The 144179-nt window shown below is 42.1% G+C and overlaps 1 pseudogene; it reads left to right on the top strand.

Moving 5' to 3' along the window:
• The first annotated feature begins 39686 nt into the window (after positions 1–39686).
• On the top strand, positions 39687–39891 carry LOC130363233 (U2 spliceosomal RNA; annotated as a pseudogene).
• Positions 39892–144179: the final 104288 nt, after the last annotated feature.

Below are 144179 nucleotides of genomic sequence, written 5' to 3'. Positions count from 1 at the left end.
TCGTTGCCGCCGCTGTCCCTGCACGCCCGCTGCCGGACTCTGCAGTAACTGCAAGTGTAATGAGGGAACGGGGTATGCGGGACGAGGGGGGGGGGGGAGCAGGGAACGGGCTAGTGCCGTAGCGGGGGGGAACGGACTAGTAAAAAAAAAAAAAATAGGATGGTGGGAGCTACCCTTTAACATTTCGGATCCAATCCCAAAGGCATGTTTCAAAACCAGAACTTCTGACACCTTGCAGCTAACCGAAGGGTCTGCACCAAAAGGAAATTGTCAGCTAAAACTGGTTATTTAGCTATTTTATGCTAAACCCAGACCAGCAGATTTCATCAGGCCCCAGACTATAATACATTTCCTGGCACATTATATTTTTCCATTTTTGTTTGTTGTATTAACTGATAAAGATGTATTAATGGTGGGGAAAGCCATACAGATTTTTTCAGAGCTCAGTATTAAATCTATGAACTGATTGTAAATACTGTAAGGGAAAAAAATAGCACAGTTATAGATGAACTGAAACATAGATGAAGCTGCTGTTCTGTTCTCTCCCAGCTATTTGAAGAGGTTAAAATATTAGGTGAAGACAAGAAAATGTTAGAAGTAAATGGTTGGAGGCAAAGGATGAGAAAGAAGATTAGAGAGGATGCATCGGATACAAAGAATGTGCCACAGGGGTATACATCACCACTTGTGAGAAGAGTCTATAACAGGGTGAGATATGACATCTCTCAGCCTAAAGTCTCTTTCACATGTGCTGGTAACTTGGCGTATATGATACTGTATGATTTTCTGTATTTTATTTCCTTCAATTTTGGGAGGATTTTGCCCCCTCATTTCCCCTAATATAGCCCGTAACCCCTCCCTCTCCCTCTATCCAGTGCTCTCAGTTCCAGCAGTACATGTGCTGTTTAAGATGTGTTTGGGCTGTGAAGAGACGACAAGGTGGATTATATGTTCTTGTTACATCTCAACTACTGTTAACCCCTTAAGGACTCAGCCCATTTTGGCCTTAAGGACTCAGACAATTTAATTTTTAAGTTTTCATTTTTTCCTCCTCGCCTTCTAAAAATCATAACTCTTTTATATTTTCATCCACAGACTAGTATGAGGGCTTGTTTTTTGCGCGACCAGTTGTCCTTTGTAATGACATAACTCATTATATCATAAAATGTATGGCGCAACCAAAAAACACAATTTTTGTGGGGAAATTAAAACGAAAAACGCAATTTTGCTAATTTTGGAAGGTTTTGTTTTCACGCCGTACAATTTATGGTAAAAGTGACGTGTGTTCTTTATTCTGAGGGTCAATACGATTAAAATGATACCCATTATTATATACTTTTATATTATTGTTGCGCTTAAAAAAAATCACAAACTTTTTAACCAAATTAGTACGTTTATAATCCCTTTATTTTGATGACCTCTAACTTTTTTATTTTTCCGTATAAGTGGCGGTATGGGGGCTCATTTTTTGCGCCATGATCTGTACTTTCTTTTGATACCACATTTGCATATAAAAAACTTTTAATACATTTTTTATAATTTTTTTTTTAATAAAATGTATTAAAAAAGTAGGAATTTTGGACTTTTTTTTATTTTTTTTCGTTCACGCCGTTCACCGTACGGGATCATTAACATTTTATTTTAATAGTTCAGACATTTACGCACACGGCGATACCAAATATGTCTATAAAAAATGTTTTTTACGCTTTTTGGGGGTAAAATAGGAAAAAACGGACGTTTTACTTTTTTATTGGGGGAGGGGATTTTTCACTTTTTTTTTACTTTTACTTTTACATTTTTTTACATTTTTTTTTACACTTGAATAGTCCCCATAGGGGACTATTCATAGCAATACCATGATTGCTAATACTGATCTGTTCTATGTATAGGACATAGAACAGATCAGTATTATCGGTCATCTCCTGCTCTGGTCTGCTCGATCACAGACCAGAGCAGGAGATGCCGGGAGCCGCACGGAGGAAGGAGAGGGGACCTCCGTGCAGCGTTATGAATGATCGGATCCCCGCAGCAGCGCTGTGGGCGATCCGATCGTTCATTTAAATCGCGAACCGCCGCAGATGCCGGGATCTGTATTGATCCCGGCACCTGAGGGGTTAATGGCGGACGCCCGCGAGATCGCGGGCGTCGGCCATTGCCGGCGGGTCCCTGGCTGCGATTAGCAGCCGGGATCAGCCGCGCATGACACGGGCATCGCTCCGATGCCCGCGGTTGTGCTTAGGACGTAAATGTACGTCCTGGTGCGTTAAGTACCACCTCACCAGGACGTACATTAACGTCCTGCGTCCTTAAGGGGTTAAAGGGGTATTCCAGGAAAAAAAAAATATCTTTTTTTTTATATCAACTGGCTCCAGAAAGTTAAACAGATTTGTAAATTACTTCTATTAAAAAATCTTAATCCTTCCAATAATTATCAGCTTCTGAAGTTGAGTTGTTCTTTTCTGTCTGACAACAGTGCTCTCTGCTGATATCTTTGCTTGTCTCGGGAACTGCACAGAGTTGAAGAGGTTTGCTATGGGGATTTGCTTCTACTCTGGACAGTTCCCAAGACAGGTGTCTTCAGAGAGCACTTAGACAGAAAGGAAAAACTCAACTTCAACAGCTCATAAGTACTGAAAGGATTAAGATTTGTTAATAGAAGTAATTTACAAATCTGTTCAACTTTCTGGAGCCGTTTGTGGCTGAGCCTAGGAGGTACTTAAAGACTGTGTTAGGCTGGGTTCACACTACGTTTTTCAACTACGGTTCCCGCATACGTTTTCTATCAAAAACCGTATGGGGAAAAAACGGATGGAACAGTATGGGAAAAAGTAAACCGTATGGGTTTTTAAACAGTATACTGTTTTTAAAAGTGCATACTGTTCCGTCCGTTTTTGTAGAAAAAAACCCATACGTTTTTGAAAATTTTGTCCATTTTTAATGGGAGGGGTCTTGGGTGGGGACTTTAGGATTCAAATGCGCATGTGCAAAGTAAAAACGTATACGTTTTTCCCGTATGGAACCATATACATGTGCGTTTCCCATTGACGTCCATGTTAAAAAAAACGTATGCGGTTGCAGTACGGTTTTAAACCGGAGACAAAATCGTGGTCAACCACGGTTTTGACTCCGGTTTAAAAACCGTACTGCAACTGCATACGTTTTTTTTTAACATGGACGTCAATGGGAAACGCACATGTATACGGTTCCATACGGGAAAAACGTATACGTTTTTACTTTGCACATGCGCATTTGAATCCTAAAGTCCCCACCCAAGACCCCTCCCATTAAAAATGGACAAAATTTTCAAAAACTTATGGTTTTTTTTTCTATAAAAACGGACGGAACTGTATGCACTTTTAAAAACAGTATACTGTTTAAAAACGCATACGGTTTACTTTTTCCCATACTGTTCCATCCGTTTTTTTCCCATACGGTTTTTGATAGAAAACGTATGCGGGAACCGTAGTTGAAAAACGTAGTGTGAACCCAGCCTTAGGCTGGGTTCACACTACGTTTTGTCCCATACGGGAGCGCATACGGCAGGAGGGAGCTAAAAGCTCGCGCTCCCGTATGTAACCGTATGCGCTCCCGTATGTCATTCACTTCAATGAGCCGACCGGAGTGAAACGTTCGGTCCGGTCGGCTCATTTTTGCGCCGTATGCGCTTTTAAACCGGACCTAAAACTGTGGTCAACCACGGTTTTAGGTCCGGTTGTAAAAGCGCATACGGCGCAAAAATGAGCCGACCGGACCGAACGTTTCACTCCGGTCGGCTCATTGAAGTGAATGACATACGGGAGCGCATACGGTTACATACGGGAGCGCGAGCTTTTAGCTCCCTCCTGCCGTATGCGCTCCCGTATGGGACAAAACGTAGTGTGAACCCAGCCTTACTGTGGGACTTCTACTTTAAAGTTGATGAACATGCCAAAGTTATTAACTTCCTGTGTGGTTTCATGTTTTATTCAAAATGTTTTTGATCAGCAATTAGTTCACATAAACATACATACAACTGCACTGTGACACAGCGCAGAATAGAAAGCAGCACACAAAAAATGAATACAATTACCATACATAGCGTGACAGTACAACATACAGCACAGGTCTCCCTATGCTATCCATCATACCACCCTCTACACTAACATTCCTGCACACATTATAAAACAAAATCAAACAATAAAGCTTTATTTCACACAGTAACAGGGCATGTGGGTTGAAAAAAAAAAGGGGGAATTGTGGGGGAAAATTACAGGCCCAAAGCTTTATTATTGGGCTGAAAGGAGAGGGGTGTTAGACGTTGCTGACTTGATTAAACATGGTGTGCTAAGTGTGTAAATTCTTCCCTATTTGTATTTTGGTAAAGAAATATCTGCACCCCATTATTAAAAGGAGAAGCAACCCAAATCTGGGCTGACCTGGGGCAGGAGTGGGACTGCTGGCAACCACTTGGAGGGCATAAGAGCATCATTTCTGTAATAACATACTTGTATGTGGGAACCTAAATGCATAAAAAAAGTGTATGAATTTTGTTTCCCATGCTACATACAGTATATAATTTCAATAATCTAATTGCCTGACACCTCACTAACCCTTTCATTCCCACAGAAGTCTGAGTTCTCTCTCAGGCAATGCCATGTTCCCAGGAACTTAGATTTCTTCATATCCCAGAAGGCCTATAAGTAAACAAAACGGTATATGAGAACTACCAAACCGTGTCAGAGTCACGTCCTTTGTCCCTGTACTGACGTAGTATTTCTACATAAACTAGCTGTCCATCACATTCTGGCTCTTTCGTAACAGCGCTGGAATCATATATTTGCTTTATGTTAAAAAAAAAGTGAAGAAGTCTGTAGGACTGAAGAAGAAAACTAAAGAAAATTCTATATCATCAAAAGACCAAAGAACAACCCTTCAACTCTGGCACACGCTGCATTGTCAAATAGGAATCCATAGAAACAGGATCCTCTGGAGTCTCGTCATTTGTCTGTTATGTTGGTTTTCCAGGAATCTGTTGCTTTTATTCAATGCATAAATCTGAAGCTTTAATAAAAAAAAAAGGAATGTCTATGTAGCAACAGTTCTAGTACAGATGTATGAGCAATGGATGAAGTTTATTAAAAGTTCTGGATTATGCCATTTAAATTCAAATCCCTCAATCATATATATCAGATGATCCAGTAAATAGTCACATCATCGATGGTGATAAGTGTAAAATATATCATAATCCAGCAAATATAGAAGTAAATTCTCACAGCAATCAAAATAGGGTTTATTCAATCTTTATTTCAAGTCAGTGCAGATACATGTACAGGAATTTCTAGCCACAAGGAACACCGAGCCTATGGCCTTTTCACATCACACCTGATGCTTTCTTACCACCCCATGGAGGATTAGGTGTCCCCCATGGAAGATCAAAACAGTACAGGGATGTAGGTCACATTTGTACACATCTGCTTTTGCCAACTATAGTTAATGGTAAAATCTTTCAAAAAGGGAGAGTTTTTTTTAATAGTTTTTTGGACATGATGGTAAGTAAATGTCAAATTTTTTATAAAAATAAAAAAGCTCAAAAATACCTTACCTATTACCCTTGGGAAAAGCCATTTCTTACATTTGTCTGCCTGCAGCCAAACAGTAAACAAATATTAATATGCAGGCAGGAACCATATCGTTTCTTTCCTTGGATATTTTTAGCAGTGATCTGGAAGCCTCTGCTTAACACAAGCACTGGAATACTGCCAAACGCATGCGTTAGGCTAGGATTCCACTTTGTTTTTTTTCCTGGCAGTTTTTGGAAAACTGCCACTGCAATTTTTGAGCCAAATTCAGAAGTGGATCCATAAGGGAGGAGAAGCATAGGTCCTTCCTTTATACGGCTATATACGTCCTATATACGGCTTTGGCTCAAAAACTGCAGTGGCAGTTTTCCAAAAACTGCCAGAAAAAAAACCAAGTGGAAACTTAGCCTTAAACAGATTCATAGAGCCCCAACCCCATGAAGGAGCCCAAAAATGTGTCATCATGGAATCAAGCAGCAACAATTGGCCTGCTGGGCCATAAACACCCCTTTAAACAGAACCCCTCTGTATAAAACTTAAGGTTTAATTAACTAAAAATGTGTATTGCCTGTGTGTCTCCGTGTGGAGACAAAATACAAGAAGAGTGGGAGAGCTCTGTGCAGTGAGGCTCTGTGACGCACCCCTGGCTCACACAGCAGGCTGATTGACAAGCCAAGAGCATGCACAGAGCCCTGCTTGTCCCCCCCCCCCCTCCACACACACTCACACTTCCTGTATTTTGAGAAACAAAGGCAATAGCTGCAGGGACAAGACAGCATTTTCACCCAAAAATATAAACATTTTTTAACTAATGTATATTACAAATATAAATGTGATGTTATTATTGTGATAGAGGTTGTGTGATGGAATTACCCTAGGTGCAGATGGCATTAACCCCTTATATTTTTGATGCCATGGTGTAGTTTATCCTCAATACCACCCAAAGGTATACCGCTGGATCCTGGTCTAGGCAAGGGGGTAATATTGACTCCGACGCCAAGTTACGGACAACGGTAGCTTTACTGAGTGACAGAGGAAACAGTCTATATAGTTCAGCCAGGCTCACAGAGGTGACCAGTGACTTCAGAGACCTTAAGGGCTTGCTGGAACTTGCAGTAGATTTGGACAATTTTAGTGCAGGCCACTCTGACTTCATAATAGATGACTGTGACTGACTTGACTTGAGACTGACTAAGTTGTGACTGTAGCTTACTTGTAGACTTGAAGGCTTGTGGCTGCAGGGTGGAGTTGAAGCCTCCTATGGACTCCAGACACACTAAGACTTGACTGTACTGAAACTCAGCAGGAAGCACAAGAGCTAAGAGCAGAGCTCAAAAAGAGAGAAGGGACTCCTCCCAGGGCTTATATAGGGGAGACCGTGGTGGGATCCCATAGGTCACCCTTAGGTCACATGGTCACTGATACCTCACAGGGTTACATTCACATGACAACTCACATGACAACTGGTGATCACATGTCAACATTTCTTAAAGCAATAATGCAATTATACAGTATACATTTTACAGTATAACACATGGCAGAAAATATATATAGATAAGGGGACACTGCAAGGAGGCTGCCTGACAGGGCAGCAAGGGTACAGTGGTATAACTCCTGTACTGGGCCACCACATTATCTACATTATATAAACAGGTTTTGCAAATGACAGTTCCCATTTAAGCAACACTTTTGGGCTGAGATTGTCGAGAAGACCAGAAAAAACTATTTGAGACCTTTCTTAAGCATTTTGAGGAAGATAATCAGCATTGATACCAGAGGCCTACTTTGCAGCAGCAGGCTGACTTTGCAGGAGCCAATACCAGCTGTTCCCTACATATTATATGGTACCTCCTGAACATTTTCTCGATTCCCCAACAGGAAGTGCGGCTGCAGCTTATAACATGTGCCATACGTACAATAAATGGCACTTAAAGGAGAACTCTGGAATATAAAAATTGTCCCCCATACTACCGGCAGTAAAAAAATGAAGATGTACATAGCTTCCTCCACTCCGCCGGGGCCTCCGGTAACCGGCTCCGGTCTCCGCCACGATCCTCTTCCTGGTTGCTGGCGGTCGGCGAGTCATACTGCGCTCAGTCAATCACCGGCCGCAGTGAAGTCCCGACTCGGCCGGCGATGGGCTGAGCCGCAGTGTGAGAACACTTCAGGACACAAAATTCTTCACTACACCAGCACCTGCTGCTGGGGCCGAAAACGTCACACTGCCGCTCAGCCTATTGCCGGCCGAGTCGGGACTTCACTGCAGCTGGTGATTGGCTGAGCGCAGTATGACTCGCCGACCACCAGCAACCAGGAAGAGGATCGCGGCGGAGACCGGAGACGGTTACCTGAGGCCCCGGGGGAGCGGAGGAAGGTATGTACATCTTTATTTTTATTTTTTACTGCCGGCAGTATGGGGGACAATTTTTATATTCTGGAGTTCTTCTTTAACCCTATAGGTGAATTTCATCACATCTCTGCTTAGGAACTCCTAGTTGATTTTGATGCTGTGACTCCAATAATGCATAACTCTCTTTGTACTGTTTGTGACAAATAAGCTGGTATACTAAAATTAGACTGCTGGCATTTACCCTTCGTTTCTGTACCAGTGCTCAAGCTTCTCTTATAATAAGGTCAGAAATTAACCCTTTCTATCTCTGATATGAATTCTATCTAATGGGACTTTATGACATTCTGGACTTTACTGCAGGTATCTGGTAGAACGTCCATTGTACCATTTAATTCTACCATATACAAGGAAGAATAATAGACCCTCGGCCATTCCAATGCATTCATCAGCATCTTCAAAAATAGACAGTGGGGCAAAAAAGTATTTAGTCAGCCACCAATGGGGCAAGTTCTCCCACTTAAAAAGATGAGAGAGGCCTGTAATTTTCATTATAGGTATACCTCAACTATGAGAGACAGAATGTGGGGAAAGAATACAGGAAATCACATTGTAGCATTTCTAATTAATTAAATGGCAAATTCCTCTGTAAAATTTGTATTTTGTCACCTACAAACAAGCAAGATTTCCGGCTCTCACAGACCTGTAACTTCTTATTTAAGAGTCTCCTCTGTCCTCCACTCGTTACCTGTATTATTGGCACCTGTTTGAACTTGTTATCAGTATAAAAGACACCTGTCCACAGCCTCAAACAGTCACACTCCAAACTCCACTATGGCCAAGACCAAAGAGCTGTTGTAGGACACAACTGTGTAGAAATCAACTGTGGGAGCAATTATTAGAAAATGGAAGACATACAAGACCACTGATAATCTCCCTCGATCTGACACAAGATCTCACCCCATGGTGTCAAAATGATCACAAGAACGGTGAGCAAAAATCCCAGAACCACAAGGGGGACCTAGTAAATGACCTGCAGAGAGCTGGGACCAAAGTAACAAAGGCTACCATCAGTAACACACTACTCCACCAGGGACTCAAATCATGCAGTGCCAGATGTGTCCCCCTGCTTAAGCCAGTACTTGTCTGAGTTCTTGCAGTGCACTAACAAGTCCCCGGCCTTTGAAGATTTTGTGGCAGATTCCCTAGATCTTATTCTCCACAATAATGCATTTCAGTATGATGGCCAGTGGTATAGACAGCGAACGTGCACGGCCATGGGGACTACGGTGTCGTGCTCATTCGCTAATCTATTCCAGGCCAACTTCGAAAGGAGATACATCTTCAATCAACAGAACCCCTATGTAGGTCACATCAAGAACCTCCTCCGCTTCGTAGACGACATTTTTGTCATCTGGGAAGGCACGGAGGAGGTGTTTGGAAACTTTGTTCAACACCTAAATTAAATAAATCATGAGAACATGACTTTCACCAGCGTTTTCGGAGGCAGGAGTCTGGAATTCTTGGATGTGAAGATAGAGATTATAAATAATGAAGTAATCACAACGGGTTATAGGAAATCCACATCCAAGAAATCCATACTTCACTATAACTCCACTCACCCCAGCCATACAAAAAACGCTATTCCCTTCAGTCAGCTTACACAACTGAAGAGGATTAATAGCGACCCTACTCTGTTTGAAACACAAGCACAAGAAATTATTAATCGCCTGGAAAAAAGAGGTTATCTTTTTGTTCTAAAAAAAGCAAAAAAGAGAATAGACAGAATCCCAAGAGAGGAATTACTTAAGACCAAAAATAAACAGCTGAAAAATGATAGGATAGTATTCTCTTTCAAAAACACTCCAATGAATTCACAGATAAAAAAGAGTAAATTAATACATACTGGTATATGTTGCAGCAAGATCGCGACCTGGAAAAATGCACCGAGGAATTACCTATAATAACATACAAAAAGAATAAGACAGTGCAGGATACCATAAAACGATACCAAAGGGAAAAGAAACAAAAAGTTAATTGGTTAACTGACAGTCGCCCAGTGGGGAACTATGCCTGTTCTTCCTGCTCCTTTTGTAATTATAATTCTAAAGCGAAGTCCGTGAAACTAGGGGGCTATGAGGTTGTTATTAAGCAGTTTTTCACGTGCAGGACAAGTTATTTGGTGTACACCCTAATTTGTGGCTGTGGCAGGTAGACCCCTGTTTCACAGGATTCGGGAGCATGTAAGATCGCTCACCACAGGAGTAGGGGCTAGCAGATTTATAGCGCACATCAATGAGTGCCATGTTGGCGAATCAATCCCCTTCAGGTTCAGTGCCCTAGAAAGAGTAGAACATTCGGCAGGAGGCAGAGACAAAAACCAAGAGCTACTTAAAAGAGAATCAAGATGGATTCTGCGTACGGAAGCCTTAGGCAAGCTAGGGCTGAATGAAAAATATGAAATGGGAGCATTTTTAGTTACCTGAACCAATATTCTAGATCCTGAGACTCGCAGTGTTAGGAGGATACTGCTTTTAACATGTTTTGTTACTGTTTTATATTTATGTACGGTGATTGGTTATTGTTAGATTACCTGCGCTGACAGGGATAAAAGCACTCCCCCTACTTGATGACGTATGGCCTGAGGAAGTGCCGAGAGCACGCAACGGTCCGTCGCCACCCATATCCCCCCGCACAAGAGATTTCCGCTCACCTGCTGTACCTGTCTGCGCATTTTAATGCAATGAAAAGAATAAAGAAGAAGTAAGAGTATCCGGTGAGTGCTGCGTGAAGTTTCCTTACCTTCCATTTACATGCATTGAACCTCTATCCACAACGCATTGCACCACTGAAACTCAGACACGGTGACAGGAGAGACACACCACCCACGTAGCAGAAGCATTACCTATCCTGAGACTAGTGCCGGTATACCTTTGCTGTGTAGTCTCCTCCTCTTGTAATTACCTTACTACTCCTGTGACACACTGTAACAAACCTCCTCTTCATGTAATTACCTTACTACTGGAGTAACACACTGTAACAAACTTCCTCCACATGTAACTAACTTACAACTGGGGTGACAAACTGATAACAAACCTCCTCCTGATGTAATCTACTGTAGCGACACGGTAACAAACCTCCACCTCATGCAATCTCTTTACTACTTTGATGACACACTGCAACAAACCCCCCCACTCATGTAAGTACATTACTTCTGGGCTAACACTGAGGTGTAGATTTCTTCATACAGAACAGGATAGTAGTGGCTGTGCAGGAATCATGTGACCTCCACTTCAGCCCAGCCCCGCCTCCTCCAAGCATCACCAAAGGTCCTTCAGCAACCATCTCTCCAATCCTGCATGGTGAAGCTCACCAACGGCATTGTGATATGATCGTGGGTCACCGTTTATTGCTATGGCAGCAGGAGGTCAGATGATAACCTCCTGTCTGCCTGCTACGGAAGCTTGTGAGATCCAGCCATAGGCCAGTGCAGCTCATCAGGTCATACTGTGATGCAGTACAAACGTATTGCAGCATAGTATAACCTCTAAAAAATGAAAAAATAAAAAGTTTTTCAATAAAAGTATTAAGCGCAAAAAAATAAATGTCCCTTTCCCAATAAAAGCCCTGTATTATCATAAAAAAATAACACAAATCATATACATACTAGGTATTGCCACGTCTGTAATGACGTGTACTAAAAAGCTATAATGTAAATTATCCCGCAAAAATAAATAAAAAAAAGGCACAACAGGCACGTATCGCAAAAATTATACCAAAAAAAAGTACAGCCTCTCCCACACAAAAAAAAGCCTCACTCAGTGGCGTTGGACGAAAAATAAAAAAGTTACAGCTGTCGGAACATGATAATACAAAAAAAAAGGAAAAAAAGAATTTTGCTCAGAAAAAGGAAAAGAACATAAAAAGCTATATAAAACGGGTATCTCCATAATCAAACCGACCCACAGAACAAATATAACATCACTTTTACCGCACAGTGTACACCATGAATTTTTTTTTCCACAAAAAATGCTTCATGTGTCAACAAAAATGAACCACTTATATAAAGTACAATATGTCACAAAAAAACTGTCTCAGAATCGCTCTGCTCAGAAAAAGCGTTATAAAGTTATTACCATTTAAAGAGACACATGTAAAAAAATTTTTAAAAGAACCTGGTCATTAAAGGGGAACTGTACTTTAAACTACAAACCGTTCCAAACGCTCTGAGCTCGTGCGCATGGGATGCCATGAGGGGGCGGGGTATGACATCACAATCTCCTGGGGCTGGCTCCAGCTATCAGAACAGTTTGTTCCAAACACTGAGCAGCGGAGTACACCTTTAAACCCTTAAGGACCAGGCCATTTTCCCTGTAGGACCAGAGTGTTTTTTGCACATCTGACCACTGTCACTTTACCTTTCATTCTGATTCCGAGAGTGTTTTTTCGTGACATATTCAACTTTATGTTAGTGGTAAAATTTTGTCGATACTTGCATAATTTCTTGGTAAAAAATTCCAAAATGTTATGAAAAATTGAAAATGTAGCATTTTTCTAACTTTGAAGCTCTCTGCTTGTAAGGAAAATAGACATTCCAAATAAATTATATTTTGATTCACAAATACAATATGTCTACTTTATGTTTGCATCATAAAATTGACGTGTTTTTACTTTTGGAAGACATCAGAGGGCTTCAAAGTTCAGCAGCAATTTTCCAATTTTTCACAAAATTTTCAAAATCTGAATTTTTCATAGACCAGTGCAGGTTTGAAGTGGATTTGAAGGGCTTTCTTATTAGAAATACACCATAAATGACCTCATTACAAAAACTGCACCCCTCAAAGTATTCAAAATGACATTCATTAAGTGTATTAACCGTTTAGGTGTTTCACAGGAATAGCAGCAAAGTGAAGGAGAAAATTCTAAATCTTCATTTTTTACACTAGCATGTTCTTGTAGACCCAGTTTTTGAATTTTTACAAGGGGTAAAAGGAGAAAAATCCTCTCAAAATTTTTAACCCAATTTCTCCCGAGTAAGGAAATACCTCATATGTGTATGCCAAGTGTACCCCATTTCTTCTGAGATTAAGCTTTTGAAGAGCGAATTTGTTTGGAATGGAAGTCAGGGGCCATGTGCGTTTACAAAGCCCCTCATGGTGCCAGAAGAGTGGACCCCCCCCCACATGTGACCCCATTTTGGAAACTACACCCTTCTCAGAATTTAATAAGGGGTGCAGTGAGCATTTACACCCCACTGGCATTTGACAGATCTTTGGAACAGTGGGCTGAGCATTACATGAGGGGTGTAGTTTCCAAAATGGGGTCACATGTTGGGGGGTCCATTGTTCTGGCACTATGGGGGCTTTGTAAACACACGTGGCCTTCAATTCCGGACTCTTTTTCTCTTCAATATCCCAATGGCGCTCCTTCTCTTCTGAGCATTGTAGTTCACCCGCAGAGCACTTTACATCCACATATGGGGTATGTTCTTACTCAGAAGAAATGGGGTTACAAATTTTGGGGGGCTTTTTCCTATTTTCCCTTGTGAAAATGAAAAATTTAGGGTAACACCAGCATTTTAGTGAAAAAATATTTTTTTCATTTTCCCATCCAACTTTAACGAAAATTTGTCAAACACCTGTGGGGTTGTAAGGCTCACTATACACCTTGTTACATTCCCTGAGGGGTGTAGTTTCCAAAATGGGGTCACATGTCCCATTTTTTTTGCGTTTGTGTCAGAACGGCTGTAAAATCAGCCACCCCTGTGCAAATCACCAATTTAGTCCTCAAATGTACATAGTGAGCTCTCACTCCTGAGTCTTGTTGTGCATCCGCAGAGCATTTTACGCCCACATATGGGGTATTTCTGTACTCAGGAGAAATTGTGTTACAAATTTTGGGGGTCTTTTTTTCCTTTTACCTCTTGTGAAAATAAAAAGTAAAGGGCAACACCAGCATGTTAGTGTAAAAATGTTTTTTTTTTTTTTTTTACACTATCAGGCTGCTGTAGACCCCAACTTTTCCTTTTCATAAGGGATAAAAGGAGAAAAAGCCCCCAAAATTTGTAGTGTAATTTCTCCCGAGTACGGAAATACCCCATATGTGGCCCTAAACTGTTTCCTTGAAATACGACAGGGCTCTGAAGTGAGAGAGCACCATGCGCATTTGAGGACTAAATTAGGGATTGCATAGGGGTGGACATAGGGGTATTCTACGCCAGTGATTTTCAAACAGGGTGCCTCCAGCTGCTGCTAAACTCCCAGCATGCCAGGACAGTCAGTGGCTGTCCAGAAATGCTGGGAGTTGTTGTTTTGCAACGGCTATAGGATCCGTTTTGGAAACACTGCCGTACAATACGCTTTTCATTTTTATTGGGGGAGACAGTGTAAGGGGGTGTATATGTAGTGTTTTACCCTTTATTATGTGTTAGTGTAGTGTAGTGCTTTTAGGGTACATTCGCACTGGCGGAGGTTTACAGTGAGTTCCCCGCTAGGAGTTTTTGCTGCGTCGAAAAATTTGCCGCAGCCCAATCTTGAAGCAGGGAACTTACTGTAAACCCGCCAGTGTGAATGTACCCTGTACGTTCACATGGGGGGGGGGCGGGGGGGAAGCAAACCTCCAGCTGTTTCAAAACTACAACTCCCAGCATGTACTGACAGATCGTGCATGCTGAGAGTTGCACTTTTGCAAAAGCTGGAGGCACACTGGTTGGAAAACCTTCAGTTAGGTTCTGTTATCTAACTCAGTATTTTCCAACCAGTGTGCCTCCAGCTGTGGCAAAACTACAACTCCCAGCATGTACTGATCGCTGAAGGGCATGATGGGAGATGTAGTTATGCAATAGCTGGAGGTACGCAACTACAACTCCCAGCATGCTGGGATTTGCAGTTTTGCAACATCTGGAGAGCTACAGTATAGAGACCACTGTAAACTGTGGCCCTCCAGATGTTGCAAAACTACAAATCCCAGCATGCCCAGACAGCAAACAGTTGTGTGGGCATGCTAGGAGTTGTAGTTTTGCAAGATCTGGAGGGCTATAGTTTAGAGACCTCTGTATAGTGGTCTCAAACTGTAGCCCTCCAGCTGTTGCAAAACTACAAATCCCAGCATGCCCAAACAGCTGTCTGGGCATGCTGGGAGTTGTAGTTTTTCAACATCTGGTGTGCTACAGTATAGAGACCACTGTACAGTGGTCTCAAACTGTAGCCCTCCAGATGTTGCTAGGCAACTTACCGGCTTCCGTCGGATCCAGGGAGCCAGCTGCACAACATCGCCGCCCGCCGATCTCCGACACCGATCGTCGCCCGCAGGGCAAGTGGACTTCGGCGCCGGTCCTCTGTCGTTTCCCCGTTCTGCCTCGCCTATTGTGGGTGGGCAGAAAGGGGAAAACGAAAGTTAACCCCCGATCTGCTATTGGTTGTCACGTCTATACGACCAATAGCAGGGATAGGAGGGGTTGCACCCCTGCCACCTCACTCCTATCCCTTCAGGGGGATCGTGGGTGTCTTGGACAACCGCGATCCCCCTTATATTCCGGGTCACCATAGACCCGTAATGACCCGGAATCGCGCAAATCGCAAGTGTGAATTCACTTGCGATTTGCGCCGATCCCCGACATGGGGGGTCTCATGACCCCCCCACGGCATTTGCGTGGGGTGACTGCTGATCGAAATCAGCAGTCACCCCGCTCCGGCCCCCGCCCGGCGCCCGGCAGGGGCCGAAATTCCCATGGACGTAACTTAACTATCAGGATGCTTAGACGTACGCGTTTTTGCCTGCGGTCGGGAAACCGCATATGGCTGAAAACGCAGCCGACCGAAGGCTGCGGTTCCCTCCGGTCGGCTCATAGACATGCATTAAATACGGTTCCCGAATACGGCTGAGTGGGGGCGCCACGATTGAGCCCCGCCCCCCTCCTCCCAGCTGTATTCGGGAACTGTAAGTACAAATTGTGTTGTGAAAGCACCCTTAGTCATATTGCCTTCATGTATAAGTAAACGTTATGAGGAATAAACATTACACTTTGTAGTAGCAATATTATAGTCATTGCATTAATACATTATTTGTGAAGATTCATGCGTCAGCGTTGCTTTAAAGAGTTAATATGGTTCTTTTATTTTTGCTACAATCTAAAGAAGTAAATTCCTACATTGCTGTGATTGGTGCATACTGCTGTCCCTACTCTCATGGCACTGTGCAGTAGAGCCCTTGGCGGTACTATTTTCTTTAGTTCTGCTCCCAATGAATTTCTGACAATTACCGCCTGCTCCCCCAATGTGTTTGTTTCACTTCTGCCTGCTCTCATAACATGTGTCTCCAATCCCGCACACCCTGAAAAACCTGTGATTAGTACAGAGACAAGTCATTACAGGATATGACTGTCACACATAGCTTTCCCAGGCTCCTGAATGGCACATCTGCTTAGTACAGCAATCACATGGCAACCATTACAGGGACTCTTATATAATTTCTCAAGTTTGCCTGTGCATAAAGTTATCCAGCTATAAGCAGATATGCCATTCGGGAGCATGGAAAAGCTAGGTCAGATAATTTCACCTAGCTTTTCTATGCTGCTAAACTTTATGTTCAAGGAAACTTCAGAAATCATATTATATTCCCTGCAATAGCGGCCATGTGGTTGCTGTACTAAGCAGATGTGCCATTTAGAACCCCAGGAAAGCTGTGTGCCACAGTCAGACTCTGTAATGACTCTTTGCTTTGTTATTATAACAGGGTTTGACAGTAACAGACAGCCTTAAAGGGGTACTCTGGTGGAAAACATTATTTTTTTTAATGTGAATTCGGGTAGAAAAACAGACATGGTGCACATCTACAATCTTGTATAATGATCTGATTGCTTCTCAGCATAATATCAAAAACTAACAGGTTGTTAGTATACATTTTTGATCAAAAAGTACAAGCCCACTCGCCATGTCAAGGCCACCTATTTAGAGTGGGTCCCTAGCATAAAATGGCGCAGCACCGAGCGGCAACCACCACCGCCGCGACACCAATGCCCACAGGGGGGGGAACGACCCACCAGCAGAGCGGTCCCAATGCCACTCAAACCAGTCTATGGGCCGCACCCCCCCCGCAGACACGGCGCCACGGCAGTAACGGACACCGCACAGCACCACACCAGTGTGAACAAGGTGTAATGGCTCACTTACCATACTCTCCCAGTCAGACTGGGAGGCTGCTAGGAAAGAAATGACCCATGTGTAGCTAACTACTACTTATTTAACATGTGCTGCACTCTTCCCCACCCCCTCAGCCCAACCCTATATAAGCAGTAGTTAGCTGCACATGGGCCATTTCTTTCCTAGCTGCCTCCCAGTCTGACTGGGAGAGTATGGTAAGTGAGCTATTACATCCCTGTTCACACTGGTGTGGTGCTGTGCGGTGTCCGTTGCTGCCGTGTCTGGGGGGTGGTGCGGCCCATAGACTGGTTTGAGTGGCATTGATGCTGCTCTGCCAGTGGGTCGTTCCCCCCTTTGGGCATTGGCGTCGCGACGGTGGTGGTCGCCGCCTGGTGCTGCGCCATTTTATGCTAGGGACGTTAGGGACCCACTCTGGATAGGTGGCCTTGACGTGGCGAGTGGGCTTGTACTTTTTGATCAAAAATGTATACTAACAACCTGTTAGTTTTTGATATTATGCTGAGAAGCAATCAGATCATTATACAAGATTGTAGATGTGCACCATGTCTGTTTTTCTACCCGAATTCACATTATTTTTATTAAATCAACTGGCGCCAGAAAGTTATACAGATTTGTAAATTATTTCTATTTCAAAATCTTAATCCTTCCAGTACTTATCAGCTACTGCATACTACAGTGGAATTTCTTTTATGTCTGACCACAGTGCTCTCTTCTGACACCTCTGTCCATGACTCTGATTGTCCTGGCCAATGGGATCTCCTTCTGGGACAAGGCATACAAAGACACAACTTTTGTTTGGAGTTTTTGGCCTCAAAAAAAAAAAGCCACAAAAAAACTCCCCCTCATTTTTTTTTAAATTCAAGAATAGTGTGTATTAACAAAAAAAACATAAAAACATAGAATAGACTCGGCAGATAAGATCTACTTGGCCCATCTAGTCTGACCAATATTCTGAATACTCATGAATAGTCCTTGTTCTTACCTTAAATGAAGGATAGCCTTATACCTAATTCTATCTTATATGAAGAGCCTTATGCCTATCCCATGCATGCTTTTACTACTTCACTGTATTTGTGGTAGTTTTTCTTCTTTTAAATATACTCTCCTACTTTACCGTGTTGATTTTTTTTAAATGTATTTAATCTCTTTCTATATTTCTTCTAAGCTATATATGTTAAAGTGGTACTCCAGTGGAAAAACATTTTTTTTTATCAACTGGTGCCAGAAAGTTAAACAGATTTGTAAATTGAATTCAAGTAGAGAAGACAGACATGGTCGCACATCCACAAATTGTATTTTGATCTAATTGCTTCTCAGCATAAATTCAAAAACTAACAGGTTGCTAGTATACATTTTTATCAAAAGGCACAAGCCCACTCGCCACGTCAAGGCCACCTATTTAGAGTGGGTCCCTAATGTCCCTAGCATAAAATGGCGTAGCACTGGGTGGCGACCACCACCGCCGCAGCACCAGTGCCCACAGGGGGAACGACCCACTGGTAGAGTGGCCCCAATGCCACTCAAACCAGTCCCTGGGACGCACCTCCCCACAGACACTGCGCCGCGGCAGCAATGGACGCCACACAGCACCACACCAGTGTGAACAAGGTGTAAAAGCTCACTTACCATGCGCTCCCAGTCAGACTGGGAGTCTACCAGAAATGAAAGGGCCCTGCGTAGCTACCTGCTACTTATATAGGGTTGGGCTGAGGGGGTGGGGCAGAGTGCTGACACAAGTGAAAAAAATAGGAGGGGATAGAAAACACAATGTGAATTAAAGTAGATTAGTAAATTGCTTCTATTTAAAAATATTAATCCTTCCAGTACTCATTAGCTGCTGTATGCTCCATAGGAAGTTCTTTTTTACTTTGCTTTCTTTTCTGTCTGACCACAGTACTCTCTGCTGACACATCTGTCCATGTCAGGAACTGTCCAGAGCAGGAGAGGTTTTCTATGGGGATTTTATCCTGCTCTGAACAGTTCCTGAAATGGACAACCGGTGCCAGAAAGTTAAACAGATTTATAAATTACTTCTATTAAAAAATCTTAATCCTTTCAGTACTTATCCGTTGATGTATACTACGGAGGAAGTTTTGAATTCCTTTTCTGTATGACCGTGGCACTCTCTGCTGACACCTCTGTCCATGTTAGGAATTGTTCCAAGCAGGAGCAAATCCCCCATAGCAAACCTATCCTGCTCTGCACAGTTCCTGACACCAACAGATGTGTCAGCAGAGAGCACTGTGGTCAGACAGAAAATAAATTCAAAAAGAAAAGAACTTCCTGTGGAGCATACAGCAGCTGATAACTACTGGAAGGATTAAGGATTTTAAATATGAGTAATTTACAAATCTGCTTAACTTTCTGGCACCAGTTTATTTAAAAAATGTTTTTCCATTGGAGTACCCCTTTAAGGTCCTTTAACCTTTCCTGATAAGTTTTATCCTTCAACATATGTACTAGTTTAGTAGCTCTTCCCTGAACTCTTTCTAGAGTATCTATATCCTTCTGGAGTTACGACCTCCAGTACTGCGCACAATACTCCAAGTGAGGTCTCACCAGTGTTCTGTATAGCGGCATGATCACTTCTCTCTTTCTACTGCTTATACCTCTCCCTATACATCCAAGCATTCTGCTAGCATTTCCCGCTGCTCTATTACATTGTCTGCTGACCTTAGTTAGTTGTTACTTGCCAGAGTTCTGAGCATTCATCTAGTCAGGGGCGAAGCAATAGAGGAAGCAGAGGTAGCAGTCGCAGCGGGGCCCTAGTGTCTAAGGGGGCCCCAAAGCGCATCTGCCCCATAAGAGACCAGTATCATAATTGTCATATTGGGCCCTGTTGCAGATTTTGCATTGGGGCCCAGAAGCTAAAATCTACGCCTCTGCCTAGTTTCCCTAAATCCTTTTCCATTTGGCGGATCCCTCCAGGAATATCAACCTTATTACATATCTTTGTGTCATCAGCAAACACCTTATCATTGAGACCTTCTGCAATATCACTGATAAAGATATTAAACAAAATTGGTCCCAGTACAGATCCCTGAGGTACACCATTGGTAACAAGACATTGCTCTGAATATTCTCCATTGACTACAGCCCTCTGTTGTCTGTCACTCAGCCACTGCCTAATCCACTCAACAATATGGGAGTCCAAGCTCAATGACTGCAGTTTATTTATAAGTCTTCTATGTGGGACATTCAAAAGCCTTACTAAAATCTAGATATGCAATGTCTACTGCAACTCCATAATGTATTATTTAGTCCCTTAATCAAAAAAATCTATATAATTAGTTTGACATGATCTCCCTGAAGTAAACCCATGTTGATTTTCATTTTGTAATCCATGGGATTTTAGATGTTCCACAATCCTTTCCTTTAGTAGGGTTTCCATTAATTTCCCCACTCTTGATGTCAGACTGGGACCCCACACGATCTCCTGGACCGGGACCCCAGTACGCACTCCATTAATTTGGATGAGAGAGCTGAGGAGTCCTGAGTACAGCTCTTGGGCATCTCTGACACTCCCATATAAATTAATTGGAGCCGGGTCCCATTCCGAAGATCGCGGGGGATCCCAGCGGTCATACCAGCTACTTATCCCCTATTCTTTGAATAGGGGATACAATAGTTTTAGCTGGACCACCCCTTTTAACTAACATCTGGTCACAGTGTGTTTGGCCCAAAAATTACCATGCGGCCACTACAACTTTTTTTTTTTGTCTTAACAAAAATGCTGTGTCTGTTTCTTAAAATGCCCCTCCATTCCTGAGATATAAAGGTTTATAGTTTGTCTGACAGACTATAGATATAAAAAACTGAAAAAGGTGCGTGATCAGGGGGGGGGGGGGGGGCTATGCTATTTAAATGGTAGGGTAACCTCATTTTTTTCAGTTGCCCACTGGTCCTCTAACGACATTAATAAATTCCCCTAATGTGTTCCTTTGGACACTAGCTGTAGCTCAATGGTTAATGTTGGGAAATCTTGCTACAAAAAGTCTGTGTTTAACCCTAAGGAACTAATGAAGTTTTGCTTTACTCTGATCTAGAGAAGACTGGATATAGTGCCAAATGGCCGTGTCTCAGTGTAATGCTTACAATTAATGGTGTCTCACATCTTCCTCCTGCTGCTGTTCCTTTTCAGTTCTCTTGATTAGTGCTAAATTACATATTATTACACAAAAGACATTATTGTGGTCAAATGGGTGCATAGATTATTAATTTTTTCCAAAACACAATTGCTTGGAAACATGAATAACGACTGAACTGTGCTCCTATGTCATTACCATTGATTTCCATTTCAGACAAGGCCAAATGACTTCTGTGCTTGATCGTGTTTAATTGGTAATTTCACACTGGTCCCTTTATTACTTACAGTCAATTTAATACACTTTTTAACCTTTATTGCATTTAACTAAAAAGAAAATATGTATACAAGAAAGTTACCATCCTAATATTTGCCTCCCTGTGTTATTCATAGTGATTAACAATTTAATCCCCTCTATAATGCGTTATCGTGTTGCATAATTTACCAGAGGGTGAATGGAAGTTTAATAAGAACACGCTGTGATCCCGATTGTCTTTGTTTTGTGGAGTCTCAACAGTCATTTTCTAATCGCAACTTTGAACAGTTTTTTGGCCTCCTGCACAAAGCAGACATGTTGGATTTCAACCTGTTTTATCTGTTGTTCTCCGAGGAGATATACAAACATGCAAGCTCAGTCAATATGAGCATGCCTGTATGTGAGGAAAATGAGGAACATAGCATTTGATTATTAAAGGGGTACTCCGGTGAAAAACTTATTTTATTTTAATCAACTGGTGCCAGAAAGTTATACAGATTTGTAAATTACTTCTATTAAAAAATCGTAATCCTTCCAGTACTTATCAGCTGCTGTATATTACAGAGGAAGTTCTTTTCTTTTTGAATTCCTTTTCTGTCTGACCACTGTGCTCTCTGCTGACACCTCTGTTAGTGTCAGGAACTGTGCAGAGCAGGATAGGTTTGCTATGGGGGATTTGCTCCTGCTTGGAACAGTTCCTGACATGGACAGAGGTGTCAGCAGAGAGCACCGCGGTCAGACAGAAAAGGAATTCAAAACTTCCTCCGTAGTATACAGCAGCGGATAAGTACTGAAAGGATTAAGATTTTTTAATAGAAGTAATTTATAAATCTGTTTAACTTTCTGGTACCAGTTGATTAAAAAAAAAATTTTAAGCAAAAGGATTTTAAACAAAATAACACTTTGGGGAGTTGTGATTCCTTTAGTAAAATGTATTATTCTATTTTTGCTGCTACTTTTTGCACCAAGCATAATGTCAAGTTACGTTAAGGGTACCTGGCAAGCACGGCAGCAGGACAATGAAGCTGCCACATTTCATTTTATTCATGGTTTACATTACCGAAATTGTTTTGATGTAGGTGCGTAGAATATCATGTTCTCCTGGATTCATTAAGATAAAGCTTTAAACATCAGGAATAATCTAGTAACACAATCAGAAATGGCAAAAAATAGGGCAAGATCATAACAGAAACTGAAACAGCTCAGGCTTTTTTATTTTATTTATTTTTTAAAGTTTTATTCATTTACAAAACTACATAGAACGGCACTAGTACTTTGACATATCACCTTAGACAAAGAACATCAAGGATACGCAACAAGTAAATATCAGTGCGAATAACAAAGTCATTAAATACATTGTAGCAGCAGTAGGGATGAGTGGCAGGGGCCATATTCGAGTTTGTGATATTTCGCAACTATATGGATGAATATTCATCCCATGTTCGCGAAATTCGCATATTCGCTATGTTCTTTTTTTTCTCATGTGAAGATTAATAATGAAATTTGCAAAGTGCGCATGCGCAATTATATCTTTCACCTAAAAGAAGGGAGGGATCAGTGTCGAGTCTGGAAGTGCTGATATTCACATAAATTTGCATAAAAATTTGCATACAAACACAAATATTTGTCATTAAGAATATATATCACTATATTCAAAACATTTGCGAAATCGCGAAGTGCCGATATTCGTGGTAAAAATTTGTATTTCGAATATTCGGGCTCAACACGAAGCAGCAGCACATTCTGCTGGAATCACAAGAAGTTGCACCAGAATGTATTCCGATGTATAGGATGGTGTACTGGGAGCAGGGTCATGGAGTTTTGTTTGAGTTCTGTAAAGTAAAAAACTGTTGACCCATATATGAGAATCGTGAGCAGCAGAAAATAAAGTCTCTGACCTGTCAAAAACTACAAACTTAATAAAACACCTTGGTACAGGGGGTATACAATGCATTTGGAAATTTTTCAGACACATATTAACAAAGTGTAACTAGAATGTTAGAAATATCCGTTCATTAATGCATTGAAGTATTCAGACCCTTACTATATTTCATGACTACAATGTTCATGCTAAAGAGACCTTAAAGGGGTACTCCGCCCCTAGACATCTTATCCCCTTTCCAAGGATAGGACATAGGATGTCTGATCATGGGGGTCCTGCCGCTGGAGACCCCTGCAATCTCCCTGCTGCACCCGGCATTCGTTTAGAGCATCGGGTGCAGTGCCAGAGGCTTGTGACGTCATGGCCATGCCCCTTCAATGCAACCGTCACTCCCCCTCCCATAGACTTGCATTGAGGGGGCATGGCCGTGATGTCACGATATGGGCATGACCGTGTCGTCACGAGCCTCCTCCCCGCATTGGCAGTCATCCGGCATAGAGCAATGTTCGGTCCGTCTGGGGTGTCTGGGGTGCCGCAGCCGAGATTGGGGGGGGGGGGGTCCCCAGCGGCAGGACCCCATCGATCAGACATCTTATCAGTTGGATCGGGGATAAGATGTCTAGGGGTGGAGTACCCCTTTAAATAAACCGATAGTCCCCATCCATTCTGACAGAGCTTGGGAGGATTCACAGAAAAGAATGGCAGACAATCTCAAAATCCAGGTGTGCAAAACTTGTGGCATCATACCCAAGAATACTGGAGGCTGTAGTCACTGCCAAAGGGGACTTAACTAAGTATTGAGTAAAGGGTCTGAATACTCAATGTAATATTTTAGTTTTCCCTTTTCAATAAATTAGCAAGGGAATGGAAGAAAAGGTAGTCGGTGCAGGTGATTCATATCATTGGATCATGATCAGAGCTGTTTTGGCATATCATATGCTCCAAATGTGCTCATGTGCATCTATGCAGATTAATTTAACAAAATATAAAAACATGGCATTTGATTGTCCAAAACACTAATCTGCATATTATGGATTAGGCTGGGTTCACATAGGGTCCTGTAGCTGAAACTAAGGGTATGTTTCAGAGGCAAGTCATGGAGTTTACACAGATACTTTATGTCTAGCAATGAATGGGGTGACAGATATTGCAGCTGGATCACCCCCACATCCAGTACTAGCTGTGTCACCTTTGTGTGACCAAATCAACTGGTTATAGAAAGAATTTTTTTTTATGCTTCCAGTGGCAGCAGAGAGCACTGTGGTCAGGCTAAAAAGAACTACACGACTTCCTGTGGAGCATACAGCAGCTAATAAATTCTGGAAGGATTAAGATTTTTAAAAAGTCATTTACAAATCTGGTTAACTTTCTGGCACCAGTTGATTTAAAAAATGTTTTTTCCCACCGGAGTACCCCTTTAAAGAAGAACTCCACAGGACAGGGGTAAGTAGTTGATCGTGGTCGGTCTGATCACTGCGAATCCCCCCCCTCCCCTCATCTCCGGAACTGGATCACGACTCTCCCAATGAGGAGCGTGTGTGGTCTATTGGTGAACGGCATGCACTCCATTAATTTCAATAGAAGCACCAATGATGCCCAAGTGCTGTACTCCACCGCTACCAGCTTGTTATCCCGTATCCTGTGGACACAGGACAGAGGATCCAGACTTGACAATGGGGGTGGTGGCCCTTGAAACGTTGCCGTTGCTCACATTAGTGTGAGTCCTTTCAGCTCCACAGTGGATCCGTTGTGAATAGGCAGTAAAAAGCAAAGGCTCCTTATTGAGTGAAGTGGAACTTGGATCTCTAGCCTGCACAAATAGGACTCTGACTTGTGACCCTGGCTGATTATTTTTACTTGATATTTGCAAATAATGGAATAATATGAATTTCTTTGTAACCACAAGTTTTAGTAACATTGGATATTCATGTTTTTCTTTCATTTCAAGGACAATAGAACCACCTGTATGGACAAAAGTATGACCCCCCCTCATACAATTACAATGATACCAAATATATATGGTTTTTTCTTTATTTTACTACATAGAAAAATTATAACTACATGCACCAAAATTAGTATGTTTAAAATGGTCATTTTCTGACCCCAATAACTTTTTTATTTTTCCGTATACGGGATGGTAAGAGGGCTCATTTTTTGCGCCATAATCTGTGGTTTTTATCGGTACAATTTTTGTCTTGATTGGACTTTTTGGCTTTTTATACAAAGTGAACAAAAATACGCTATTTTGGACTTTGGAATTTTTGTACGTGTACACCATTGACCATTTAATTAATGTTATATTTTTATAGTTTGGACATTTACGCATGCAGCAATACCACATATGTTTATTTTTATTATGTTTTTTTTTATTTTTTTATGGAATTTGGGAAAAGGGGGGTGTTTTAAAATTTTTAATAAGGAAGGGGTTAATGTTTTTTATTTTTTTACTTTCATTAAACTTTTTTTTTTTTTTTTTACACCTTATTAGTCCCCTTAGGGGACTTTTAGGAGGAATCACTAGATTCCTCATACAGATCAATGTGGTTCCATAGAACCACATTGATCTGTGTGATCTGTGCCCCATTCATAAAGCCTGGTCCTGGGAGAGCTGGGACAGCCGCAGCATTAGAGGTAAGCCCTCCGGCTACCTCCACAGTGGATCTGGACCACCCCACTGGAGGTTGGGATATGTGGACATGATATGGTTATGGGATATGGGGACGGGATATGGGGAAGGGATATGAGGTCTGGATGTAAGGTCGGAAATGGGGATAGGATATGAGGATGTGATATGGGGTCGGGATATGGGAACAGGATATGGGGATGACATATGGGGACGGGATTTAGGGACAGAATATGAGGTTGGGATATGAGGAGGGGATATGAGGTTGAGATATGATGAGGAGGGGATTTGGGGTTTGGATATGAGGAGGGGATATGGGGTCAGGATTTGAGGACAGGATATGAGGACAAAAGCTTCCTCCTTTGTTGCTTTTCTTCCCCCCCCCCCCCCCCCAGGGATTAGGTAGGGAAAAAACGGGCAGCGCCGCATACTCAGCTAGTATAGTATATAAAACTCTGTGTGTGTATGTCTGTGTGTATGTTCCAGCATCACTTCCAGAGGGCTTAAGATATTTTGATAAATCTTGGTAAACATGTTACTTATATGTCATCTACAAACATAGGGTAGATAAATTAACCTTTACCAACCCCCATTTGCGAGGGTTGGGTTTTTGTTTAAAGTCCCATGCAAGTCTATGGGAAATGTATGTTCCAGCATAACTTCCAAATGGCTGGAGATATTTTGATGACATTTAGAATACATGTTGCTTCTATGTTAAATAAACATATATGATAGTTAAATTAACCATAACCTACCCCCTTATGTGACGGATGGGGTTTTTGTCTTGTCCCGTGCAAGTATATAGGACTTCTAATACCTTACTCCAAGCTCTGCTCTCCATCTCCTGGTGAGTGCATCAGTCTGGCCACATCCCTCTCACATGTCACACCCCTCTCACATGCCACTCCCCATCTCACAAAGCCACACCACTCTCGCATGCCACACCCAACCTCAGAAAGCCCCAACCACCATTTAAGCCACACCCATTTCATTTTCTACACTTTTTGTGCATTGGTCTGGCTTGCAAATCATGCCCACTTCCACAAAACCATGCCTGCTTCTATTTTCAGCCTACAATCTCTTCATCACAACTCAGCCCCACCTGAGGATGACATATGATGTTGGGATATGAGGACGGGATATGAGGTGGGGATATGAGGTCTGCATATTAGGACAGATACTTCCTCCTTTGTTGCTTTTCCTCTCCCACAAGGAAGCAGAAAAAAACAGGCAACACTGGGTACTCATAAAGACTAACCCTTCATCAGTAGAATATCCACAAACTTTAGTAACACCTTTATTTATGCCCATGTACAACCTGATCTCACCTGTAACTAGTAGTCTCAATCTCTATAGCCCCATAGTTGATTTGACTGGCATTTCCACACACCAAGTACATTCCACCAACCAGAAGTTGCTTTGATGTGTTCCAAAGAGATGGTAAGAGAAAGCAGTGTGTGTGCTTCAGATGTCACAATTTGAAAATATAAAGTATGTTACTGTGGCAAATGTATCAATATGCAGTGGGGGTGTTCATCCAGTAACCCCTTCCTTATAAAACTTTTGGCACACAGTGATTGGACCAGGGGCGGACATATCGCCTGGTTGGGACCATTGTCCCAGGGGGCACTTTGCTGCAACCTTTTTTTGCCTAGTAGTTTCATTGTAGGGCCGGCCCTGCCACTGTGCCACTGCTGCTCACTGTTCTAAAGGGGCCACGGCCCATAATGGTGCAGCGGGCAGTGAGACTGCAGCCGACTGACCCTGGTCTGACGAGGGACATCGTGCAAGTGACACACCTCCGCAGACGCGCGCAGGAGGACGTCAGCCACATTAGTCATAAGGCTGCCACCGGAGAGGAGAAGCACTGCGCAGGTCAGGTAAGTGTGTCTATGTGTGTGTCTCTGTGTGTGTTTCTGTCTGTGTGTGTTGGGGGGGGGGCTATGCTACCTAATGTGGGGAATCTAAGCTACCTAATGTGGGGAAACTGCTACCTAATGGGGAGAAACTATGCTACCTAATGTGGAGAAAGTTGCAGTGCAATTTTATGACATTTTTTTTTTTTGTTGGGGTGGGCAGCATTTCACTCATGGACCAAGGCAGCCCAATGAGGCGGTGGAGAGAAGTACTACTTACCCCTCCGGCCTTCACCTCCTCCCTGGTCTCCTCCAGACAGACTGCGTACAGCGCGCACTGTGACCTGATGCTGTATGCAGTCAGGTCATGTGACTGTGCAGCGTGGGCTGATTCAGGTCACGTGACTGTGCAGCGCAGGCTGTTGGAGACCAGCAGGGAAGGCGCTCACTTTGGGACACCCCGGTGGACATGCAGAGCAGGAGAGGTAAGTTTTATTTATTTATTTTGTGTCTGATCTGAGGTCTGATGGGACTGTCACTGTCTCAGAGCATCGATAATAAATAATTAACAACTGATATTAGGGGGGTCCTCCTGATCAACTGATATGGGTGGGGGCCCCCCTGAGCAAGTGACATATGGGGGTTGACCTGAGTTAGTGACATATGAAGGGAGGGGGGGTCCTGAACAATTGATGTATGGTGGGGGAGGCAGGCACTTTCTTTGCACAGGGGCCCTCTGCTGTCTGTGTTTACTCCTGGATTGGACACTACTGACAGGAGAGCTCATAGCCCTATGTTACATAAGAGAAGATAAAATATGATTTCACAGTATTGTACAAGTGTACTGACCTATCATATTGTACAAAGAAATTACTTTGCATATAGATCCTATATATATATATATATATATATATATATATGTATATATATATCCTCTGAACTGCAGCTCAGTGGGGTCAGCAAATGTAAGAACTTTTAATTCACTTTAGTGCCTTTTCTAACCTCAACTTAATGCTTCAAATTAAATAAAATAATCGAAAAAAAGAAAACTATTTCCTGCACTAACCATTGCTCACAAAATAACAGGCACGTGTAAAGCTTATTTGTATGCAATACCACCTTTCGGCAATGCAAGAGAACTTTGAAAAAATATGCATGAGAAAGTAACACTTGCTTAGCATATGTTGCAGAATGTCTTCGGGACACAATTTACATCTAGATTTCAAGCACTAACCTTTGGTTTTGCAATGTCTGTTGAATACAGTGCTATAAGTCTAGTAGGCTTGGCTGCTTGTGCCTTGAAGCCAGACAGTAATGATCTCATGAATATTTTCATTAAAAAGTCATTCAGCCTTACGCGTTTTTATGAGATCATTAGGGATTGGTTAAATATTTAAATAAGGATATAATTACAATATGCGGATTTGTCATCATTTTGTCATTGTTCATTTAATCTAAAATTAATTCTTATTAACTCATTTGCTGTTTTAGTGCAGTTTTATTAGGCATTCTGCTTCAAGTCAGTGCTGGGATCTGTGAATCATATTGTACTTTAGTAGCTGGATATTTTCCCACAGCTGTTTCACGTTTTAGGTAACACACTGTGAGCATGTAAATATATATAAATTGATCAGCCATGACATTAAAACCATTGATACTGTGCAGGTCCTCTTCATGGGTTTACTAAGGATAGATGTTGTGAAACCAACCTAATTTGCGTTTATGAAGATTTGAGCAGAAACGTTGGCAGAGGATGGATAAGGATATAGGGGGAGATTTATCAAAACCTGTAAAGAGGAAAAGATGCTGAGTTGCCCATAGCAACCAATCAGATCGCTTCTTTCATTTTTGAAAAGGCTCTGAAAAAATGAAAGAGATCTGATTGGTTGGTATGGGCAACTCAGCAACTTTTCCTCTGAACAGGTTTTGATAAATCTCCCCCATAGTGTTTTTGGATTTTTCAAATATGTTTGACACTGTCCCTCATACATGTCTGAAGGTAAGTTAAAGGAGATCTGCAGTGTTAGTCACTTATCCCCTATTCGCAGGATAGGGGATGTGTCTGATCCCGGAGAGAGTCCAAACACTCTGCCGTGGCCCTCCTGTGGCCCTCCCGTGCAGGAGGCCTGTCAGCCGCAGCATTACACCGCAGCAGACACGCCCCCTCCATTTATCTCTATGGGAGAGGCAGAGATGCAGCGCTCATGCCAGGTCCCTGTACGGGAGATCCCAGGGGGTCCCAGCAGTTGGACCCCCGCGATCAGACACTTTTCCCCTTATTTTAGTTTGTAACTGGATTGAAAACGGGTTTAACGCCTAAACGACCAAGGACGTAAATGTACGTCCTGGTGCGGTGGTACTTTGTGTACCAGGATGTACATTTATGTCCTGTACATGACCACGAGCATCGCATCGATGATCGGGTCATGTGCGACAGGTTCCGGCTGCTGATAGCAGCCAGGGACCCGCCGGTGATGGCCGGCATCCGCAACAATCAATCAATACATACAATATCAATCAATACAGATCACAGCATCTGCGGCAGCGTGGCTACATTTAATGCTGATCTGATCTCCTGCAGTACAGCCGCGGGGATCATATCAGCTAACATGGCAGACGGAAGTCCCCTCACCTGCCTCCACCACCTTCTTCTGCTCTGGTTTGAAATCGAGCAGACCAGAGCAGAAGATAGCCGATAACACTGATCAGTGCTGTGCCCTATGCATAGCACTGAACAGTATAAGCAATCAAATGATTGATATGAATAGTCCCCTATGGGGACATAAAAAGTGTAAAAAAAGAAGTAAAAAAAGTTTTAAAAAAGTGAAAAATCTCCTCCCCCAATAAAAATGTAAAATGTCCCTTTTTCCCATTTTACCCCCAAAAAGTGTAAAAAAAATAAATTAATTAATAAAGATATTTGGTATCACCGCATGCTTAAATGTCTGAGCTATTAAAACATAATGTTAATGATCCCGTACGGTGAACGGCGTGAATGTAAAAATAACAAAATTCCAAAATTGCTGCTTTTTTGTCACATTTTATTTAAAAAAAATGTATTAACTTTTTTTTAGAAGTTTTATATATGCAAATGTAATTAAATATCATTAAAAAGTACAGATCACGGCGCAAAAAATGACCACTGCTTATACAGAAAAATTTTAAAGTTATAGGTCACCAAAATAGAGGGATTTTAAACGTACTAATTTGGTTAAAAAGTTAGCGATTTTTTTAAGCGCAACAGTAATAGAAAAGTATGTAATCATGGGTATCATTTTAATCATATTGACTCACAGAATAAAGAACACATGTCATTTTTACTGTAAATTGTATGGCGTGAAAACGAAACCTTCCAAAATTTGCTAAATTGCGGTTTTCTTTTTAATTTCCCCACACAAATAGTATTTTTTGGGTTGTGACATTCATTTTATGGTAAAATGAGTGATGTCATTACAAAGGACAACTGGTCGCGCAAAAAAAAAGCCCTCATACTAGTCTGGGGATGAAAATATAAAAGAGTTACGATTTTTAGAAGGCGAGGAGGAAAAAACGAAAAAGCAAAATTCAAAATTGGCCTGGTCCTTAAGGGGTTAAGGACCGTACCTAGAGAGTGGTGGTCAATGATTCGTACTCAGATTGGTCCCCAGTTATAAGTGGTGTACCCCAAGGCTTAGTACTGGGCCTGCTCTTGTTTAATGTATTTATTAATGATATAGAGGATGGGATTAACAGCTCTGTTTCTATCTTTGCAGAAGATACCAAGTTACAAGATGACTTGGTCAGACTAAGTGTCTGGGCATCCACTTGGCAAATGAGGTTCAATGTGGATAAATGTAAATATAAAGTTATGCATCTGGGCAATAAAAACCTGTATTCATCATATGTCTTAGTGGGTTTAAACTGTCAGAGTCACTGGTAGAGAAGGATCTGGGTGTACTTGTAGATCATAGACTACACAACAGCATGCAATGTCAGGCAGCTGCTTCTAAGGCCGGCAGGATGTTGTCATGTATCATATATTATAAAGCATTGGTACGGCCTCACCTGGAATATGCTGTTCAGTTTTGGGCACTAGTTGATAAAAGGGACGTTTTGGAGCTGGAAAGGGTACAGAGACTTGCAACTAAACTTATAAGGGGCATGGAACATCTTAACTATGAGGAAAGATTAAAATAATTAAATTTGTTTAGTCTTGGGAAGAGACGTTTAACCCCTTCCCACTACAGAACGTATGCATACGTCCTATGGGGGCTCCCGCGATATAACGTCGGTCCCGGTTACCATCAACGGCCAGGACCCGCGGCTAATACCGGACATCACCAATCGCGGTGATGCCCGGTATTTACCCTTCAGATGGGGTGATCAAAGTTGATCGCCGCGTCTAAAGTGAAAGTAAACATTGACGGTTAGCTCAGTGGTGCTGTTCGGGACCGCCACTGTGAAATCGCTGTGTCCCAAACAGCTTGCAGGACAGCAGGAGGATCCATACCTGCCTCCTCACTGTCCGATTGCTGAATGACTGCTCCGTGTCTGAGATCAAGGCAGGACCAGTCGAGCGGTGATAACACTGATCAATGCCAGGCTATAGCCTGGCAGTGATCAGTGTAGGAAATCAGTGTGTGCAATGTTATAGCCCCCATAGGGCAAAAAAAATATATAAAGTGTTAATAAATGTGATTTAACTCCTTCCCTAATAAAAGTCAGAATCACCCCCCTTTTCCCATAAAAAAAAACAAATATAAACATATGTGGTATCGCCACGTGCATAAATGTCCGAACTATAAAAATATATCGTTAATTAAACCGCACAGTCAATGGCGTACAAGTAAAAAAATTCAAAAGTCCAAAATAGCATATGAATAAAAAGCGATCAAAAAGTCCAATCAAAATAAAAATGGTACCGATAAAAACTTCAGATCACGGCGCAAAAAATTAGCCCTCATACCGCCCCATATGCAGAAAAATAAAAAAGTTATAGGGTCAGAAGAGGACATTTTTAAATGTATACATTTTCTTGCATGTAGTTATGATTACAACAATCATTATTCACTGCCTCCCTCTGCCTCTTCCCCTCCTTCCTGCTCTGTAATCGCATAATTTGCATATTCAGAAAGGAGATATCAGACGAATGGAGCAACGGATCCAGGCATTATAAGCATCATTTTTCTCAGCGTCAACCGCACTACCAGGCAGTACCACTGGTTTGCACGGGTGACTATTCTGACAGTTTTCCTTTAAAGGGAGGGGGGGGGGGGGGGATATGATCAACATAAGTATATAAGTGGCCCATACTAAAAATATGGGGAAAAACTGTTCCAGGTTAAATTCCCTCAAAGGACGAGGGGGCACTCCCTCCCTCTGGAGAAAAATAGGTTTAGTATCAAGGGGTGACACACCTTCTTTACCATAAGAACTGTAAATTTATGGAAGAGTCTACCTTAGGAACTGGTCACAGCAGGAACAGTTGAGAGCTTCAAAAAAGGGTTAGATAGATGATAGAGAGTGAGTTTTCTGAACACCCTGGTGGGGAAGGATGGATGGAGGGGGACTGTGTACAGATTTATATAGGAAACCTCAAAAAAAAAATTCCATCAAAAAATACTTTATCTGCCAGTCCAGGCATGTCATCTACCTTATCAAGTATCTGTGCGGTCTCCTATACGTTGGAGAGACTACCCAATGTGTAGGAGACCGGATAAATAGACATAAATCCAGTACACCTTGTAATAATCTTCTGTTGCCATTACCTTCAAATATCAAGGCTAAGACATTCAATAGCTCAACTTAAGTTTCATGCACTGGGACCGCACATAATATGCCGGCGCTAGGTCCGCACAGAAATGCGCCGTTTCCCCACAGTTTGCGGAATGTTCGCATTCTCCGTGCAGATATTCCGTCACGTTAAGGCTATGTTCAATAGCCTTACTGTTGCGTTTCTGTCATCTCAAACCAGTCTGCCCATTCTCTTGTGAACTCTAACATCAGACAACTGCAGCTGACAGCATATTTTCTCTATTTCTGATCCTTTTCTGTAAACCTTTTTACAGAATTGTTTTGTGTAAAAGTCCTAGCAGAAAAGTAGTTTCTGAAATGCTTAGACCAGCCCGTCCGACACCAACAATCATGCCATGTTCAAAGTTTCTTAAAGCAAATCTGTCATCAGTATCACCCGCACTAACCTGTCATACAGGCTTGTAGTGCGGGTGATACTGATTAAAACCCGAGCTCTGGGCACTCTGACGTAATCTTCGGCCATATGCTCATCCATATCCCCCTCCCTGATCGCGCGGCCGTGCTAATGAGCGGTGCATGAGCCATACAGTAGCACCGCCACATATGAAGGGAGGGGGTTATGCATATGGAAGAGCACGGCGGAGCTCCTGCCTGGCCGAAGATTACGTCAGAGTGCTGGGAGCTCGGGTCCATGCATACCCCGAAAACGAGCAATAACGGCTTGGGGTTCCGGACGCCGTAAGTATAATTTTGATCAGTATCACCCGCACTACAAGCCTGTATGACAGTTTAGTGCGGGTGATACTGATGGCAGATTTCCTTTAAATCTCTTTTCTTCCCCTTTCTGATGCTCAGTTTGAACTTCAGCAAGTTGTCTTGAGCATATATACATGCCTAAATGTATAGCATTGTTAACATCTAATTAGCTTTGTCTCAACAAGCAGTTGAACAGGTGTACCTAATAAAATGACCAGTTAGTGTATTTATTAATGATCTTGTAGAGGAATTGCACAGTAAAATATAACCTTTTATTTTTTAGATGATACTAAATTGGTTGATGCTAAAGAAACACAACAGAGGACAGAACACTATTATAAATGGATCAAGTTAAAGGGGTATTCAGAGATTTTTTTTATTTGACTATGCTACAGACGCCATAAAGTTAGTGTAGTTTATAATAGTGTCCATACCTGTGTTTGATGGATGTTCTTGCAATTCTTATGTGATCTTTCACGCAATGTTTATTTTTAGCAGTATACAACATGAGTGTTGTCTCAGATTTTTCCAGGTTGCAGTGTGGCCCAAGACATTCCATCACTAGTCAGGTGTTGAAAGGAGTCTGTCTACTTTAATGGGTGGTGCGACCGCTGGGTAGGGGAGATCATTCTCTAAATGGCTGCAAGGAATTATAGCTCAGGTGTGCTTCAATGGGTGGGAAAGTGACCTCACACTTACAAACAAGGGATCCTGGGACTTGTAGTTGGAGGGATGGAACTCCAAGAGGAAATAACCATTTTACAAAAAGAAAGCAGCAGTGTCTGGCAGGTAAGTACTAAAGTCTTCTTATTGTGGATAACCCCTTTAAGTTGGAGGCTTGGGTTAAGAAGTGGCAGATGAGGTTGCACACTGATAAATGTAAGGTTATACATGTGGGAAGAGACAATCCATGCCAGGATTACTTACTAAACGGGAAAACTGGGTTAACATGACATGGGAAAATGACTTAGGAATTTAGCAAACAGTTTGAGGCAGCATGTGATAAATATAGTGCTAGCACATATTTCTTTTAAATGACACTTTAGTGTACCACTTTGTATGGTTTCTCCCCTGTGACTTTTTAACCCATTTAAAAATTTGCCACTTTCTACAAATGCTGTCCAGAGCCAGTTATGTAAGCCAGGCCTGGGCTGGTGTAAATGACTCCTTTCTGCCACAACATATCTAAGACTCTGCCCTTTTCCCGTACCTTACAGTAACAATCAGGGCCGTTTGAAGGAATTTGGGGGCCACAAGCAAAATAGACATGGCCCCCCCTCCACCCCCTCCCCACCTTACACACGCAAAGCCTGTACACAGGATAAATACCAAATAAGTGGTTACATACAGGACCATATAGTGATCATATAGAAGTACATACCAGCTGTACACAGGATAAATACCATATAAGTGGTTACATACAGGACCATATAGTGATCATACAGAAGTACATACCAACTGTACACAGGATATATACCCCATATAAGTGATTACAGCTACATGAAGGAACTCACAGGTCACGTCTTTTCTGATCAGCGTCGTCCTCTTTCCTTTTCTTCCCTGTCCGACTCAGACCACCATGATGTCTTCCTCCAGCCCAAACTTCATCTCTCTTCATCTGCAGAACAAACATCTTAGACTCTGCATTTTTCTAGTGCTCTCCTTAACACTACACAATCTCCTCATCTATAGGTCTGTAATAATGCCCCCCTTGGTGTCCCACTCAGTAACAGAGCAGGTTGCCAGATATGTAGGTAGGTCACCATTCCCCAACCATGGTGCCTCCAGCTGTTGCAAAACTACAGCGCCCAGACGACCTCTGGATTTCTGGGCATGCTGGGAGTCATAGTTTTGCACCCTGGTTGGGAAACACTGATGTAGGTAGTCAGGTAGCCAGGTATATAGCTAGTAGGGCTCCACGATATGGGGAAACTGTGCGATTGCGATTATGGACCAGATTAACCCCCAGTAGGTGGGTAGTACCCCCAGATTACCCCTCCCCCCCGGTAGGCAGGTAGTAGCCTCATATTAGAACCGCCCCAGTAGGCAGGTAGTAGCCCCATATTAGAACCCCCTCCAGTAGGCAGGTAATACCCCCAGATTAACCCCATCCCCCCAGTAGGCAGGTAGTACCCCCAGATTAACCCCCTCCCCCAGTAGGCAGGTACTACCCCCAGATAAACCCCCTCCCCCCCAGTACGCATGTAGTATCCCCAGATTAACCCCTTCCCCCCCAGTAGGCATGTAGTACCCCCAATTAACCCCCTCCCCCCCAGTATGCAGGTAGTACCCCAGATTAACCCCCCACCCCCAGTAGGCATGTAGTGCCCCCAATTAACCCCCTCCCCCCCAGTACACAGGTAGTACCCTCTCCCCCACAGTATGCAGGTAGTACCCTCAGATTAACCCCCTCCCCCCCACATAGGAAGGTAGTACCCCTAGATTAACCCCCACCAGTAGGCAGGTAGTACGTCTTGACGCCGGCCCTAGAGCGTGACGTGCCCAGTGCGCTATGCAGTACAGCAACAGTGCAAGTAAGGTGCAAGGGGGGTGTCTAATGATAATCTAGGGGTACTACTACCTGCCTACTGGGTCTGGGGGGAGGGGGTTAATCTGGGGGTACTACCTGCCTACTGGGGGGGGGGGTTAATCTGCCCCCCCCCCCTCCCCCTTAGATTAACTACAGAGGAAATTGTTTTCTTTTTGGATTTCTTTTCTGTCACAACCACAGTGCTCTCTGCTGACACCTCTGTCCATGTCAGGAACTGCCCAGAGCAGGAGAAAGTCCCCATAGCAAGCATATGCTGCTCTGGACAGTTCCTATAATGGACAGAGGTGTCAGCAGCGAGCACTGTGGTCGTGACAGAAAAGAAATCCAAAAAGAAAGAATTTCCTCTGTAGTATACAGCCGCTAATAAGTACTGGAAGTAGTTTACAAGGCTGTTTAATTTTCTGTCACCAGTTGATTAAAAAAAAAAAAGTTTTCCACCAGAGTACCCCTTTAATAGCTCCTTATAGTTAGCAGCCCCCTTATAGTTAGCAGCCCCCTGTATGTAGTAGCCCCTTATAGTTAGCAGCCCCCTGTATGTAGTAGCCCCTTATAGTTAGCAGCCCCCTGTATGTAGTAGCCCCTTATAGTTAGCAGCCCCCTGTATGTAGTAGCCCCTTATAGTTAGCAGCCCTCTGTATGTAGTGGCCCCTTATCGTTAGCAGTCCCCTGTATGTAGTAGCCCCTTATAGTTAGCAACCCCCTGTATGTAGTAGCCCCTTTTAGCTGGCAGCCCCCTGTATGCAGTGGCCCGTTATAGTTAAAGGGGTTATGCAGCATATGGTGATTTTAGTATGTACCTGGCAGACAGTAATGGACATGCTTAGGAGGGATCTGCGCTTGTCTTTGGGCTAAATGGCTATGTTGTAAGATTACCATAACACTGTGGCTAGCTTTATGTGAACTGCTATTTCCTGTTTGACTTTTCTTTTTTTGACTACAAATCCCACAATTCCATTTTCCTCCCTCCCACACATCAGCCACCCCACCCATTGAAACATAAATGAGCTGCATCCATTCAAAAGACCTGTGGTTTCCAATCAGGGTGCCTAAAGCTGTTTCATCTGTTGCAGATTGATCGCTCCATCTGCTGACTAGTGAGTCAGGTCTCTTCCGCATTGCAGCCTGGGAAAAATCTGAGACAGCAGTAATTTTGTATGCTGTTAAAAATAAATATTGGATTGAAAATCACAGAAGAATTGTGAGAAAACCACTGTGTAGGCCCTGCAGAGCTACTGGAGGACCGGCTCAGCTTGCACCTATGGCTAAACTTTGCTAAAAGTTTCCTTGTTTCTGAGGGAGATTTATCAAAACCTGTCCAGAGGAAAAGTTGCCCAGTTGCCCATAGCAACCATTCAGATCGCTTCTTTCAATTTGCAGAGGCCTTGTTAAAAATGAAAGAAGCGATCTGATTGGTTGTTATGGGCAACTGGGCAATTATTCCTCTACACGTGTTTTGATAAATCTCCCTCTATGAGTAGGGATAAACTATAAAGCTCACAGATTACTATCAATGTGTTATGCATTACAGCTGTCTTCCACTAGATGGCAGCAATGCAGTTAGCAGCACACAGAATTTATTTCACACTGAGTGTGTTCTGTTATATGTTGCTGCTCAGATTTATAAAATAAAAATAAGTTACAATGTGGAAAAAGAAACTAGCATTTTTAAGACTGTATCCTATCCTATTAAATGGCAATATCATAAGCATTAATAGAGTGTTAGAGTTTTCAGAGACCACCAGAATATTCAAGAATAACTCAAAATGTGACCCCCTCCTCTCAATCCCAGAATTTTGGCTAGATAGCTGAACTTGTATATGGGTGACTCTGCTAAACACACATTATATATGTTCATATTTCTATGGATATATGTTAATATAGATATCAGAATAAATAAAAGGATGTGGGTGCATGCAGTCTAGACCTTGATCAGGATCCAAAAATATATACTCAAGAGTAGTTGCAGCACTCCCAAACAGTACAAGAAATAAAGAGTTATTCATTCATATTTTCAATGCAATGTTTCAGTCCCATTTTTTTTTTTTATATCAAGCAAACCCTTTTGTGTTGTTAAACCATCTTACTGATTTTCCCTCTGGTATCCCTGGGAGTGCTTGATGTAAATAGCAATATTCATACATATAGGTAAAAACAGGTTACAATGGGTCTAATTTGTAACATTGGGTATTCTATTTTGTAACAGTTGTCATTCCCCCCTTAAAGACTGATTTTAGGCTTCCTTAACAACTAATACGGGCTAACCTCTAGTGGCATCAAAACATACAACTTGAGTGTACAACGCTGCGGAATCTGTGTGCACTATATTTTTATTATATATCTTTTAACAACTCTGCTCCTCCTGCTAATGTTTTGACACAGTGTTCAGCATTGCAACGTATACATCTCCTTAAAGGGGTATTCCAGGCCAAAACTTTTTTTTATATATCAACTTGCTCCGGAAAGTTAAACAGATTTGTTAATTACTTCTATTAAAAAATCTTAATCCTTCCAATAGTTATTAGCTTCTGAAGTTGAGTTGTTGTTTTCTGTCTAACTGCTCTCTGATGACTCACGTCCCGGGAGCTGTGCAGTTCCTATGGGGATATTCTCCCATCATGCACAGCTCCCGGGACGTGACATCATCATTGAGCAGTTAGACAGAAAACTTCAGAAGCTAATAACTATTGGAAGGATTAAGATTTTTTTTATAGAAGTATTTTACAAACCTGTTTAACTTTCCGGAGCCAGTTGATATATATAAAAAAAAGGTTTTGCCTGGAATACCCCTTTAAGCATCAAGCCCCTCTGAACACCACGTACCTCAACATACCACTCTTGTCAGTTGACAGCTAGGCAACAACTTGCTGATACAGTTAAATATCGCTTCTCGGCCTTTTGGCTAAGATCAAGTGAAATATCTGTTCTTATCAGTTTTATGGGTGGATCAGGCAGCATCGATGTATGACTGGTGAGGACAAGATCTAAAAGGACTAAAATGTCAGCATACTTACCATGACCTAAGTTTTATTTATCTTTCGTCAATGTTCTTCTTGGGAAGATCCCCAAAAAACTGAGCGAATATGCATTTTGGGGTTGTCCAGAGTGAGGACATCCCCCATGACATCCTTATATGCTATTAGGCTATATGGGCAGGCGCTGTCTTTATTAAATGATTGCAGACCCAAGTGTGAATAGGAAACACAGAATTTATTGCTCATAAACAGTACAATATATCTGCAGCAATGATGTAGATGCTATGAGCATAAGCCACACACTTGAGACTTTTTTTTAATACTCCTATTAATCTAATTTAATGAGAAAATTCAATCTCTGACTTTATACTCCTCTTACAACCTTTTCATCTATGTATGTATTATTCTTTGTGACACTTTTCAATGTCTTCATCAGTAACGCATCAGAGAATGTTTACATGAAACAGCGGAATGAGAAATATTGTAATGTGCTCTGTCAATAGCAGATCAGCTCTGATATAAACATATCAGGGTCTAGTCACAGCAATAGAAGTCACATTCCGATATTCAACAGAAATGGAACATTGGGCCCCCATTTACTAACAGGATCCCGACAGGATCGGGTTTTGCGCCAGAATTCTGTCTGCGCCAGAATTTGCGCCAGAATCTGGCGCACAACCCGACAAAATCAAAATCATTGAGTGAAAAAAAAAAAACTACAAAAGGGGCGTTTTTCCTGACAAAAGGGGCGTGTTCCGAACAAAAAGAGAAAAAAACCTCAGAGTGTGAAGAAAACTCACAGAAAAACCTGTGAGTTTTGCTTTACAGAAACCTGACAGCTCTGAGCTGTCGGGAAATTACTCAAAACGGAGTGAATCCTGCTACCCTCAGCATGGAACAGGGTCTGTTCCATGTTGGGGGTAGTAGTACAGGGGCTGAGGGATTGATCGCACCGGGTCTCACTTCTGAGACCCGATCCGATCAAAAGTTCTTAAGCAGGGGAGCGGGCGGCATGTTCCGATCCCCTGCAATGTAATGTAAACTTTCATTTTTAAATTCCCCACCAGAAGCCCTGAATGGCCGGGGCCGAGGAGCCAATCAGGGCCCCTGGCAGGGTTTTAATAAAGAAGCGCTGTGGTGGGCAAAGATGTATAGAATCGCTGGGGGGTATATCTGGCCCCTCCAGCGTTTCTATATATATTTCCCCCTGCGGCAAACTTAGTGGCCGCTGCGCTTGAATAAATGTACTGACCCCCGCTGCGCTTGAATAAATGTACTGACCCCCGCTGCGCATATACTGACCCCCGCTGCGCATATTTATATATATACTGCCTCCCCCAAGCTGCGCATATTAATCTTCATCTTCTCCCTCCCCTGGCTGCCAATGAATAAAAACTCTATTAGCGGGGGAGCGGAGGGCTGCTGCCCGCTCTCGCTGCTAAGAGTTTGTCATTCATAGCGGGCAGCAGCTGCATATCATGCTGTGGGGGTCAGACATATGGATATATGTCTGACCCTCACAGCATCTATATATACAAATGCCGGCTCACCGCTATGAATGACAAGTAAGCTATTGGCAGCAGCAGCGCGAGCCTCCGCTCCCTGCACTGCTTTACTTGTCATTCATAGCGGTGAGCCGGCATTTGTATATGTATGCTGTGAGGGTCAGACATATATTCATATGTCTGACCCCCACAGCATGATATGCAGCTGCTGCCCGCTATGAATGACAAACTCTTAGCAGCGAGAGCGGGCAGCAGCCCCCCGCTCCCCCGCCAATAGAGTTTTCATTCATTGACAGCCAGGGGAGGGAGAAGATGAAGATTAATATGCGCAGCTTGGGGAAGGCAGTATATATATAAATATGCGCAGCGGAGGTCAGTATATGCGCAGCGGGGGTCAGTATAGATATATAATAGCACTGGGGGGGCAGTACATTTATTCAAGTGCAGCGGTCACTATGTTTGATATAGCGCAGCAGGGGGAAATATATATAGAAACGCTGGAGGGGCCAGATATATACCCCCCCCCCCCCCAGGTTCTATACATCTTTGCCCACCACAGCGCTTCTATATTAAAACCCTGCCAGGAGCCCTGATTGGCTCCTCAGTCCCGGAATTTAAAAATGAAAGTTTACTGTACATTGCATGGGATCGGAACATGCCTCCCGCTCCCCTGCTTAATAACATCTGATCGGATCGGGTCTCAGAAGTGAGATCCGGTGCGATCAATCCCTCAGCCCCTGTACTACTACCCCCAACATGGAACAGACCCTGTTCCATGATGGGGGTAGTAGTACAAGCACTAATGTAGTCAGACTTTTTTCCTGTCGCACAGAATACATTTTGTGCCACAGAAAAAAAAAACTGCGACAGAAAGAAAGGGAAATTGGGCGACAGATTAGTAAATCACAAGGGAAAAAAAAGACGAGTACACTGAAAAAAAAAACCTAACCGTCACTGCAGTCTTTGTAAATGAGGGTCAAAGTGTTTTATGCATTGAACATTGTATTACAGGACAACACAAAAGATGAAGTGCATGGTTTGTTACAAAGCCCGATCAGATAACACCACCATGATATGCATGGGGTCTTAGACTGAAATGTATGCCAGGAAAAAACATTGAGAAGAAAGTGTAGACCTGCTAAAGGGTTAACGTTCTTTCCGGCTTATCATTTATAATATTATGAATCAGTGTAGTCGTGCAAGGAATGACTCCAACAAGCTCTTTTGAAATAGGCTCACAGAGCATGTTTTGCAAGTTAAAACGTAGAGTGCCAAATGTTTTTATGTTTCAAAGAGGCTGCTCTCACTCCGCACCAAGCTTTTACTTTCTAGCAGTTTTTATATAGTAAAAGTAGACATAAAAATGCAGATGTTTTGCACATATGTTTTACATATATCTAATGCTAAACTAAGATCTACAGTAACTTTTACACCAATGCAAGTCAAATGTAATACTTCCTAAATGCTATTACCTGGCACACCAGGATGGACAGGTAGGTCCTGATTCCTGTCCGAATTATGAAGCGAGCACAGGAGATATGCTCCTTTCATAGACCACAGGTCCCAGCTGTTGATGGGACCTGCCGGTAATGGTGGACATCAGCAATCGTGCTGATGTCAGCCATTAACCCTTCAGATGCCTGATCAATACTGCGCAATCACAGGGGGTCAAAAGATTGCTATAAATAGTCCCATGTTTTAATAACAGTGAATGAGCCCCTCCCCCGATACAAAAATGAAATCCCCCTCTTTTCCTATTTTACCATGGTCTCCTACAGTGAAGGGTGTAAACGTAAACAAAAAAACTAACCAAAATCCAAATTTGCTTATTTTCAGTCACATCCCATCCCATCCCACAGAAGAACTAATGAAGAGTGATTTATAAAGCTCGATATACACAAATGTTAAACTGATAAAAAACTACAGTGCAAACATTTGCCCCTATATAGCTCCATATACGGAAAAATTAGGAGTTATAGGGAATCAGAATAGGGCAATTTTAAACATGCTTCTTTTGTTTAAAATGTTTGAGTAACCATGGGTATCACTTATTGACCCCCAGAATGAAAATAACATATCAGTTGTACTGTAAAAGGCACTGTGTAGAAACAAACCCACCCATATTAGCAAAATTGGGATTTTCTTTTCAGTTTCCCACCATCAATAATTTTTTTTTACATACATACATTTTATGGTAAAATGAAAGGTGTCACTACAAAGTACAATTGAGCATAAAAACAAGCCTCCGTATGGGTCTATGGATGGAATAATAAAAGAGGTATTGCTGTCAGAAGGCAAGGAGGGAAAAAAAAACTAAAATGGCCTGTGTCCCGAAGGCCAAAATTGGTTGTGCCTTAACCCCTTAAGGACCAAGCCCATTTTCACCTTAAAGGAGAACTCCAGATCATAAAAATTGTCCCCCATAGTGCCGGCAGTAAAAAAATAAAGATGTACATACCTTCCTCCGCTCCCCTGGGGCCTCCGGTAACCGGCTCCGGTCTCCGCCGCAATCCACTTCCTGGTTGCCGGTGGTCGGATGAACCAGCCAATCACCAGCCGCAGTGCAGTCCGACTCGGCGGGAAATAGGCTGAGCGGCAGTGTGATGTTTTCGGCCCCGGCCGCAAGTGCCAGTGTAGTGAAGAATTTTGTGTCCTGAAGCGTTTTCACACTTCCGGTCAGCCTATCGCTGGCCGAGTCGGACTGCGCTGAGGCTGGTGATTGGCTGATTCATCCAACCACCGGCAACCAGGAAGTGGATTGCGGCAGAGACCGGAGCCGGTTACCAGAGGCCCCGGAGGAGCGGAGGAAGGTATGTACATTATTTTTTTTTTGCAGGCACTATGGGGGACAATTTTTATGGTCTGGAGTTCTCCTTTAAGGACCAGAGCGTTTTTTTCACATCTGACCACTGTCATTTTAAGCATTAATAACTCTGGGATGCTTTTACTTTTCATTCTGATTCTGAGATAGTTTTTTTTTGTGACATCTTCTACTTTATGTTAGTGGTAAAATTTTGTCGATACTTGCATCATTTCTTGGTGAAAAATTCCAAAATTTGATGAAAAAATTTAAAATTTAAAATTTTTCCAACTTTGAAGCTCTGCTGATAAGGAAAATAGACATTCCAAATAAATTATATTTGGATTCACATATACAATATGTTTACTTTATGTTTCCATCATAAAGTTGACATGTTTTTACTTTTAGAAGACATCAGAGGGCTTCAAAGTTCAGCAGCAATTTTCCAATTTTTCACAAAATTTTCAAAATCTGAATATTTTATGGACCAGTTCAGGTTTGAAGTGGATTTGAAGGGCCTTCTTATTAGAAATACCCCATAAATGACCCCATTATAAAAACTTCACCCCTCAAAGTATTCAAAATGACATTCATTCATTTAGGTGTTTCACAGGAACAGCTGGAAAGTGATGGAGAAAATTCAAAATCTTCATTTTTCACACTCACATGTTCTTGTAGACCCAGTTTTTGAATTTTTACAAGGGGTAAAAGGAGAAAAATCCTCTCAAAATTCGTAACCCAATTTCTCTCGAGTAAGGAAATACCTCATATGTGTATGTCAAGTGCTCTATGGGTACAGTAGAGGGCTCAGAAGGGAAGGAACAACAATGGGATTTTGGAGAGTGAGTTTTTCTGAAATGGTTTTTGGGGGGCATGTCACATTTAGGAAGCCCCTATGGTGCCAGGACAGCAAAAAACAACAAAAAACACATGGCATACTATTTTGGAAACTGCACCCCTCAAGGAACGTAACAAGGGGTCCAGTGAGCCTTAACACCCCACAGGTGTATGATGATTTTTTTTTTTAAAGTTGGATGTGCAAATGACATTTTTTTTCACTAAAATGGTGGTTTTCCCCCAAATTTTACTTTTTTACAAGGGGTAATAGAAGAAAATGCCCCCCAAAATTTGTATCCCCATCTCTTCTGAATATGGAAATACCCAATGTGTGGTGGAGGGTGTGTGTTTAAGTGTGTATGTGTGTGCTTGGTGTAACTTTATATATAACGGTGTGTGATTATAAATCACACACCGTTATATGGGGGGTGGGGGGGAAAATGCTGCGGCCCAAAAACAAGGGTGACAAATCGCAGCACCCTGAACCCCTAGTAGGTCCCGGGTCACACTGAAAAAACTGCAGCGGACCCTTGAGGACCTATTAGGGGGTCGGGGGGGGGGTTCTTTTACTTTTTTTAACTTTTATTTTCACTCCTACCTGTCCCTTTATTTTATTCTCTCCCTGCACTACAGAGATGTCTTCTGCACTGAGGGGCTCTGATCTGGTCAGAGGGGGGTCCCTGTCTCCTTGTTGCAGTTCTGCCTTCTGATTGAACTCAGTAAGCTGGCAGAGCTGCGTGAAGAGGTCATTAACCCCTCCCCTGCCGGCTGCTATCGTCCGGCCAATAGCAGCGCTCCTGGGGGGGGGGGGGGGGGTGAAAAAATCGCCACCTCCCCTTAGATACAGTAGGTGATTGGGGATGTATCCTCGACCCCGGATCACCATGTATCTCCGGGTCATCGGGTCACCCGTATGAACTGAATCGCCGGTGTGAATTGCGATCGTCGACATGGGGGGGGGTCTTGGGACCCCCCTAGGCATTGTCACGGGCTGCCTGCTGAATGATTTCAGCAGGCATCCCAGTCCGGTCCCTGCCCGGCGAAATTCCCTTGGGCTTACAGGTACGTCCTTGGTCCTTCAGTACCAGGGCGTCAAAGCGTACCTGTATGGCCATGGTCCTTAAGGGGTTAAAAACAATGCCAAAACAGAATTAATATGCCTTTAAGTTTGGCACAAAGTACAAAATCAGACTGATGATTAATTAATTAATATGCCTCATCTCTCCCACCTTTTCATGACTTTCATCATCAAATGTCTGATGCTTAAAAAGGCCAGAGAGTTGTCTAAGCTGACCAAATATGCCATTGTCAACAAGTAGTGAGAAGGGTACAAGAACATCTCTATGGCACCTTGGCATCCTGGTTTTGCTATTCATACAACAGTTAAAGGGAAACTGACAGCAGGGTCACCTGTACTGACCTGAATATACAGGTAGATAGTTTGGTTGACCTTGTTTCTTATGCTTCTTATCGGGTGAAAATCGGTGTATCAGTTTAGAAGATATTAATCTTGTTGCTAGTATGATAGTTTCCTCTTATCTGTAATTGAGGCGGGCTGCTGTTGTATGAGCATTGCTTTCTCCTGAGCGGTCTGGCAATAACTCTGCCCCCTTCTGCTGACAACTGTTTGGAGTGGGGGTGGAGTTATCGTCTAAATGGCGTGGGGCTATCACCAAAGCATTGCTTATACAGCAATAGCTGCCTCTAGTGCTGTTCAGGAGAAAATACCATACTAGGAACAAGATGAATATCTCCTGAATAGCTACACCAATTTTCACCTAGTAAGAAGGGTAGAAACATCCCTGTTAGGAAACTTCCAGGATGTGGTGGAAAAAGGAACCCTACAAAAGTTGTTTCGAAAAATAAACAACGTTGGGTATTATTATGATGGCACCCACAGCCACTCTGATACAGCTAACCCTTGGTGGAACTATAACACAATACCACGAACACTTAGAAATACACCAATTAGGTTTTTAGATGCAATAAAATCAAATTTTACTAAGTATAAGAAATAAATACACTAGATACAAAAATCTAAATACATACAAAATGTAGATAATGGCTAAATACACCAAATCGTGCCAGGATAGGGAAAGGGGATAGGGTTACAGGTGATCACCTACACTAAGAGCCCTACCTGTCTAGATGGGGACTCCTATCGCTACGTGTGGATGGGGTAGGGAAAAAATTAGATATACACTAATGGTTGAAGATTAATAGGCCTCTCTTACCAACGCGTTTCACACATTAGATATCTGGGGCTCATCAGGGATGAGAGGAAACCAAAATTTTAAAAAAACAGTAGATATAAGCAATCAATGATAATATAACTGCAAATAAATAACAGCACTTAGATATAATAATATGTAGATAAATCAAGATAGATAGTAATTCACAGCGTCAAAGAAGTCAAAAGGTCATAAGGTCCAGAAAGAATAGAATAGACCAAAGAAAATGTTATTGTCACGGTCAGTCAAGAGATATAAACTTAAAGCAGATGACACAATATAAATATGCGAACACAGCAATTTAGGTGTAAACATATACAATGAATAAGGCCCAAAAAAGGACAACGCTGGTGAAGATGCAGATGCAGACGGTCCTAATGGTCAAAACAGCCAAGTGTGGCTTGTAAGATGTGTTCAAACCGGCTGTTGGAAAAAATAATAAAGAAAAACATATTGGAAACCCATTGAATATAAGGACAAAGGGGAGGGGGATAAAACACCAAAATCAAGATGACTTACCCTACGCCAAAAGATATCTAGATAGATGCAAAGGGTCCCTACTGAGGATAGTTGATAATCATGATATTTTTTATATATATCAAAATATAGGCCCCAAAAGCTGTGATGTATAGAGTTGATTTATTTAGTATCTAATACTAAAATCACCAAAATAGTGACACAAAATACTAGTGTCACTTACCTTGTGGGTCCTGAGCTTATATATACTGACAAATATGACTCAAAAAGCCACACAATGAGATAGAATGTTTCAGTGGTGGAAAAAATGACCGTATAAACAAAATAAATCTGATATCAGAAATGACTACTAGCAACATTTTTGCAGGTAGACAAAAAGTCGAAATGTGGCTGCCTACGACATGCAGAGAACTTCAGGCTGATCTGGAAACATCAAAAGTCATGGTTTCAATCTGTGCCCTACACTGCTCACTGATCAAAACAATGCAGAAAGAAAGGCATAAAAAGAGCAACACAGACAAACCATAATCCTTCTTGGAAAATGTTTGGCAATACGTATCCACATCATGTTTGTAGACAACAAAATGAAGCCTAAAAATATACTGTGGGTAAAAAAAGTTTTGAACACCTCACCATTTTCCTCACTAAATACTGTTTCTTTGAGACAACACCTGATAATTCTGGGCCTTGGGCTCTTGGACAACTTTTCTGATTATTCTTTTCATTCCTCTCTCAAAAATCTTGCGAGGAGCACCTGTTCTAGGAAAATTTATGGTAAAATGATTTCCACTCCTGTAATATGGCCATAGCAGTGCTCACTGGATCATTCAGAAGCTTTGACATGTGCCTGTAACCAACATCATTGTTTGGTATTGCAACAATTAGTTTGAGAAAGTCATGAGACAACTCTTTGCTTTTACCCATCATGAGATGTGTCTTGTGTGACACCTTAGCAATTTTTCTAGGCCATCAGTTGGGACTGAACCAGCTGATATTGTTTGTACTGACAAGGGGATGGATTTCTTTTTAATTACTGATAGATTTCAGCTGTTGTCTTGGCTTTTCATGCCTTATTTTATACCTCCCTTTTTTCATGTGTGTGATACTTTTATTCCTGTGTCATTTCACATATTACACTTAACTATTACCAGCATTTGGTGAAAATATCATGTCAATAGCACCTTTGGAAATATATTTAGTGAGATAAACGGGGACGTGGTCAAGACTTATTTTACCTGCTGTACCTTATCTACAGTAAAGGCTGCGGAGCATCCATAATGTTGTAGGGCTTTCTTTCTTTTCTCTAGGCCTTGATTACCAGAGGATTGTAGAGGACAATGTGCTCCCAAGTGTAAGAAAATTAGGCTTGAGTCAAACTAATGAATTTTACAGTAGAATAAAGACCCCAAGCACATACCGTATCCAAATAATAGCAGTGAAGTAAAACCTGAACTGTTTTAAACTGTCCAGCAGTGTACTAATCTTAAGTTAAATTAAAACATTTGGAGAAAGTAAAAATCTGCTATTTAGAAAAGGAACCCTGCAAACATTAAAGGGGTACTCTGCTGAATTTTTTTTTTTAATCAACTGGTGCCTGAAAGTTAAACAGATTTGTAAATTGCTTCTATTTAAAAATCGTAACCCTTCCAGTACTTATCAACTGCTGTATGCTCCAAAGGAAGGTCTTTTCTTTTTGAATTCCCTTTTCTGTCTGACCACAGCGCTCCCTGCTGACACCTTTGTCAATGTCAGGAACTGTGCAGAGCAGGATAGGTTTGCTATGGGGATTTGCTCCTACTCTGGACAGTTCTCGACATGGACAGAGGTGTCAGCAGAGAGCACTGTGGTCAGACAGAAAAGAAATTCAAAAAAGAAAAGAACTTCCTGTGGAGCATACACCAGCTAAGTACTGGAAGGGTTAAGATTTTTTTTAATAGAAGTAATTTACAAATATGTTCAACTTTCTGGCACCAGTTGATTAAAAAATAAAGTTTTCCAGCAAAGTACCCCTTTAAAGAGCTAGAAAGAACTGTCATAGAAGAGAATCTACCAGCCAACAGGAGCAAGGAAAAAAATGCAAATAGCTTACACTCCCCCCCCCCCCCCCCCACCATACACCTTTTTTCACCACTTCCCCAAAACAAGTTGTAAACATTAAATGCTGAGCTTTGTACCCCAAAATGGTACTATTACCTAGTACAACTGGTCCCACAAAAAACAAGCCTTCGTGTGTATGTGAATTAAAAAAAAATATGAAAAGAATGCTACAAAGGCAAAATATTACCGTGGCTCCTTGACATAGAACAATAAGACAATGCAGCCTCCGCCCAAAAAGGTTGTGCATCTCTTTTTATCTCTACCTGCTCCATAGCATATACGACTGAAAACCCATGTTTGAAACTATATACAAAATCCAATCTGCCTCTATGAATATCTTTTTATTTGGCCCAGAACAGCTGAAACATTTCAAGAGTGTTTATAATATTTAACCGCAGAACAAAAAGTAATATAAACATTAGATTTCTAGCCATAACAAAGCAAACCCATTTTTCTTAGGACCCACATGTAACATTATACAAGGATTATGCTGATTTCACTATAGGCAAGGCTGGTGGTTTAATTCAGTGATGTCAAAAACAAGAGCCAAAATTGCTTAACAAATCCTGGAAGTTCGTGGAAATGGTCCGCACGGTGACACTTGATCATTATGCCTGTGCTTGATATAAATGAGTATCCTGCTGGTTTCTGCTTTTTACAGATGATGGAGGGAATTGTCTAAATGGCAAGTTTCAACATAGTCTTCATTATATGATCTGTAAACTGCAGAGTAACTGCCTTAATGCTCAGTGTGTGAACTTAACACTTGGAAACCGTCACATCGCAGGAGTATCACATAAATATAAAACATACATTACAGTTTTTTAAAGACCAGATGCCGGCAACTAACTTCAAAGGGAGTGATAAACTTGAAATGATCGCAGAGAGGGAGTATAACACATGTACTGTAAATACCGAACGTCAGGAGGATCATTCTCCCAGAAGTAGAGATAACTTGATAACATTAATCCTAATGTTACATATATTCTGTTCCCTTTACTTTAAAGGGGCACTCCACTGCTCAGCGTTTTGAACAAACTGTTCCGAATGCTGGAGCCAGCGCCGGGAGCTTGTGATGTCATAGCCCCGCCCCCTCATGACGTTACACTGAGCAGCGGAGTACCCCTTTAAGCCTAGGTCACGTATTACAGTAAGCACACTACACTTCTCAACTTCAGGATGTGTATGTAAATGTAAACTAAATAGAGTGAAGCAGAGAGTTATTTACTCCCTACCCCGCCACTTGTTCTTGAAGGCCAAAGGCTTCTTCAGGGTTGTGGTCTACAAGAGGCTGAGATCGCAGTTCTGCATCCGAGCGCAGTAGCGTGATAACGTCATCATGTTGCTGCATGTTTTATGATAGTGTTTTATCGTGTTTAAAAAAAACACTACATGTAATGGCAATACTGTCTCATAATTGTCTCCATGAAAAGAGCTTTATTCTGCAATTTGTATATGGCATGTTTTACCAGTTCTCCTTCCATATCTAAGTTGTCCCTAAGCTACTGGGTGCACACTAGCTACCATGTTGTTCCCCAAACACTTCACACACAGAAAAAGTAATCCAGCTTTCCCATATCTCCATTATACATCCTTAGAAACAGCAGCAGCAGCAGCATGGAAGACATTATAGAGCAGTACTGGGGAGCATAAGTGCATCAAGCACTGGGTTGAGATTTAACACTCACTACAAGCTGCAGCCACATCTTTGTGTCTCTCTGTCCAGTGGCGGATCCCCCCCCCCCCACCCCCTAGAATGGTGGAGTCGAAGCTGTAAGCTCCCGCTCCACCATTCACTAACCTTGGCTGTCACACGCTGTGAGTACACAGCGTGGGAACTGCGGGGTCGCGATCCACTTCAGTGTCGCGATCCACAGATGTGACGTCATCGCGCCGTCGCCTGGAAATCCCGTCCCCGCGGCCAGCATACAGGTACTAAAAGTATGCTCAGGGCCCAGGGGTTTTGGGGGACAAAATATGTGCCACTGTTAAGGGCACTATATCGTACAGGAGGAGGGGGGAGGGGGATTTAAAAACTTAGGGGGGGGAAGAGAAAGGGGAATTTTTAATGTGAGGGGCTGCAGGGCAAAGCACTGGGGGCACTATATGTGAAGAGCACATGACAGGGGGGCCCCCTGTGCTGTGCCCCTCACCTATAATGCCCCCTGTGCTGTGCCCACACATATAAATTATATGTGTGGGGGGCACAGCACAGGGGGTATTATATGTGTGGGGCACAGCACAGGGGGTATTATATGTGTGGGGCACAGCACAGGGGGCATTATATGTGAGGGGTACATCACAGGGGCATTATATGTGAGGGGCGCAGCACAGGGGGCATTATATGTATGGGGCACAGCACAGGGGGCATTATATGATATAATTCCCCCTGTGCTGTGCCCCACACATATAATGCCCCCTGTGCTGTGCCCCACACATATAATGCCCTCATCATGTGCCCCTCATATATAATGCCCCCATCCTATGCCCCTCATACATAATGCGCCATCATGCGCCCCTCACATATAATTCCCCCTGTGCTGTGCCCCACACATATAATTTGCCCTGTGCTGTGCCCCTCAAATATAATGCCCCCATTATGTGCCCCTCATATATAATGCCCCCATCATGCGCCCCTCACATATAATGCCCCCATCCTGTGCCCCTCATATATAATGCACCATCATGCGCCCCTCACATATAATGCCCCCTGTGCTGTGCCCCTCACATCTAATGCTCCTGTCATGTGCCCCAAACATATAATGCCCCTGTGCTGTGCCCCTCACATATAATGCCCCCTGAGGGTTCAGGACAGGGGGCATTATATGTGAGGGGCAAAGAACGGGGGCATTATATGTGAAGGGCACAGCACGGGGCATTATATGTGAGGGGTGCATGATGGGGGCATTATATGTGAGGGGTGCATGATGGGGGCATTACATATGAGGGGCGCATGATCGGGGCATTATATGCGAGGGGCAAAGAACGGGGGCATTATATGTGAAGGGCACAGCACAGGGGGCATTATATGTGTGGGGCATATAACAGGAGCATTATATATGAGGGGCACAGCACGGGGGGCATTATATGTGAGGGGAACAGCACAGGGGACATTATATGTGAGGGGCACAGCACGGGGGTCATTATATGTGAGGGGCACAGCACAGGGGGCATTATATGTGAGGGACGCATGATGGGGGCATTATATGTGAGGGGCAAAGAACGGGGGAATTATATGTGAAGGGCACAGTACAGGGGGCAATATATGTTAGGGGCACAGGGCATTATTATGTGGGGGGAACAGGACGGGTCATAATTATTATATGTAGGGCACAAGATGGGGCATTATTACTATATGTGAAGGCGCAGAGTGTTCTGCATTTCAGAAGTATATTGTAGATTATGAGGAATTTCTGGGGTGGTACGTTTTTTTATGGGCAATAATACATTTGGGTATTTTATTCAGAGGGTGCACTGCACAGCAAGTTATATTCAGAGAGTGCAGTGTGTGTTAGTATTATATTCAGAGTGCAGTGTTTGGTAGTATTATATTCAGAGAGCACAGTGTGTGGTAGTATTATATTCAGAGAGTGCAGTGTTTGGTAGTATTAAATTTAGAGGGCACAGTGTGGTAGTATTATATTCAGAGGGCACAGTGTGTGGTAGTATTATATTCAGAGGATACAGTGTGTGGTAGTATTATTATTCAGAGGGTGCAGTGTGTGGTAGTATTATATACAGAGAGTGCAGTGTGTGGTAGTATTATATTCAGAGGGCACAGTGTGTGGTAGTATTATATTCAGAGGGTGCAGTGTATGATAGTATTATATTCAGAGGGTACGGTGTGTCGCGGTATTATATTCAGAGGGTACAGTGTGTTGTTTATTCAGGGGATACAGTGTGTCAGAATTATATTCAGAAGGTATGTGCCAGTATTATATTCGAAGAATACAGTGTCTGGCAGGTTTATAATAATTATTGTTTTCATATAGAGGATCAGAATCATAGTGAGGAGCCATCTGGGCGTCAAGTTCTGCAGAGAGAAGATTTAGCTGGAACAAGTCCCGTGGTAAGTACATCTGAATTAGATAAGGAAAGACTATAGAGAAGACGTCACCTGTAGTCACTGATATCATTCTGTATCCTCCTCACTATAGAGAAGACGTCACCTGTAGTCACTGATATCATTCTGTATCCTCCTCACTATAGAGAAGACGTCACCTGTAGTCACTGATATCATTGTGTATTCTCCTCACTATAGAGAAGACGTCACCTGTAGTCACTGATATCATTCTGTATCCTCCTCACTATAGAGAAGACGTCACCTGTAGTCACTGATATCATTCTGTATCCTCCTGTGTGTGTCCCATCAGAGCTGGAGTCACTGAAGAAGTTCTGCAGTAATGATGGGTGAAACGACAACTCCCAGCATCCCCTTACCACTGCTTAGGTCCTACTGGGAGCTGTAGTTTTAAATGGTAAAAACTTTGTTAGCGCTTTCCCATTCTGTGGCAATTGGTATATTTGATTATTATTCTGACATGTGAACATGGCCTAAGAGTCTTAAACAAGGTTAGGACTGTATGATACATTTAATAATATTGTAAGTTCCATAAGCAACATCTTATTTTCTGTCCGCCAACACAAAATACTCTAATAGTGCCCTTCCCGAGACTCGACTCTGGATCCGCCCCTGGCTCAGTCCATATAGATTTATGCAGTTCTCATTTCATTTATAGCTTCTGGGTAGAAATCCCAACGGCCCAGACACTGGGTTCTCCCCTGCAGCCTAAATGTGCCCCTGTATCAACTTACAGTAATTATTTCCTATCTTTACACAGATATTTTATATAAAAACAGACTTAGAATAGAATTGTTCCTGGTAATCTCATTAAAGCCAAGACATCTGTTGTAGTTGTTCATGTGTCATCCATTCCATTTAAATGGGAGAAGTGTGGCTTTTTCTGTTCTGTCACTTGTGAGAAAATAAGTGTACCTTAGGACCAAGCAAACTTTTGGTTATTGTGTAATTCTTTGACTTTCAGATGACGAACCCCCTGTACAGTGAACATTTCTATATACAAATGCCTGTTTGTTGCGGCATCGGATATATTTTAGAATATAAAGCCCATTCTCCACGGGGCTTAATATGAACTTATTACACAACAGACTATAATAAATATCATTCTACAGATAACTATTTTGTCTGGTTATTGCCCTTGTGAAGCTGCAGCAAAATCAATCATGTGAATTGGCCCATTGCTAGCTATGTTTTCATTAATAGTCCCAAAACTGGCAGCGTGTAATGTGCCCTGTAGGCACTTTTCAGACATGAAGAATGAACTTGAAAGTGGAAGCAAAGCCCAGTCCTGCCATTGAGCGCAAACAATAAACCTCTGTTGTGGCCCTTGAAACTATCACTGCAGCCTATATACAAGCCTTCATTTCAAGTTCAATTAACAGCTAAATTATGCCAAATGCCATCAAATAACTGACTGCAGAATTTGTAGGTAATTTCTAGTTAGTACAAAATATAGGAATCTCACTTTAGACAGCTTGGGCTATTAACATCATGTTTAATGGGTGCTGAGTTTATTGTGTGCTGGAGTGAAATATGGATATTGCTACTTCGAGTTCAGCCTTCCCTGATGTTTTTTTTTTTTTTATATATATAATGTTTATGTCGATAAGATGGCTTTTATGTAGTCTGCAGGTGGCATACAATGAATGTGTATTGAATCCATATAGAAACACTGGAGAGCACTGCTTTATTATCAGCCACTCCGAAATAAAATGCCTCCTGCGCTTTCTGCACATGTTTTCTATTTCAATAATAAAATGTGACACTGCTGACTGAGAAAGAGCTCATTGTATGGTGCATTTATTCAAATTAAAGTCAATTTATCAGGAAAACATAGCTTTGTGTGAAGTGCCTTTCATGGATTGTAGTGTCAAATAGATGATATGGTTCATAAGTGTTGGGATTAGACTTTCTAAAAACGCTACTGATCTTACATGTCGTCAGTCTATAGGCATCCATTTGTATGTACAATAGCTGAGTGTTGTGTCAGCACTATGGGTAGAAGACTAGGAAACTGGATCAAAGTAGTAAACTGAGTTGATACAAACTCAGGGAACAATAAATGTTTTTTTTTTTTCTAATGGTTTTCCATGTAAGGTGTCCCTCACACATTGGTCCAGATTAACTATTGCAAATGCAACAGAATCCAAGTGCAATATCCACAAAAAACAAGAGTTTTGGACACTTTTTAGGCAGGTTTCCAATGTGCTCAAAAAAGGGTTGTGGCTTCTGTAAAGGGATGTGGCTACAGTAACAGGGGCATGTCTTAACGGGGTTATCCAAGAATTAAAAAAACAGAGATCATTTCTTTCAAAGACCGCTCCTTGTCTGTCTCCAGGTTGGGCGTGGTTCTGCAGCTCAGTTCCATTGAAATGAATGGAGCCAAATTGTAATACCACACCCAGAGTGGAGACAGAGAGATAGCGGTATTTGAAAGAAATTAGGTCTGTTTTTTTTTAAATTCCTGGATAACCCCTTTAAAGGGGTATTCTGGCCGTCACGCCCCCTCCCATAGACATGAATGGAGGGGGCCCTGGTGTGATGTCACGTCCCCAGTCCCGGAAACCTGGAGGTTTCCGAAACTGGAGATTCAGCACCCACATAGAATGTGGGTGCTGCAGGGAGATCGCGGGGGGGTCTCAGCAGCGGGGCCCCCGCGATCAGACATCTTATCCCCTATCCTTAGGGGATAAAATATTTTTGCCCGGAATACCCTTTTAAGAAGCAACACCATGCACGATAAATGGAGTAAATTCTGGTGCAGAAACCCAGCGCAGTATAAGACCGTGTTCACATCTGTGTCGAAGCTTTGTTCAGGGAACTCTGTCTTTTTTCTCTCTCTGCTCAACTCCTGTGAAAGAATGGACAACATACGGAACCCAGATAGACCCCATTAAAAGTCAATGGGATCTGTTGGGACTGGGCTGTCATCTGTTGCACTGGAACTGTTTTTTTTTTTTTTTTATCCATTTGGGCCTTTGTATTTAGTCTGTTTTATCCTGACTAAAATAATGTCGTTGCAAAAAACATAAACCATTTAAAGCACCATAAAAATGCCCTGAAAATGTGGGGATTCATTAATATAAGAACCATGAGCTACGAGTGGTTGCTTTCAGAAAACCAGACCATTTCTGTAGTACCAAACAGTCCCATTAAAATCTATTAAACAAGCACACTAAGTCCTGGATACATGTTTTGTACCTGTTCATAAATACCCACAAAATTAAAGCAGCACTTGCTGCAAAGACATGTAAATATTGAATATATGAAAACTTTCTGAACTGCTATATTTTCTGTACATGTAAAACTGAGCATTGCACATATAGGTGTGTTGGCTTATGGTACGCCGACAGTTCACACACCGGAGTGAATAGAGCTGGACAGAGCCAGCTCCCTGCGCCACAGCAGGTTGTCGCGCCCGCCCCGTTAACCAGGGATCCGTGGACCAACGCACAGAGTCCTGGCATACAATATAGGGACAGTGTTCTACCATTTATGTATATCTGCTGCTTTTCCCTACAGGATACATAGGGATAGGAGAATCATCTTTTTGCAGATGGATGACCTGTCACCTATGCCAAGGACCTATTTAATATCTCTTGTATTGATCTGATACACCGATCTTGTACATATAAAATCTTTTATATTGATCTGACATACCTATTCTGTACATATAGTATGCCTCCCTGAGGACGCCATTTAACCTCTTAAGGACCCAGCCATTTTACACCTTAGGACCCGGCCATTTTTTGAACATCTGACCACTGTCACTTTAAACATTAATAACTCTGGAATGCTTTTAGTTATCATTCTGATTCTGAGATTGTTTTTTCGTGACATATTCTACTTTAACATAGTGGTAAAAAAATTGTAACTTGCATCCTTTCTTGGTGAAAAATGTGAAAATTTTAGGAAAAATTTGAAAATTTTGAATTTTTCTAACTTTGAAGCTCTCTGTTTGTAAGGAAAATGGATATTCAAAATATTTTAATTTTTTTTCACAAATACAATATGTCTACTTTATGTTTGCATCATAAAATTGACAAGTTTTTACTTTTGGAAGACACCAGAGGGCTTCAAAGTTCAGCAGCAATTTTCCAATTTTTCACAAAATTTCCAAACTCCCTATTTTTCAGGGACCAGTTCAGGTTTGAAGTGGATTTGAAGGGTCTTCATCTTAGAAATACCCCACAAATGACCCCATTATAAAAACTGCACCCCCCAAAGTATACAAAATGATATTCAGTCAGCCTTTTAACCCTTTAGGGGTTTCACAGGAATAGCAGGAAAGTGAAGGAGAAAATTCACAATCTTCATTTTTTACACTCGCATGTTCTTGTAGACCCAATTTTTGAATTTTTACGAGGGGTAAAAGGAGAAAATGTATACTTATATTTGTAGCCCAATTTCTCTCGAGTAAGCACATACCTCATATGTCTATGTAAAGTGTTCGGTGGGCGCAGTAGAGGGCTCAGAACCGAAGGAGCAACAAGGGGATTTTGGAGAGTACGTTATTCTGAAATGGTTTTTGGGGGGCATGTTGCATTTAGGAAGCCCCTATGGTGCCAGAACAGCAAAAAAAAACACATGCCATACCATTTTGGAAACAAGACCCCTTGAGGAACGTAACAAGGATTTAAGTGAGCCTTAATACCCCACATGTGTTTCACGAATTTTGCATATGTAAAAAAATAAAATAAAATTTCACTAAAATGTGTGTTTCCCCCCCAAATTTCACATTTTTGCAAGGGTTAATAGCAGAAAATACCCCCCAAAATTTGTAACCCCATCTCTTCTGAGTATGGAGGTACCCCATAAGTTGACCTGAAGTGCACTACAGGCGAACTACAATGCTCAGAAGAGAAGGAGTCATATTTGGCTTTTTGAGAGCAAATTTTGCTCGGGGGGCATGTCGCATTTAGGAAGCCCCTATGGTGCCAGGACAACAAAAAATACCCACATGCCATACCATTTTGGAAACTAGACCCCTTGAGGAACGTAACAAGGCATTAAGTGAGCCTTAATACCCCACATGGGTTTCACGACTTTTGCATACGTAAAAAAAAAAAAAAAAAAATTTCATTAAAATGGGTGTTTCCCCCCCCAAATTTCACATTTTTGCAAGGGTTAATAGCAAAAAATACCCCCCAAAATTTGAAACCCCATCTCTTCTGAGTATGGAGGTACCCCATAAGTTGACCTGAAGTGCACTACGAGCGAACTACAATGCTCAGAAGAGAAGGAGTCATATTTGGCTTTTTGAGAGCAAATTTTGCTCGGGGGGGGATGTCGCATTTAGGAAGCCCCTATGGTGCCAGGACAGCAAAATAACCCCCACATGGCATACTATTTTGGAAACTAGACCCCTTGAGGAACGTAACAAGGGGTACAGTGAGCATTTACCCCCACTGGTGTCTGTCAGATCTTTGGAACAGTGGTCTGTACAACATTTTTAATTTGCACAGCCCACTGTTCCAAAGATCTGTCAGACACCAGTGGGGTGTAAATTCTCACTGCACTCCTTATTACATTCCGTGAGGGGTGTAGTTTTCAAAATATGGTCACATGTGGGGTTTTGTTTTTTTGCGTTTGTCAAAACCGCTGTAACAATCAGCCACCCCTGTGCAAATCACCTCAAATGTACATGGTGCACTCTCCCTTCTGGGCCTTGTTGTGCGCCCCCAGAGCACTTTACGCCTACATATGGGGTATCTCCGTACTCGGGAGAAATTGCATTACAAATTTTGGGGGGCTTTTTTCCCTTTTACCTCTTGTCAAAATGAAAAGTATAGGGCAACATCAGCATGTTAGTGTAAAAAATTTATTTTTTTACACTAACATGCTGGTGTAGACCCCAACTTCACATTTTCATAAGGGGTGAAAGGAGAAAAAGCTCCCCAAAATTTGTTAGACAATTTCTCCCGAGTACGGCGATACCCCATATGTGACCCTAAACTGTTGCCTTGAAATACGACAGGGCTCCAAAGTGAGAGCGCCATGCGCATTTGAGGACTAAATTAGGGATTTGCATAGGGGTGGACATAGGGGTATTCTATGCCAGTGATTCCCAAACAGGGTGCCTCCAGCTGTTGCTAAACTCCCAGCATGCTTGGACAGTCAACGGCTGTCCAGCAATACTGGGAGTTGTTGTTTTGCAACAGCTGGAGGCTCCATTTTGAAAACAGTGGCGTACCAGACGTTTTTCATTTTTATTGGGGAGGGGAGGGGGGCTGTGTAGGGGTATGTATATATGTAGTGTTTTTTACTTTTTATTTTATTTTGTGGTAGTGTAGTGTAGTGTTTTTAGGGTACAGTCACATGGGCGGGGGGTTACAGCGAGTTTGAGCTGCCGCGCAAAATTTGCTGCATCGCAAACTTGCAGCCTGATACTCACTGTAAGCCCCCTGCCCATGTGAATGTACCCTGTACATTCACAAGGGGGGGACCTCCAGCTGTTGAAAAACTACAACTCCCAGCATGCACAGTCTATCAGTGCATGCTGGTAGTTATAGTTTTGCAACAGCTGGAGGCACACGGGTTGGGAAACACTGAGTTAGGAAACAGACAATGTTTCCCAACCAGTGTGCCTCTAGTTGTTGCAAAACCACAACTCCCAAACATTCTCAAGCATGCTGGGAGTAGTAGTTGGCAACATCTTTAGAGCCAGATGTTGCCGAACTACAACTCCCAGCATGCTTGGAGTTGTAGTTTTGCAACATCTGGGGGACTACAGTTTGCAGACCACTAATACAGTGGTTCCCAATCTGTGCCCTTCCAGATGTTGCAAAACTACAACTCCCCGTATGCCAAAACTGTCCAGGCATGCTGGGAGTTGTAGTTCTGCAACATCTGCAGGGCCAGATGTTACAGAACTACAACTCCCAGCATGCCTGGACAGTAAGGGCATGCTGAGGATGTGTAGTTTTGCAACATCTGGAAGGGCACAGTGGTCTCCAAACTGTGGACCTCCAGATGTTGCAAAACTGCAACTCCCAGCATGCCCAGATGCCAAGGGCTGTCTGGGCATGCTGGGAGTTGTAGTTTACAGGGTCCTATTACAGCAATGCATGTCGCTTTACGGCGACGTGCATTGCTGTAAAGGGCCCGACCGCGGCTGAAGATCTACTCACCTGTCGCCGCCGCCATCTTCCTCGCCGGGATCCGGGTCTTCAGGGACGAGATAAGTACCGGGGCTGGTCCCCAGCACTCCCCCGTCCCCCGCCGCGTCCTCCGGTCTTCCTCCCGTCCTCTCCGGACTTCAAGGGGCCGGGCAGGACGGGAGGAAGTAACCGCCCCCCCTCCTGCGATTGGTCGGTTAACTAACCGACAGATCGCAGGGTATAGGAGGAGGTGGCAGACTTGCCACCTCGCTCCTATACGTTAGCATGGTCCTGGCTGTCTGTGACAGCCGGGATCATGCGAAATTACCGGGCGGTCGGGTCCCAGAGACCCGATCAGCCCGGTATCGCCGCAGATCGCAAGGGCGATTTCCCTTGCGATTTGCGGCGATCGCCGACATGGGGGGCCTACATGCCCCCCCTCGGCGTTTGCCCTGGATGCCTGCTGAAGGATTTCAGCAGGCATCCAGTTCCGATCTCTGCCCGGCGCGCGGCAGAGACCGGAAAACGCCAGGGCGTATGGATACGCCCTGGGTCCTTAAGGCCCAGGGTGTGAGGGCGTATCCATACGCCCTGGGTCCTTAAGAGGTTAAATATATGGCAGAAACGCGTCGGTGGTATAATATATTAGTGGTATGACACGTTGCTACTCAATTTTGGTAACCAACAGTTGCTAATTAGCTGTGGCACAGGTTGAGCGTCTCCTTTGTTTCAAGAAGGATTCTACTCCCGGTGGTCTATATATATTCATTTTAATGGTGTTGGAATTAAACACATTTTTGGGTGATTTTTAATGATCCAAATAAAAGTTACTTTTTAGGCACTACCCTGAACACTCTTACATTTTTGTTCTTTTGATATATCTGAATGCTGGGTGGAATTGCGCTTAAGCGCGGTCTGACGTGGGACCTAACATATCTACGTTTAAGTGATTATTCCATATGAAGTCAGTTACATTACATACAATGGGGGTGATCATATAGATCTGTAATGTAAATGTAATCTGTAATGTAAATAAATTCATAAATCAAGTCCTGACTTGAAGATAGGTCAAACAATTAGTTCTATTTCCTTAACCCCTTAAGGACCAAGGACGTACCGGTACGTCCTTGGTCCTGCTCTTCTGATATAACGCGGGGTTACACAGTAACCCCGCGTCATATTATGGCGGGCCCGGCGTCATAGTGAAGCCGGGACCCGCCTCTAATAGCGCGCAGCGCCGATCGCGGCGCCTCGCGCTATTAACCCTTTAGCCGCGCGCTCAGAGCTGAGCCGCGCGGCTAAAAGTGAAAGTGAAAGTTCCCGGCTAGCTCAGTCGGGCTGTTCGGGATAGCCGCGGCTAATCGCGGCATCCCGAACAGCTGACAGGACAGCGGGAGGGCCCCTTCCTGCCTCCTCGCTGTCCGATCGCCGAATGACTGCTCAGTGCCTGAGATCCAGGCATGAGCAGTCATGCGGCAGAATCGTTGATCACTGGTTTCTTATGAGAAACCAGTGATCAACATAGAAGATCAGTGTGTGCAGTGTTATAGGTCCCTATGGGACCTATAACACTGCAAAAAAAAGTGAAAAAAAAAAAGTGAATAAATATCATTTAACTCCTCCCCTATTAAAAGTTTGAATCACCCCCCTTTTCCAATAAAAAAAAAAACACAGTGTAAATAAAAATAAAAATAAACATATGTGGTATCACCGCGTGCGGAAATGTCCGAATTATAAAAATATATCATTAATTAAACTGCTCAGTCAATGGCGTGCGCGCAAAAAAATTCCAAAGTCCAAAATAGTGCATTTTTGGTCACTTTTTATATCATTTAAAAATGAATAAAAAGTGATCAATAAGTCCTATCAATGCAAAAATGGTACCGTTAAAAACTTCAGATCACGGCGCAAAAAATGAGCCCTCATACTGCCCCATACACGGAAAAATAAAAAAGTTATAGGGGTCAGAAGATGACAATTTTAAACGTATTAATTTTCCTGCATGTAGTTATGATTTTTTCCAGAAGTCCGACAAAATCAAACCTATATAAGTAGGGTATCATTTTAATCGTATGGACCTACAGAATACATATCAGGTGTCATTTTTACCGAAAAATGTACTACGTAGAAACGGAAGCCCCCAAAAGTTACAAAACAGCGTTTTTTTTTTCAATTTTGTCGCACAATGATTTTTTTTCCCGCTTCACCATAGATTTTTGGGCAAAATGACTGACGTCATTACAAAGTAGAATTGGTGGCGCAAAAAATAAGCCATCATATGGATTTTTAGGTGTAAATTTGAAAGAGTTATGATTTTTTAAAGGCAAGGAGCAAAAAACGAAAATGCAAAAACGGAAAAACCTCCGGTCCTTAAGGGGTTAAAGGGGTACTCCCGTTGAAAACTTTTTATTTTATTTTATTTAAATCAACTGGTGCCAGAAAGTTAAATAGATTTGTAAATTACTTCTATTAAAAAATCTTAATCCTTCCAGTACTTTTTAGGGGCTGTATACTACAGAGGACATTTTTTTCTTTTTGGATTTCTCTTCTATCACGACTACAGTGCTCTCTGCTGACCTCTGCTGTTCATTTTAGAAACTGTCCAGAGCAGCATATGTTTGCTATGGGGATTTTCTCCTGCTCTTGACAGTTCCTAAAATGGACAGAAGAGGTCAGCAGAGAGCATTGTGGTCATGACAGAAGAGAAAACTACATTTCCTCTGTAGTATACAGCCCTTAAAAAGTACTGGAAGGATAAACATTTTTTTAATAGAAGTAATTTAAAAATCTGTTTAACTTTCTGGCACCAGTTGATTTAAAAAATAAAGGTTTTCCACGGAAGTAGCCCTTTAAGTGTTCTTTTTCCTTTTTTTTAAATGTATTTATTTATTTTTGAGTTCTACAATAAGCAAACGGGAGGATTTAACTATAACCAGCATCTCACATGCCTGTATTCAGTAAAAATTTCAGAAGCATTATGTTCATCATATTAATTAAGTAGCATACACAAGAATGTAAGCTAAAACCTTTGCTAGTTCACTAGCATAAATTGTAATAAATTTAGAGAAGGTAACCACGCAAGCTTTATGCTAAGCCCTGCCCACTTGCTTAAAAAAGTAGGGGTTTGGACAAAAACTTGATTCCAGACTTACTGGATTTATAAATTCCTCCAAAGTCAATCACCACTATTAGGAAGTAAAAATGTCTCATCTGGATTGGATAGTTAAGGGATTGTCTGGGGAGTAGAAAATGTCCTACCGCTTCTGCTCCCCGTCACTCCACTTCCGCTCCCTGGTCATCTAGGAAGTGCTTGTCCTGATCATTGCATGTGGATGAAATCACACACACACGCAATGTCTAAGGCCCTTTCACACTATCGTTATGTTCCTGCATTCTGACACCCGTTATTTAGCAATAAAGTTCTGTCAACAGGTGTTTCAGGGCTTGGAATGCTGTCTCTTGCTCCTTGGTCCAGTCCACAGGTAGCTTCCCACTGTAGTTCTCCTTCGCTGTACCCCGAAGGAGGGCTGTGAGGGGTTCTGCAATCTGAGCGAAGTGAGGAATGAAGCAGCGGTAATAGCCGGCAAATCCCAGGAAGCTCCGGACATCCTTCACTGTGCGCGGGTTTGACCAGTTCTTGACAATTTCCACCTTGTCGGGGTCAGGCTGGACTACCTCAGTGCTAAAAACATGACCTAGGTAGTGCACCCTAGGTATAAACAGATGGCACTTGGACGGCTTGACTTTTAATCCATGTTTGATCAATACTTGGAGATGTCAAACAGATGACCAAGGTGCTCCTGGTAGGACTTAGAGTATACAATGACATCATCGAGGTACAGCAGAACACTGAAAATTCTAATGACCCAAGCATTGCTCCATCAGACGCTGGAAAGTCACAGGGGCATTGCACAGCCCGAACGACATACTCTTGAACTCGAACAATCCCATGGGGGTCACGGAGGCTATCTTCTCCCGGTCTTTCACAGCCATAGGCACTTGCCAATAACCACTGGTTAAGTCCAAGGTGGAGAAGTAGGCGGCTGCCCCAAGAGTGGTGAGTGATTCCTCGATTCTTGGAAGAGGATAAGCGTCCTTATGGGTGATATCGTTCAGTTTCCTATAGTCGACACAGAAACGGATGGTCCCATCCTTCTTTTTGACTAGGACCAAGGGCGCCGCCCAGGGACTCTGACTTTCCTGAATGGTGTCTGCGTCCTTCATGTCGACTAACATCTTCTTGACAGTTTGGTACATGCCTGGTGCGACTGGACAATGCCTCTCCTTGATAGGTGGCTTGTCACCTGTTAAAATCCAATGCTGGATCATGGACGTACGTCCAAAGTCTATAGGATGTTTACTGAATGTTTCTTGGTACCTTTATGCGACTGATAACCCCATTGACTTGATCTTTCGGGGTGTTTTCGTCTCCCACCTGATGTTGCACCCACCAGGGTTCAGGGAGACTGTCTGCAGAACCTGCTACCATTTGAGCTTATCGTTATCGAGCCACTTTGCGTGCAGATAAAATGTCACTTGACTCTAGAAGATACAACTGGGCCACTGGCGTGTACTTTGGCAAGACTGTTGCCACAATGGGCAGATTGACTAGATGAACTGGAACTCTCCCGTTGAAAACTGGGACTAGGCTCCTTGCATTTCGAACTAATGGATGAGCTTCTAACTGTATAGGCTCTAATAGGGCTTGACCACAGGACTGTCTCTGTGTTAGGTTGTAGGGTCACCGACCTGATATCTTGAATCCTGACTTGAAGCTCAGTTGAGAATGTTAGTGGTACAGAAACCCAATCTGTCCTTCTCTGCCTTTATAAGACTGGCTATACAGGTTATACCAGGACACAAGGGTGTACCTGTATGTCCCTCATCCTTAAGAGGTTAACAGGCATGTACCCCTTAACCCCTTCCCTCCCCAGGACGTATGGGTACATTCTGGGAGGGGAGGGTGGCTACGGAGATGGACTGTGACATCATCCCACTCCATACCACGCGGCCACTGGTTGGAATCAACAGCCATGGACCGCAGCTAATAGCCTGCAGTGGCGATCACCACTACAAGGCTATTAACCCTTTAGAACCCGCCGCCTGGTTGCTATGGTTCATTGGGACCACTGCGTGGCAATCGCACTGTCCCGATCACCTTAAATTACGGTCGGAGGGTCACCACTTTCCTCCATGCTGTCCGATCTTCTTTGTGTTGCTCTAGAGCAACAGAGCGCAGAAAACACTGATCAATGCTGTTTTAGGAATTCATATAGCTTTTATTTGACCCCATAAGGGGTCAAATTTGCATTCACTGGAGGGAAACTGATGCTAAAATTGATCCCATTCATTTGAATGGGACAGTTCACAATCATCAAGCATCTCGATTTTGATACTGGAGAGTACCGGACAAGGTAATGCAGCTTGCAACAATGGATGCCAAAAACAATGGACGCCAGATGCCATACAACTGATCACAACTTGTCATCAGTTTTGGCATCAGTTGCATCAAGATCTAGGCTGAATTCACCTATGCCAGATGACAGACATAAGTGAACCTAGCCTTACCTCACCCATCAGAAGCCACTGCCATTCCCTTGCTCACTGTCTCCACTGATCTCCACTTCCTGGTCCTGTCCTGACACCCAGGAGGAAGTTCACCACTGCAACCAGTCATAGTTGTGCTGAAATGGGATCAGGAAGTGGAGATCACCAGTGACCTGGTGAGAATTGGAGTGCCAGTGCCAGGGGATTGGAGGGGTGAATAACAATTTTTTTCTCCACATAATCCTTTGTTTAAAATGATCCCATCAAACAACTACTTTATTAGTCTGGACTTTTATTTACAATAATATATTAAGATATCTGAGACATTTGTGCTGCCAAGGAATCCAGCACATAGGATTTCAAGGACTAGATGTAATGAAATAGAAAGCTCTGTAAACTAGAATGTTCCTATTCACTGACAGCTAATCATTGTCAAAACTGGAATGGATGAAACTCAATATATTAGAAGGTTACACAATGCTTATTATATAAGTAATATTTGTTAGGGTATTTTTTAAGATTTATCGGTTTTTGTGAGAATTGTCACATATTTTTGAACAGTCACTTATTTGCACAAAAATCTGACTTTTCCTGTTTTTTTTTTTTTTTTTTGCACAAATGTAGAGTGATTAAGACTTTTATTTTTTACACAAGTCTTCTAGTGAAAACATTGATAAATACCCACTCCCCTTTAAAGGGGTTATCCACCATAAGGTGATTTTAGTATGTACCTGGCAGACAGTAATGGACATGCTTAGGAAGGATCTGTGCTTGTATTTGGGTTAAATGGCTATGTTTTGAGATTACCATACTGCCGTGGCTTTCTTTTTGTGAACTGGTATTTCCTGTTTGAGTTTTCTCTTTTTCTACAAATCCCATAATTCCACTTTCCTCCCTCCCACACATCAGCCACCCCACCCACTGAACCATTCAAAATACTAGTGCTTTCTACTCAGGGTGCCTCCAGCTGTTGCTAATTCCCTGTGGTTGCTCCAACCATTGAAGCAGAACAGGCTTCCTGTCATCACCTGACTAGTGATGTCAGGTCTCGGCCGCACTGCATCCTGGGAATACCTGAGACAGGAGTCATTTCTTATGCTGTTAAAAATGAACATCCAGAGCAAAAATCACATAAGAATTGGGAGACCAGACATCAGAGACAGGTACAGACACTATGTTATGAAATACACTAACTTTACAGCCCCTGTAGCATAGTCAAATAAAAAAAAGCCTGGAATACCCCTTTAATTTTAATAGTAAAAAATAACTGTTTTGTTTAAATAGGCATTGGCATTATAAAAAAAAACTTGAAAAGATAGGGACAACAAAAAGTTTCGATCGGTCTAAGTCTGACTGTGTTCAGGTGGTTTTCAGATCCCAATCAGTGAGAAGTGCTTGCTTAGCGCGTTCTCTCCTGGCTCTGTCATGTGACTGGGACAGTCTCATAATGCGCCCTATTACCGTCGCCAACCCCACAGTCTTCAGTTGCGCTGGCGGCCGGCTCGGGTCTGATGAGGGACATCGTGCAAGTGACGTCCCTCTACAGACTCGTGTAGGAGGACGTCAGTGACGTCACTCGTCAGGCTGCCACCGGAGGGAAAAAACGATGCGCAGGCCAAATGAGTGTGTCTGTCTTTGTGTGTGTGTGTGTGTCTCTGTGTGTGGGAAACTGCTACTACCTAATGTGTGGAAACTGCTACTACCTAATGTGGGGAAACTACTACTACCTAATGTGGGGAACTACTACTACCTAATGTGGGGAACCTGCTACTACCTGGAAGGACCTGAAGAAGAAGAAAAACCTTTGAAATGCGTTGTTTTGTTCCCACTGCATGTTTTATGAATTAATAAAGCCTGCTTCCTTTCACAATACTTGGGTGTGCGCCTCTTAGCCAGAATCGGAATTTTCTGACGGAGTTCTGAGAGAGCCTCGCTAGGGTCTCACAGAACCAGCTGTTTTCTCCTGTATCCACACCGCTTGCATAGCGGGACCGACAGCTGGCTGTCTCCCAATACTGAACACCGCTTCCAGCTACTTGCTACATGCGATCGCCAGTGTTGTGCCTGCCAGCACAGCACCCATGGGTGAGCAATATTCCTATTTTGGACAACTGTCCAACCTTTTATAATAAGGATTAAATGCACTATATTGCGCCATCTCTGCATTTCTTTCCCACTCCTACTAACTAATGTGGAGAAACTATTCCTACCTAATGTGGGGAACCTGCTACTGCCTAATGTGGGAAACTATTGCTACCTAATGTGGGGAAACTGCTACTACCTAATGTGGGGAAACTATTACTACCTAATGTGGGGAAACTATTACTACCTCAGGGATGTGGAATTCCTATCGCCCGACGCCCAGGACATGTAGTTCCGGGTGCCGGGCAGGTGAATCTTTCCGGCCATTAGCCTGGCTTGGGGCAAGCAGGGCCGGACCTAACAAGCGCGACGGCGCTCAGAGGAGTGTATGGAGCGGGCTCCTGACTCGTGCCCGCTCCATACTCTGCAGCCCCCAGCTGTTCTCAGTAGCCGGGGGGCCACCACTAATAGCCAGCATGCGGCAATCACCATGGCTGGCTATTAACTCTTTAGATCGCTGCTGTTAAAGCTGACAGCGGCGTCTAAAGGTACATGTGAATATACTGGCGGGCTAGTGGGGTGGATCGCCCCCCAGCAGCGCGATCGCGCGGGGGGGGGGGGGGGGGCGTTCGATCCACTATAGAGGTAGCCGGAGGGCTTACCTCTGCTTCCCTGCTGTCCCGTGGCTCTGTCATTGATAGAGCCTGGTTGGACTAGGCTCTATCAATGAAGCGCAGAGCACACAGATCAATGGAGTTCAATAGAACCCTATTGATCTGTACGAGGTATCTAATGATTCCTCCTAAAAGTCTAATAAAGTGTTTAAAAAACAAAACAAAAAGCTTTAATAAAAGTTTAAAAGACACACATTAACCCCTTCCATGTTAGAAGTTCAAATCACCCCTTTTTCCTATATAAAAACATGAAAACATAATAATAATACGAACTATTAAAATATAATATTATGTATCCCATATTGTAAATGACGTAAATGTAAAAAAAAATACCAAACCACAGAATTGCAATTTTTATGATATCCCAGAAAAAAAAAGTTAAAAAGCGATTAAAAAGTCAGATCAATACCAAAATGGTACCGATACAAAAAACAGATTATGGCGCAAAAAATGAGCCCTCATACAGCCTGGAAAAAAAAGCTACAGGGGTCTAAAAATGGCAATAAAAACATTTTTTGAAAAAGTTCAGAATTTTTTTTTTATTAGTAAAACATGACGGAAACTATACAATTCTGGTATTGCTGTAATCAGGCCGGCCTAAAGTATGAAAATAACATGTTAGCTCAACCACAAGATAAATGGTGTAGAAAAGAAAACCACCAAATTTGCTAAATTATCTTTTTCAATTTCCCTTCACCGATTATATATATATATATATATATATATATATATATATTTTTGGTTCTGAGAATATGTTATTGAAAAATTAAAAGGTATCATTATAGTAGGTAGTTATGGCTATTATAGGGAGAGGAGAAAAAAACTAGAGCATAAAAGCGAAAATTGGCCCGGATAAGTGGATCGTCATGAGGGACAAGTATATTTTGCTCCGTCTTTGTCCCGTGGACAAGTAGTTTTTTGGTTAAATTTCCACACCCCTGTACCTAATGTGGGGAAACTGCTACTACCTAATGTGGGGAACATGCTACCTAATGCGGGGAACCTGCTACTACCTAATGAGGGGAACCTGCTACCTAATGTTGGGAAACTGCTACTACCTAATGTGGGGAAACTATTACTACCTAATGTGGGGAACCTGCTACTATCTAATGTGGGGAAACTGCTACTACCTGATGTGGGGAAACTGCTACTACCTAAAGTGGGGAAACTATTACTACCTAATTGTGGGAACCTGGTACTACCTAATGTGGGGAACTTGCTACCTAATGTGGGGAAACTGCTACCTAATGTGGGGGAACTGCTACCTAATCTGGGGGAACTGCTACCTAATGTGGGGGAACTGCTGTCTACCTCCCCCTGGCAGTAGCACCCTCATCATCCACCTGCAACACCCCCCTCCTTCAGTAGCACCCCCAGCATCCACCAGCAACACCACCAATCCCCCCCTCTCCCCTCCTGTGGTAATAGCATCAGATCATCAGCTAACGGATGTTAAGGGGTGCTACTGCTGTTATGGTATTGTATTCAGAGGGTACGGTATGTGACAGTATTATATTTAGAGGGTACAGTATGTGGCAGATTTATAATCAGAGGGTACTGTATGTGGCAGATTTATATTCAGAGGGTACGGTGTGTGGAAGGTTTATATTCAAAGAGTGCAGTGTATTGTAGTATTATATTTAAAGAATACAGTGTCTGGCAGGTTTATAATAATAATTGTTTTCATATAGAGGATCAGAATCCACTGACATAGTGAGGAGCCATCTGGGCGTCACATTCTACAGAGAGAAGATTTAGCTGGAACAAGTCATGGCGGTATGTTCCATCTGAATTAGATAAGGAAAGACTACAGAGAAGACGTCACCTATAGACTACAGAGAATACATCACCTATAGTCATTGATATTATTGTGTATTCTCCTCACTATGTCCTATCAGAGCTGTAGTCACTTGTAAGTTCTACAGTTATGATGAGTGAAACTACAACTCCCAGCAGACAGAAAGGAAATTCAAAAATAAAAAACTTCCTGTGGTGCATACAGCAGCTGATAAGTACTGGAAGGATTAAGATTTTTAAATAGAAGTAATTTATAAATCTGTTTAACTTTCTGGAACCAGTTGATTTAAAAAGAAAATGTTTTCCAGTGGAATACCCCTTTAAGTCCAACTGGGAGCCGTAGTTAGAAATCGTGAAAACTTCAGCGCTTTCCTATTCTGTGGCATTTGGTATATCTGAATATATATACAGTGTGCGCTGAGGGGGACTTGACTAATAATAAAGCATACCTGAATTGTATCAGCGTTCTTGGACTGTAAGACTGAGGTAGAAAAAAGTGGGTGGCTTTTCTCTATGTTGTCATGCAATGTATGGAGATCTCATAGATGATACCGCAAAGAGGGAGGGACAGTAGTAGTGACTGATTACTGTGCAAAGGTAAAGGTATAATGGTAAAAATGTAAATAGTAATGCTGTACAGTAATCGGCAATATACCTCTACATCCACACAAGCAGAGCTGATGATGATAGTAATGGCAAGTGGCGCAATATTGTGGCTGATATACAGCCCGGTCACATGAACTGTGAGAAGGAATAAAACTTAGATTATAAAAAGCAATAGTCCAATCGCACCGCACATGGTGCTCTAAGTTCCAAGACTGTCCGAGTAAGTACCTGTTTCTGTGGAAAAAGTTCCTGCTGGGAGATCCAGAGCTTCAGGAGTTGAATCTGTAGCGTGTGTGCAGTGGGAGTATCGCCCTGGCCGGTGGCGTCTCTACCACGCTGCTCTTGGCTTCCGGGTTGCCCGATGTTCCTAGCAATAGTGACGTCACTATGGTGGCTGTGGAAGTCCAAAAATGCTCTCAACGCGTTTCGGAAAACAAACGGTTTCCTTCCTCGGCTGTGCGCATTATGGGTGCACTGATCTCTTTTATAAAGCCTGCACACGTCACAAGTTAACTCTTTTCTGTCTGGAAGCGTGAGAAAAAGATTTTTCCATGCCTCCCAGAGGTAAGAATGGATGCATTTCTTGTATTTCTTATTCCTGCAGGAATCCATATAGTTCAAAATAACATTTATTCCGTGGGGGATGAGTGAATTAAAATAAAAAATCCATTTTGATTCTGTTTTAGATAATTGGGCAATGTAATGTAAGTTTGATTCCTTCTCACAGTTCATGTGACCGGGCTGTATTTCAGCCACAATATTGCGCCACTTGCCATTACTATCATCATCAGCTCTGCTTGTGTGGATGTAGAGGTATATTGCCGATTACTGTACAGCATTACTATTTACATTTTTACCATTATACCTTTACCTTTGCACAGTAATCAGTCACTACTACTGTCCCTCCCTCTTTGCAGTATCATCTGTGAGATCTCCATACATTGCATGACAACATAGAGAAAAGCCACCCACTTTTTTCTACCTCAGTCTTACAGTCCAAGAACGCTGATACAATTCAGGTATGCGTTATTATTAGTCAAGTCCCCCTCAGCGCACATTGGCCCTCATTTACTAAGAAAATCGGGTTGTAAGTCTATGTTGCTTTCTTACCCGACTGCTTTTTTCCCCTGGTATTTATTATTATGTCGCATCCTGTTTGTCGCACGTGGGTTTTGTTGGTTTTGGTTTCCAACTCCTCTGAGCTGTCAATTCAACAAATTCGGGTTGGAAACCTTTATAAATACATGGGAAAGCTCAGAAATGTCGGGTTACGCCCCTTTTTCGGGTTTGGGAGAATCCACATCGGGTCCGTTGGGAAAAAATGTCGCATCGTGTCGCAGATTGGCGCACGATGTCTGCGACATGGTGCAGACAAAGATGCGCCAAAAAAAACAGACAAAAGAAGTCGGGTTTAGAATAGTAAATGAGGGCCAATGTATATATATTTTGATTGTATCTTTCTCCTTCAATACCTACAAGGAAAGGTATTTCTAGTGTTGCAGCAGAGCGGGCATTCCATGAGGTCTTTGGTGCAGCGCAAGTGAATTATATCTATATTTGGTATATTTGATTATTATACTGGAATTTTTCACAATGCGCTACACCAGTGGCATCTGTCACAACAGGCTACAAACGTACTTTTTTGGGTTGGTATTTTACCATTTTCTACTGCACTGGGGGACACCGACCCTAGCAACGCCACTGATACAAAGTGAGGAGAGAAGTGCATGTCTACACACACTTCTCTCCCCACTAGTTGTAGAGTTTAGTTAGGGTCTGGACACTCAAACCACAACCAATAAAAAAACTTTTTACTTGTCCTTATTACATAACAAAAAAATTTTTTTAGTGACAGTGCTACATACAGAAGTTACATTATATATTGGATTTACTTAATGTCAGCTTCAACATGATTTTATTTACAATGTACCTCCCCACAATGTATAGATTTTTACATATAGTTAAACCCAGAACACTACATTTCCTTCTAGATTTGCTATCTAGAGCTGATATTTCTGTAGCCACTAGATGCCACTATGAAGCCATGACAAAAACTTTGGAACAATGAAAAAAAAAAAAAACTGAAGAAAATAAGACAAGGAGCCATTTGTTGCATGAGCACAGATTAACATGGTGCAGGTGAATTCAATGTAGAAGAATAGGAGTTAACAGATATTAGATCTACCTACATCTGTAACATTGTGCTTCCTTAGCTGTAAGTTTAAAGGGGAACTCCGGTAGGGAAAAAAAAATGTTTTCAAATCAATTGGTGCAAGAAAAATCAAGAAAGTTAGACAGATTTATAAATTACTTCTATTTAAAAATCTTAACCATTCTAGTACTTATCAGCTGCTGTATAATACAGATAAACTACAGAGAAATTTGTGAAGTTCTTTCCAGACTGACAACAGTGCTCTCTACTGACACCTCTGTCCGTGTCAGGAACTGTCCAGAGCAGGAGAGGTTTTCTATGGGGATATGATTCTAATCTGGACAGCTCCTGACACGGACAGAGGTGTCAGCAGAGAGCACTGTGGTCAGACAGAAAATAAATTCACAAATTTCTCGGTTTTATACAGCAGCTAATAAGTACTGGAAGGACTAAGATTTTTTAATAGAAGTCATTTACAAATCTGTTTAACTTTCAGGCACCAGTTGATTTGAAAACATTTGTTTTCTACTTGTTTCCACCCGAGTCCTAGGGTACCTCTCATCAAATAAACTTTTGATATATTTTAGATTAATGAATGTTGAATAACTTTCCAATAGCATGTTAATGAAAAATATGCTTCTTTCTATTGTATTTTTCCTGATCAGTCCTGTCAGCAAGCATTTCTGACTCATGCTGGAGTCCTAAACACTCAGAGCTGCCAGCCTGCTTTGTTCACAGCCAAACGGGCTGTGAACAAAGCAGACTGGCAGCTCTGAGTGTTCTCCTTTGTGAACAAAGCAGACTTGCAGCTCGTAGTGTTTAGGACTCCAGGACTTTAGGAGTCTGAAATGCTTGCTGCCAGGACTGATAGGGAGACCCCTAGTGGTCATTTCTTCAAAGTGGAAAATGAAATAGAAAGAAGCATATTTTTTAATAACATGCAATTGTAAAGTTATTCTGCATACATTAATCTATAATATATCAAAAGTTTTTTTGATGAGAGGTACCCTTTAAGTCATCAGTATGCGGTTGAACTGGGATGCTCACTGTTAATAATTAAGCTTGTGTGAAACCAGTTTATTGCTCAAGAACAGAGAAGCCAGATAAAACTTTAATAGAAAACATCTTAAAAAAACACCCAGTTCTAGTTTCTTTAATGCTTAAGGAGCAGGCCCATTTTGGCCTTAAGGACCAGGCCAATTTTATTTTTGCATTTTTGTTTTTTCCTCCTCGTCTTCTAAAAATCATAACTCTCTTATATTTCCATCCATAGACCCATATTAGGGCTTGTTTTTTGAGTTACATATTGTAATTACATCACTTATTTTACAATAAAATGTACGGCGCAACCAAACAAATATTATTTATGTGGGAAAATTGAAAACAAAACCGCAATTTAGCAAATTTTGGAAGGTTTTGTTTTCACGCTGTACACTTTCCGGTAAAAATGACATGTTTTCTTTATTCAGTGGGTCAATACGATTAAAATGATACCCATCTCAAACCATTTTGACAAAATTAGCATGTTTGAAATTGCCCTATTTTGACCACCTATAACTTTCAAATTTTTCCGTATATGGGGCGGTATGAGGGCTAATTTTTTGCGCCATGATCTGTAGTTTTTATCAGTACCACTTTTGCTTAGGTTTTACTTTTTATTAATTTTTTATAAATTTTTTGGGAATAAAATGTGACAAAAAATCAGCAATTTTTGAATTCTTACATATTTTTTACGTTTACGCCGTTCACCGTACGGGATGATTAACAATATATTTTAATAGTTCAGACTTTTACGCATATCAAATATGTGTATTAATTATTTTGATTACTCTTATTTGGGGGTAAAATGGGAAAAACGGACGTTTAACTTTTTTATTGGGGGAGGGGATTTTTCAAATTTTTAAATTTTATTTTAAATTTTTTTAACTTTTTTTTTATTTTTTACACTTTTTATGTCCCCATAGGGGACTATTCATAGCAATCAGTTGATATAGGACATAACACTGATCAGTATTATCGGTGATTTTCTGCTCTGGTCTGCTCGATCTCAGACCAGAGCAGAAGACCCCCGGAGGCGGACGGCCGCAATGCTGGATGATCGGATCCCCGCGGCAGCGCTGCGGGCGATCCGATCATCCGTGCAAAGTACCACACTGCTGCAGATGCCGTGATCTGTATTGATCACGGCATCTGAGGGGTCAATGGCGGACATCAGCGCGATCACGGATGTCCCTGGCTGATATCAGCCGGGACCTGCCGGGCATGGCGGCGCGTAAATGTACGTCATGCTGTGTTAAGTACCACGTCACCATGACGTATATTTACGTCCATTGTCGTTAAGGGGTTAAATAAAATTCTTCAGACAAATAAAATCACTTGTACCATGATGAATGGAAGAAAACTGTAGAAAGAATTAAAGGAAAGGCTCGTGATCTTAAGCATGCTATATTGTAAGGGGTTTAAGGGGTTAGCCAAGAATATAAAAACAGAGCTAATTTCTTCCAAGAACAGCACCACACCTTTTCTCAGATTATGTGTGACTTTAAAGGGGTACTCCGGTAAAAAAAAACATGTTTTTAATTCAACTGGTGCCAGAAAGTGCTACAGATTTGTAAAATAGTGGAAAAAGAACTTTGTCCGGCACCAAGGTATTGGTTTAAAAGGTTTGTCTTTATTCAATCCACAGCAGTTCACATACAGAAAAGATGGTCTGACGCATTTCGCCCTTTACAGGGCTTAATCATAGACTAACACATCTTACAACAAACATGATTAAAATACTGTGCGATCCGGTCACATGACCATTCGCATCATCACATTTAAAATACATGGAAAAACTGGATAACACATGGATCAGGTTCCATTCACATATTTGTTTCAGTGACGATCCTCTAAGTGCTCGTTCACACATTCATTTGCGGTTTCCTACACCAAAGATTTCTACTGAGACACAATTCATACTGCAGACTTCATTTGTTTGTTACATGCCTGAAACCATCTGTATATCCCTATAATAGGGTAGGTATTCCGTCCATATGTAATATTATATAACTTAAAGGGGTACTCCGCCCCTAGACATCTTATCCCCTATCCAAAGGATAGGGGATAAGATGTCAGATCGCCGGGGTCCTGCTGCTGGGGACCCCGGGGATCGCTGCTGCAGCACCCCGCTATCATTACTGCGCAGAGAGAGATCGCTCTGCACGTAATGACGGGCAATACAGGGGTCGGAACATCGTTACATCACGGCTCCACCCCTCGTGACGTCATGGCCCGCCCCCGTCAATACAAGTCTATGGGAGGGAGCGTGGCGGTCGTCACACCCCCTGCCATAGACTTGCATTAAGGGGACGGACCGTGATCTCATGAGGGGCGGAGCCATGACGTCACGCTGCTCCGGCCCCTGTATCGCCCATCATTATGTACAGAGCGAACTCGCTCTGTGCAGTAATGATAGTGGGGTGCCGCAGCGGTGATCCCCGGGGTCCCCAGCAGCGGGACCCCGACGATCTAACATCTTATCCCCTATCCTTTGGATAGGGGATAAGATGCCAGGGGCGGAGTACCCCTTTAAGAGAAAAGCGATATACTAAAATTACACATTAGTGCTACAGAGTATAGACGGTAATAGGAAGCATAACGGGGGGAATAAATGAACCGTTGTTATTATGTAGACTAAATTCCTATATCTTATTATAACCTATATTGTTGTTACATTATTAATATTCTTATATTCATTATTATTTTTATTATATTTTTGTTTTTTAATTATAATTTTTGTTGTTTTTTATGTGTTTTTTGTATTTATTATTATATTATATCTATTTTACTTTTACTATTATTATCACTTAAGTTATTAATAATTCTCTTTATTTTTTATTGCATTATCAATAACTGTTGAAATATTTACTAAGGTTATACTTCTCTTGTTGATATATTTATATATGTAACATACAATTATTTACATAAAGAATTTATATATGGAATATGATCATTCATATCGGACACCAATACTCAGGGACAAGTGATTATAAGGTCTTATCTCTTATTAAGTCCCTGAGGATGCCTGGTTGCTAATAGAAACATCCAATATGTCTCTCGGTTGTACAAACGCCTTTTTAAATCTCCTCCCCTCACTCCTAGTTGTACCTTTTCCACACCTGTTACCCTTAAAGAACTAACATCTCCTGCATGGTTTTCTCTGAAGTGCCTGGATAGCATGGACACACTGGATACATTGTTTTTAATATCTGCCACATGTTTGCGAAGCCTAGTTTTCAATGCGTTACCTGTACATCCTGTATATTGTAGTCTACAAGCAGTACATGTGGCCACGTATATTATTGATTTTGAATTACAGTTAATATGATCTTTAATGATATATTCCTTACCCGTATGGCATGATGTTATTTTATTAGACTGTTCTATAAAATTACATGTAATGCATCTGGTGTGTCCACACTTCCAGCACCCCGTTGTTTCCAGCCAGGTTCCCCTATTTTTTCTAGGGTTGGACTGGCTAGGAAACAAACTCGGTGACAATGTAGATCCAAGAGTCGGACCCCGACGGGACACTGTCATAATTCCATCTTGCACAATATCTTTTAAAATGGGATCTGTTTCAAGTACTGGGATATATTTATTAATAATACCTCTAGTTTGATTAAATTGTACACTATAAGGAGTAACGAAATATGGTTTTCTTATACCTTCCTTTCTGCTTTTTGATTGTGTTCTCCTATTTTCTCTACCAGAGTATGTTATTAGTACATTTCTATCCATATTGTCAATTCTTTTTACCGAGTCTAGAAGCACTAATAACATACTCTGGTAGAGAAAATAGGAGAACACAATCAAAAAACAGAAAGGAAGGTATAAGAAAACCATATTTCGTTACTCCTTATAGTGTACAATTTAATCAAACTAGAAGTATTATTAATAAATATATCCCAGTACTTGAAACATATATATATACAATATACAGGATGTACAGGTAACACATTGAAAACTAGGTTTCGCAAATAGAGATGAGTGAACTTACAGTAAATTCGATTCGTCACGAACTTCTCGGCTCGGCGGTTGCTGACTTTTCCTGCATAAATTAGTTCAGCTTTCCGGTGCTTCGGTGGGCTGGAAAAGGTGGATACAGTCCTAGGAAAGAGTCTCCTAGGACTGTATCCACCTTTTCCAGCCCTCCGGAGCACAGGAAAGCTGAACTAATTTATGCAGGAAAAGTCATCAACTGCCGAGCCGAGAAGTTCGTGACGAATCGAATTTACTGTAAGTTCGCTCATCTCTATTCGTAAACATGTGGCAGATATTAAAAACAATGTATCCAGTGTGTCCATGCTATCCAGGCACTTCAGAGAAAACCATGCAGGAGATGTTAGTTCTTTAAGGGTAACAGGTGTGGAAAAGGTACAACTAGGAGTGAGAGGAGGAGATTTAAAAAGGCGTTTGTACAACCGAGAGACATATTGGATGTTTCTATTAGCAACCAGGCATCCTCAGGGACTTAATAAGAGATTAGACCTTATAATCACTTGTCCCTGAGTATTGGTGTCCGATATGAATGATCATATTCCATATATAAATTCTTTATGTAAATGATTGTATGTTACATATATAAATATATCAACAAGAGAAGTATAACCTTAGTAAATATTTCAACAGTTATTGATAATGCAATTAAAAATAAAGAGAATTATTAATAACATAAGTGATAATAATAGTAAAAGTTAAATAGATATAATATAATAATAAATACCAAAAATACATAAAAAACAACAAAAAATAATAATTAAAAAACAAAAATATAATAAAAATAATAAAGAATATAAGAATATTAATAATGTAACAACAATATAGGTTATAATAAGATATAGGAATTTAGTCTACATAATAACAACGGTTCATTTATTCCCCCCGTTATCCTTCCTATTACCGTCTATACTCTGTAGCAATAATGTGTAATTTTAGTATATCGCTTTTCTCTTAACATATGGACGGAATACCTACCCTATTATAGGGATATACAGATGGTTTCAGGCATCTAACCAACAAATGAAGTCTGCAGTATGAATTGTGTCTCAGTAGAAATCTTTGGTGTATGAAACCGCAAATGAATGTGTGAACGAGCACTTAGAGGATCGTCACTGAAACAAAAATGTGAATGGAACCTGATCCATGTGTTATCCAGCTTTTCCATGTATTTTAAATGTGATGATGCGAATGGTCATGTGACCGGATCGCACAGTATTTTAATCATGTTTGTTGTAAGATGTGTTCATCTACGATTAAGCCCTGTAAAGGGCGAAACGCGTCAAACCATCTTATCTGTATGTGACCTGCTGTGGATTTAATAAAGACAAGCCTTTTAAACCCATACCTTGGTGCCGGACAAAGTTCTTTTTCCAGTACAAGGAGTTGCCGAGGGCGGTGTCGGCAGTCCGCTGCAAAGGTGTGAGGGAGATCCAGCGTTGGTGTGAGCGGTATCCAGATTTCCTTTAGATTTGTAAAATACGGTACTTCTATTAAAAAATATCAACCTGTATAACTGTCCACAGCAGGAGAGGTTTGTTACGGGGATTTGCTCCTACTCTGGACAGTTCCTGACACAGACAGAGGTGTCAGCAGAGAGCACTGTGGTCAGACAGAAAAGAAATTCTGTAGTATACAGCAGCTGCTAAGTACTGTAAGCATTAAGACTTTTAAACAGAAGTAATTTACAGATCTATTTAACTTTCTGGAACCAGTTGCTTTAAAAAAAATAGTTTTCCAGTGGAGTACTCATTTAAGTAAAGCTGAACTAAGGAATATCTGTTATGTAGAGGAGGGACTTGGCTGCTTCAATAACCTGGGCGAGGTTGTAATAGAAGCAGACAGTGAACTACCTAGTGACCACTTATGAGACTAGAGAGCTAGAGAGGCATTAATAAGAGTGGTTTGTAGCCTGCTATGGCTGTGGAGATAATGTTGGCTTAAAGGGGTACTCCGGAGAAAACTTTTTATTTTTTTTAACCCTTTAATGATCACGGAAGTAAATGTACGTCCTGGTTTGGCGGGACTTCCCGCACCAGGACGTACATTTACGTCCTGTGTATGACCGCGAGCATCGGAAGGGTGCTCGCGTCATAAACGGCAAGTTCCGGCTGCTAGCGGCAGCCGGGGACCCGCCGGTAATGGCCGACATCCGCGATCGTGCGGATGTCCGCCATTAACCCTTCCGATGCCGTGATCAGTACAGATCACGGCATCTGCGGCATTGCAGCACTTTGATTGGATGATCGGATCGCCTGCAGCACTGCCGCGGGGATCCGATCATCCAGCATGACTGCCGGAGGTCCCCTTACCTAGCTCCGGCCGTCTCCCGGGGTCTTCTGCTCTGGTCTGCGATCGAGCAAACCAGAGCAGAAGATCACCGATAATACTGAGCAGTGCCGTGTCCTATGCATAGCACTGCACAGTATTAGCAATCAAAGGTAAAAAAAAAGTTGAAAAATTTAAAAATAAAAACTAAAAAAAAAGTGAAAAATCCCCTCCCCCAATAAAAATTGTCAGTTTTTCCCATTTTACCCCCAAAAAGCGTAATTTAAAAAAAAAATAAACATATTTGGTATTGCCGCGTGCGTAAATGTCTGAAATATTAAAATATAATGTTAATGATCCCGTACGGTGAATGGCGTAAACGTAAAAATTTTAAAAAGTCCACAAATGCTGCTTTTTTGTCACATTTTATTTAAAAAAAAATGAATAAAAAAGTATCTAAAAGTTTTATATATGCAAATGTGATATCTAAAAAAAAGTACAGATGACAGCGCAAAAAATGAACACTCATATAGCCCTATATACGGAAAAATTAAAAAGGTATAGGTGGTCAAAATAGGGCGATTTTAGATTACTGATTTTGTACAAAAAGTTTTAGATTTTTTTAAGCGGTACAAAAATATAAAAATATCTAATCATGGGTATCATTTTAATCGTAGTGACCCACAGAATAAAGAACACCTATCATTTTTACTGTAAAGTGTACAGTGTGAAAACAAAACCCTCCAAAATGCTCCAAATTTTGGTTTTCATTTAAATCTCCTCCCTAAAAAAATTTTTTGGGGGGTTCGCCATACATTTTATGGTAAAATGAGAGGTTTCATTGCAAAGTAAAATTGGTCACGCAAAAAACAAGCCCTTATATGGGTCTGTACATGGAAATTTAAAGGAGTTATGGATTTTAGAAGGCGAGGAGGAAAAAAACGAAAACGCAAAAATAAAATTGGCCTAGTCCTTGAGGTGAAAATGGGCTTTGTCATTAAGGGGTTAAATCAACTAATGCAGGAAAGATAAACACATTTGCAAATTACTTCTATAAAAAAAATCCTTCCAGTACTTCTTAATCCTTCCAGTACTTCTTAGCGGCTGTATACTACAGAGGAAATTCTTTTCTTTTTGGATTTCTTTTCTGTCATGACCACAGTGCTCTCTGCTGACACCTCTGTCCATGTCAGGAACTGTCCAAAGCAGGAGAAAATCCCCATAGCAAACATATGCTGCTCTGGACAGTTCCTAAACTGTCAGCAGAGAGCACTGTGGTCATGACAGAAAAGAAATTCCAAAAAGAAAATAATTTCCTCTGTAGTATACAGCCACTAATAATTACTGGAAGGATTAATAATTTTTAATCAAAGTAATTTACAAATCTGAAAAAAAGTGATATGTTACTCAGGACCCAATCCTGATCATGTGCATATAATATTTATGTGTCTCGGACATATATATCCAGAGATATAAGCATTTATCTGCTGGTGAGTTACTTTTTCATTGTGCAGGCTGGAGGGGGCGTGTCAGTCTGTCTCCCTCACAGGAGCAAGCCTGTGGAGTCAGCCAACCAGTACTCTCTACTCTGTAACCCTTTCCTCTCTGGTTTTATGCTGTCATGTGTCAGAGGAAGATACTTGGAGCTTGCCTGCAGTAATCAGAAGACATTATGGTGAATTCATAACAGGATAAAATGTATAAATATAAGAATAGATCTTTATAAAATTAGTGCAAGGATTTTTTAGATAAAAGTACAACATTTTTATGAATACATGTTCTATCTGTTTTATCTTCTCCTAGTAAAGCTGGATGCTAATCAGCATAGCTTTTTATTATGTGTTTCATTCATCTTTCACAGACTCCTGAATGTCTGATCAACTTTGTCATTCAGGAGTCCAAGAAAGCTTTGACTATTTCAGCATGCTGGGAGTTGTAGTTTAGTAACAACTGAAGCTGCAATGTTTGTAAATAGAGCAGTGTTGCCTCCAGATGTTGTAAAACTACAGCTCCCAGCATGTCCACACATCCTTTATCTGTAGTTTTGCATACACTCAATAGAAATCTCCTATACCTGATACCGGTATGCTTTACGGCCGGTATCCAGTATGCTGTAAAATCTAGACTAGTCTGTCTGGCTAAAAGACAGGCGGCCCCTAGTGGTGGCTATTTTGAGCTTGAATTTCAGGTGAAAATTAAAAAAAATTTTAACAGGTGTATATTGTGAAATGTCATATTATAATGAGTCCTGCAATATATGAAAAGTTTTTAACAATGACAGTGCCTCTTTAACCCCAAGTGAAGCTTTAGCTGATTATGCAGTGTTCCAGACTAAAGAGTTTTGTCCTTAAAGGGAATTTGTCAGCTGCAATTCACTTTCCAAACTGAATTTAGATACATGTTAAAACAAGGTAACACATGGCACCTTGTTAAATGCTTTTATTCTCCACTGCAAAGAGTCAACGGGATGTTCCTAAGCCCCTGAAGTGCTGAGGGCTGGAGCACTAACTTGTAAACTGGAGGCTGAGCCCTGTCTTAACCCCTTAAGGACCGAGCCCTTTTTCACCTTAAGGACCAGAGCATTTTTTGCAATTCTGACCACTGTCACTTTAAACATTAATAACTCTGGAATGCTTTTAGTTATCATTCTGATTCCGAGATTGTTTTTTCGTGACATATTCTACTTTAACTTAGTGGTAAAATTTTGTGGTATCTTGCATCCTTTCTTGGTGAAAAATCCCCAAATTTGATGAAAAAAATGAAAATTTTGCATTTTTCTAACTTTGAAGCTCTCTGCTTGTAAGGAAAATGGATATTCAAAACAAATTTTTTTGGGTTCACATATACAATATGTCTACTTTATGTTTGCATCATAAAATTTATGAGTTTTTACTTTTGAAAGACACCAGAGGGCTTCAAATTTCAGCAGCAATTTTGAAATTTTTCACAAAATTTTCAAACTCGCTATTTTTCATGGACCAGTTCAGGTTTGAAGTGGATTTGAAGGGTCTTCATATTAGAAATACCCCATAAAAGACCCCATTATAAAAACTAGACCCCCCAAAGTATTCAAAATGACATTCAGTAAGTGTATTAACCCTTTAGGTGTTTCACAGGAATAGCAGCAACGTGAAGGAGAAAATTCAAAATCTTCATTTTTTACATTCGCATGTTCTTGTAGACCCAATTTTTGAATTTTTGCAAGGGGTAAAAAGGAGAAAATTTTTACTTGTATTTGAAACCCAATTTCTCTCGAGTAAGCACATACCTCATATGTCTATGTTAATTGTTCAGTGGGCGCAGTAGAGGGCTCAGAAGGGAAGGAGCGACAAATGGTTTTTGGGGGGCATGTCACCTTTAGGAAGCCCCTATGGTGCCAGGACAGCAAAAAAAAAAAACATGGCATACCATTTTGGAAACTAGACCCCTCAGGGAACGTAACAAGGGGTAAAGTGAACCTTAATACCCTACAGGTGTTTCACGACTTTTGCATATGTAAAAAAAATTATTTTTTACCTAATATGCTTGGTTTCCCAACATTTTTACATTTTTAAAAAGGGTAATAGCAGAAAATACCCCCCAAAATTTGAAACCCAATTTCTCCCGATTCAGAAAACACCCCATATGGGGGTGAAAATTGCTCTGCTGGCGCACTACAGGTCTCAGAAGAGAAAGAGTCACATTTGGCTTTTTGAAAGCAAATTTTGCTCTGGGGGCATGCCGCATTTAGGAAGCCCCTATGGTGCCAGAACAGCAAAAAAAAAACACATGGCATACCATTTTGGAAACTAGACCCCTCGGGGAACGTAACAAGGGGTAATGTGAACCTTAATATCCTACAGGTGTTTCACGAGTTTTGCATATGTAAAAAAAATTATTTTTTTTTACCTAATATGCTTGGTTTCCCAAAATTTTTACATTTTTAAAAAGGGTAATAGCAGAAAATACCCCCCAAAATTTGAAGCCCAATTTCTCCCGATTCAGAAAACACCCCATATGGGGGTGAAAAGTGCTCTGCTGGCGCACTACAGATCTCAGAAGAGAAGGAGTCACATTTGGCTTTTTGAAAGCAAATTTTGCTCTGGGGGCATGCCGCATTTAGGAAGCCCCTATGGTGCCAGGACAGTAAAAAAAAAAAAACACATGGCATACCATTTTGGAAACTAGACCCCTCGGGGAACGTAACAAGGGGTAATGTGAACCTTAATACCCTACAGGTGTTTCACGACTTTTGCATATGTAAAAAAAAAATATTTTTTTTTACCTAATATGTTTGGTTTCCCAAAATTTTTACATTTTTAAAAAGGGTAATAGCAGAAAATACCCCCCAAAATTTGAAGCCCAATTTCTCCCGATTCAGAAAACACCCCATATGGGGGTGAAAAGTGCTCTGCTGGCGCACTACAGGTCTCAGAAGAGAAGGAGTCACATTTGGCTTTTTGAAAGCAAATTTTGTTCTGGGGGCATGCCGCATTTAGGAAGCCCCTATGGTGCCAGGACAGTAAAAAAAAAAAAACACATGGCATACCATTTTGGAAACTAGACCCCTCGGGGAACATAACAAGGGGTTAAGTGAACCTTTATACCCCACAGGTGTTTCATGACTTTTGTATATGTAAAAAAAAAATTTTTTTTTTTACCTAAAATGCTTGTTTTCCCAAAATTTTACATTTTTCAAAAGGGTAATAGCAGAAAATACCCCCTAAAATTTGAAGCCCAATTTCTCCCGAGTACGGCGATACCCCATATGTGACCCTAAACTGTTGCCTTGAAATACGACAGGGCTCCAAAGTGAGAGCGCCATGCGCATTTGAGGCCTAAATTAGGGACTTGCATAGGGGTGGACATAGGGGAATTCTACGCCAGTGATTCCCAAACAGGGTGCCTCCAGCTGTTGTAAAACTCCCAGCATGCCTAGACAGTCAGTGGCTATCTGGCAATACTGGGAGTAGTTGTTTTGCAACAGCTGGAGGCTCCGTTCTGGAAACAGTGGCGTACCAGACGTTTTTCATTTTTATTGGGTAGGGGGGCTGTGTAGGGGTATGTGTATATGTAGTGTTTTTTACTTTTTATTTTGTGTTAGTGTAGTGTTTTTAGGGTACAGTCACACGGGCGGGGGGTTCACATTAGTTTCTCGCTGGCAGCTTGAGCTGCAGCAGAAAATTTGCCGCAGCTCAAACTTGCCGCCGGATACTTACTGTAATCCTCCGCCCATGTGAGTGTACCCTGTACGTTCACATGGGGGGGGGGGGGGGAATACCTCCAGTTGTTGCAAAACTACAACTCCCAGCATGTACAGTCTATCAGTGCATGCTGGGAGTTGTAGTTTTGCAATCGCTGGAGGCTCCGTTTTGGAAACCGTGGCGTACCAGACGTTTTTCATTTTTATTGGGGAGGGGGGCTGTGTAGGGGTATGTGTATATGTAGTGTTTTTTACTTTTTATTTTATTTTGTGTTAGTGTAGTGTAGTGTTTTTAGGGTACAGTCACACGGGCGGGGGTTCACAGTAGTTTCTCGCTGGCAGTTTGAGCAGCGGCAGAAAATTTGCCGTAGCTCAAACTTGCAGCCGGATACTTACTGTAATCCTCCGCCCATGTGAGTGTACCCTGTACGTTCACATGGGGGGGGGGGGGGAATACCTCCAGCTGTTGCAAAACTACAACTCCCAGCATGTACGGTCTATCAGTGCATGCTGGGAGTTGTAGTTTTGCAACAGCTGGAGACACACAGGTTGTGAAACACCGAGTTTGGTAACAAACTCAGTGTTTAGCAACCAGTGTGCCTTCAGCTGTTGCAAAAGCTACAACTCCCAGCATGTACGGACAGCTGAAGGGCATGCTGGGTCTTGTAGTTATGCAACCACCAGATGCACCACTACAACTCCCAGCATGCACTTTAGCTGATTGTGCAAGCTGGGAGTTGTAGTTATACAACAGCTGAAGGTACACTTTTCCATAGAAAGAATGTGCCTCCAGCTGTTGCAAAACTACAAGTCCCAGCATGCCCATAAGGGCATTCTGGGAGTTGCGGTGGTCTGCCTCCTGCTGTTGCATAACTACAGCTCCCAGCATGCCCTTTTTGCATGCTGGGAGCTGTTGCTAAGCAACAGCAGGAGGCTGTCACTCACCTCCTGCTGCTGCTCCACGATGCCGCCGCACAGGACTGTCCCTCGGGGTCCCCAGCACCGGGGGTCGTCTTCCCGCACCCGCTCACGTCCTCCGGAAGAGGGGCGGAGCGGGTTGCGGGAGTGACAACCGCAGCAGGCGCCCTGATTGGTCGGCTGGCCGACGAATCAGGGCGATCGTGAGGTGGCACCAGTGCCACCTCACCCCTGCTGGCTCTGGCTGTTCGGGCGGGGCCGTCTCTGACGGCCCCGATCAGCCAGTAATTCCGGGTCACTGGAGACCCGATTGACCCGGAATCCGCCACAGATCGCTGGACTGAATTGTCCAGCGATCTGTGGCAATCGCCGACATGGGGGGACATAATGACCCCCCTGGGCGATATGCCGGGATGCCTGCTGAACGATTTCAGCAGGCATCCGGCCTCGGCTCCCCTCTGGCTAGCGGCGGGGGCCGGAAATGCTCAGGGCGTATCCATACGCCCTCGGTCCTTAAGGACTTGGAAACGGGGGCGTATGGATACGCCCTATGTCCTTAAGGGGTTAACGGGGTACTTCGGTGAAAAACTTTTTTTTTTTTTTTAATCAACTGGTGCCAGAAAGTTAAACAGCATTGTAAATTACTTCTATTAAAAAAACATAATCCTTCCAGTACTTATTAGTTGCTGAATACTACAGAAGAAATACTTTTCTTTTTGGAACACAGAGCTCTCTGCTGATATCACGAGCACAGTGCTCTCTGCTGACATCTCTGTCCATTTTAAGAACTGTCCAGAGTAGGAGAAAATCCCCATAGCAAACATATGCTGCTCTGGACAGCTCCTAAAATGGACAGAGCTGTCAGCAGAGAGCACTGTGTTTGTGATGTCAGCAGAGAGCACTGTGTTCCAAAAAGAAAAGAATTTCCTCTGTAGTTTTCAGCAGCTAATAAGTACTGGAAGGATTAAGATTTTTTAATAGAAGTAAATTACAAATCTGTTTAATTTTCGGGCACCAGTTGATAAAAAAAAAAAAGTTTGCCACCGGAGTACCCGTTTAAAATCTTTCACATGTACACCTCTGTTGTGTCATGAACTGTCCAGAGCAGGAGAGGTTTGCTATGGGGATTTTCTCCTGCTCTGGACAGTGAGGAATGCTCAGAATGTAATGAAAACAGCGCTGAAAATTGCACTAATAAAAAGAAGTGATATGCTACATTTTGAGTGCAGTTCCTTTTGTATCCACACATTGAAGTCAATTGGAGCTTAAAAAATAAAAAAAAGTTTTCAAAAACTATACTTTTAAAAACTGCACAGAAAACCAAGCTGTTTTCCAGGTGGTTTTAGCATGTGATTTTTACAGGGATGCCATGCCACGAGAGGAGTTTACCGTCTCCTAGCCTTGGTAGGGGCAGAGAGTTCCATAGTCTCAATACTCTTACAGTAAAGAATGCCCAAGAAAGGAGGGTGACTCCTCCAGGCCACACTCCACAATGGTCACAAAATAAAAAAAACATTTATCAAGCCATCTGTAACCACAAGTGCACTTGTTTTAAAACAATACATTCAAACATATAAAAACTGGCTGATCAGCTAAAATGTCACAACAGTGTGAACATACACCAAGCAATTCAGTTCATAGGTATGACGTAAAAATGTCCTGCGATATGCTCACTATATGAAAGCTATAAAACTGATGTCCTGCGGTATGCTCACTATATGAAAGCTATAAAACTGATGTCCTGCGGTATGCTCACTATATGAAAGCTATAAAACTGATGTCCTGCGGTATGCTTACTATATCAAAGCTATAAAACTGATGTCCTGCGGTATGCTCACTATATCAAAGCTATAAAACTGATGTCCTGCGGTATGCTCACTATATCAAAGCTATAAAACTGATGTCCTGCGGTATGCTCACTATATCAAAGCTATAAAACTGATGTCCTGCGGTATGCTCACTATATGAAAGCTATAAAACTGATGTCCTGCGGTATGCTCACTATATCAAAGCTATAAAACTGATGTCCTGCGGTATGCTCACTATATGAAAGCTATAAAACTGATGTCCTGCGGTATGCTCACTATATCAAAGCTATAAAACTGATGTCCTGCGGTATGTTAACTATATCAAAGCTATAAAACTGATGTCCTGCGGTATGCTCACTATATCAAAGCTATAAAACTGATGTCCTGCGATATGCTCACTATATCAAAGCTATAAAACTGATGTCCTGCGGTATGCTCACTATATCAAAGCTATAAAACTGATGTCCTGCGATATGCTCACTATATCAAAGCTATAAAACTGATGTCCTGCGATATGCTTGCTATATAGGAGCTGTCTCTCTCATCAGCCCCGCAGCTCTGTTACAATCACAGGTCAGTCCAAACAGATGCAATGATGATATAAGCACTGTCTCTTGCAGTTAATTCATAGCTTCGTTCTGTCTCGCAATAACTCCGCCCCTCCGCTCTGCAATTCCCCGCTATGCCTCCCGTACCCACTTGAGATTTCATACTGGTATAGTCTTATGCATTATCTTGAAATGGGTAGATAATGAGTATTTTTCAAACTCAATTCTAATATTATGCACGTGGGTGAAAAGTTCTTTCTATATAGTGTCTATTGTCTATAAGTAATGATGTAGATGACAGAGGGGCTTTGACAGGTTAAAAACGCTGTAATTTTGTGAACATGGGAATTACTACAAGATGTGATCTGTAAGGATTTTCTGTTAATGGATGTTGAACTACAAACCTTACATTTACAACATCTATAAAAACCTAATTTCTAACCATGTCCTTGATTCCTGTTGAATAATTCCATTATTTTTAATAGTTGGTGCTATTTGGAAACTAGTGAATTAAAAGGAAGAATCAATTTGGTATCTTGTGTATCATCACTCCGATGTCCGTCATTTAACTTTTTAAATACCATGATCTATGCAGAGCTGCCATTCCCTGGTGTCTAGTGCTCTCATCACCCCCCCCCCCCCCCCCATGTAATCACAGGGTGAGGATGGGTTGCTAGGGAACCCCGGGGCCTTACCTCTGCTCCTCAGGCTTCCCTGTTATAGGCGGCCCTTAGCAATCGAGCGCAGATAGCATTGATTAATCTATTGCAATAGAATTACATTGATCTGTGTAAGCTATCTAATGATGGCTTACAATAGGCCCCTAGAAGGCCCCCCCAAATAAAAATTTGAATCCCCACTTTTCCCATTTTTCAAATAAAACACTGTAAAATAAAAAAAAAAGAAATAGTACACATATTTGATCGACGTGTGCCTAATTGTCTAAACTAACAGGGTAACAGTCATATAAAACTTTGACCATTTTCAATTTCTCTTTACCCATTAAACAAAAAACAAAAAAAAATACCCAAGTTTGGCATAATTTGAATTGTCCTGACCCATTTAATAAAATTTGCATGTCAGTTTTACCATATTGTGAATTCCAAAAATATTATTGCCCTGCATAATTGTGCCATTTTTTTTCAAAATTTTGCCCTACAAATAACTTTATTCTGGCTTAGTAATACATTATATGATAAAATAAAGTATACTAATGAAAATTACAAATCTATATATATAAAACTCAACGTGTGTGTGTATATATGTATGCATGTATGTATGTGTGTATATTCCACAAAAACTTCCAAACGGCTAAAGAAATTAACATGAAACTTGGCACACATGTTACTTATATGTCAACAACAAACATAGGCTAGGTAATTTAACTCTTACTCGCCCCCATTTGCCAGGGGTGGGGTTTATGTTTAAAGTCCTATACAAGTCTATGGGAAATATATGTTACTGCATAACTTCCAAACGGCTGGAGATATTTCGATAATTCTTGGTCACATGTTAGGTAATTTAACTCTTACTCGCCCCCATTTGCCAGGGGCGGGGTTTATGTTTAAAGTCCTATACAAATCAATGGGAAATGTATGTTCCCACATAACTTCCGTACGGCTGGAGATATTTCAATATCTGATACACATACTAAAGATCGGGATATGAGAACGGGATGGGAGGTCGGGATAGGAGGTCAAGATAGGAGGATGGGATGGTTGGGATAGGAGGTCAAGGTCGTGTTAGGAGGTCGGGATATGAGGACGGGATAGGAGGTGGAGATAGGAGGACGGGATGGTCGGGATAGGAGGTCAGGATATGAGGTCGAGATAGGAGAACGAGATAGGAGGTTGAGATAGGAGGTCGGGATAGGAGGTGGAAATAGGAGGACGGCATAGGGGGTTGAGATAGGAGGACTGGATAGGAGGTCGGGATAGGAGAACGGGATAGGAGGTCGAGATAGGAGGACGGGATAGGAGGTCGAGATAGGAGGTCAAGATAGGAGGACGGGTTAGGAGGACGGGTTAGCAGGACGGGTTAGGAGGACGGGATAGGAGGATGGCATAGGAGGACGGGATAGGAGGACAGGATAGGAAGTCGGGGTATGAGGATGGGATATGACAACAATATATGAGGACGGGATTTGAAGTCAAAAGCTTCCTCCTTTGTTGATTTTCCTCCCCAACAAGGATGAGGAAGGAAAAACCGGGCAACGCCGGGTACTCAGCTAGTTGTTCATAAAAAACATACGGTAAGTCCTAATACAATTTTTTGGGTGAAAAAATGAAAAAGTTATGGGTCTTAAAAGGTGAGAAGGAAAAAAATATGAGCAAGAAATAACAATTTTTGGGTCATGAAGGTGTTAAATGAAACAATCGTTATTTGGAATGCAATATGCAATATCCCTAATTTTATATATATATATATATATATATATATATATATATACACAAGAAAAAAGAGAAAGATAGCCAGCACAACAGCCTAATACATGGGTGCACACTGCCATGGCATATAAAGAGTATTCAAAAAAAGAGGATTGCAGCAGCACACATTGGTCAAAAAAATTGAGGCTCTTAGCGCACTTTTTGATCAAAACGTGTCCCCCATCCACCACGGGGAGGTGGCCTCATTTAGGATGGGAACCTAGCACAAATTCTGAGCACAAACACTCAACTATCCACTCACCTCTGCTGGGCATCCAGCATGTCACCCAGTCAGAGGCTATATGCCCAGCAGAGGTGAGTGGATAGTTGAGTGTTAGGCTCAGAATTTGTGCTAGGTTCCCATCCTAAATGAGGCCACCTCCCCGTGATGGATGGGGGACACGTTTTGATCAAAAAGTGCGCTAAGAGCCTCAATTTGTTTGACCAATGTGTGCTGCTGCAATCCTCTTTTTTTGTATACTCTATATATATATATATATATATATATATATATATATATACAGATTTTCTGTAAAGAAACATTATTTACAGCTTGCTAGCTTGAAATAAACTAATACACTGTAGCCACAAATATACTGTATTCCATCACTATGGAAATCACTGCGGAAAATGGACTGCTGATGATGATGAATAATTAACAAAGTCACTCAATAAGTTTTAAAGAAGATGAATTAATCAGGTTCCTCCAGTAATTCCATTATTCAATTATTGATTATGTCCAATATATGCAGTGTTTAATCAATTCTTAGATAAGTAATGTAATGAAAAATGTATTTGTCATTTATTCTTATTATCAGATATGTAGGTAATATTTAATATAGCTACGTATGGCAAATAATCACTAACTGTATGAATCACATATTAGAAAAACATATGTCAAATGACAGAATTATGTAAACCACATTCAAACATATGGAAAATATACAACATGCTCCATCTTGTAAAATTAATTTTCCCAAGTCTATATCTTGAGGTTCAACAGTCAAGGACCCGATGTACTTGTTTTGAGGCCTTGGGTAGAAACCCTAAATTCCCTCATTGGATCAGTATGGTACTAAATCAAACTTACTGCATTGACATGGAACTAGAACCAAACCTCCTGTATTGATACACAATAGTTTATTGGCCTGTGCGGAAGCAGGTGTCTGGCCATATGGCTTTATATGTGACGGACCCTGACTTTTAATCACACCAAAGAATGCATATTTAGATACAAAACATGAAATGGTCGCAGTTTTATGTGACTGTTACCCTGTTAGTGTGTACCACTCATTGAACCCCCTTACATCAATGGGAGTACTGGCTAAATGTAGCCTGCGGCCTGGGGAGAAAGAACACAGCCTTAGCCCATGTGTTTAACTAATCCACCTCATACCTTCTCCTATCACCTGCCCTGCAACAGCTTAATAGGGTATCAAAGTATAAAAAATAAAATTGTATTTATATATAATGTTGACTTTCCAGCCACTTTCTGCCTGCTTGCACTTTGCAATTTGTGTAACTCCAATTGACTTTGATGGGACTAGCACAAACAGCATAGCTGGTAAGTCAGTATCAAGGCAATTTTCCATGATATTAACATATACCTATAAATAAATTATATAGTTACCAAATAATGCCAGTATATAAGGAGAAAGAATTGCCATCATACCGTTACTGATCAAATCCTGTATATTGCTAACAATATTACCAATAATACCAGTAAAAAGGAGGTAATATTATCACCATACATATTACCATGATACTGACCAAATGGAAACAAAACTACCAATAAAATACCAGTATATAATGAGGAAATATCCCCCCCCCCCCCCCCCCCATGGCCATATATTGGTAGATATCAGTTCTACACAGGTACTGCAGCCCATATACTGTAAGTGATCACAGTGCAGTTACATGAGGTGACTCATAGGTGATATCTTCTCTATTTGGAATTGTTCATTTTCTTTTTTCTTCTCCTTCCAGCCCGGACCTTCATAAAGGGTTCATCTAGCCACGACTCGCCTCTGCAGAATGTTAAACATTTTAGGCTCCACACTTTTCCAGCACCTATAATGTCCCAGACAGTAATAATGCCCCCTTGGTATTCCACACAGTAGAGTGGATGGATAAGTGGGTTGGAAAAGAGTCCCCCATTAGGTAGTTATGTCGCTCCAGTAAGTAGGCAGGTTCCTTCATATAGTGTCCCCTATTACATAGGTGTCCAAGTACATAGTTGCCCCCTGTAGATAGTTACATGTTATTTAGAAGTATCCTGTAGTTAGCAGCCACTTGTAGGAAGTAGCCTCCTGTAGTTAGTAGCCCCTGTAGTTATCAGCCCCATGTAGTTTTAGTAGTCCCTTGTAGGTAGTAGCCCCTGTGGTTAGGAGCCCCCTGTAGATAGAAGCCCCTTGTAGTGAGTAGTCCCTTGTAGGTAGTACTCCTTCGTAAGTAAAAGCCCCCTTGTAGATCCTTGTAGGAAGTAGCCTCCTTTAGTTAGCAGACCCTTCAAAGTAGTAGCTGACTATATTTAGTAGCCCCCTGTAGCTTGCAGCCTCTTGTATGTAGTAGTCTTCTGTAAGTGGCAGACCTCCTATAGTTAGTAGTTTCCTGTAGGTAACAATCGCATGTAGTTAGTGGCTGCCCTGTAGTTAGCAGCCGCCTGTAGGTAGCAACCGCCTGTAGGTAGTAGTCCCCTACAGGTAACACCCCCCCCCCCCCATATCTATCTGCCTATAATCTATCTTTTCCCCAGGATTTTCAGCTTCCCATTCTGTATAGTATTCCTATACATCAGTAGTTAACAGCAGTCCATAACTTCTCCAGTCTACTATGGTACTCTTCATAGTTACAGGCAGGGTAGTTAATGGGATAATCCAGATTCTGAAAATTGTACCAGCCCAATATATCACAAATTGCATTAACACAAATTGATTAACTACCTGGTAAAACCCCACACAGGGCAATAATAAATATGTTTAAAAAAAATGAAAGAGTAGTGTTACATGTAGATGTGATCTATGAAGAAAAGTAAATATAGATCTGTAAACCAGCCATATATTTCTATTTTATTCGATAATTAACTTACGCATAAAAAAGTAAATATATGAGGACATTTGTTCCTGCTGCAAGAACCTCTTATAGCTCGTTGACTGACAAGACGCCACTGTGTGACAGTTAGGAAAATAATCTTTATAGACACATGATCTTTGGATACATGAGGATTTTCGCCCAGCAAAAAAAAAAAGGATTTGGAAATCTCTTCAAAAAAGGTGCATTTTGCAGAATTGGAAGATAGTTCTAAAAATGTGCTCAGTTGTCCCTAGTTAAAAGAAACAGGGGACTATCAAAATAGAATGTCCCACCAGGGTATAATAAAACATTTTAAAATCGGAATAAATTCTGAATGTATTTAATGGATAAACAACATAAGACTGGAAGTAATTAACTGCAGAAAGTGTATGACTCCATAATAGATTACAATGTGACTGTCTTGGTTTACATGCTTTGGCATCAAGGTGCTTTTAAGGTTTACAGTAGTTATCCATATCAACTCTAGTTATCCATTTGAAGATACCCCTATTTACATTGTGGGAGATTACCTCTGTAGAACCAGTAAGATAGTGGCAATATAGCAGTCAGAGACAGGCACACAGAAGTAATGTTTAAACAGCCTTCATACCCTTGCATAAATATATACAGCATGCTGCAACTGTTGGGGAGGCATATGTTGTGACAAAAAGTCCCCTCTAAACCCCCATATAGCAGTAAGGCCTCACACTGTGCCCCATTTAATAATTAAGGCCACCTCTGGGCTACCTGTATCTATAGGTCCCCCTGTAGAGTTGCACACACTAATAGGGATTAACCCCCAAAATACCCTTAAATGGTCCCTCTCATTAAAATTAATTTATGCTATTGCACTCTTTATGGTAAATAAAAAATGTTTCTAATATACTTTGTTAAAAAAAAAAAAAGTTTTCTATGTTTTATTTGTGCTTAAAAAGCTCAAGAGCACATCCCCCCCGCCCCCCCCATCTCATACACAGACCTTGAACCGAAGCCCAAACATAGGAAGTGCAGCCTGGAGTGCTGAGGGGGGGGGGGGTCCAACCAACAGCATATGGCAGCTAAGTGTGAGAGGAGCTATGATTGGATGAGGCTGGACATCCTCTATAGGTCCCCCTGTAGAGTTGCACACACTAATAGGGATTAACCCCCAAAATACCCTTAAATGGTCACTCTCATTAAAATTAATTTATGCTATTGCACTCCTTATGGTAAATAAAAAATATTTCTAATATACTTTGTTAAAAAAAAAAAGTTTTCTATGTTTTATTTGTGCTTAAAAAGCTCAAGAGCACATCCCCCCATCTCATTCACAGACCTTGAACCGAAGCCCAAACGTAGGAAGTGCAGCCTGGAGTGCTGAGGGGGGGGGGGGGTCCAACCAACAGCATATGGCAGTTAAGTGTGAGAGGAGCTATGATTGGATGAGGCTGGACACCCCCCCCTCCCACTCCAGGCTGCACATCCTGTTTTTGGGCTTCAGTCCAAGGTCTGTGTATGAGATGGGGAAAATGTGCTCTTGAGCTTTTTTAAGCATATGCGTGGCTAAGGGTGTATCCACATCAGTCCTAATGGTACTGATGTGTTTATCCATCCCCTGTAGAGTTAGCTGGGCTCTCCTGTTGTAGTATTAGGCCATGCTGTTGTAATAGGTCCCCTGTTGTAGTATTAGGCGCTCTTTTGCATTAAATCCCCTCTAGCATAGTAACATAGTTCATAAGGTTGAAAAAAGACCAGAGTCCATCAAGTTCAACCTATATCCTTAATGAGTCCCTAATGAGTTGATCCAGAGGAAGGCAAAAACCCTCATAATCGAGGTAAAAATTCCTTCCCGACTCCAAATATGGCAGTCAGAATAAATCCCTGGATCAACGTTCTGTCCCTATAAAGCTAATATACATAACCAGCAATGTTATTACTCTCCAAAAATGCATCCAGACCCCTTTTAAGTTCTTTTACAGAGTTCCCCATGACCACCTCCTCAGGCAGAGAATTCCACAGTCTCACTGCTCTTACAGTAAAGAACCCCGTCTGTGTAGAAACCTTCTTTCCTCTAGACGTAGAGGATGCCCCCTTGTTATAGATACAGTCCTGGTTATGAATAGATCATGGGAGAGATCTCTGTACTGTCCCCTGATATATTGATACATAGTTATTAGGTCTCCCCTAAGCCTTCTTTTTTCTAAACCAAATAACCCTAATTCTGATAATCTTTCTGGGTACTGTAGTCCTCCCATTCCCCACATTACCCTGGTTGCCCGTCTTTGAACCCTCTCCAGCTCCACTATATCTTTCTTGTATACTGGTGCCCAGTACTGTACACAGTATTCTATGAGTGGTCTGACTAGTGATTTGTACAGCGGTAGAATTATTTCCTTGTCGTGGGCATCTATACCCCTATTGCTGCACCCCATGATTTTATTTGCCTGGGTAGCAGCTGCCAGACACTGGTCACTACAGCTAAATTTACTGTTAAGTAAGACTCCAAGTCCTTTTCCACATCAGTCGTCCCAAGTGTGCTCCCATTTAATACATAATCCCAGCCCGGATTTTTCCTCCCCATGTGCATTACCTTACATTTATTAGTGTTGAACCTCATCTGCCACTTCCCAGCCCAAGCCTCCAACCTATCCAGATCCATTTGTAACAGTGCCCTGTCCTCTATTGTGTTTACCACTTTACAGAGTTTAGTATCATCTGCAGATTGCTACATTACTATTCAACCCCTCTACAAGGTCATTAATGAATATATTAAATAGGACAGTAACTGTCACCCAATCATAATAAGTACCATTAATAACCACCTTCTGTTTCCTATCACTGAGCCAGTTACTTACCCACTTACATACATTCTCCCCCAGCCCAATCCTTCTCATTTTATGCACCAACCGTTTATGTGGCACCGTATCAAATGCTTTTGAAAAATCCAGGCATGTGACATCCAGCGATTCCCCTTGGTCCAGTCTGCTGCTCACCTCCTCATAAAAGCTGATCAGGTTAGTTTGACAGGACCGATCCCTCATAAAGCCATGTTGATATGGAGTCATACATTTATTTGTATCAAGATATTGCAAAATAGCATCTCTTAGAAAACCCTCAAACAATTTACATACAACTGAGGTTAAACTAACAGGCCTATAATTTCCGGGGTCACCTTTTGTCCCCTTTTTAAATATTGGCACCACATTTGCCATGCGCCAGTCCTGGGGGACAGTCCCTGTTACCGTAGAGTCCATATATATTAAAAATAGGGGTATGTCTATTACACTACTTAATTCCTTTAGAACACGGGGGTGAATGCCATCTGGACCTGGTGATTTGTCTATTTAGATTTTTTCTAGGTGGCACTGTACTTCTTCCTGGGTTAGACAGGTGACCTGTACTGGGGAGTTTACCTTATCACACTGTATTGCACCTGGCATTTCATTTTCTTCGGTAAATACAGCGGAGAAGAATTTGTTTAATATATTTGCTTTTTCCTGATCCCCGTTTATAATTTCTTCCTCATCATTTTTTAAAGGGCCAACACTTTCATTTTTGACCTTTTTGCTATTTATATAGTTAAAAAAACATTTTGGGGTTAGTTTTACTCTCTTTGGCAATGAGTCTTTCTGTCTCTATTTTTGCGGCTTTTATCTGTTTTTTTTTTTTTACATATTTTACATTTTTCTCTATATCTTTTTAATACCTTTTCACTGCTGTCCTGTTTTAGTAGTTTAAATGCTTTATTTTTGTCAATTATTGTCCCCTTAACGTTTTTTATTCATCCATATTGGTTTTCTTTTATTTCTGACCCTTTTATTCCCATAAAGTATATACATCTTACAGTGAGAGTTTGAGATATTTTTAAAAGTCTGCCATTTAGTGTCAGTATTGTTCTTTTTGAGGACATTATCCCATTTTATATTGTTAAGGGCTTCTCTGAGTTAGTCTAACTTTGCCTTCCTAAAGTTCATTGTTCTTGTGGCCCCTCGAGAGATTCCCTTATTGAAGAACAAGTTATAATGTATGATATTATGATCACTTTTTCCTAGGTGTCCTTCTACTTGCACATCATCTGTCAGAGAGTTCCCTTCTGTCCTTCTAGCACACCATTCTCTTCTCCCCGCAGCATATCTCCTCTCCCAGCAGGCAGCCTGGTATAGTGACACTACAGTACCTGTGCTGGAAAGTCAAAGAGTAGAGAAGCTGCGGGGAGCGCCAGGAGACTACTGAGGTTCCAGTCAAGCAGCTGGGACTTTCAATTTCTCCCTGCGTCCTCTGCAGCATCTCCACTTTCCGCTGAGTGGGCACTTATAAACTGCTGTTAACTCTGTTAATAGCTCTCATTTAATGTTTGTAAGCGCTCACTCAGCACCTCTTCTTCCTATGTTCCCCTAGCGGCTGCGGCACCTTTGGAAGCCATCTAGAACACAGTTTGGGAACTGCTGATTTAAACAATAGGTTATTTACTGATAACACATTCCCTTTAAGAGTTCTGCTTTAGTTTTTTTTTCAACATGCTTCATTCCCCCTATCTCTTCTGCGTGCTTCACCAGCCTATATCAAAAATAACAAAAAAGCTATGTAAATCTGGGTACTAGTGTAATCAGAATAATCTACAGAATGAAGATAACATGTCAGTTTTACCATGAAGTGCACTGCGTAAAAACACAAATTGCTGTTTTTTTCCCAATCTAACCTTAGAAATAATATTTGTTTGGTTTTGCAATGGTTTTTACAATAAAACAAGGCATGGTTTCAAAGCAGTAGCGCATCTACTCTTCGGTGAAATCGCCCCACCTCCGGAATGCACATCTGGGTGGGACACATGGCACCAAAATGTAGGTATAGCCCATTACTGGAAAAATTTGGAATCTAAGATGTTTGTCCTGCAGATACTGAAGAGATAAAGTTTTGGCTGGAAGAAGTTGTCATGCGGTCTGAGCCAGATGGAGAAGGAGAGAGGACACCGCAGATCAGAAAAGACATCAATTGTGAGTCACTTCATTTAACTGTATGGGAAGTGGGGGTAGGGCGTCAATGCATGCGTGCAAGGGACGCTGATACAGCACCTCCTCATCAGGTGCTGTACTCTGTTTCAAAGTACAATTCGTCTCACAAAAAATAAGCTCTCATATGGCTCTGTAAATCAAAAAATAAAAGTTAGGAAGGAAAAACAAAAACACAAAAAAGAAAATTGGCTGTCTTTCCAAGGGCAAAATCCCTTTAGAGGTAAACAGTCCATCTACACCAATTATTTTGGTGATATTGTCCAGTCTGAATGAAAAAGAATATCAATGATAAACAATGTCAGATCAATGCCAGATTATATATATATCTGATTGGTGTTATGGGCAACTGCATCATCCTATACAGCCATTACACCCCCCCCCCCCCCCCCTTTATATTTGATTAAGAAAAAACTGTAGAAAACAAATGTTAAAAATGTAGATGTCACCGAAGAGGGAATGGCGGATGTTTTGGTTACATCATGCAGCGATGTTCCCATAAGTTTCCAATGAAACATGAACAATCTCATACTTCAGTGGGCTTCACACTTTACAGGCCGCTAAGTGCACTACACAGCATGACCGACCCAGACAGCTTCACACCCCATCGTACCAAACCTCTGGTCACCCTGAGCGTCTCCTCACCACTGCTGGTGGCTACAGAACTGTGTGTTTACAGCTGGAATTTGTCAGTGCTCATTGTTTTCATGCCTTGGGCTTTCCTTTTAATGTGGAATAATGGGGCCTTCACTAATATAACGATGACACAATGCCAAGGATTCATTCTCTCAAACCAGTAAGACATGTTATTTTAAAAATGATCTTTGGCCGGTGTAAGAGATTTCTTTACATATCACATGTATGTATCACATTACAGATAGGGGCTTTATTGATCTTTCATGGGACTAGAAATACAGTAGGGTTTAATTAAAAGAAACACCATAAGAACAAGTAAGACCAATGTACATGTACCAGACTTTTACTTTGCATGGATTGCACCAATATGTATTTACATGGCTATGGATAAGGGGTGAGCCTTCACTGCACCTTAACCCCTTAAGGACGCAGCCCTTTTTCACCTTAAGGACTGAGCCCTTTTTCGCAATTATGACCACCGTCACTTTACGAATTAATAACGCGAAAACGCTTTTACAGAATATTCTGATTCTGAGATTGTTTTTTCGTGACATATTCTACTTTATTTTGGTGGTAAACTTTCGGCGTTAATTGCATCCTTTTTTGGTGAAAAATCCCAAAATTTCATGAAAATGTTGAAAATTTTGCATTTTTCAAACTTTGAAGCTCTCTAATTGTAAGGAAAATGGATATTCCAAATAAATTTTATTTTTCTTCACAAACACAATATGTCCACTTTATGTTGGCATCATAAAATGGACATATTTTTGCTTTTTGAAAAAATTAGAGGGCTTCAAAGTAGAGCAGCAATTTTCAAAAATGTCATGAAAATTGCTAAATCTGAAGGGACAGATGTTACAGAACTACAACTCCCAGCATGCCTGGGCAGTCGAGGCATGCTGAGAGTTGTAGTTTGGCAACATCTGGAGGGCTACTGTTTGGGCACCACTGTAACAGTGGTCTCCAAACTGTGACCCTCCAGATGTTGCAAAACTACAACTCCCAGCATGCCCAGACAGCCTTTGGCTGTCTGGGCATGCTGGGAGTTGCAGTTTGGCCCCCCTAGTGGTTGCCACAGTAAAGATCGATTTACTTTCACTTTCAATTCCCCCCCCCCACTGGCGATTCCCTACCTGAGCAAAGATCCAGCATCTTCTCCTGCAGGTACGGCCTCCATCTTCTTCCCAGAGCCCCTCGACATCCAGGGGCGGGCAGAACGGGGGGGGGGGGGGGGTTGCCATGGCAACCCCCTGTCCTGCGCTGCCATTGGTCAGAACTCCGTTCTAAGTAATGGCAGGGGATAGGAGTAGATCGCAGCTTTGCGACCTCACTCCTATCCTTTAGGCTGATCGGGGCTGTTGCTGACCGCTCCGATCAGCCCTATTTTCCGGGTGATCGGGTCACCAGAGACCCGATCAGCCCGGAATTGGAGAAAATCGCATGCCTGAATTGACATGCGATTTTCTCCGATCGCCGACATGGGGGGGTCTCAGGACCCCCCTGGGCGATGTGCCAGGGTGCCTGCTGAATGATTTTGCTCCGGTCCCCAACCGGCTAGCGGTGGGGACCGGATTTCCCACGGGCGTATGGATACGCCCTCGGTCCTTAAGGACTCGGAATGCAGGGCGTATCCATACGCCCTGTGTCCTGAAGAGGTTAAAATAACCTAAACTACAGTAACAATGGAAGACACCCAAACCTATCCTGCTCTGGACAGTTCCTGACATGGACAGAGGTGTCAGCAGAGAGCACTGTGGTGAGACAAAAAAAAAAAAAAATACTCAACTTTCTCTGTAGTATATAACAGCTGATAAGTAGAGATGAGCGAACTTACAGTAAATTCGATTCGTCACGAACTTCTCGGCTTGGCAGTTGATTACTTATCCTGCATAAATGAGTTCAGCTTTTAGGTGCTCCAGTGGGCTGGAAAAGGTGGATACATTCCTAGGAAAGAGTCTCCTAGGACTGTATCCACCTTTTCCAACCCACCGGAGCACCTGAAAGCTGAACTAATTTATGCAGGAAAAGTCATCAACTGCCGAGCCGAGAAGTTCATGACGAATCGAATTTACTGTAAGTTCGCTCATCTCTACTGATAAGTACTGGAAGGATTAAGATTTTTGTTAATAAAAATAATTTACAAATCTGTTTAACTTTCTGGCACCAGTTGATTTGAAAAAAAAAAAAAGTTTTCCACTGGAGTACCCCTTTAAAGGAGTACTCTGAAAAAATGCATTTCTGACAATACGGTATGCCCAGGCTGTCTGCATAAAAAAATTACCTTCTGCAATGCCCCGGCCTCTGGTGCGATTCTCTTCCTGGGGCCCAGGATCTCACGGTGCAGCTCAGCAAATAGCTGACTGCAGCTGTGTCTCGCCTGGGCCAGTGATTGGCTGAGCAGCAATGTGGCATACTGGGCCCGGGCACCAGGAAGAAGACCATGGCTGGGGATCAATACCTCATATTGCCAGTCTCTGGCTGGACAGTGCTGCGCTCAACATTTCGCTTAGCTGCACTGTGATATCTGAGGCCCCAGAACCAGGAAGGATAGCATCGGAGGCGCTGGGGGAGTGCAGGAGGAAAGTACAGATTTATTTTTTAATGCTGGCAGCCTGGGCATATTGTTAAAATGCTTTTCGCCGTGGCACCCCTTTAAGGCTAGCCAGTTCCAAACAGCCTGTGTACCACCATGGCTTTTAAAATCCTCTATTAGGGTTCATTTACACAAAGATAGGTCGCACTTACACGTCAACATCTTGACAAACTGGGATGCTGACATACAGTGGTCCCTCAACATACGATATTAATTGGTTACTAGGACGACCATTGTATGTTAAGTCCAAAAGCAAAGATGCTTGAGAAAGGTGTGGGCTGTGGACCAAAACGTTGCATTCTTTTTTGATGGGTGAATAAAACACTGTTTGGATTAATCCTTTTGGAGTGCCTCTTCATTCTCTATTTCTATTTGTATGTTGAGTCCAGGTGTTACAGATATTGGCCCTTATTTACTAAGAGTGTTGTGTAGGTTTCTTTGTGGGTTTTAATTCCCTACAATTAATTTTCCACGGTATTTACTAAGGTTTCCCTACATTTTCCACTTTCCCTACATTTTGCTTTTTTAACACATGACAAAGGTTGCGCACCGAATCGTACGTTGGAGTGGTGCTATCCCGGTCTCTGCCATCTGCTGCTGTACTGCTGTATATCTTTACATTGGTCTGTATCCCTGCAATATACTACCCCTTCTCTTGTGTACATGCACCTTGCACTTTTTACTATATGTAGCACCTTGGTCTCATTTGTGATAGATGTAATCTTGATATGTCATTGTGCAATCACTTGGATATGTGCAATTAGTGTGCTTTCTTACACAATTTCTATTCATTGTATTGTAGCTGATACGGATAACAATATACTTTATATACTACAGCCTATGTCTTATGTGCAGAGCTAGTGATACCACCATTTTTGTTGCTGTATTCCTCTTTGATATTATGTAATTTTTACTATTATTGTATTGTATATTCTACGGAATCAATAAACTTAGCATTTAATGTGTTTTATAAGTGACTCCGTTTTCTCTTTCTGTTTTTTTTTTTTACATGCTCTGATCTGTCGGGTTTTCCTCAGCTGAAATACACTACATTTTCTGTGGAAACCTTAGTAAATATGTTGGGTTTTTGTGAAAATTTCGGGGACACACCCCTTTTCGGTGACCACGCCCCTTTCCCGACAGCCATGCCCCCTTTTCAGGTTTTCTTAGTAAAATGGAGAGTTAGTCATGTTTTTTTTTTTATTTATTTTTTTATTCTGGCGCACAACCTGACAAAACATGTCTGGTTTGCAATATTAAATGAGGGCCATTGTCTGCCATCTGCATCTGATGGTAATGAGGGACATTAGCATTATGCATAATTGGTTGTTAAGTGGCCCAACTGACTTCTCCTATAATGTAATCATGTCTTGGCTCGGATATTATTACAGTCAAATTCCCATTTTCCAAATAAATTAAAATTGGAAAAATAAATAAATAAATAAAAATTAAATGTAATAAATTTTACATATTTGGTATTGCCACATGCTATAATGTGCAAACTATTACAGATGTTTGGTCACATCACAGGCTTAAGGACCATGGGTTTTTCTGTTTTTGCACTTTCGTTTTTTCCTTATCACCTTCTAAAAATCATAGCGCTTTAAATTTTGCACCTACAGACTCATATGAAGGCTTATTTTTTGCGCCACTACAAAATTTATGGCGAACCCAGAAACAGAATATTTGTGGAGCAAAACTGGAAAAGAAAATGCAATTTTGGAATTTTGGGGCTTCCAATTCTATGCAGTGCACTTTTCGGTGAAAATTACACAATATATTTATTCTGTAGGTCCATAGGGTTACAATGATACCCAATTAACAGTATATAGGTTTTCTTTATTTTACTACTTAAAAAGAATTATAACTACATGCACCAAAATTTATACGTTTAAAATTGTCCTATTTTGACCCCTATAACTTTTTATATTTCCATTTAGGGGGTGATATGAGGGCTCATTTTTTGCGCCATAATCTGAAGTTTTTATTGGTACCATGATTGTTTTGATCAGACTTTTTGATCACTTTTTATAGATTTTTTTAGGGTATACAAAGTGACCAAAAATAAGCAATTTTAGATTTTGGAATTTTTTATTGTTTATGTGTACACCATTGACCGTGAGGTTTAATTGACCTTATATTTTTATAGTTTGGACATTTACGCATGTGGCAATACCACATTATTTTAGTTCAGTTTCAGTTATTTCAGTTTATTTTTATTATGTTTATATATTTTTTATGGTTTATTTCATTTTTTCTTATCGTAAAACAAAATAATATTTATCCAAATTTGGAATCATACTAACCTGAAGAATAACATTGGCATGTCAGTTTTACCCTGTCGTGAACTAGAAAAAATGTATTGCCCCAGAAAATAGCTTTTATATAAATAGGAAAATTGCCCTTATATTAATATGAAAAAATAAGCCCTAATACAACTTTGTCAGTATAAAAATAAAACAGATATGAGTCTGTGGGTGTTCAGGGATAGGCGGCATTCCTTGTGTGAGCATCAGGGACGTGCACACATAGGAGTGAAAGGGGGCTGGAGACCCTGCCCTTTTCCTCACCTGCTCCTCTAGTGCCCTCACAAAAGGAGCTGCAGACTCAGGGTGACAGGTGCAGTAGAAAGGATTCATTGCTGGGGAGATTTGTATGTGGTTTAATGGAGGGTGCTGTGCCTTCCCTGCAGCAAGGGGGCGCTACTTACCCTGTCATTATCTGCCATTTCTCTGCTTCTCGCCACACGGAGGAGACAGGAGCAGAGGAGGCAGAGAGAAGCCCCGCCCACAGCATGTCCGGCCACAAACTTCAGTCTATGCAGCCCTTACTGTAAGTAACTGTAAATATATGTGAGTGATTTTATGTCAGTGTGTGTGTGTGTATGTATACATGTGTGTTTGTTTGTGTGTGTGTGTGTGTGTGTGTATCTCTATGTATGTGCCTGTGCAGAGAGGGATGGCTGGGGCCTTAGTGTAAGTGACTGTGTATGTATTGAGTGACTGTATGTCAGTGTGAGGTGTATATATGTGTGTTTGTGTGTGTGTCTATCTCTATGTATGTGCCTAAATATGTGAGCAAGTGAATCTATGTATATGTGTGTGTATATATGTAAGAGATTGTATGTCAGTGTGTCTGTATGATGTGTATATGTGTGTGTGTATCTCTATGTATGTGCCTATATATGTGAGCAAGTGAATCTATGTATGTGTGTGTATGTATGTATGTGTGTGTGTGTGTGTGTGTGTGTGTGTGTATATATATATATATATAGATGAGCAAGTGAATCTAAGTATGTGTGTGTATGTATGTGTGTGTGTGTATATATATGAGCAAGTGAATCTATGTATGTGTGTGTATGTATGTATGTATGTGTGTGTGTGTATATATATATATATATGAGCAAGTGAATCTATGTATGTGTGTGTGTATGTATGTGTGTGTGTGTGTGTGTGTGTATATATGAGCAAGTGAATCTATGTATGTGTGTGTGTATGTGTGTGTGTGTGTGTATATATATGAGCAAGTGAATCTATGTATGTGTGTATGTATGTATGTGTATGTGCGTATATATATGTGAGCAAGTGAATCTATGTATGTGTGTGTGTGTGTGTGTGTGTGTATGTATGTGTGTGTGTGTGTATATATATGAGCAAGTGGATCTATGTATGTGTGTATGTATGTATGTATGTGTGTGCGTATATATATATATATATGAGCAAGTGAATCTATGTATGTGTGTATGTATGTATGTATGTGTATGTGCGTATATATATATATGAGCAAGTGAATCTATGTATGTGTGTGTATGTATGTATGTATGTATGTATGTGTGTGTGTGTGTGTGTATATATATGAGCAAGTGAATCTATGTATGTGTGTATATATATGAGCAAGTGGATCTATGTATGTGTGTATATATATATGAGCAAGTGGATCTATGTATGTGTGTATGTATGTATGTATGTGTGTGTGTGTATATATATGAGCAAGTGAATCTATGTATGTATGTATGTGTGTATATATATGAGCAAGTGGATCTATGTATGTGTGTATATATATATGAGCAAGTGGATCTATGTATGTGTGTATGTATGTATGTATGTGTGTGTGTGTATATATATGAGCAAGTGAATCTATGTATGTATGTGTGTATATATATGAGCAAGTGAATCTATGTATGTGTGTATATATATGAGCAAGTGAATCTATGTATATGTGTATATATATGAGCAAGTGAATCTATGTATGTATGTGTGTATATATATGAGCAAGTGAATCTATGTATGTGTGTATGTATGTGTGTGTGTGTATATATATATAAATGAGCAAGTGAATCTATGTATGTATGTGTGTGTGTATATATATATATATATATATATATATATATATATATGAGCAAGTGAATCTATGTATGTGTGTATATATCTGTGAATGATTGTATGTGTGTACCTGTATGTATGATATGCTTATTGGCTATATCTTTTAGTATATATTCCATGTTATATGTGTGTCTGTGTATTTATGTTTCTATATGTATATTTGTACCTGTATGTATGTGTCAAAGTGTCTCTATGTATGTGTGTATATTACCTATGTACTGTATGTGCCTTTATGTTATGTGCTTGTATTTATTGTATGAAGCACATTATTAGGGAATTATTGGAGGAATGTAAGCACAGTATATAGGGAATTTATGGAAGCACAGTGTATATTTCATTATATTGGAACATATTTTTAATGTATGCTGGCACTGTGTATAGATCCTTAGGGTGCGTTCACACGTGCCTTTTTTTGCTGCAGATCTGCTGCAGATTTTGCTTCTGCAGATTTTACTTCCCATTGACAATGGGAAGAGAAATCTGCTAAAGCAAATCTGCAGAAGATCTGCAGCAGAAAATACGCACGTGTGAACGCACCCTTAGTGGTGGCGCAGTATAGTTAAGTAATAGTGGCACAGTATAGTTCATTAATGGTGGCACAGTATATAGGGAATTAATGGTGGCACAGTATATAGTTCATTAATGGTGGCACAGTATATAGTTCATTAACGGTGGCACAGTATATAGGGAATTAATGGTGGCACAGTATATAGTTCATTAATGGTGGCACAGTATATAGTTCATTAAGGGTGGCACAGTATATAGTTCATCAATGGTGGCACAGTATAGTTCATTAATGGTGGCACAGTATAGTTCATTAATGGTGGCACAGTATATAGGGAATTAATGGTGGCACAGTATATAGTTCATTAATGGTGGCACAGTATATAGTTCATTAACGGTGGCACAGTATATAGGGAATTAATAGATGAATGGTGGCACAGTATATAGGGAATTAATAGATGAATGGTGGCACAGTATATAGGGAATTAAGGGGGGTACGGTATATAATTAAAGGGAAACTGACAGGCTGTTTACTCGCACTAAACCCAATACACTAGGTTACAGTGCAGGAGAACAGGAGAAAGATAATGTTATACTTACTAAATGTGGACCAGCCATTTTCTAGGTATTGCCCCACATTGCTAGTATGCGAAGTCAGTCTTGTGCGCAATGGAGGCGGAGCTTCCCTGCCTCCATCCTGTATGCTGTGCTATGCCTGGCCGTCTTTGTATTTATCTATAATAATATGCCTGGTGCCCATTTCTTCAGTGTAAGAACCAGAGCTGTGTGGAGATTCCTGCATAAGGTGGGTGATTGGTGCTGGGTGATGGGTGCTGGGTGATTGGTGCTGGGTGATTGGGTGCTGGGTGATTGGGTGCTGGGTGATTGGTGCTGGGTGATTGGTGCTGGGTGATTGGGTGCTGGGTGATTGGGTGCTGGGTGATTGGGTGCTGGGTGATTGGTGATAGGTGATTGGTGATAGGTGCTGGGTGATTGGTGATGGGTTCTGTCATATAGAGCTCAGGTGGGGGCATATAGGGGGAGATTTATTAAAACCTTTGCAGAGGAAAAGCCCCCTGCAAAACGATCTGATTGGTTGCTATGGACAACTGCACTGCTCTTTCTCTGCACAGGTTTTGTATAAATCTCCTCTATAATACAGTATATTATAGGACATCTGTCACATGTTTTCTGTAGTGTATATACACATGGCAGACCTTCATAGAAACTGTTCTTGACTCGATTTTACAAAAACACCAACTTTTATGGGGATAGGAATGTCGAGGAGGCCTGGCGGGAGTCCACTGTGTCCCTGGGCCGCAGCACATCTGCCCATTAAGTCTGGCAGACATTTTTTAAATGATGAAAAGTGCCCTCTTTTTTTTACTTGAGCCCCTGCCCTTCAAAATGTCTGTGCACGTCCCTGGTGAGCATGCATACAGAAGTAACTTTTAATCACACCCCATTCTATATAAGGTTTCACAGCTGACAATGTATATCAGACCATGCAGTGAGGAAGAAGCAACTGCCTGTAGAGCTTAGAGATAGGATTGTGTGGAGGCACATATCTGTAGGATTGAAACATTTCTACTGCTCAATAAGGTTCCAAGGGCCTCCATTAGACATAAATGGAAGAAGTTTGTCATACATTTCTGGAGCGACCTAAAAATGGCTAAAACTATGGTCTAAACCTAGACCCCCTTTTCTGCATGTGGGTTTGCTATTTTTTCTGGTAGGGTGACAGTACGAGTGTATCATAAACGAACGGTGACAGGAAACTTACTTTAAGTTGGCCCTGTACAGTTTTAACATGCTCCATTCTGCACATTTGCCTAACAGGATTACTAAATACCAAGCAGCTATGACTACTTTATATCATGGGGTTTGGGAGTGTTCCCATTCAGTAGTGTACTTGGAGATGTTAGCGGAGTATGTCTACACAATTTGCACCCCTCTGACTCCAATAGTGCTACTTTTTCACCAACTTAGCCCTCTGGAAGGGAATGTGCATGAGATTAGAAGCATACCTCAGGTTATCCACATTGTATCGCTACCGGCCTTGCGTCGTCATTTTGCGCATTAGTTGTCTGCAGTGACCTCAGACCTTCCTATGATCGTGTCTCAAATGGAATTATTTCTGGGAGTTGATAGGATCGATACAGAATGTCCTATAAAAATTATAGCACTAAGCGCTTTTTATTGTGACATATTGTGATGCCCAGGAGATAGTGGAGATTATTCGTCCTTTCCGTTATACCACCTGGTATGATGTGAAGTTTCTCAAGAACACCTCAGGTCCATTTCAACTACCAGATGTCTGATAAGGAAAAGGCCTGCATTTTCTCCACCGCTAGTGGTCTCCTTTTCTCTACATGGGTATCACATTGCAATGTCTGGAGGTAACTTTTTCTCTGGCTTGGAATTGGCTTTTCTATGCTGCTTTTGGTGCTTCTGGGGCATTATTTTGCTTGTATTCTGTGGGTAGGCAGGGAGGAGGTGGGTGGAGGTTATTCTCTGCTGGTTTTGATATCTGCCAGGAGTTCGTTTTTAGCTCTTTTTGTATGTTTCTTTATCCTAATTGCAATTTGCTGCTCTGATTTACTCCTGGGAACTTCAGATGTTTTTGACAGTTGGGACTCCCTGGCTGGGGTCTTCCTCTCTTTTGCACTTGACTATTGTTTTTTGCCATTGTTTTACTACTTCTGTCATGTTTTGTGACAAATTATTGAATAAAAATATGTTTCAGAAAAATGGTTGTCTATTGATGGTCCCCATCCAACCTGACAGAGTTCGAGAGGCTCTGCAGGGAAGAACAGCAAAAAATGCCCAAATCCAGGTGTGCAAACATTGTGGCATCATACCAAAAAGAACGGAGCCTGCAATCACTACAAAAGGTGCTAAGGCTGAGTTCACACTATGGAATTTCTGTACGAAATTCTGCTTAGGAATTTCAGTCGGAAATTCTGGTGCAGCAGAATCCCACTGCTGGCAATCGGATTCCGCAGTACAGTGTACACTTAGGAATTTCAGTGGCGGATGTTCTGATGCTGAAATTCTGCTGCAAAAGAATGAGCTTGCTTCATTCTTTAGGTGGAATCTGCACCGAAGACAATGCCGTCTGTGGGGTTTCAATGTCTGTGCAGTCTTGGTGCCGACTGATTCAGTGCACTTGGAATCTCTGGATGGAATGTCCCTGTCCGGAAATTCCATAGTGTGAACCAAGTCTTAGGGTTAAGGACCTCAGGGAGGAAGACTAATGCATCTTTTGATGCATGTGTCTTTGTTCAAGTCATCTGTCTAAAGTTAGGACAAATAAGTCACAGGAACCTGATGATATACACCCAAAGTTATTGAAGGAGCTAAGATGTGTACTAGCAAAACCGTTAACAGATTATTTTAACCAATCTGGTAACAGGAGTTGTCCAAGAAAATTGTAAATTCGCAAATGTTGTCCCCATTCATAAAAAAGGTAGTAGAGAGGAATCTGGCAACTATTTGTCAGTAAGCCTGACATTAATGGGGAAATTAATGGAAACCCTACTAAAGGATAGGATTGTGGAACATCAAAAATACCATGGATTGCAAGATGAAAAATTACATGGGCGGACATTGCTTATCTAGATTTTAGCAAAGCTTTTGACACTGTTCCACATGGAAGACTTATCAATAAACTGCAGTCATTGAGTTTGGACTCCCAAAGGTTTAGGCAGTGGCTAAGGGACAGACAACAGAGGGTTGCAGTTATTGGAGTATATTCAGAGCAAGGTCTTGTTACCAGTGGGGTACCTCAGGGATCTGTACTGGGACCCATTTTGTTTTATATCTTTATCAGTGAGATTGCAGAAGGTCTCGATGGTAAGGTGTGTCTTTTTGCTTATGACACGAAGATATGTAACAGGGTTGATGTTCCTTGAGGGATACACCAAATGGATAAGGATCTGGGTAAACTAGAGGAATGGTCATAGAATATGTGATACAGTCCTCAGTATCTGAGCAAAGGGATTATTTCAGAAGACTTAAAGGTAGGCAGACAATGTCATAGAGCAGCAGAAAATGTGAGAATACTTGGTTGTGTAGGAAGAGGGTAGTACTCATGTCACTTTACAGAGCACTGGTGAGACCTCATTGGAGTATTGTGCGCAGTACTGGAGGCCGTATCTCCAGAAGGATATAGATATTTTGGAGAGAGTTCAGAGAAGAGCTACTAAACTAGTATAAGGGTTAAAGGATAAAACTTATCAGGAAAGGTTAAAGAGTACCTGTCACCAAACTTTTAATATATTGTTCCTTATGTATTTATAAGAATAAAAATTGGAGCAAAAAAAGAGAGGGGGGATGTAAGAAACAGTGGGATATGAGCACTTGCTCATCTGGTGGTGTTGCACGGCAGGCACAACACTGTTAAGTGCTTTTGGGATTTATTAAATTCAAGTCCTGGTGGCAGCTTTCCATCGGTACCATTAGGCAATGGTGCAGCTACACATAGAGGTGATGAGGATAAGGGTTTCCCAGCAGGGAAAACGGTGGTGGTTAAAACAGGCAACGCATTTTAAAGGGTATTCCCTTCTTCATCAGGTCCATGAACCTGATAAAGAAGGGAATACCCTTTGAAACGAGTTTTCCATTGTAACCACCACTGTTTCTTCTGTGGGAATTAAATAAAAAGCACCGAAAAGACAAATAAGATTTGTGTCATCCCCGAGCGAGCGCTCCAGAAGTCGGATCTTTACAGACAAGGGTATCCCTGCCGGGAAACCCTCATCCACACAGTTAGTTTGGTATCCTCCCGGCCTGGCAGGAGACCAAACTCAGGAAGTGTGTGTGGGGCATGACCGGGCACAGCTCTCGCAGGCTTCAGTAACGTCGCGCCTGCTGGGGATTGCCCATTTTCTCCTGCTGGGAGCTCACACAATGTGAGCAAGGGGAAAGGTATGATACAGAGCTTTTTAAAGCTCAGAAACATTTTTTTTTCGGGCAGGAGGGATGCAAGGAGTAGCTAGGGAATATAATCTGAGCTAGTTTAGAAAATATGGTTTGATGACGGGTATTCTTTAAACCTTAACATGTATAACTTGGAAGAAAGACGAGACAGGGGGCCTATGATAGAAACTTATATAAAGAGAATCAACACGGTAAAGTAGGAGAGAATATTTAAAAAAAGAAAAACTACGACAAGAGGACATAGGTTTATATTAGAGGTTCAAAGGTTTATGCAGTAATATGAGGAAGTATTACTTTACTGAGAGAGTAGTGGATGCATGGAATAACCTTCATGCAGAAGTGGTAGCTGCAAATACAGTGAAGGAGTTTAAAAGAAAAAACTTTTTTTTTATATATATATCAACTGGCTCCAGAAAGTTAAAACAGATTTTTGAATTACTTCTATAAAAAAAATCTTAATCCTTTCAGTACTTATGAGCTGCTGAAGTTGAGTTGTTGTTTTCTGTCTAAGTGCTCTCTGATGACACGTGTCTCGGGAACCACCCAGTTTAGAAGCAAATCCCCATAGCAAACCTCTTCTACTCTGTGCAGTTCCCGAGACAAGCAGAGATGTCAGCAGAGAGCACTGTTGGCAGACAGAAAACAACAACTCAACTTCAGCAACTGATAATTATTGAAAGGATTACGATTTTTTAATAGAAGTAATTTACAAATCTGTTTAACTTTCTGGAGCCAGTTGATATAATTAAAACAAAAGTTTTTTTTCCTGGAATACCCCTTTAAGCCTGCATAGGATATTCAGAATGCTATCCTTCATATAAGATAATGACAAGGACTATTCATAGTATTCAGGATATTGGGCTGACAAAATGGGCCAAATGGTTCTTATCTGCCGACACATTCTGTTTCTTATACTCATTTTAGTTTTTTCTTTTCTAAAAGTTAGCAAAGTTGTGTAACATTCTATATTCTCTCAAAGAAAAAAGTAGTCGGCACTACCGTGTGGTTAATCCATATATTCTAAGATTAGCATCAAATCACGGATCCAGATGTGTAAGTAATGGCAATGGCAGGTGGCGCTACACGCCCAACGAAACACAGCATACAATCTATAACCACACAAGAAAATAAAGTACGGAGCGCTCACCGTTCCAATTGCGGGCAGACAGGGCTTAATGATCCAAAGATCACATCGGTCTATGCCGGGAGGATGCAAATCGATCCAGGGGGAGTTCAGACGTCAGGCCACGGACCATATCATGCCCCTAGGCGCTTCGTCAGGCCTCTGAAGGACGTCATCACGTATTCTCCACATTTTTATACTTCTTCCCAGGTTATGTCATGCCAGTGAAAAAAAGGAAACACTAGTGATTATTAAACGGTACCTTTCATCAAAAAAACTTTTGATATATTATAGATCAATGTATGCAGAATAACTTTCCAATAGCATGTTATTAAAAAATATGCTTTTTTCTATTTAATTTTCCACTTTGAAAAAATGACCACTAGGGGTCTCCCTACCAGTCCTTTTTTATACATTTCAGACTTATGCAGGAGCTGGGACACAGACAAGCTCAACGCTGCTCCATGGCAGTGAGCAGTGGTGAGTTTGTCTGTGTTCCGGCTGCAGTCTGAGATCTAGGACTCCTGCATGAGTCTGAAATCTATAAAAAAAAAAGGGCTGGTAGGGAGACCCCTAGTGGTCATTTTTTCAAAGTGGAAAATTAAATAGAAAGAAGCATATTTTTTAATAACATGCTATTGGAAAGTTATTCTGCATACATTAATCTATAATATATCAAAAGTTTTTTTGATGACAGGTACCCTTTAACTATATGTGTGCCAGTGCTGATAATGGAAAAAGTAAAAACAACTTGTCATGGAATAACATCTTACTAGTGAAACCGGGATGTTATTTCATATGGATTATAATAGAGCACCTAATTCATTTTTGTCATTTAGACCTAACGGACCTGTTGCATTCACCCTTAGATCCATCTGGATTTCTTATGCAGCAGCAGCTGGTGCCTTTCTTTACCCTGCTCGGAAATTCCACCCTTTCAATAGCCCCAAATTTTAGACCTGTCGTATTGCCATCATGGCAGGAGGTCATATGATTGATGAATCGCTGTGACCCCTTTCCTGTTTTAATCGGACGAATGTGTTCCCTAATTTTATGAAAAAGGGGGCGCTTAGTTTTTCCTACGTAGTATTATCTGCATGGACAAACCATGCAGTACACCACGTAGGAAGACCTACATGTCACAGGCTGGTGTTAAAGGGGTACTCCGGTGGAAACCTTTTTTTTTTTTTTTTTTTTTAAATCAACTGGTTCCAAAAAGTTAAACATATTTGTAAATGAAGAAATATTAGAGAGGCTCTTATCTCCCAGACAACCTGTGACTCGGGCTGCCCAAATAACACCTGTACCCAAGGCGCCTAAAAATTATACAAAATATATAGAAAAATTGGGTCTCAGAGTCAAGAATAATAGAAACAAATTAATTTATTGATAACAAGATATTCATAATATTTGTGTCTTTTGACCCATAGGGCCCTTGTGGGTCAGCAGAAATACACTGATATATTAAATAGTCTATACATAAAATATTCAATGCATAAAACATGGCAAATAATTATTTAAAACTAATAAAATACATAAAATGAAAAAACTTTAAAATGATTCCCTAAGTGTCCACACAGTCTGTAGAAATAATGTAGGTAGATGATGTGAATAAATATCTCAGTTGCAGCAATAAATCCAGATGATTTATCTCCAATTATGGTGTCTGTAGATATTGTCTCTAACGGATACAGCGATTGATACAATAGTAAATGGACAACAGATGAAACAATTTGTAACCTTATATGAGGTTGCGATTCTAGTTCTCTGCACCGCGCGCTACTCGAGACTTGGCGGTCTCAAAAATGTGCAGCGGCGGTAGTTATTTTTTGGTTGCTACTGGTTAAAGTATTTGAAATGAAATATGGTAAAAGATGGTACCTTGTATGCTGGGTTGGTCGCCGGATGGGTCCCGGTTTCCCAAGCAGTAACAGCGCTGCTAGAGACACGGCTGTCTCACAGGTATACAGCGGAGATGGTGTATAGTGGAAGCGCTTCTCACATGATAAATAATTTTTAGCTGGTACCTCTAATGTGTTGTCCTGATCGTCAGCTGGTCACAATCCCTGGGCAGAGGGTGTGCTGTTAGAGACTTGACCGTCTCAGTTCGTACAGTGGCAGCGGTGGGCTCGATCTGAGGGTACTGCAGCAGTTCTCCTACAAGCAAGAAAAATGTTCTTGTGGTGTAAATAGCATGTAGTGTCCTGTGATGATTAGCAGGTGCCGTGGGTATTTGTGTATTGCTGTATCCTTGTGGGATTTTGGTGGATGACACTTAGTATAAATAGTAGTTTAAGGCTGGACGTGTTTCAGGTCCTCCATAGGACCTTTCTTCAGCAGCTCAACATTTATGTATTCAACCAACAAATAGATGAGCTGTCTGATCGTCTGATCACAAGGGGATACCCTAGTAAAGTAGTTAACCAAGCCCATACTAGAATCAACAGGATCTCAAGGGAGGAGTTGACGTCTAAAAAGGAGCCGGAGGAAGGGATCAACGAGACACCGAGAGCTGTGTTCACTTTCAAAAATAATCTGTTAAATGACAGGATTAAAGGGGTACTCCGGCGCTAAGACATCTTATCCCCTATCCAATGGATAGGGGATAAGACGCCTGACCGTGGGGCTCCCGCGGCTGGGGACCCCCGTGATCTTCCACGCCGCACCCCGTTAGAATCAGCCCCCGGAGCATGCTCGCTCCGGGTCTGATTACTCGCGATCACAGGGACGGAGCATAGTAACGCCCCCGCTGTCACGGCCCCTCCATAGGCTTGCATTGAGGGGGCAGAGCCGTGACGTCACTATGCTCCGTCCCTGTGATCGCTCCGGGGGCTGATTCTAACGGGGTGCGGCGTGGAAGATCACGGGGTCCCCAGCAGCGGGACCCCTGCGGTCAGGAATCTTATCCCCTATCTTTTGGATAGGGGATAAGATGTCTTAGCGCCGGAGTACCCCTTTAAACAAATCATTTATGCCAACTGGTTTATGTTAGAAAAATATGCTGACATCCAAGAAATGACATGCCAGAAACCAATCATCACCTACAGACGCAATAAAACTATCAGGGATTACTTGAAACAGAAGCATAAAAAGAAGAAAACACAATCCAACTGGCTTACCGATACCCAAAGTGTAGGAAATCGGTGCTGCAGTTCTTGCTCGTTCTGGGAACCATACAGTTATGAAGCTATACAGTATTTGTCAAACAGCCTGTGACATGTAGGTCTTCCTATGTGGTGTACTGCATGGTTTGTCCATGCGGATTATACTACATAGGGAAAACTAAGCGCCCCCTTTTTCATAAAATTAGGGAACATTTTAGATTGATTAAAACAGGAAAGGGGTAACAGCGATTCATCAATCATATGACCTCCTGCCATGATGGCAATACCACAGGTAAAATTTGGGGCTATTGAAAGGGTGGAATTTCCGAGCAGGGGTAAAGAAAGGCACCAGCTGCTGCTGCAGAAGGAATCCAGATGGATCCTAAGGGTGAATGCAACAGGATCGTTAGGTCTAAATGAAAAAATGAATTAGGTGCTCTATTATAATCCATATGAAATAACATCCTGGTTTCACTAGTAAGAAGTTATTCCATAATAAGTTTTTACTTTTTCTATTATCAGCAGTGGCACACATATAGTTAATACTCACTTGTGTTTCCTTTTTTTGACTGGCATGACGAACCTGGAAAGAAGTATAAAAATGTGGAGAATACGTGATGACGTCCTTCAGAGGCCTAACGAAGCGCCTAGGGGCGTGATAAGGTCCGTGGCCTGACGTCTGAACTCCCCCTGGATCGATCTGCAGCCTCCCTTCATAGACCAATGAGATCTTTGGATCACTAAGTCCTGTCTGCCCGCAACTGGAACGGTGTAACATTGTGTTTGACATTTTGGGGTGATATGTGCAGAATGATGAGGAAACACATTTTTTTTTTCTTATTTTACCAACATAACAAAATGTGAAAAAAAATGTATCGGTCTGAAAACTTTCCAAATGCAAGTGCAAAGAGTTAAGTAATCTTTAAAAAGGTCCACAGACAATTTTTTGTGAAGAGCTAGCAGAACAGTCTACATTCCGCATATGTGCTTTATACTATGACTGAGGGTAAGTGCACATCATTGTAACTCGCAGAGAGTTACCCACTGCGGGTCCACCAAAATTCAGCAATAGTGGCAGATTGCCGGTGGACCCTTTTGAAGTGAATGGTAGTGTAACTTGCAGTGGCTTTCCCTCAGCGAGTAACTGGAGTTACCATCGTGTGACTGTGCCCTGAGACTATGTCAGCAAGGAATATATCCTTTTTAACACTGACTGCTTTTTTTTTCTTGCTTATTTTAGATATAATAATGTTCTTCAGTGCACAAACAGCTTCCTCATAGTCAGAATGATAAAAGCAGAGAACAAGCCTTGCCTAGAGGTAATTACATTTCCATATCAATAATACAATAGAATGCAGTAACTAAGTAGTTCACACTTAAGAAGCGACCATGTGAGGGTTAGCATGACACAGACAATTCTACATACTTTTTGCTGTTTGCAAGGAAAGCTCCAACTGCAACTTACAACAACTGCAACAATAGGTGTGTTTGCCTCTCTAAACTATACCATATAAAAAAAAATATATATATATATATATATATATATTTGTATATTTTTTTCTGTCTCCAAAAAAGGTGCTAAATCTCCCTTAGTGGACATCTCCCAATAGGTGATACCTCCCAATAGTGGACAGTTTTTAATGCCCCGGCAGAGTCCCATAAGACTTAATGTATTTGCACCATTGGAATAGGGGACACTCCCAATAGAGGTCGAGGACAGACCCGAAAGGGGAACAAAACACTCCCATTAGAGGATGAAACACTCCCAATAGGGGACAACCAGGCTTATGCGCCGGCCCTACCTTGTACACAGGGCCACCGTCAGGGGGTACAGCCAATACCCCAGTAAGGGGCCCAGGCCCCCAATGCGCTTCCTACCAAAGCCCTAGCACAGAAGCAGAAGACCACTGTTTAAACAGTGGTCTTCTGCTTCTGTACTTCCGCCAGCCACATCATTCACCCCCTTCCTTCCCTGATCCCCAGTGCCACTTTATTTCCCCTGAGCCAAATCCTCCCCCCTTTATTATTCCCTTTGTCACATCATTTCCTCTTGATTTCCCCCTGTGCCATTTCATTCCCCCTTTATCCCCCTCAGCCACTTCATAAAGAGAGGGGTCATGAATTTACACAGAGGGTAATAAAGGGGGAATGAAATTACACAGGGGGATCAATGGGAAATTATGTGGCACAGGGGGTAAGGGGGGGATAATTTGGCATAAAGCACAGGGGGAATGAGGGGGCACAGGGTATTAAAGGGGGATGAAATGATGCGGGAAGGTGATAAGAGGTGATTAAACGACACTGGGAGATTTTACTGTAATATTCATTTTAATTTAGTTTTATTGGGGATTACACTCTGGAATGAGTACAGGAGAGTATTCCGTCATTTCGGGAGATTTTGGAGCCTTTTTTCCCAATAGGGGACATTTCTCAATAGTGAACACTTTTTTATTCCCCGTGATTGTCTGCTATTGGGAGATTCTACTGTATATCTTTGCAGAATGGCCAATTGTGGTGTATATTTTGATATTATACATACAATGCCTATACTAGTGTGCTATGTCTTTTAAAATATTTAAAAAATAATAATAAATAGAATATCATTCTAAACAAAAACAATTGGTTAGCTGATGAGAAAAAAAATTCAGTTCACAATGTTTGTTTGCTTCTAGCAGATCTATAAAGGATGCATTCCCTATCCTCCATACAAATGCACAATGTTGTCTTGGTTAGGCTAAGTTTCCACTTTTTTTCTGGCAATTTTTTGACCTGAAAAAAACACCACAAAAAACTGCCAAACTGCCCTTTCACTTTGCACTTCCAAGATGCGGTTTTTGTGCCTTTTTCCCCCAAAAAAATGTTGTCTTGGAATTTTTTCTTTCCTTTTTTCCCCTGTATTTTTTATTATGGCAAGTCATGTGATTCTTTCATCACGTGACTCAAGGATTCCTGTGGAAGAAATGGAGGGGAAAAAAAAAAAATAGTCTCAAAAGGGTTACTCCGGCGCTTAGACATCTTAACCCCATTCAGCTGTCACGCCCCCTCCCATAGGCTTGCATTGAGGGGTGGAGCGTGACGTCACATGCCGCCGGCCCCGTGGTCGCCGGTAATCAGACCCGGAGCGAACATGCTCCAGGGACTGATTTTAACTGGGGTGCTGCGTGCAAGATCACGGGGGACCCCCGCGATCAGGCATCTTATCCCCTATCCTTTGGATAGGGGATAAGATGTCTAAGTGCCGCAGTACCCCTTAAAGCTCTAGGGTCACTCTAGAGTGCCCTTAAGAGCATGAATCACGATGGCCTCTATTGTTACGCCACTCATATGTGTGGTAGATAGTTAAATCCTTAGCCCCACAAGGGGTGCTTTATGAGTCCTAGCGCCTAACACCTGCTGTGCATCGCAGGCATGGGCTATTTTTTATCTAAACCTAATTTATCGGCTTTTATTTGTCATTAGATACAGTGGAGTTACAAGTTAAAACATGATTCTGTCACACCCCCGACATGTTTCTCCACTTGTTTGGCTTTATCAAGGTGACAACTGACAAAATTGTAGACCTGCACCAGGATGGGAAGACTGAATCTGCAATAGGCAAGCAGCTTGGTTTGAAGAAAATGGAAGACATACAAGAACACTGATAATCTCCCTCGATCTGGGGCTCCACTCAAGAACTCACCCCATGTTGTCAAAATGATCACAAGAACGGTGAGCAAAAATCCCAGAACCACACAGGGGGACCTATTGAATGATCTGCACAGAGCTGGGACCAAAGTAACAAAGGCTACCATCAGTAACACACTACGCCGCCAGGGACTCAAATCATGTAGTGCCAGACGTGTCCCCCTGCTAAAGCCAGTACATGTCCGGGCCCGTTTGAAGTTTGCTAGAGAGCATTTGGATGATCCAGAAGAGGATTGGGAGAATGTCATATGGTCAGATGAAACCAAAGTACAACTTTTTGGTAAAAACTCAACTCGTCATGTTTGGAGGAGAAAGAATGCTGAGTTGTATCCAAAGAACACCATACCTACTGTGAAGCATGGGGGTGGAAACATCATACTCGGGGGCTGCTTTTCTGCTTAGGGACCAGGACAATCCATGTAAAGGAAAGAATGAATAGGGTCATGTATCGTGAGATTTTGAGTAAAAAAACTCCTTCTGTCAGCAAAGGCATTGAAGATGAAACGTGGCTGGGTCTTTTAGCATGACAATGATTCCAAGCACACTGCCTGGGCAATGAAGGAGTGGCTTCGTAAGAAGCATTTCAAGGTCTTGGAGTGGCCTAGCCAGTCTCCAGATCTCAATCCCATAGAAAACCTTTGGAGGGAGTTAAAAGTCTGTGTTGCCCAGTGACAGCTCTAAAACATCACTGCTCTAGAGGAGATCTGCATGGAGGAATGGGCAAAAATACCAGCAAGTGTATGAAAACCTTGTGAAGACTTACAGAAAACATTTGACCTCTGTCATTGCCAACAAAGGGTATATATATATATATATATATATATATATATAACAAAGTATTGAGATTAACTTTTGTTATTGACCAAATACTTATTTTCCAAATAAATTCTTAAAAAATCAGACAATGTGATTTTATGGATTTTTTTTTCTCTTTATGTCTCTCCTAGTTGAGGTATACATATGATGAAAATTATAGGCCTCTCTCATCTTTTAAGTGGGAGAACTTGCAAAATTGGTGGCTGACTAAATACTTTTTTTTCCCCACTGTAACTATGGATTTACCAAGGGCCAAACTACAATGCATCCTGAGTAAAATGGCTGTATCAGCTGTTACAGTATCAATAAAGTATTCACATACTAGTACAGAGTAAGGGTATGTTCACACTGCAGAATTCCGCAAGTGGAATTCCGCACAGTGAACATTAGCATCTGTGTGAATGGGTCATCCGCGAGACCCGTTCACACTGCGGAATTTCAGCGTCGGACAATTCCGCCGCTGAAATTGTTCCGCGCAAAGAAAGAACATGTTCATTCTTTGCGCGGAAGTCCGCGAGTACTGCATAGCTGTCAATGGTGACGGTGCAGTGCCCCGCCGGTACTACCGCCACCGCCACTGCCGGCTGCCAGGCTGAAACTCCGCTATTCAGCAACATATCCGTAGTGTGAACATACCCTTAGTACAGCTAGCAGTCACACTTTTGCATAGCTATCTTTCAATTCTGGTGCTGTTTTGTGTAGAAATGGGCTTATGCACACATTATTACTTTTTTGTCTAGTACAAGATGGCAGTGGTTAGACCAAACTACATACCTTAGACTTTAGTATAAACTATATAGTTCTGTTCTCTGTGACTTCCTTCCCTTTCTTAAAGGGTTACTCCGGTGAAAAACTTTTTCTTTTTTTTTTTTTTATCAACTGGTGCCAGAAAGTTAAACAGATTTGTAAATTACAGTAAAACCAGAGAGAAACACTATCCGGCACTGCTGTGCAAGGAGTGAACAAAAACCGCGACTAGGTGCAGTGTGAATACAGTCCTAGGGGTGGTGCTCAATCTCACAGAAAATGGCAGAAATCTTCCAAAAATGCAAGGTAGAGAAAAAGATGGCACTCACCCACTTCAAAGGACTTGTGAAGGTGACTTTCATCCGAACTAGTCATCCAAAAGTGCATGTGCATAGCAGTTTTCAGCAAACAGGCAGGTGAAGGCAGGCAAAAACGCCGGGAGACCCAGCGTGCAGGTTACAGCTGTCTCGCACCTCCGTGCTTCATGAGACCATATCCGCTCCCTGGATGATCCCAGGTAAATACCTGTAAGACCTCCCCTAGGGGCGGAAACTTAGAACACCACGTGAGAAGAACAAAAACAAACAGGTGGTGCATAATGTGCAACATTAAAAACAATTAAAAAACACACAATATTATATAGCAACGCTGGGATACAAATGCTAGATGTATATAATACCTAAATAAAGATACTTAGGTCAAGTTTGTCATTCAGGCACTTTTGGATGACTAGTTCGAATTAAAGTCACCTTCACAAGTCCTTTGAAGTGGGTGAGTGCCATCTTTTTCTCTACCTTGCATTTTTGGTAGATTTCTGCCATTTTCTGTGAGATTGAGCACCACCCCTAGGACTGTATTCACACTGCACCCAGTCGCGGTTTTTGTTCACTCCTTGCACAGCAGTGCCGGATAGTGTTTCTCTCTGGTTTTACTGGGATTTTGTCTCTTCTCTGGAATCCTGAGCACGCTGTTTGTTGGAGTTCATTGCCTGAAGCCATTAAGGAACTTTGATTACCGCTAGGTGTGTCCCGTTGCCTGTAGCAATGGAGGAAGGCACAGCTAGTACCAGTGTGAATATGGAGGAATTAAATGCAGTTTCGGCAGGTCGGCAGGACGCCGAGGAGTTTTTTTACCATCTGCAATGCGAAAGATGTGTTACATGTTATGAGCATGAAAAGTTTGGAACAAAAAATCCATCATTTGGCTGATAAAGAAATGTGTATTTACTGGACGGTTAAGTCCTTGAAGTCTTATGAAGATTGTAATTTGATACCCAGAGGTTTGCGCAATTTTAAGGAGCCTTCTCAATTTCTAGAGGACACTGTATTTTTAAAAGCCTGGGAGAATGTACATTTAAACTACTCACGCAACATGCTACTGCTTTTACGAGAATGTAACGAATTGGAATACAGTAAAGTCACTGATACACTTTGTAAGGCCAAGAGGGAATTACATACCAGAATGTCGGATGTGCAATACTCCAATTTTATAAAAAAGTTAGAGAAAAAATTAGTTACCCTACAGACCAATATCAAGGAACAAAAGCGCGATAAATTCGTGCGGGACAAAACAGATTTTGAACTTGGTAATATTTTTTCTGGCTATAACGGCGCCAACAGTACTAAAAACAAGAAATATCGCAAGCCTAAACATAACCCCACCTATGGAAAGTCTAAATGGGGCCCAAAAAAAGCCCATACTAAAAAGAGGACGGACTTTTTAACCACAGAGTCAGAGTCAAGTACTTCAGATAGCTCTGAACAATACAATAAATCTGAGAAACATGATGGCAAAGGAAATATCACCAACAACAAGGATAAAGAATTCCCTTTTGGAGACGCATTAGAAGGGGCCGTGGGAGGAACGGGAAAAAGCAACACAGTGCCAACATCTTGCAAGCGAAAGAAACAAGCGTTTTGGGAAAATTAGAAGATAAGGATGTACAGTCTAAGACCTCTGTCGTGAATCTTACAGATGTGACTTTAAGCGATGAAGCACTGTCAGTCTTGAATCGGGGCCTTAATTTTTGTTTTCCGGAAACTTTTGATGTGGTGCAGTTTGAGATCGATTTATTTAAATCCTTAAGAAAACGTAATTTAAAGAAGTTTTTTTCTAATAAACCTAACTTTGGGAGCAGTGAAAAAAGAGAGGCTGAAGTTTCCATTTCTATTGGCCCTCTTGGTTTCAGTCCGTTCAGTGAGGCGACGGGCACTGAACTTCAGTGCCTGTCGGACCTTACTGAATTACTAGGTGGGAATATAGATACTTCCACAGGTCACCACATCCTAGAAGATACTTTTACAGGAGGGATTAAATCAAGTTTCTGCCCCCCCATTGCCCCTGGCAGTAACCTTGATCTCTTCCATCACAAGGTGATGGAGGATATCAGGGCTTTGAGATATCCTATTCACACTGATAATCTAGATCCAAAAGAAAGAGAGGCTTTGATTTGGCTTAGAAATCTCAAACACGTGGTTTTCAAAAAGGCAGATAAGGGTGGGAATATAGTCATGCTAACAGAAAAATATTACATCACTGAGGCCAGAAGACATCTGGATAATATTTTGTATTATGAAAAGCTTGACTGTAATCCCACCCTTAAGATTACATCAAAATTAAAAACCCTTCTCAGAAGGGCAGTAGAGAGAGGTATCCTTTACGAAAAAACGGCTGAAAAACTTGTTCCCCCGGTGAGAAAAAGCCCCACGTGGTATTTCCTTCCTAAGATATACAAGGGGTTGGAGCCCCCCCCCCCCCCCCCCCCCCGGACACCCTATTGTGTCCGGGGTGGGATCCATAACCGAGTGTATCTCTAAATACATTGATTTCCTTTTAAGGCCCTTGTTGAAAAGTGTCCCCACACTAGTCAAGGACACCAATGAGTTTTTGGCTGTCATCTCTGATTTAGACTCGCAGGAAGGGTGCGTACTGGCCTCAATAGATATAGAGGCATTGTACACAAACATCCCACAAGAGTTAGGGGTAGCGTGTATTAAAGAAATGTTGGCTGGCACTGACGTTAGTGAGATAGTGGTGGACTTTGTCTGCGAGGCTCTGACTTTTATATTGAAAAATGATGCCTTTACCTTTGATGAAGTTTGGTATAGGCAGACCTCCGGAGTGGCCATGGGCACTCCGGTGGCCTGTACCTTTGCCAACTTGTTCGTGGCTTTTCATTTGCGAGAAAATATGTATTCTCCACCACGAATCCTTACTTAAGGTTCATCAAGAGTTTTACCCGGTTCGTAGACGACGTGTTCGTCGTCTGGACCGGGTCAGAAGCAGACTTCTCAGACTTTGTCCACCACATCTCTCAGAATGACATGAACCTAAGTTTTACATTCAATGTTAACACCACGGAATTAGAGTTCCTTGATGTGTTAGTGAGGGCTAGCAATGAAGGGTTGGTAACTACCGGGTACAGGAAACCGACGGCAGGTAATTCCTTACTGCACTACGGTAGTTACCACCCCGAGCACGTTAAGACTGCAATCCCCTATGGCCAAATGTTAAGGCTCAGAAGAATTAATAGTTCTTTTGACAACTTCTGTGGTCAGGCAGGGGACCTCTCTGAGAGATTAGTAAAGAGGGGTTACCCTGCCAAGGTCCTAGAGAGAGCCTTCACTAGAGCATTGAAACAAGATAGAAAAAAACTTTTGAGTGGCTCAAATAGGAAAAGTGAGAAGGGAGATAGATTCACTTTCTCCTTTCAATTTAATCCGTTACATAAAGTTATTAATGCTACAATTAATAAACATTGGTTCCTTATACAGAACGATCCTGTATTCACAGATGGCTCTGTAGGGAAACCAATAATAGCTTATCGTAGAACTAACAATCTTAGTAACATTCTTACCCGCAGCAAGTTTGTATCCTCTCAAAATAGCAACAAAAATTCTCAATGGCTAAATCTAAAAGACAATTTTAAATGCGGAAACTGCAAATGGTGCCCCCAACTATTGTGTAGTAAAATAATTACAGTAGGAGGGATAGATATCAAGATAAAAGATTTTTGCTGCTGTAAAACAAATTACTTAGTTTATGGACTTAAATGCAGTTGTGGACGTTTTTATATCGGGAGTACTACCCGTCAACTGCATATTAGATTCCGAGAACATATCTATTCTTTGCGCAGCAAAAAAGGTTCACCACGCATCATAGACCACGTCTGGGAAGCACATGACGGTAACCCGTCCTCACTCCGCTTCTTCGGCATCGAAAGGGTGCCAGTAAGAGACGGTATCGATAGACGTAAGGACTTACTCCAGATTGAAGCCAGATGGATTATGCGCACAGGCGCACAAGGCAGACTTGGCCTGAATGACAAACTTGACCTAAGTATCTTTATTTAGGTATTATATACATCTAGCATTTGTATCCCAGCATTGCTATATAATATTGTGTGTTTTTAAATTGTTTTTAATGTTGCACATTATGCACCACCTGTTTGTTTTTGTTCTTCTCATGTGGTGTTCTAAGTTTTCGCCCCTAGGGGAGGTCTTACAGGTATTTACCTGGGATCATCCAGGGAGCGGATATGGTCTCATGAAGCACGGAGGTGCGAAACAGCTGTAACCTGCACGCTGGGTCTCCCGGCGTTTTTGCCTGCCTTCACCTGCCTGTTTGCTGAAAACTGCTATGCACATGCACTTTTGGATGACTAGTTCGGATTAAAGTCACCTTCACAAGTCCTTTGAAGTGGGTGAGTGCCATCTTTTTCTCTACCTTGCATTTTTGGAAGATTTGTAAATTACTTCTATTAAAAAATCTTTATCCTTCCTGTACTTATTAGCTGCTGAATACTACAGCGGAAATTCTTTTCTTTTTGAAACACAGAGCTGTCTGCTGACGTCTCTGTCCATTTTAGGAACTGTCCAGAACAGCATATGTTTGCTGTGGGAATTTCCTTTTACTCTGGATAGTTCCTAAAATGGACAGAGATGTCAGCAGAGAGCACTGTGCTCATGATGTCAGCAGACAGCTCTGTGTTTCAAACGGAAAAGAGTTTCCTCTGTAGTATTCAGCAGCTAATAAGTACAGGAAGAATGAAAGGGTACCTCTCATCAAATAAACTTTTGATATATTTTAGATTAATGAATGTTGAATAACTTTCCAATAGCATGTTAATGAAAAATATGCTTCTTTCTATTGTATTTTTCCCGATCAGTCCTGTCAGCAAGCATTTCTGACTCATGCTGGAGTCCTAAACACTCAGAGCTGCCAGCCTGCTTTGTTCACAGCAAAACAGGCTGTGAACAAAGCAGGCTGGCAGCTCTGAGTGTTCTCCTTTGTGAACAAAGCAGACTGGCAGCTCGTAGTGTTTAGGACTCCAGCATGAGTCTGAAATGCTTGCTGCCAGGACTGGTAGGGAGACCCCTAGTGGTCATTTCTTCAAAGTGGAAAATTAAATAGAAAGAAGCATATTTTTTTAATAACATGCAATTGTAAAGTTATTCTGCATACATTAATCTATAATATATCAAAAGTTTTTTTGATGAGAGGTTTCCCTTTAAGATTTTTTAATAGAAGTAATTTACAAATCTCTTTAACTTTCTGGCACCAGTTGATTTAAAAAAAAAAAAAAAGGTTTTCACCGGAGTACCCCTTTAATAAAATCATCCCATCACCTACGATACAGTCTACAGGCCTAAACTAGGTACAATTTTCTGCCTAATACATGCAATTTGGGGATTTTTTTTCGGCCACAATGTAGCATATAAATTATTAGGCAGAATTAGGCAGCGTTACATAATGTGCTTATTTAATGTTTCCTGTTGTTGGTTTAGTACTACAACCATGCTGATATATAATATGCCATAGTCAGCATAAATCATATGGTCTTTTATGTTCTTCTATGTAATCATCCCTCATAATGTGGAGATGATAACTCATTTTCATTGATTTCATGCTGACTCATGAATACATAATCCCTTTCGTATTTATCTTGGCGTGCGCCATAATAATGCCTTGTACTTCTGCTGTAATTCCGAGCAGGAAAGAACAGAGGAGCAGGGATAAATGATAGTGGTTTATGTGGGTCATGTGAAACGCTTGCTCCCAGGAAAAAAGACTCTCATCACCATGCACAACAGAAATGTGTGCTAGTAACTAATCTGGCAGGATGTCTCCATGCTTCTCTTCAGTCCTGCCAGCTCCACACTGCAGAGATTCTAGGCTGCTCATGATGAAATACTGGGAACGCTCCGGACTTTTTAAAGAAACCCTTCATCTCTGTATAATCTCCCTGAATAATCTGCATATAAAGTGTAGCTTGTCTAGCTGACTAGTATATATGAGTAGCATCCTTGTTACAAAGCTCTGTATCGCATCTGTATGTGTGCATGCATTTCCGGAAGGGGGAAGTGAAGGGACAAGGGTTGGGGTTGCCACCTGCCCGGTATTTTACCGGCACAGCCGTTTTTTTGGCCAATGCAATGGCCGGTATTTATCCAACCAGTCCTCCAACTCCCGGAATGTTGCACTATAACCTATATCAGTGTTTCCCAGCCTGAGTGCCTTCAGCTGTTGCAAAACTACAACTCCCAGCATGCCCGGACAGCCGTTGGCTGTCCGGGCATGCTGGGAGTTGTAGTTTTGCAACAGCTGGAGGCTCTCTGGGTTGGGAAACACTGCCTATACTATATACTACTATATGGTCCAACATGCTGGGAGTTGTAGCTTTGCAAAAGCTGGGGGCACCCCTGGTTTGGAAACACTGGCCTATACTATATACTACTATATAGTCCAACATGCTGGGAGTGGTAGTTATGCAGCAGCTGGAGGCCCCCCTGGTTAGAAAACACTGATCTATACTATATACTACTATATACTCCAACATGCTGGGAGTTGTAGTTATGCAGCAGCTGGAGGCCCCCCTGGTTTGGAAACACTGGCCTATACTATATACTACTATATAGTCCAACATGCTGGGAGTTGTAGATTTGCAACAGCTGGAGGCCCCCCTGGTTTGGAAACACTGATCTATACTATATACTACTATATACTCCAACATGCTGGGAGTTGTAGTTATGCAGCAGCTGGAGGCCCCCCTGGTTTGGAAACACTGGCCTGTACTATATACTACTATATAGTCCAACATGCTGGGAGTTGTAGTTATGCAGCAGCTGGAGGCACCCCTGGTTAGAAAACACTGATCTATACTATATACTACTATATACTCCAACATGCTGGGAGTTGTAGTTATGCAGCAGCTGGAGGCCCCCCTGATTTGGAAACACTGGCCTATACTATATACTACTATATAGTCCAACATGCTGGGAGTTGTAGATTTGAAACAGCTGGAGGCACCCCTGGTTAGAAAACACTGATCTATACTATATACTACTATATACTCCAACATGCTGGGAGTTGTAGTTATGCAGCAGCTGGAGGCCCCCCTGGTTTGGAAACACTGGCCTATACTATATACTACTATATAGTCCAACATGCTGGGAGTTGTAGATTTGCAACAGCTGGAGGCACCCCGGGTTAGAAAACACTGATCTATACTATATACTACTATATACTCCAACATGCTGGGAGTTGTAGTTATGCAGCAGCTGGAGGCCCCCCTGGTTTGGAAATACTGGCCTATACTATATACTACTATATAGTCCAACATGCTGGGAGTTGTAGATTTGCAACAGCTGGAGGCACCCCTGGTTAGAAAACACTGATCTATACTATATACTACTATATACTCCAACATGCTGGGAGTTGTATTTATGCAGCAGCTGGAGGCCCCCTTGGTTTGGAAACACTGGCCTATACTATATACTGCTATATCATCCAACATGCTGGGAGTTGTAGCTTTGCAACAGCTGGAGGCACCCAAGGTTGGGATACAGTGACCTATACTATATACTACTATATAGACCAAAATGCTGGGAGTTGTATTTTTCATTTGGGGCAGCTGCTGAGCCACAGGCTGTATCAGGGCATGCTGGGAGTTGTAGTTAGTAACTAACTGCAACTTTCGAATCTAATTTAAAAAAAAGCAATCAAAAAGTCACATCAAAACAAAAATGGTACTGTTAAAAACTGCAGATCGGGGCGCCAGAAATGAGCCCTCATACAGCCCGGTATAATGACAAATAAAGAAGTTATATCGGTCAGCATAGGACAACATTTCCCCCCGCATATCTTGTGTATCTTGTGATGTCATGCATATATAATTAATTATGCAAATTTGCATGTCCGGTATTTTTTTGCAGGAAAGGTGGCAATCCTAACGAGGATAGACATGAGCTTTGTTTTATATATTATATATGGCAGGTTCTATCATCCGTCTTTGTACTGCATGAATTTAGTGCAGCCTCTGATCGGTAACATGGGAGAAAATACAGATGATGTGACATGGCCATAAGACAGAGCCTAATAACCTATCTAGGCACAACATGTACAGGGATGAAAGTGGAATAATCTTGTCAATGAACATCAGGATCCACTAATAGCTAATGCACATGACAGGATGGGATCAGATCCTTCCTTGTTAGATCAGATGTTCCTTGTTAAATTCTTTCCTGATCCCACGGGACAGAATCCGATCCTATCTTTAGCCTCAAATATAACACCATTGCAACTAATACAGAACAGGGCTATGTGCAGAAGCCATGGGCTTACTGGTGTCTACTGACAGGAAAATGGTCCATGAACAGGGGATTTGAAGTAATAGTTTACTGTTAAGTATAATTTCCCCAACCTCTTGGGTTACGATAATGTTTAAGGCTGGGTTCACACCACGTTTTGTTAACTATGGTTCCCGTATACGGCTGGGAGGAGGGGGGGCAGGGCTTAATCACAGCGCCCGCACTCAGCCGTATTCGGGAACCGTATTTAATGCATGTCTATGAGCCGACCGGAGTGAACCGCAGCCTTCGGTCGGCTTAGTTTTCGGCCGTATGCGGTTTCCCGACCGTAGGCAAAAACATCAGTCAAGAAGGATGCACTAATGTGGATCTAATGTGTCCCAGCTCTGTCAGCAGAAAATCCATTTTATACTGCCAAATATAACCTTGAAACAACCACGAGGTGATCCATTTCCACAATCAGGGCGGCCTACATGAGGCTTAAAGCCATGTCCTAAATTAGTGGCTATGACTAGACGTTTGCAACATAGTGAAAAATTCAGCCGTCTTTCACAGTTACCCATACTTAAATGGGGTTTAATAAAGTAGATAGGGAGTGAGAAACAGCAGGGGTTAATAACGTTTTTCTGGGAGACGGAGATAGTCAGAAAAGTAGGGAAAATGTGGATCTAAGCAAAAGATATGTTGGTAATATCAAATAGTAATAATAATTCTTTATTTATATAGCACATCCAGATTCTGCAGTGCTTTACACTCAAACTGGCCTCTTTCTCCATTGGGGCTCACAATGTAAATTCACCTATCAGTATGCAAACACTGGGAGAACATACAAACTCATTGTTGTCCTTGGTAGGGTTTTAACTTATGAACCTAGAGCTAACCATTGGACCACCATGATTGCCACACATGTAGATTATAATGTAGTGATCCTAACTGGGTAAGGGTGGGTTCACACTACGTTTTCTCCCATACGGGAGCGCATACGGCAGGGGGGAGCTAAAACCTCGCGCTCCCGTATGTCACCGTATGCGCTCCTGTATGTCATTCATTTCAATGAGCCGGCCGGAGTGAAACGTTCGGTCCGGTCGGCTCATTTTTGCGCCGTATGCGCTTTTACAACCGGACCTAAAACCGTGGTTGACCACAGTTTTAGGTCCGGTTGTAAAAGCGTATACGGCGCAAAAATGAGCCGACCGGACCGAACGTTTCACTCCGGCCGGCTCATTGAAATGAATGACATACGGGAGCGCATACGGTCACATACGGGAGCGCGAGGTTTTAGCTCCCCCCTGCCGTATGCGCTCCCGTATGGGAGAAAACGTAGTGTGAACCCAGCCTAACAAATGTGACTACATTATGTTTAATAATATATTGTTTTCACAGCTTTCTTTAGTAGTCAGTGTCTTTAAATGGGACATCCCTATGCAAAATCTTTTTATGTATAAGTGTATGCTAGTACTGGTGATATTAATTTGACACAAGTGGAAATTGTTGGTCACCATAGGTGAAAGGCACCATTAGTAATTTCCAATTATCATGGGTTATAGAATCAGGATTGTGTGTGCTCTAAACTCTAAATGACATATTAATGATTATCTGAAATTATATATATATATATATATATATATATATATATATATATAGATAGATATATCTATAACATTTCCCAACCAACCATGGAATTTACCACCTAGTATCAAATATAATTTTATACTTTCTCTGCTGCTATTGCCTGTGTGTCTCTTTGAGGAGACCAAATACAGGACATGTGGTTGGACAAGCAGGGCTCTGTACAGTGAAGACAAGCAGGGCTCTGTACAGTGAAGACAAGCAGGGCTCTGTGCAGGCTCCTGGCTTGCCAATCATCCTGATGTATGAGCTGGGAAAATGTCACAGAGCCTCACTGCACAGAGCCCTGCTTGTCCTCAGTGTACAGAGCCCTGCTTGTCTTCAGTGTACAGAGCCCTGCTTGTCCTCAGTGTACAGAGCCCTCCTTGTCCTCAGTGTACAAAGCCCTCCTTGTCCTCTGTATACAGAGCCCTACTTGTCCTCAGAGTACAGAGCCCTGCTTGTACTCACTGCACAGAGCCCTGGCTGTACTTAGTGTACAGAGCCCTGTTTGTCCTCAGTGCACAGAGCCCTGCTTGTCCTCAGTGTACAGAGCCCTGCATGTCCTCAGCGCACAGAGCCCTGCATGTCCTCAGTGCACAGAGCCCTGATTGTCCTCAGTGCACAGAGGCCTGCTTGTCCTCAGTGCACAGAGCCCTTATTGTCCTCAGTGTACAGAGTCCTGCTTGTCCTCAGTGTACAGAGCCCTGCTTGTCCTCAGTGTACAGAGCCCTGCTTGTCCTCAGTGTACAGAGCCCTGCTTGTCCTCAGTGTACAGAGCCCTGCTTTTCCTCAGTGTACGGAGCCCTTCTGGTCCTCAGTGTACAGAGCCCTGCATGTCCTCAGTGCACGGAGCCCTGCTTGTCTTCAGTGCACGGAGCCCTGCTTGTCCTCAGTGCACGGAGCCCTGCTTGTCCTCAGTGCACGGAGCCCTGCTTGTCCTCAGTGCACAGAGCCCTGCTTGTCCTCAGTGCACAGAGCCCGGCTTGTCCTCAGTGCACAGAGCCCGGCTTGTCCTCAGTGCACAGAGCCCTGCTTGTCCTCAGTGTACAGAGCCCTGCTTGTCCTCAGTGCACAGAGCCCTGCTTGTACTCACTGCACAGAGCCCTGCTTGTCTTCAGTGCACAGAGCCCGGCTTGTCCTCAGTGCACAGAGCCCGGCTTGTCCTCAGTGCACAGAGCCCTGCTTGTCCTCAGTGTACAGAGCCCTGCTTGTCCTCAGTGCACAGAGCCCTGCTTGTACTCACTGCACAGAGCCCTGCTTGTACTCAGTGTACAGAGCCCTGTTTGTTCTCAGTGTACAGAGCCCTGTTTGTTCTCAGTGTACAGAGACCTGCTTGTCCTCAGGGTACAAAGCCCTGATTGTCCTCAGTGTACAGAGCCCTGCTTGTCCTCAGTGCACAGAGACCTGCTTGTCGTCAGTGCACAGAGACCTGCTTGTCCTCAGTGCACAGAGACCTGCTTGTCCTCAGGGTACAAAGTGCTGATTGTCCTCAGTGCACAGAGCCCTGCTTGTCCTCAGTGTACAGAGCCCTGCTTGTCCTCAGTGCACAGAGCCCTGCTTGTACCCACTGCAAAGAGCCCTGCTTGTACTCAGTGTACAGAGCCCTGTTTGTTCTCAGTGTACAGAGACCTGCTTGTCCTCAGGGTACAAAGCCCTGATTGTCCTCAGTGTACAGAGTCCTGCTTGTCCTCAGTGTACAGAGTCCTGCTTGTCCTCAGTGTACAGAGTCCTGCTTGTACTCTGTGCACAGAGCCCTGCTTGTCGTCAGTGCACAGAGACCTGCTTGTCGTCAGTGCACAGAGACCTGCTTGTCCTCAGTGCACAGAGACCTGCTTGTCCTCAGTGCACAGAGACCTGCTTGTCCTCAGTGCACAGAGCCCTGCTTGTCCTCAGTGCACAGAGCCCTGCTTGTCCTCAGTGCACATAGCCCTGCTTGTCCGCAGTGCACAGAGCCCTGCTTGTCCGCAGTGCACAGAGCCCTGCTTGTCCTCAGTGCACAGAGCCCTGCTTGTCCTCAGTGCACAGAGCCCTGCTTGTCCTCAGTGCACCGAGCACCGCTTGTCCTAAGTGCACAGAGCCCTGCTTGTCCTCAGTGCACAGAGCCCTGCTTGTCCTCAGTGCACAGAGCCCTGCTTGTCCTCAGTGTAAAGAGCCCTGCTTGTCCTCAGTGTACAGAGCCCTGCTTGTCCTCAGTGCACAGAGCCCTGCTTGTCCTCAGGGTACAAAGCGCTGATTGTCCTCAGTGCACAGAGTCCTGATTGTCCTCAGTGTACGGAGCCCTGCTTGTCCTCAGTGCACGGAGCCCTGCTTGTACTCACTGCACAGAGCCCTGCTTGTACTCATTGTACAGAGCCATGCTTGTCCTCAGGGTACAAAGCCCTGATTGTCCTCAGGGTACAAAGCCCTGATTGTCCTCAGTGTACAGAGTCCTGCTTGTCCTCAGTGTACAAAGCCCTGATTGTCCTCAGTGTACAGAGTCCTGCTTGTCCTCAGTGTACAGAGTCCTGCTTGTCCTCAGTGTACGGAGCCCTTCTTGTCCTCAGTGTACAGAGCCCTGCATGTCCTCAGTGCACAGAGCCCTGCTTGTCTTCAGTGTTCAGAGCCCTGCTTGTCCTCAGTGCACAGAGCCCTGCTTGTCCTCAGTGTACAGAGCCCTGCTTGTCCTCAGTGCACAGAGCCCTGCTTGTACTCACTGCACAGAGACCTGCTTGTCCTCAGGGTACAAAGCCCTGATTGTCCTCAGTGTACAGAGCCCTGCTTGTCCTCAGTGCACAGAGCCCTGCTTGTACTCACTGCACAGAGCCCTGCTTGTACTCAGTGTACAGAGCCCTGTTTGTTCTCAGTGTACAGAGACCTGCTTGTCCTCAGGGTACAAAGTGCTGATTGTCCTCAGTGCACAGAGTCCTGCTTGTCCTCAGTGTACAGAGTCCTGCTTGTCCTCAGTGTACAGAGTCCTGCTTGTCCTCAGTGTACAGAGCCCTGCTTGTCCTCAGTGTACAGAGCCCTGCTTGTCCTCAGTGCACAGAGCCCTGCTTGTCCTCAGTGCACAGAGCCCTGCTTGTACTCAGTGTACAGAGCCCTGTTTGTTCTCAGGGTACAAAGCCCTGATTGTCCTCAGGGTACAGAGTCCTGCTTGTCCTCAGTGTACAGAGTCCTGCTTGTCCTCAGTGTACAGAGTCCTGCTTGTCCTCAGTGTACAGAGTCCTGCTTGTTCTCTGTGCACAGAGCCCTGCTTGTCGTCAGTGCACAGAGACCTGCTTGTCGTCAGTGCACAGAGCCCTGCTTGTCCTCAGTGCACAGAGCCCTGCTTGTCCTCAGTGCACAGAGCCCTGCTTGTCCTCAGTGCACAGAGCCCTGCTTGTCCTCAGTGCACAGAGCCCTGCTTGTCCTCAGTGCACAGAGCCCTGCTTGTCCTCAGTGCACAGAGCCCTGCTTGTCCTCAGTGCACAGAGCCCTGCTTGTCCACCCACGCTGCCTGTATTGGTTTCCTCACAGAGACAAACAGGCGGTAGCTGCAGAGACAAAAATATCCAAATTTTTTGACCAATGTATATTACAAATATACATATAATGTAATTTTATACATTATATAAAAAGTTTTTGCTAATGACAGGTACACTTTAAGTATGGAGCAAAAACACAAATTACATATGACAGACACAAATTGATTTATTCAAAAGCTGAACATTGTGGCTTCATGAAAATTCCTTGATTAAATTAAATTATTTTAAATAATAAATAATATGCATGTTTTTCTAGATCGAAGGGTAAAATGAAATGTTCTGTGCAGCGATCAGTTGCTCAATATTTGCAATGTAATTGATAGATTTGTGCCATGCTTGCACTTTAGAAAAAGTAAGCAGATCAAATTTACTATTATTTATGACAGCTTGTATTTGGCCTAGATTTGGGGTACATGGCTAGCAGCTGCATTAAGGGCTTTCCTAGTAAATGGAACAAAGGGCAGTGGGAATTTCTTATGAGCGCCGTATGATATGGTCTTAGTAAATTCCCCCCCAAAGTGCTTACAAATGATACCAAGCTGTTGGAATTGGATAATTCATGGAAACATGGATCAAGCAAGAGAGTTGTTAGTTGTATAAAAGGGAAATAATTATGAAACTCCTTTAGGGTACATACATTCACATGCTCGTGACTCGCAGCGGTTTACCTACTGCAGGAAATTGGGTGCAAGTTACACTCCCTTTCACTTAAACAGATCCACCAGCAATCTGCCAATACTGCTGACTTTCGGCAGACCCGTTGTGATGACCAAGTGAACCTACCCTTTAGATGGGAGTCCAACATTCAGAGTGGCAAAGGAGGCTGGTAGTTCCCAGTCAGCTGTATGTTTTATGTGGTACAAAAATATACAAAATGGGGAAAAAACAGGAGAGCAAAAAAAAAAGTAATTGTTTTGTCTGATGGATACTAATAATACATATAAAGATGCCTGTCGATAACAACATATTACCCCACCTATTTATGATATGGGATTTGTATATCTAGCAAAAAACCGAGAAAGATGGCAATCGTTACCCAAACAGGTAATATTTGGATAATCATATAAATTGTCTTTGGGGGAGGCAGAGATACACAAATACAATCCTTGTGTATCTCCAGGTCTCCCACAGATCAGTGCATGAAGGGGGTGCATCGACCACTACCGTTCTGTGTGCGAGGATATTGGTGTTGGTGTTCTGAACACAGATCTTCAGAACCAGGGCGCCAGATAGGAGATTGCTGGGGGTTCCACCGGTTGGACCCCCCACAATCAGACACTTATCCCTTAGGGATAAAGAAGAGTACCAGAGTTCCCCTTTAACATTTGATCAGTAAATCTGAATCCCAGCACTCTGACTGAACAGCTATTACTCAAGCACTGCAGCCTCTTTAGTGTTGAGATGCTCAATGTGAACAGGACAACCCTAAAGTACATTGCACTACTGGTGTTTGCCAGTTTTAATGGACTTGCTGCTGAGTTCAACATTGAAGAGGCAGCAGTAGTTGAAAGAACTGATTGGTGGAGATGCTGGGAGATCTAATCCACAAATCTAATATTGAGGGCCTTTCTGGAGGATAGATCAACCATTTTTAATCACATCCTCTCTCCTACATCTAAGAGTGTGTCAGCTTTGTATAGTTTTGACATTTTATTTTTGAGCAGATAAGCAAAGAAGATCAGTATGGACAGTACTATCAGTGAGACCCAAATAGACAGGTGATTCAGATTTTGCTGCAATGCATTGATTACAATTATAAGTGAATTTACATGAGGAAATAAATACATTATAATAGAGATCTTATTTCTAATTATATGTGACATGAAGTGCTATTAGCGTATTTGATACATTTTCTGGTGTTTTCCTTGGGAAAGTCATACTAGTTGCAGGACCCTTTTGCCCTATTCTGTGTTACTAATACTTTTGTACCCACGGAACAAGCAAAGACAGTCTAGAAATATACCCAGAAGATAAATTATTCTGACAAACAGGTTTCTAGGGGAACTTTCAAAACCAGACACTGACTACAGCTGACATTGCAAATATCAAAAAACATAACCCGAACTGACACATACAATACAATCAAATTGAGCTGCCCACAAATATCCCATTCTAAAACAACAACATTTTTCAACAAGTGGCTTAACTTTCCAAGAGCTATGATATTAATACCGGAGCTAGAATACTGCTGCTAGATTCTTTTATTTTTTGTTGGCCAAGAATAAGCAACTCGAATCGGGTCATCTCTTCCTCGTCATTGACATGTGTCATAATGGTTGTTGGCCAATCCAATGTTGTAACAAAATAGTACATGTCAGACCCTGTTCTGTTCAAGAAACAAAAAACAGCCAAAATTCTCAGCAAATTTCAGTAGGGTATGTGGATACATGTACATAAGAGTATCCATTTAACACCATCACATGGAGTATAGAGTGAACAAAAAGAAAATATTTAATCCCCCGTTGATTTTGTATGTTTGCCCACTGACAAAAAAATGATCAGTCTATAATTTTTAAGGTAGGTTTATTTAAACAGTAAATGAACAAAAATTTAAAAATTCAGAAAAAAGCCCTTCAAACAAGTAATGAACTGATTTTCATTTTACTCAGTATATTTACAAAGTATTTGCTCTCATATCAATGTGTAAGATTTCTGGCTCCCAGGTGTCTTTCATACAGGTAATGAGCTGAGATTAGGAGGATTCTTTTAGAAAAGTGCTCCTAATCTCAGCTTGTTACCTGTCTTAAGAAACCTGTCCACAGAAACAATAAATCAGATTCCAAACCCTGGCCAGGACCAAAGAGCTGTCCAAGGATGTCAAGGACAAGAGTGTAGACCTACACAATGCTACAAGAACTGAGAAATGGGCTACAAGAACATCGAAAAGTATGTAGATTCTTGTCAAGGCAGCTGGGACTATAGTCATCAAAAACCTATTGGTAACACACTCTGCCATTAGAGGGGTACTCAACTCCCCAGCGTTTGGAACATTTAGTTCCGAACATCGGAAGCAGGCTTCGGGGGTCGCCACGCCCGCTCAAGATGTCACACTCCGACTTGCATTGAGAGGGCGGAGTGTGATGCCCTGAAGCCCTCTCCCAGCGTTCAGAAATAAATGTTCCGAATGCTAGGGAGTGGAGTACCCCTTTAAACACATGTATAGGCCATAAACCAAAAGCAAGGGCACAATGGTATAAACTATTGATAGACAATGTCTCTAGTGTCATATACAACTAATCACACATTCATACTGTGAACATCTTACCCTCGTTCAGAATGCCACCCCAACAACGTTGTTTTGCAACAAGCTTCCTCAGGGACATGTCCGCAGTATGCATGTGTGATGGGTGCTTAGAATTTGGAGCCGTTATTACAGGACAGAGGTGATTGCTGGGTACTAGTGTAACAGCTCAATCCCGTTTCCTGGGGCCTTTGTTCCTTCACACCCATTCTCTCACTACCACAACTGCATATCTAATCATCTGCCTTGCGGTTGTGTTTGTTTGGGCATTGTGCAACAATATAATTACCTCTGGGTGTATACATTTACATATACAGGTATATAATTGCTAGTATGTTCTTATACAGCTATACTTTTTATGTATGTATACAACAGGTTGTGTTTATGTATTGTAGTCCCATTTCTTCTTTGGCCCTTGTTCAGATGCTGTAGTAGTCTGTCTGCTGTTGTTCCATTTTATTCAGATTTTAATCATTGTTACCAATAATAAAGCCTATACACTTTTTTCGTATCTTTTGTCTCAGTGTTATCTCTTTGGTTATTACATGTATAGGCCAGTCTTAAGTTTGCCAATGAGCATCTGAAAGAGGAGAACTGTGTGAAAGTGTTTTGGTCAAATAAGACCTTTGGCATACACTCAACTCGTCATGTTTGAAGAAGTAGGAATGCTGGCTATGACCAAAAGAACACCATCCCTACCATGGAAACATTTTGCTTTGGGGGTGTTTTTCTGCTAAGGACACAGGACAACTTCACTGCATCAAAGGAACCATGGATGGGTCAAATCTTGGATAAGAACCTCCTTCACTTAGCCAGAGCATTGAAAATGGGTCGTGGATGGGTATTTCAGCATGACAATGATACATGGCCAATACTGCGAAGGAGTGGCTCAAGAAGAAGCGCATTAAAGTTCTGGAGTGTCCTATCCTGTCTCCAGGCCTTAATCCCATAAAAAAGTTATGAAGGAAGCTAACGGTTCAAGTTGCCAGATGTCACAATCAAAATCTTTGGAGAGGATTTGCAATGAGAAGTGGGACAAAATCTCTGTGCAAACCTGGTGGTAAAGAAATGTCTGACCTCTGTGATTGCCAATAAGCTTCAGCTACTGTAACTTTAATGAATGTCAAGGTAGTCTGGATTTCTTGACAAATAAGCAGTGTCATATCTTCCGATATGGAGGGCCTTTCCTCTTGCACTACCTTGCTAAAGAAAGATTTACATAAAGGCTTTTATAGGAGTCTGACAATCTTGCTCCACATACAGCACATTTCTTGGCCTTGGCAACCTTACTAACCACTCCAGGCTTACAACATATACAAAATCTGTCCCTACCTGCATATACTTTCTTTATTATTTCCTAGGACCTTTTTATCCTAGTAGTGCATGTTGCTTTTCATAAAATACTTGAATAGGTTTTATATGTATTTTGAGCCTTTTCAAGGATGCAATAACAAACAGATGTTCCACATGCTAAATTTTTATGACAAAAAAAAACTGTCATAGTTCTACTTCTGTTACAAGCATCTCTGAATAGTAATATGAATCAGCATAAGTTATGGGTAGCTCTAGTGCAAACACTTGAGAAATCATATATCTTAATCTACAGTACAATACACTGTTAACTTGAACATCACAGCGTTAGTAGACATGACATGTTACCCATTAAAATATAGCTCAACATGGAATGAATTATTCCCCCTTACACTGTTATTCGATCCCCTCCTTACACATACAGCCATTCTATCATGCAATCTATAAATCTTCTAATACAACTGTATCCTATTTTAACAGGAGTGGTTTAGCAGAAAATGACAACGTTGGAATCTGTTTTTTCATAGAATTATATATACCTTATATTTTCATTTCACTAAAGTGATAACAATAGGCTGATACTTCATGCTTTCTTATTACACTTATTAGCTTTGCTGTGTAGACTTGGACAAGGCCTGTGGAGGGCAGGGGATTTAATAAAATGTCTGTTGTATTCCTGGAGACCAACATAAGCAAGGATATTACTAATGAAATAATGATCAACCACTAAAATTCAATGCATGATACATGGTGTGGACTGTAGACTGCGTCTCTTTGTAAAGTTATTGTCACAATTCGGCTTACAGGTAGTGGATCCTCTGTGTCAGCGAGGGATTGGCGTGGACCGTGCTGGTGGACCGGTTCTAAGAGGCTACTGGTGTTCACCAGAGCCCGCCGCAAAGCGGGATGGTCTTGCTGCGGCGGTAGCAACCAGGTCGTATCCACTAGCAACGGCTCTACCTCGCTGACTGCTGAGAAGGCGTGGGACAGAAGGACTAGGCAGAGGCAAGGTCAGACGTAGCAGAAGGTCGGGGCAGGCGGCAAGGTTCGTAGTCAAGATGGATAGCAGAAGTTCAGGTAACACAGGCTTGGACAACACTAAACGCTTTCACTGGCACAAGGCAACAAGATCCGGCAAGGGAGTGCAGGGGAAGTGATCAGATATAGCCAGGGAGCAGGTGGAAGCCAATTAAGCTAATTGGGCCAGGCACCAATCATTGGTGCACTGGCCCTTTAAGTCTCAGAGAGCTGGCGCGCGCGCGCCCTAGAGAGCGGGCGCGTCCCGCTGTGCGAATCGCATCCCCGACGGCCATGTCAGTGCAGCGCTCCCGGTCAGCGGGACTGACCGGGGCGCTGCAGGGAGAGAGACGCCGTGAGCGCTCCGGGGAGGAGCGGGGACCCGGAGCGCTAGGCGTAACAGTACCCCCCCCCCCTCTTAGGTCTCCCCGTTTTTTTGTCTGACAACTGCTTTACCTGGGACGAGGACACCGGGAGTGAATGGAGGGTTTCCTCAAAGGCAGGCAGTACAGCAGGAGTGGGAATGGGGAGGGAGGGCAGAGGGTGAAGCTTGGCACGGGGCAGGGTGACACAAGGACGGGGGCCATGAGGAGGCACTGAGGCTTGCCTGACGGGACTGGGAGGGGGGGAGAGGCATCTCTTGTGGCAAGCAGAGTCCCAGTTCTTGATCTCCCCGGTGGTCCAGTCAAGGGTGGGAGAATGAAGCCGGAGCCATGGCAGACCGAGGAGGACCTCAGAGGTACAGTTGGGAAGGACGAAGAACTCAATCCTTTCGTGGTGGGGTCCAATGCACATTAAGAGGGGTTTTGTGCGGTAACGCACGGTGCAATCCAATCTGACTCCGTTGACCGCGGAAATGTAGAGCGGCTTGACGAGACGGGTCACCGGGATGCAGAATTTATTCACCAAAGACTCCAAAATAAAATTCCCAGAGGCACCAGAGTCCAAGCAGGCCACGGCTGAGAGGGAGGAGTTGGCTGAAGGAGAAATCCGCACGGGCACCGTGAGACGTGGAGAAGCAGACTTTGAACCAAGAGACGCCACACCCACGTGAGCTGGGTGCGTGCCATGGCAGACCGAGGAGGACCTCAGAGGTACAGTTGGGAAGGACGAAGAACTCAATCCTTTCGTGGTGGGGTCCAATGCACATTAAGAGGGGTTTTGTGCGGTAACGCACGGTGCAATCCAATCTGACTCCGTTGACCGCGGAAATGTAGAGCGGCTTGACGAGACGGGTCACCGGGATGCAGAATTTATTCACCAAAGACTCCAAAATAAAATTCCCAGAGGCACCAGAGTCCAAGCAGGCCACGGCTGAGAGGGAGGAGTTGGCTGAAGGAGAAATCCGCACGGGCACCGTGAGACGTGGAGAAGCAGACTTTGAACCAAGAGACGCCACACCCACGTGAGCTGGGTGCGTGCGTGCGTTTCCCAGACGTGGAGGACGAATAGGGCAATCCACCAAGAAATGCTCGGTACTGGCACAGTACAGACAAAGATTTTCTTCCCTACGGCGATTCCTCTCTTCCTGGGTCAGGCGAGACCGATCCACTTGCATGGCCTCCTCGGCGGGAGGCCCAGGCGTAGACTGCAAAGGATGCTGTGGGAGAGGTGCCCAGAGATCTAAGTCTTTTTCCTGGCGGAGCTCCTGATGTCTCTCAGAAAAACGCATGTCAATGCGGGTGGCCAAATGGATAAGTTCTTGCAGATTGGCAGGAATCTCTCGTGCGGCCAGCACATCCTTGATGCTACTGGATAGGCCTTTTTTAAAGGTCGCGCAGAGAGCCTCATTATTCCATGATAATTCGGAAGCAAGAGTACGAAATTGGATGGCGTACTCGCCAACTGAAGAATTACCCTGGACCAGGTTCAGCAGGGCAGTCTCGGCAGAAGAAGCTCGGGCTGGTTCCTCGAAGACACTCCGGACTTCAGCGAAGAAGGACTGGACTGTGGCTGTGGCAGGATCATTGCGGTCCCAGAGCGGTGTGGCCCAAGACAAGGCCTTTCCTGAAAGAAGGCTCACTACGAACGCCACCTTAGACCGTTCTGTAGGAAACAAGTCCGACAACATCTCCATATGCAGGGAACATTGAGACAAAATTCCACGGCAGAGTCTAGAGTCCCCATCAAATTTGTCCGGCAGGGACAAGCGGAGGCTAGGAGCGGCCACTCACTGCGGAGGGGTTGCAGGAGCTGGCGGAGGAGATGGTTGCTGCTGTAGCAGAGGCAGAAGTTGCTGTAACATGGTGGTCAACTGCGACAGCTGCTGTCCTTGTTGGGCAATCTGCTGCGATTGCTGAGCGACCACCGTGGGAAGGTCAGCGAGACTTGGCAGCGGCACCTCAGCGGGATCCATGGCCGGA

The sequence above is a fragment of the Hyla sarda genome, chromosome 3 (genome assembly GCF_029499605.1).
Source record: "Hyla sarda isolate aHylSar1 chromosome 3, aHylSar1.hap1, whole genome shotgun sequence".
NCBI classification, from domain to species: Eukaryota; Metazoa; Chordata; class Amphibia; order Anura; family Hylidae; genus Hyla; species Hyla sarda.
This window is presented reverse-complemented; position numbering and strand designations above follow the sequence as displayed.